Source organism: Haliotis rubra, unplaced genomic scaffold (genome assembly GCF_003918875.1).
Source record: "Haliotis rubra isolate DU_JTF1 unplaced genomic scaffold, ASM391887v1 Scf78, whole genome shotgun sequence".
Lineage (NCBI taxonomy): Eukaryota > Metazoa > Mollusca > Gastropoda > Lepetellida > Haliotidae > Haliotis > Haliotis rubra.
In genome coordinates this window covers 1,091,066-1,235,244 of record NW_025767501.1, presented here as the reverse complement: position 1 = coordinate 1,235,244, position 144,179 = coordinate 1,091,066, and the positions used below count along the sequence as shown (strand labels likewise).

Here is a 144,179-nt window from a genome sequence, read left to right as displayed (position 1 = left end):
CCTTGACACAAGCTAAGTGACATGTGATCATGTGACAACACTCTCACAAAAATGGAATGGCCACTAGTCACACATTTGTGACTTTATTGATCTCTAGAGAAAATCGTGCCTCCTTCATCTGTCTTCAATTTCCTGCTACAAAGTCTGTCTCAGGTATCAAAACCATTACAAACAATTGAGAATATGATATACATTCTGCAGGGATGCAATTTTCTGATCATCTGTTCCAGTTCCAACAGCATTATGTCCTTAATATGGCATATACTTGCCACCAGAATAGGAAGGAAACTGGAAGTGACACCAACATGGTTGCTGAAACTCAATTGGTCATAATCTCATCAACCATCAACAGTTTTAGATCCTACTCGTAGTGACCAGTCTGTATCATATATCAGTTGTGACATGTGAATCTCTTGAATTCAAACGAGTTTACAACTATACTATTCCCACACAGTAAAGAAGCAGGTGGAAGTTATTTTGCTGGAATGAGGAGTTGAGTTTAGACCTGCAAACACAGTATTGTGATGATGTCATATTAAGCAAACAACACTTTGTATTTGTAAAGTATTCGTAGGTAAAGGCATTGTAGTCAAAACTGAAAACATTATTTACAAATTACAACCATCCTGACCTTGACTCATATGTTGGTCACTCACAGCCTCTTCTGAATGCTACAACCCGTGAAGGTCCGGGTTAAAATGAACCTTCAGTAACCCATGCTTGTCGTAAGAGGCGACTAACAGGATCGGGTGGTCAGGCTCGCTGACTTGGTCATCGGTTCCCAATTGAGCAGGTGAATTTCTCATGATGTTGATCACTGGATTATTTACAGACCTCCGCCATATAGCTGGAATATTGCTGAGTGCGGCATGAAACGAAACTCACTCACTTACTCACTCTCCTGAATGCTACCCTCCATTCTGTCCAGAGTTACATGTATATCTTTTTCTGGCTATTCGACTTGAGGTTGGTTTGGTTTGTTGTTTAATGCCACACTCGGCAATATTCCAGCTATATGGTGGCGGTCTGTAAATAATCGAGTCTGGACCAGACAATCCAGTGACCAACAGCATGAGCATCGATCGATACGATGTCATGTGTCAAGCAAGTCAGCAAGCCTGACAACCCAATCCCCTTAGTCGCCTCTAACCACAAGTATGGGTTGCTGAAAACCAATTCCAAACTGGATCTTCACGGGTATTGACTTGAGGATGACCTTAACCTTGACATGGCTGATGAATGTTTTAAAAGATTAAAGGTGTTATAAGGGATCTATGTACTTGATATGATGTCCAAATGAAGTCAGACTTGAAAAACAATGCCAGTATATTCAGATAAAACCAAAAAGCGCCCCCATTATGTCAACCCATTTTGTAATAATAGATGAAATTCAAAAATCCTATGCATTTTGAGTCCATTGTAAGAAGCTAACTATATCATAAGCATGATTTTATGAATCACTATCACACAGAGTGGATACCTGACATTTGTGAAAAGATGAGCTTGTCATTCCCTACAGGTGACACCTGTCAACACATACAAACGTGACTGAACTGTTCACCTGAAAAATACATGGGAACATATGTATCCATTTAAAAATGGGTATTTGCATCAGTCATCACTTTCATCACTGATGTGTGAAATTTGGAAATGTCATCCACATATATCCACCATAAAACCTTTCCATGTCTTTAATATAGCCCTGAATGCTGAAACACTGATCAAACAATTATTTTGGAAGAAGCTTTCTAATCTTCATAGCAAGACCATGCTTGATTGTGCCTCCAATGTTGTGAAAGGTGGACACCAAAGGCAATAGCTGCTGGAATATTCCTCAATGTAATGGCTACAGGAAAGTCATCCCTCTTTGAGAGGGAAATGAAACATACTAGACACAACTCAGTGGTAAAGTACCCAAGAAAGTGACAAATTTGCCATACTGTGGTATAATTATGTGTTGATATTTCAATGCCTGTATATTGGTTTCTCAAGACTAGGGTGTCACATGCAAGTTTTGTGACTTAATTGACCTGTCTGCTATTTACTTCCCATTTAGCCACTGTTGAAAACATCTTTCGAGAGAGTGCCGAATGGTCATCTTGAAAACCCAGATGTAATACTGGACAAAACCAATGAGTGGCATGGCATTGGACAAAATCAATGATTGATATGACGAGGACAAATCAATTAGTGATATGATCAAGGACTAAACCAATGACTGATATGACAGAGGACGAAACCTATGAATGGTATAACAAAGGACAAAACCAGTGTGTGATATGACAGAGGACAAAACCAGTGTGTAATACGACTGAGGACAAAACCAGTGTGTGATATGAAAGAGAACAAAACCAGTGTGTAATATGACAAAGGACAAAACCAGTGTGTAATACAACTGAGAACAAAACCAGTGTGTGATATGACAGAGGACAAAACCAGTGTGTGATACGACAGAGGACAAAACCAGTGCATGATATGACAGAGGACAAAACCAATGCATGATACGACTGAGGACAAAACCAGTGTGTGATATAACAGAGGACAAAACCAGTGTGTGATATGACAGAGGACAAAACCAATGCATGATACGACTGAGGACAAAACCAGTGTGTGATATGAAAGAGGACAAAACCAATGTGTGATATGACTGAGGACAAAACCAGTGTGTGATACAACTGAGGACAAAACCAGTGTGTGATATAACAGAGGACAAAACCACTGTGTGATATAACAGAGGACAAAACCAGTGTGTGATATGACAGAGGACAAAACCAATGCATGATACGACTGAGGACAAAACCAGTGTGTGATATGACAGAGGACAAAACCAGTGTGTGATATGACAGAGGACAAAACCAGTGTGTGATATGACTGAGGACAAAACCAGTGTGTGATATGACAGAGGATAAAACCAATGCATGATACGACTGAGGACAAAACCAGTGTGTGATATGACAGAGGACAAAACCAGTGTGTGATATGACAAAGGACAAAACCAGTGTATGATATGACTGAGGACAAAATCAGTGTGTGATATGACAGAGGACAAAACCAATGCATGATACGACTGACGACAAAACCAGTGTGTGATATGACAGAGAATAAAACCATTCAGTGGCATAACAGAGGACAAAATCAGTGCATGATATGCCAGAGGACAAAACCATTCAGAGGCATGACAAAAATCATTGAGTGAATGGAAATATCAGCAATTAGAAACATTTGCAAAATTAAGTCAAAAGAAGAAACACTTAGAGTGAAATATAATTTATTTCATTATTTAAAAACTGTTTCAAACTAAAAAGTTGCTCATTGGGAGATCAGCTGTCTAGACACGAGTGTTAATGTGTCATGATGGTCAGTGGATGAACAATGGAGTAAAACCACATTTTCTCACAAAAGTCAAATGTCAAGAAATGATTCACATTTGTGAAGAGCATGGGTAGTGATCAAGTTTAGAGTGTACAAAACCATCAGGAAGAACCATGTCTTAATATGGTGTTTGCTGACATTGTCATGGAGATTCTGCAATGTCTGTAGATAGGCATTAAATGCCAGTAAGTACCAAGATATTCTAGAGAACAATCTACGGTGGTGTTATTGCAAGACATTTCTCAAATCAAGGGTATTTATTTCAAGATGAGAATGCCCCAGTGCATTGTGAGCAGGACGTCAATGAATAAAATGAAAATAATGAAGACAGACATATTACCTAGCCAGCACAGTCTCCTGATGCTAATGTCACTAAAAGTGTTGAGTAGGGGAAGGCCCTGGGATCATTGTTAAATTGACAGTTGCTTCCTCAAAACATACAATTATTTTCTAAGAAATTAGAAGCTCAACCCTTAAATGTTTTGTTTCTGGAACATTTCTTTTTTTCACCCTCCTAACCTTTCCCCTCTTGAATATATAATTTCTAATGTCAAAGTAAAATCACTTGCTGGCCTCACCACATTGTTTTACATTGACAAACTGTAGTAAAATATTTTCAAATCAGATAACCACATCTGAAGACCCATGAACTGGGGCCAGTTAATATTTTCCTGAACTAAACTTTGTTTTCATCTAGTCTCTGAAGAACATCTAAAACATTGTGCCTAAAAATGTCATGTCATTGAAAAGTGTTTTCTAAAAAACACAGATATTGCATCATTTCGTGCATAAGTACAATCTAACAAACACAAAGTACAATCAAACTAACACAAAGGTCTATAGATGTTCACTCACAAATTATAATGTTATCAAAAGACTGACTGAGTTTGGTTTTACGCCGCTTTTAGCAATATTCCAGCAACATTACGGCGGGGGACACCAGAAATGGGCTTCACACATTGTACCCATGTGGGGATTCGAACCCGGGCCTTCGCTTTAACCATTAGGCTACCCCACCGCCCCGTTATCAAAAGAAAAAACACATGCAGAAATTAAGCCTGCTCAGTCTGACAGTTTCAGAGGAAAATGTTTGCTGTGCAAGAAAAGATATTTTTAGATGTCAACAGCATGGTCAAAACTTTAATCATATTGAAAATTAAAATAGACAGCTAGCACCAATTCCGGTAACAAACACCCAGTAACCTTTACAATAGCCTGCAAACACCTCTTATAAAGTTTAATGCCTTTAGATTGGTTAGAAATATGTTTTACCAAAACCTTTCATGTCAACTTGACCTTAATGTGAGCAAATCAAATCCCAGTTTGGGAGTAATACGAGCATCAAAATCACACACACCTGAACCAAAGAGATATTTGTTGACATATGCTCCTCTTATCATCATTCACTTTTGCGTACTCAAGATGTAAAGGATACATTCTGCCACTGAGCGTTTGTTGAAAGTTTAAACACAAGGAAGAGGAAATAGCCTGTGGGCCAAAGCTGGATAAATTCAGTAATGTTTCAGCTTCATCTGCCTTGTACTTTCAGAGATGTCAAAGAGAGAGTGAAATGAAAAGGACATGAAAAAGGTATTTTTGCAACACTGTTCTGACAGCAAGATGCTATCATGGCATCCATGTCAGTTTGTGACTGCTGGAATCTGGTGGGTGGTGGAGTCTAACATCATATTCAAACTACTTGCTTTTTTATTGCTTTTGATATAATGTCACTTTTGTAACACCTGCCATTATGCTTGACGGATAACTGGATAGATAGACAGATGGACAGACAGACAGACAGGCAACTCAGTCAAGTGAGCTGATATGTAAAAAGTTCAAAAGACAGACAGATGAACAGATGTATGAGTGAGCAAGTGTGTGAGCCAGTGATACTTGGGTGAGTGAGTGAGTGAGTGAGCGAGTGAGTGAGAGTGAGTGAGGTTTTAAAGACTTTGCAGCTATGTGAATGCATGTCAACTGTACGTGTAAGAAATGTGAGAAAGATTGTACAAGTGGAAAATGTGAGGGGTGAATGTGTGTATGAAAGAATGAGAAAAGAGAGAGTTTGAGTGTAAACGAGTGCAACAGGCATAAAAGTTCCAAGTCCCATGCTGGAATTGGAACCACTGAAGTTCTGATCAGAAGTCAGATGCCTTGTCCACATGACCAAAGAGGTTAACACTGTCAACAAGCTGACATGGTAAGGATGTCATCTGTAGGATGACTCCACGCCCAACTACATGAGCAAGATGTGAGTGTGTTTAGTTTTATGCCGCACTCACCAATATTCCAGCTAACGGTATATGGCAGAGGTCTGCAAATAATCAAGTCTGGACCAGACAATCTAGTGATCAACAGCATGAGCATCAATCTAGGCAACTGAGATACGATGACATGTGTCAACCAAGTCAGTGAGCCTGACCACCCAATCCCATTAGTCGCCCCTTACGACAAGAATCATACTGAACAGTCATGAGCAAGAACGGAAGCAAATGTAAACATCCAAGTACATTGGTGAGAAAGTGTATTAGACAGTGTGAGAATGAGAGTAACCAAGAGAAAGTGTGAGAGTATGAGTCAAAAAAAGACTGTGAGGAAGTAATGAACAAAGAATACACTTCCTAACACCCATCTCACAAACATTCAAGTGAATGATGTATTTCGGGGCTGCTAGTCTTACATCAATGACCTTGACCCCTAAACTGTAAAGCAATTGTCAAGATATGAAGGAACAGGATTATCACTAAGGAGTAAGGCCATAATTGTTTCCATTTTCAAATGGACAGAGTGAAATTGTGTCCTAAATAGAAGAGCAACTTGGGAGCCTCACTAGGTGTGAACTCGTCAATGATGATTACCATGCTGCTGCTACAATGGAAATGTGTCCTCTCTGTGTCGTTGGCCAATATATCTGGGGAAATTTGAAAATTTTCAGTCTAGACTATGCATTTGTACTTAAGAGAATAGGAACTGGCCCTTGTGATCAATACCCTCAAACATGGATTTCACGATCCCCTGGGAATAAAAAAAGTTACGTTAATTCTCGCTGTGCGGTGTCGACATGCAGAGCTTTTCACTATCAGTTAGACAACTGCTGTGTTGGAATGAGTTTCAGTTAGGGAACTTCCAACATCAATCTGGCCATCAACTAGATATATGTTAAAGGTGAAATGTTGCTAGTTTGTTACCAAAATAGCCCATTTGGTGATGTTCTTATGTACTGTTTGGGACCAGGAGGCTTTAGTATAAATCATAAACTGTGATGCATCTGTGCACTTGAAATAATGGGGTCCTGGTATTGGTCTGTAGGGAAATAGTAAATTGGGTCATAAATAGAGTGCTGCGTTCTCTGAAGATGTGGACAGACACAAAGTCAGATGACATATTTCACCAGCTGGTCAGTTGTCAGCCATGTTGATAAGATTTCAGATTCTGAGCAATACCCGAGAAGATGCAGGTTTGAATTGTCTTCTGTGACCCATGCTTGTTGTAAGAATGACAAATATATTCCCGTGGTCAGCTTCTCTAATGTGGTCATCATTACCCATAATGCCTTGACTGATGCTCATGATATCAGCCACTAGGCTATTTACAGACCATCGAAGTATGTTGCTGCTTGTAGCATTGCTCAACAAACAAACCATTATCCCAGCTTTAAACAGCAGTTCAGTTATATGAATCTCAGCATCCTGCTGGTGGAGTTAAAGGCCAAAACATTATGGTTCATAATCAGGGCAAACCCATGAACATCTGCCCAGGCCTGGCAGAAGCTCCTTACAGTGATAAAACCTCCACAATGTGTGAGGAGCCCAGAAACCATGCACTGAACAGAACTCGCAACTGACTGTTACAATCATTTGTTGACTGTTGTCATGATGCCAAATACACATCCCACAAATTATTTTGTTTGTTCATTTCAACCAATATGTAATAAGTTTAGTGATAATGCATGGCTGCCTTTCGGTTAGTCTTCAATGTCAAAGCACAAGATCGACATCAGTTGTCCCAATTTGCCATTATGACATTGTGCAGGCATACACAAGTAAAGACATATCACTACATTTAGAGTTATAGAAAAATATATAATAACTACTTGGACCTTGTCCGGCTAGGAGGAACAGTATTTTACAGTATTTCAAATGTATCACAGTATGTTGTCTGGCAACTGGAGGGAAGAGCCAAACGTGGTCTCAGATGTTAACCATGTTGGTAAAACCCACAAGAAGGTATCGTGTTGACAAACTTAGAAACAAACCTGGAGCAAACTGAGATCTAAACCCATAAACATAGGTTTCCAGCATGCTCCTGGAAAGCACAATGAATAGAAACATTCAAGATGACTGGTTGATCTGTGCCTTGGTCCCAAAAACAGCTGGGGAGACACCTGTATCAGTGTTTGGTGTTAAGTGTTTAGTTCACTCAATGATTTGTTCATGTTTCCCCCTTTTTTTACAATCCTGAATTTGCCTCAAGCTGGTGTTTGTTATCTATATAGCCATCCTGGTTTTATACAGACCATATCTGCCTTACTCATGTCAAGCCTGCTTTCTAACTGCTATCAACACACTTGATGCAAGTTTCCATCATGTTATTAATACTTTAAAAGCTTTGTTACTTTCTATTGTAACAGATTCTATTCTTGATGATGGTATCAGTGAAGGTGATTAAAATCAGTGTTCCAACGGTTTTTACTGTCCATCAAGATACAGCATTCTTCATTGTGAGGTAACTAACCTGCTCATTGCAGGTATCACTCATCACAACATAATCATGCCTGTCTCTGGGTACAAAGGACACCTGTCTCTTAACATCAGTACATCAGTGCCTGATTTCAAAGAAACATATGTCTCTGGGTACAAATTCCTTGTTTCTGGGCTTGGATTCACCAGGTTTCCAATGTACATATTCAAACAAGTATCTGGTGCAAATTCATATTGGTCTATGCAAGACAAATTGATCTATATCAGTAGAATAATTAGTCCCTGTATACAAAAACATGGTCTCTGTATTCTACTACTCGACCGTTGTCACAATTGACTAGCATTGCTGTACAGTCTTTACATACCTATATAGACACATATGTGTGTATTTGTGAATGTAAAGTTACACATGTGAATTTACAAATGTAATTTTATACAGGCACCTATAGAGGCACATATGTGTGTATTTGCCAACGTAAATTTACACATGTGAATTTACAAATGTAATTTTATACAGGCATGTGTATTTGCACATGTGCACACATTTCCTCAATGTTAACAGATGTGAATGGGGCTTTATAAGGGTACAAACTCAACACAGTAATTGAGTTCAAAGTTGTCAGAACCCTTGTGATTCTGGATACTAAAATATAAAAAAACACACCCATCTTCCTGTTTCCCCTTATTGATTGGAAATGCTAAGTGGAAACAAAGCAAAGATACTGATCTTATCAATTGCATTCAAAAACATTCAGGTGCATTGATCAGCCTTCAAACAAATGAAATTCTAATATTTGGAAAAGGCTGTGCCCTTCACTTGTTCTCTTGGAATCAAATTCAAAGGACCTTGACACAAGCATGTTTGTCCATGACTGAAGAGTGTCAATGTATTAAAACATTGCAAGTATTTGGCATGGACCAGTGTCCAAGCAATTGTCCTTGTAAACGTCCTTGTATAGAAATGATACAGAACAATACAAAAAGAAAAGATACATACATGAAACACAATCATAAACATAAGTGTGTAAAACTGTTGTTGTAATATTCATCAAATGATTGGTCAACATCAGTAGCAAGGCCATGCCAATTATTTTCGTGATGTACGGATGAACATACTGAAACTTTTGACAACATCAAGTTTGTTTTATTTGTCTCACACCATATTATGACTAATATTCACAAGAGGGGACAGATAAAGCTGAAGTGTGTTTTAATTTTTATCTTCTTTTCAAGATTTTGTCGTGGTACATTAACCTAAACACACACATGCAAGGACAATATGTTATGGTGATATTTCCCTTTGACTCAATTTTTGGTCCAGCCAATTGGATCAATAGTTTTGTAAAACATTAAACATAATTGGAATGGCCTATGTAGACAAAAGACTTATCAAATCTCAAGATGTTAATGAAAAACAGTTTCCAGTAGTTTTCAATGGCAATGTTATACATACCACAGAGTGACCAGTAAGTCAGGAGATAAAGACAGGTAACTAGTCACCTACCTGAAATATATAACAGAAAAATCATACAATGAAATCAGTGAAGCTATTGTTATCTGCATGTTTCAAGGGATGAACAATAACAGGAACAATTGTGTTTAGTCTGAGGTCAGCTTGAAGGTTTACCCTTGAAATAAAACAATAGCTTCATCCTAACAAGATGCTCACAATGGATATGGTTGAAAAACAAGCATAGTTATCCAGTGGGTGAGTTGTAGGTCTGATGGTGAGTGAGTGGTGAGTCTGTGGGTGAGTGAATGAGTGAGATGTGGGTCTATGGGTGAGTGCGTGGTTGGTCTGTGTGTGAGTGAGTGAGTGAGTGAGTGAGTGAGTGGTGGGTCTGTGTGTGAGTGAGTTGTAGGTCTGTTCAGCTCAGAGTCAGTAAAGGTGCCTGTAAAGAAACGATACGGAACAATACAAAAAGAAAAGATACATATATGAAACACAACCATAAATATAAGTAGGTGAAACTATTGTTATATCCATCAAATGACAGGGCAATATCAGTAGCAAGTGAGTGAGTGAGTGGTGGGTCTATATGGGTGAGTGAGATGTCGGTCTTTGATGCTGGCACTGACCAAGGACTGTTGGTCTCCCAATCAGTACAGAGCATTTGTGTGAGGTATCCAAATTAAATTGTACAAAATATCTCTAGCACTATGAAATAGGCAGTTGTGTGGGACTAATACAGGCACCCACACACAGCTTGAATGCAGAGCTAAACCCAATTTCACCTCGTACCATGGGGTTAATGACAGTATCATTGACCTTGATCATGGCGTAAATACCAGACAGGGCATAATGTTCATCATTCTGTACAAAACAAACCTGTTGCCACTGATCTTTATAATGATTTGTGAGTTTGAGTTTGTTTTATTTCTTGCTTTCATTTAATTGGACTTGTCTTCTTGTGACCAAGATATCGTTTTATCACCTTGCTGTGATGTTTATAGATTCAGGATTTCTTCTCTAAAACAGCTGAAGAAACAGCTAAACATCAAGTGCAATCAGTATCAACAGTATGGTTTTTAAATATCCAGAAAAATATGGCTTCACAAAGGAGTGGGTGTTCACACAAAGAGTGTGAAACATTATTGGCACTGTATAGCACTATAGCATCTCCCACCAGGGAGCAGTAAGGATGGACTTGGTGAATCAGTCCCTTGTGAAGAATTAAACCTGGGTCTTATGTTTAGAGCAAAGGTCAAGAGTGTTGTCGTTCTGGAATAGTTGCACAGAGACTGTCATGTTCTGACTCATAAACGGCATTGTTAATCTGTGGAAACTATGACAGATGAAGTACACTTGCACAGTTACTGATTCACAGCTATTCAAATACATAAAAACATTTGTTAGATTACCCTTTGGCCATAGCCATCAAGTAGGTTCTCATAGGAGGAAAATAGGCCACAACTAACAATTAGTTCTTAGAATGTTTTCCAAAGACTAACAAATGCCAAGTGAATGACCAACTTAATTACTTCGGTAAAATGAAGGTCAGTGTTATATGTTATGAGTGAGTGTATGACATGTTATACCACTGCTGGAAACAAGGTGTAGGCAAGGTACACAAAGAAGGGCTCCACACATTTGATCAGTGAGGGGAATCAAACACAGGTCTCCTTACCCACAAGGTTACTGAATGATAGCTTATCTGTCAAGAGATTTGAATACCATGAACAGATGTGAATACTGACTTGTTTGCTTCAACACCACTTCCACAGAGCTTAACTATTTCTTGTGCAATGTCTATGAAAGTAGTTTCATTTCACAGACTCTTAGCAGAGCTTAACTATTTCTTGTGCAATGTCCATGAAAGTAGTTTAATTTAATTTCACAGACTCTCAGCAGAGCTTAGCTATTTGTTGTGCAATGTCTATGATAGTAGTTTCATTTCACAGACTCTCAGCAGAGCTTAAAGGCACAATGCCACACCACATTTTGCTAAAAATACATAATGCATTTCCCTCGACAATACTAACTATCAGCCCTCAGGGAAGCTACCATAGAATTTATTCAAAAAGAAGTTATGTATTTAGATTACAATATTAAATTAAAACACTTGAATGAATTAATGCAACGTTGCAATAATTCGACTGTAGCTCCCTCTACCGGCGGAACATGATTTCAAGCAAATCCCAAAGAGTGATGTCCCTTAGAGCACTCTTTACGAATATCCTATAACGCAACTTATGATTGAGACCAGTTCAGCAAACACCCACAACACCGCGTTCGACAGTTTTGGATGTATGGAGCAAGTGCCCTCTGTTTGGAAGCTGTTCGCCTCGAAGTCTCAAATATCAATTTCAGGCAAGTCATAAGGGGTAATAAGTGTTTTATTGCATCAATAGGAAGTTAAAGTGAGTGCATATGCCCACAATATATAAAATATAGGCCAAAATATTGTCGAAAATGTGTGACAATGTGCCTTTAACTCTTTAACTGTTTGGTATATTTTCATTCGTTGTTGCTTCACAGTCACGTTTGGACCATTAATAGACATTTATACAAATATCAAAGCTTCAGTGAAGCCCATGTATTGAGAATGTTCTGCAGAGAGGAATTTAATGGTGACATATGATTCTACTAGAAGTTCCTGACGCAAAGGATTTTACAACAGTATGTATTTCTGTGGGGTATCAATTCCTGATGGTGTTAATTCTATTTTAGAAAATGTCACGACATTATGTAGGTTTGATTTCGTAATCATGTTGAGTATTGATATAGGTTTACTGTTCAACACTCATGCAGTTTATGACATCACCTATATTTAAGTAAGATTGGTTCCCACTATGAAAGAAAATGGAGAATTGATCTATTATTAACCTCGCAGCAGTTAATTGCCAATTACATTGAAAGTGTCAAAGATGAAATAATGGAAGTGTTACAGTGTTTAAATATTTGATACTTATCTCATTACTGAAAAGCTTATGAGATTGTGTCAGTTCTGTTGGAATCTGTCAATCTTCCACTGGGTGTGTTGAAAGATGTATCGTCAGATTATTAAATGAAAATAATGGATTATCAATAAGTGTTGGATACCTTGTTTCTGTCTAGCTGCTGTCTTCACTTCTGTCGGAAACAGAAAATTGGAAAATATAATTTTTCCTCGAGTTTAAGCAAAAAAAAATATGCTTGTTTGCTGGACATGCTGGTTGCCTTGAACAATATGTTGGGGAAACATAATACTGAGTTGTCAGAAACAAATTACAAGATTTAGAGCAGTGATCAAAGAAATATCTCTAACAAAATCCCAAATCTATTAAAATGTGAGTCCCCAGCAGGTTAAATGGCTAGGAAAAAGTGCCTTGAATAAACAATTCCTAACTAAATCTTCCAGATTAAAAAACCTTCCTGATCAGTGAATGTGTGTGAAAAATTTCTTGATTATTGGAGAGTGTGTGTGAACAAATTCTTGATTATTGGAGAGTGTGTGTGAACAAATTTTTCATTATTGGTGAGTGAGTGTGAACAAATTCTTGATTATTGGAGAGTGTGTGTGAACAAATTCTTGATTATTGGAGAGTGTGTGTGAACAAATTCTTGATTATTGGAGAGTGTGTGTGAACAAATTCTTGATTATTGGAGAGTGTGTGTGAACAAATTCTTGATTATTGGAGAGTGTGTGTGAACAAATTCTTGATTATTGGAGAGTGTGTGTGAACAAATTCTTGATTAGTGTGTGTGAACAAATTCTTGATTATTGGAGAGTGTGTGTGAACAAATTCTTCATTATTGGTGAGTGTGTGTGAACAAATTCTTGATTATTGGAGTGTGTGTGTGAACAAATTCTTGATTATTGGAGAGAGTGTGTGAACAAATTCTTGATTATTGGAGAGTGTGTGTGAACAAATTCTTGATTATTGGAGAGTGTGTGTGAACAAATTCTTGATTATTGGTGAGTGAGTGTGAACAAATTCTTGATTATTGGAGAGTGTGTGTGAACAAATTCTTTATTATTGGAGAGTGTGTGTGAACAAATTCTTGATTATTGGTGAGTGAGTGTGAACAAATGTCCTGAGTATTGGAGAGTGAATGTGAACAAATTCTTTATTATTGGAGAGTGTGTGTGAACAAATTCTTGATTATTGGTGAGTGAGTGTGAACAAATTCTTGATTATTGGAGAGTGTGTGTGAACAAATTCTTGATTATTTGAGAGTGTGTGTGAACAAATTCTTGATTATTGGTGAGTGTGTGTGAAGAATTTATTGATTATTGGTGAGTGAGTGTGAACAAATGTCCTGAGTATTGGTGAGTGAGTGTGAACAAATGTCCTGAGTATTGGAGAGTGAGTGTGAACAAATGTCCTGAGTATTGGAGAGTGAGTGTGAACAAATGTCCTGAGTATTGGAGAGTGAGTGTGAACAAATGTCCTGAGTTTTGGTGAGTGAGTGTGAACAAATGTCCTGAGTTTTGGTGAGTGAGTGTGAACAAATGTCCTGAGTTTTGGAGAGTGAGTGTGAACAAATGTCCTGAGTATTGGAGAGTGAGTGTGAACAAATGTCCTGAGTATTGGAGAGTGAGTGTGAACAAATGTCCTGAGTGTTGGTGAGTGAGTGTGAACAAATGTCCTGAGTATTGGTGAGTGAGTGTGAACAAATGTCCTGAGTGTTGGAGAGTGAGTGTGAACAAATGTCCTGAGTAATGGAGAGTGAGTGTGAACAAATGTCCTGAGTGTTGTAGAGTGAGTGTGAACAAATGTCCTGAGTGTTGGTGAGTGAGTGTGAACGAATGTCCTGAGTGTTGGAGAGTGAGTGTGAACGAATGCCCTGAGTGTTGGAGAGTGAGTGTGAACAAATGTCCTGAGTGTTGGAGAGTGTGTGTGAACAAATTAATTATTGGAATGTGAGTGAGTGAGTGTGAACAAATGTCCTGAGTTTGGAGAGTGAGTGTGAACAAATTAATTATTGGAATGTGAGTGACTGAGTGTGAACAAATGTCCAGATTACTGGTGGGTCAGTCAGTCAGTATGAACCAATTTCACAATAACACATATCCTGGTGAGTGAGTGAGTGAGTGTGAACAAATTTCCAAATTACCGGTGAGTGAGTGAGAGGGAACAATTGTCTCGATAACACATTTCCTGATTATTGGTGAGTAAGTGAGTGAACATATTACACCTCTACTATAGGATGTATCCTGGAAGAGCATTTCTGTCAACTTCAAAATCACAGCTGGTACACATTGCTGAGTGTGGTATTAAACTAAATTCACTCACTCACTCACTCAAAATCACCCAAGATATCTATGAATTCACAGGGCTATTGAACACCTCTTTGTACCAGCCTATCTATAACTCTAATTGAACTCTCTGTTCGATCTCCAGACTCATGCAAAATCACCTTTGAGTACATCCAATTCATTGTAGTCAATGTTTGTCAGGGAATAAACCCAGGATTAGACAACCTAAGACAATCTTTTATGCTGTTAGTAATTCTTGGCATAAGTTGTGGAAACAGATATCAGCAAACAGAAAAGCCCTGTAACAAGATTACAAAAACTCAGAAATCAGAAGCGGACAGGCTGGGCATGGTCTCAATCATCTAAATTGCCCAACACAACAGCTACCGGAAAATGTTTTATGCCAGTGGTGTATTTGTTCATTTTGGTGACAATTTAGCCGATCATTTTTTATCCTCTGATTTATTGTTTTTCAAATCTGATTTGGATCAAGCATTTCTGATTAAGTATGTCTCTAAGTGTATAAACCTGCACGGCTACTTTGTTCACAAGACTTGACCAGTGATGGTTGGATACAGAATGAACATCATATTTCATTTGCTTAGTGATGCATGTTTTTACATGTTGATTCCCAAGTTGCAGCTGTAAGTAATTCAGAAATCAGTTGTCAAAAGAAACAACAAACATAATGTGTGACATAATTAACACATAATCTAAAATTACAAGTTTACAAATCAGTACAAAGGAATTAAAATGGCAAGAATGGCAACAGTATATATCAAAGCAGTGATTATAGCAATAGAGACGGTGAAGGTAATATTCACCTTGCTGCAACAATGATCAAGCTTACAGGTGATGTGATGTGGTGTGGTGTGGTGTGGTGTGGTGTGGTGTGGTGTGGTGTGGTGTGGTGTGGTGTGGTGTGGTGTGGTGTGGTGTGGTGTGGTGTGGTGTGGTGTGGTGTGGTGTGGTGTGGTGTGGTGTGGTGTGGTGTGGTGAGGTGAGGTGAGGTGAGGTGAGGTGAAATGGGGTTTAACGGCGCACTTAAGAATGTTTCTCTCATATGAGGACATGTATGCGTGTGTATGTGTATGTGCGGCTGCTTGTACTAGCCCAGACTGAAGCTGGTTTTATAGTGCTAGCCCACTGAGATACCAAGCTGCAGTGAAGCATGAATACCCCACTCAGACACATTATACTGACTCCGAGCCGACCAGTCCTTGTTGTACCCATTAATGCCGAGTGCCAGGCAAAGACCAACAAATACCATATTTTAACACCTTTTGGTATGACATGGCCGGGGATCGAACCTGCGACCTTCCACTCTCTGGGCAGACACTCTAACCCCGACACCACGGAGGTGGTATCAAGCTTACAGAACAGGCCAAGGCTGAGTATCCAAGGTGAACAGTGATCTTCACACAACTGCATTTTTTCTTGTAATACGAGGCATAATGTGAGATATATAGATCAAAAGTTCCCAAACTTTCGGCAACTCTCTGTTTCAGATTACACTGGAGTGAGTGAGTTTAGTTTTACGTCCGCACTCTCAGCAATATTCTAGCTATATGGTGGTGGTCTGTAAATAATTGAGTCTGGACCAGACAATCCAGGGATCAACAGCATGAACATCGATCTACATAATTGGGATACGATGACATGTGTCAACTCAGTCAGCGAGCCTGACCACCCGATCCCGTTAGTCGCCTCTTACATGGGTTACTGAAGATCAATTCTAACCCGGATCTTCACGGGTCGATTACAATGGAATATTCCAGGAAAGGCTTAGAAATTTCCACACAAGTCTTGTCTCCTAGTCCATATATAGTAACCAGGGCCCTTATTCTCGAAACGTTCGTAGCCCTAAGAATTCTTAACTTTGATCGTAGCCAATGTCTTAAGAAAGGGCTTAAGAAGTTCGCAGGGCTATGAACGTTTTGAGAATAGCTAGCCAGCACCCCACTGCCCTCTACTGAATCTTAATAGAAACAATGTACTACAACTACCACATAGTTCTAATGTGCCAACAGACATAACAATACACGGATCTATGGAAATAACATATGTCGCCATATTACCAAAATAGACTATGTCATTAGAAATGAGGTTAGTGAACAACTTTTGTCATATACATCACCATCCCCATCTTCAAGTAGCAAATTTCAGAAGTTTGTTTCCTGAATTTTCTTGGTCAACATGCGGGAGCAGGGTGTGGAGTTTGTTGAAGGGGTTAACCTCTTTTAGATTTTATGGCCACTACAAACACTCAAAATAAAAGTTCAAGGTTGTTTTGATAATTATGATTTATTTTGTTTAAATAACCATACAGTCACATCCTCACATTACTGATTTGGTTCTAACTTCTGAATCTCACAATTTTACACGAGAATATTAAAAAAAAATGAGTAAGCTTTCAGTCCCTAAAAACATTTCAGATTATATTTGCAAGACTTTTAATTAAAAGTCTAAATCAAAGGTGTTATTGTATTTAAATGGCTATAGTGATATTTTGTAAGGACAAGTTACAAGAAGTTGTGTTTCAGCGACAGCTGCCCCTATCACTCACATCACTACCTGGCTGCCCTTCACTTAACCTCATATACAAATGAACTATCTAATTTCCATCTGAATCTTGCATGAACAAACAAAACAAACTGACACATCCTTGTCAAGTTATGGGAAAATTTAAGAATGGTTTGACAAACAGATCAAAGCAATTGAGTTCATTTCTACATTTAACTCACATCAAATTTGAAGTCAAGGATGTAAAAACCTGAAGTTACACGCTTTAATTGAAAATTTTTTTTACGATTTTCAATTTCCTGAACAAAGTAAGCAAAAAAGTGAAATTTGTTAATTAACATTTTGAAGAAATAGCAGTCCTGTCAATCTCCCAGGAATTACAAAAATGTTGATAAAAAATGTTGTGTTTTTTTCCCACCACCTTAAACCAAAGATAGTATAAAAGATACGAATATACATGGAACTGCAAAGTTTCATTTCATACATTTAAAGGAGGTGGAGTAATTCTTTGTTCGTAAAATAAGTTACATAAACATTTGTACCTGACACAGGTAATAATGATAACATTCATGAGGTTTAAGCAGAAAGAGGGGTTTGCCAAATGATGCCTAAAGATCCTGATCATCCTTCAGAAACCAGAAAACCCACTGAATTATACAACAGTAGTTTCAGGAGATTGGGAGGTTGTTTTCAAATGAGTGAGTGAGTGAGTGAGTGAGTGAAAGTGTAATTTTACACCGCACTCAGCAATATTCCAGCTATATGATGACGGTCTGTAAATAATCTAGTCTGGACCAGACAATCCAGTGATCAACAACATGAGCATCTGGGATATGATGACATGTGTCAACCAAGACAGCGAGCATGACCACTTGATCCTGTTAGTCGCCTCTTACAACAAGCATGAGTTACTGAAGATCAATTCTAACCTGGATCTTCATGGGTTTCTCTTTCACAAGATCAAGTTCAAGTTTTGATTTTAATCTATATAAAACCCAAAACAATAATTTTCACACCAGTATGGGGCAAGACATCTATCCTCTGTAAGTGAGTGAGTGGGGGAGTATGGCTTTATGCCGCTTTTAGCAATATTCCAGCAATATCACAGCAGGGGACACCCTCTGTAAGTGTTAACTCAATGGGCACTGAAAAGTCTTATTCATTTCTTTATATTTTGAATATCTAACCACCATTATATTGAGTCTTGGTGACCTCTAAACACTCCAGAGACCTTATGTAACTGTAAGAAATGGAATCAATCAACATAAATCAAATCAAATTCCGTATCACTGGCCAATTCTTGCACAACTACACCAACCCATCATCCCTTATCGAACTAAAATATCACATTTTTCACGTCACAAGATGAGAGATATATCATATTTCACTAGACACATGAAATATCTAAAATGTCTCCATGGGATTTTTACTTGTACCTATTACTCACAAGTAAATATGTATCTATGTATGCATCCTTTTATTTCCGCCACTCTGTGACACAACTGTACTTCAGATAAAACACCTGGTGTCAGGTTGATATTAGCATATTATTCATATAAGGGAGGAGAGACATAAGTATAGGTCTCAAATGATTTAAACTCTGCTGTGAATGCAATAGCATGGGTATGGTGGTGCAAACCGAGAAACAAAACCTAGGATTCAAACTCGAGAAAAATGGAGGCTACTCTGAATAGAAACTTTGGCATATAAGACGAATGAGCCACATACCATCCAGCAAAACATTGACAAATATAATGATGAAATCTGTTAACAGATCCACAGAGAAGCCCCCAGTAGAAGACCACTTTACACACAGGCTGAGACATCTGTGTACACTGGACCCTATGTACAGACACTGTACTACAAGGACATTTACCCATGTTGCCACCCCTGACTGGCACAGTGCCACAGTGGACTTAAACCAATCATTACCCAGTATTCCAGTATCATAAGCTGACTTAAATGGAAGGAGATCTGACGGATATTTAGGAGATAAACCTACTGTGTGGGAAAATCAGAGGTATATAACGAAATTATAATAGCTCTAAATTTCATTTAAAACCGAACGCGTAGCGTGAGGTTTTAAATGAACTATTAGAGCTATTATAATTTCGTTATATACCTCTGATTTTCCAACACAGTAGGTTTATCTCCATTCTACCATGACAATTTTATGAACAATTTCAGGTGGAGCTCTTTCTTTGGTTCTGAGTCAATACATTGAAGGCGGCCTCGCATTCCAATCTCAAGTGGTATCGCCGAAACGGGTGTTTGGTGGCAAACCGTCAATGACTAACAAACTCCAGATTCAGTAATAACAAATCCGCTTTTGTTTTTTCAATGCATCAATCACCAATCATTAACTGATAAGTTGGAAAACATATATCAAATAAGTTTCAAAAGCTTGGTTCACATTTGAAAATTCCACCGTAGACCCTTTCCCCACCAGAATAGTGGCAGCAACCTCTGGCCTTGACCTTTTCTCGAAGTCATTGTTTACATTTGGAAAGATGCGACAGGAGAGCCACTGACAGTTTGCGCAAGGTTAACCTGATTGTATGACTGAGATAGTCTTTGATATCTAATTACTGGTACTGGTACAAAATTTAAGAGTAGAGGGCTTTTGCTGTAACGTAGAAGTCGGTGTTGTACCGATTTAGATACTGTTGAATTTTAAGCCCTGTCAACTTGACGATTTCACGCACCTCGTCTGCGCATGCGACAGCTGTGGTGACTCTTACACACTCATGTGTGTACTTTGTGCTCAAATTCGATTCTCACGGATATTATTTTCTACATTTTGGAAAGTGTTTTGTGACCTAGTGGCTTCAAAGTGTAGTGAATTCAAATTGAATCGGATTGGCTGGCATGTTCAAGCGAGTCTGTTGACAAAGAGCCAGATTTGTGGTGATATTTCGAAAGGATGGATCAGGACACGAGGGTGTACCTCTGGCATAAACACGGTAAGGTAATTAATTATACTTTAATAGACTACTTTAGATCAAGCAATGTAATGGATAAGAGGGATCATGACTAAGCTAAATAACTTTTTAACGATATTATACATTTAGAAAAAAATATGTTGGGCTAAACAGAGCGGTTTGCAGATTCTGTAGATCTAATTGTGTTTTACTACCGCTAAATTTGAAACAGTACAAATTTCAAAATATCATTTTGTTTGAATTGATAAACCAACTGTTTATTTATGTGGACGGAAGGCATTAGAATCTAAAATTTCTTCGGATTCGATGTTAATGCATCCTCCGTTACGGATCAAGATCAGTGGCGATATCGCTGACGAAAAGCTGATAATAAATTTAACACGGAAATTTTGTAGCAGTCTATTGCTGGATCTATTCTGACATAACATAGAATCAACGTAAACATATTTGTTTTGCTGAATTTTTATTGGAGGAAAGCAGACGATGTTTTGATCTTGTTCGACTGAATATTTGTTTCCATGCTTTCGAAGTACTTTTGTATGTATAAACACCTATTGCTGTGATTTACGCAAGTAGTGAGTCGTGCCCGTCATCGCTAAATCCATCTTTAAAGACATATGTGTAATTTCCGACAGTAAAATCGCCGTAATTTATCGATGCATCGGTAGGTTGTTCGGTGTCCGCCATGTTAGTGGGCAGACAAAAATAGTGCATTACCGTAAACCATGTATGATTGCGCACGGAAAACAGAGACCTGTATAACGTGATTATATACCTCTGAATGACTTTAATTAACCAATCACAATCCAGTGTTTACTGAAGTCATGGTAGAATTTCTTATATACCTTTCCTGACACAAACCACGTTTTCAATAGAGTCAATAAAAACATTTCGAACTTCAGACTGCCAAATCACTGGCCCATTTGAACAGGCTAATACCCAACAAACAAACAAACATCTGCCATTGTACCTAAACACTGTTTTATGAAATCTTTAATCATTTCCATCTCAGTATCCAAACAAACCAGCAAACTGCCACCTTGAGATAAATATGCTTTAAATAATATTTTCTAAATCTATTTGCTAGAAAGTCTGAGGCAGACAAATTTTGTACAAATGGCTATTTTGAGATCACTTCAGACCAATCTCTCAGTCCACTGGTCTTGGTGGTCCATTTGAAAGCAGAGATCTGCCGTGATACAGTGGTAATGACTATCACATAACACTAGGGGAACAATTTCAGAAGAAAAGGCTTGCTAAAAGGTTTAAAGGAACAGGAATGATTGCTTTTTTATCCGAAGATGGTGCGTTGTAGATGCTTAATGCTATATACCCTGAGGGAACGGCAAGAATTGTTCGCTGTAGTCTGCAATGTGGTCATATAAGACACCAAGACCTACCTTCCTGAATATAAAGCTCTTCGGAAATTGAGAAAATTACCCAGATTATTTTTTGTATGGCTATAATGAAACAAATTTCTCTAGAGACTCTATGAAGGGAAGATGATAAAACATGGCCGACTAGTGGAATGAACTGAGGAACAAACATCAGTGCTTACATTGTATTTGATTCAAAACACCATGCTGCTGTTTCCATCTGTCAAATGTAATGTTGCAAAACAAACACCATTCCATAGGCCAAACAAACTGTATTTTATGGAAAAAAGGGTTCTCAAAGGTAACAATAGTTATTTTCAGATTTTTTATAACATGTTATCTTAAAGGTCTTTAATAAATATTATATCAAATGAGCACATCTAGGATCATTAATCTAATGTTCATTCAAAGTCCCAAAGGTACAAATCTGTCCTCAAAGTTTACAGTACATGTAATATAACTATTACATGTGTTGCTTGCAAATATATTAATTTTAACTCTTACATGATTTAATTAGAAAATGAAAAAAGTGTGGTATGTAGTGATCATGTCTTTGAGTTACTGTCAGGGGATCTATTAGAATTGTTATCATGAGGATATCAGGGTTTAAATATGATATTTCAGTTGATTATTAGTTGATATATGCAGACCAGATTAATGGTAGACAAGGAAAGCCACAATCCATTTGTGATAGGCACCCCTTAATGTGTTGTGAATCATGAATAACAGACCATTCACATTCCACAAGTCCTTCTAAAAGACCTTAGGTCTTACAACCTTTTAGAATGGTTGACTGTCTCTTTCAACAACTAACAAAAGTGCACCTATAAAGTATTAATTGTCAAGCTGGTATAGAGTTATGCTTGATGCAGGTCATTAGAATAGCCTGTCTTTACTGTAACATAACAAGCAGCAGAAGTCACCTGCTAATTACATAAGGTCACTGTAACACAAAGACTTTGATTGATCAAGAGATTTCGTATTGTGATTTCCCCCAGAACAGACTGTAGAGCTGTATCCCACAAAGTTCACAGACACTAACATAAAAACTGACCACCGTACTGGCCCCTGGGATGACAATCTGATCCTAATGGCCACCAGTCTTGCCTTACTGTTGATCATGTTCTGGACAATGAATCAGCACATCAACACCATGTAGATGTACTTGTGTTACTACCATTCACATATGTAAATGTATACAGCATGTAAAGACGTAAATGTCAGCGTGATGAAGATATGTAAATGTATACATAACACAGATATTTTAATGTCAGCTTGTATTGAAGATCTGACTGCACTACATCTCGGTGTTAGGAAACAAAGAGGGAATATAATGAAACAGAGTTGATGCACTATTATTATACGGAACAGTTTATTTCAAGAAAGACTGAAGCATTTCAGTACTACTGGTGTTCATGTTTGTACTGGCACACAGAATAATGGGTTTTCCTTCAGAGATGTGAAGAGGATTTAGGATATCAAGAAGAAATATATTCTAGTTTTAACAGCCTATACAAAACCAAATACTCTCAGTACTAATACATGAAGGATGATGTGAGTCACTGTTATTTATAATTCCAGGCAGAGTGAGTGGTTATAGTTTTACACTGCTTCTAGCAATCTTTCAGCAAAATCATTGGGTGAGTGTGAGTGTGTTTTGGGTTCACCAGAAATGGGCTTTCCACATTGTAGCCATGTTGGGTATCTGGCCCCAATTTCTTGAAACAAACTTAAGTTTTTATTCAAATTTCAAACTGAGTTTGACAATTTGAAACAGCTGAATTTTTAACTCAGCTGCATCTTTAAACTTAAGTAATCTATCCATCAATGTCGATGTCAGTTCATTCTGGGAAGCGCGTTTTCTCTAATTTGAGTAAAAACTCTAACTTAAGTCTATTTCGAGAAATCGGGTCCAGGTCTTTGTTGTGTTGAGCAAAAGCTTTAACCACTTGGCTAACCCACTACCCCTCCTGTAGATAGAAATATTCAAGGTAAATCAAGGCAGTCTGCAAATATTCAAGCCAGACAATCCAGTGGCTGATAGAACTAGTAATGCTAACACAGTCAAACGACACGATCAGCCATGTGACACAAACATCCAATCATAATACATAATGAAGTCTATCTTACCAGATACCATGGGTGATATCTGTTCACAGGGAGTAAGACTGACTGAGTTTGGTTTTACGCCGCTTTTAGCAATATTCCAGCAATATCACGGCAGGGGACACCAGAAATGGGCTTCACTCATTGTACCCATGTGGGGATTCGAACCCGGGTCTTCGGCGTGATGAGCCAATGCTTTAACCACTAGGCTACCCCACCGCCCCCACAGGGAGTAAGAACAAGATTTGGAAATGGAATCTTTAAGAAATTATTTAGTTAGGATAATGACTGACAACTGCTGTGATAAAAACAGTGCTATGGCTTTGCTTTGTCCACCGTTGCCAGTGATCAAACAAAAGGGACAATGACTGTCATAATTGTTTCTTTGTAATTCCAGAAAGCCAAACAGGATGCTTGTCATTTTGAATCAAATTCTTTGAGTAGTCTTCAAGACTAAAAGTTCCCTCAAATACATTCATGGTTTATCCTACAAGCTTGTCTCAGATTCCACGAATACATTCTTAAATGTTCTGACAGTTCATGACACCATGAATGGCCAAATGATTGACACTAATATGTGACTCAAAGGCTCCTAAAACACCTCCCATCACCTACAGGTAGTCAGCTTAGACAGGAGAAAGTTGTGTTGAGTCTGTCTGTGTATATATATATGTCTGGACAGCGATTATGTAACTGTCATAAGGCTCAGCATCCGAATCACTATGATACAGAATGGATATGCTTATCCTTTCAAACAGGCAGCAAATCCTTCAACTGTCCACTGACTGAGAAATAAGCTGCTCAAATCCAGCCAACGGAAATTATGCTTCCCTAAGTTCGGTTTGAATCCTTAGCAATTAAGACATAGATGGATTTCATTTGTCTCCTGTGCACAACACTGTAACGTCCATGGTATTGATGTATTTTGACAGTATTAACGATGTAATCCTCTCCCATTTCCCAAACATGCTGTGGCTTGGCTGTAATTGGCTAGGTGACAATATGGGGATATGTTTCTAAGAAATCAAAGACAGATTGACCTCATCAACTCCTATTTCATTTCACAATTTCCAGCCATTCTGTCTGTTGTTGAGGAAACAGATAGTATTAGGACTGAACCATCTTATTAATATACGCCATATTGACACTGATGTATTCAATTAAAAAAAACACACCTTGCTTTTAATGCCATGGTGTTTCTTTGGAAGCTTTACTTTAATGTTTCAGTTAGATCATGTTCACAACCAGCCACTGTATCCAAGAAACAGCACTGTCTGAAGCAGCAGAATGGTTTTCAATCACAACATGGCAGGTCTTTGAGGAGTTCTTTTAACACAAGAAGACAGATCCTTTTTGAAGTTATATGTTCCATCCTACGTTCACTCAAGAATGAGAAAATGATGAAGAACATTAAACGAGGTTTCCAGGGATGCAAGTAAGAGTTTGTATCAAGTTGAGAGTGCAAGCGTCCTTAACATTGATACTAGTTAATTGGTGTTTGTCATGAAATGAACTCTCTAACATAAAGGATATATAATCACTATCATACAACTGGGTTGTCATCACAAAGTTTCAATCAGTCTTGTTCTTTTCTTGTGCTGATTTGAAATAACACTTGTTTCGTAATGTCATTGAGTTTACAGCTCTTTTTATTTGCTTAAGAATGTAAATAAAGGGAAGCATCCATTCGTCATGAGGGTTTGCCAGAAATTTGAGGGAGATGGGGAGGTTTGAGACAAACCCATGGGCAGAGGAAGAGTGAATGAGGAGGCGTGGTGATGAAACTGGCAGTTATTTTCTGGTCAGAATACTAAAGAGAGATTATCATGATAAGAAACAATTTTGGAGGCCCTGTTTCCTCAGAAAGTACTGTGACACTAATGTACAATCTCCAGAAGGGTCACAAAAACAACAGCATTACTTTCAGGAACAATCATCTGTGTTTTGTACATATGTGGATCAGAATTCTCCGGTCTGTATATGGCTATTCTAGTGTGTAAGTCAGGTTTTACACCACTTTTAGCAATATTCCAGCAATATCACAGTAAAGACACCAGAAATGAGCTTCACATATTCCACCCATGTGAGGAATTGAACGTGAAACCAACAGAATATAGACATTTTCTGTTGCTTCACAAAACTTTGTCAATGATGACTTACTACATTGTAAAAATGTAGGCAAATATTCATTGGGGATTATAAACATATGTTGCTATTCATATAACAACTGCTTATAAACATATATAGAATGTTTTCCTGAACTTCACACTGCTTCCAGATATGTTCTGTTCATTTTAGTGGATCACACACAGCCAAACTCCTTGGAAATAACACTGCTGCTTATACCAGGAAAACAGAAAATATCACTGAAAGGGAGCTTTCCTTTGTAAAGGGATTTGGTCATGTTCCTCTAAAACAGGGCTTGGTCACTTTCCTTTGTAAATGGTCACTTTCCTTTGTAAAGGGATTTGGTCATGTTTCTCTAAAACAGGGCTTGGTCACTTTCCATTGTAAATGGTCACTTTCCTTTGTAAAGGGATTTGGTCATGTTCCTCTAAAACAGGGCTTGGTCACTTTCCTTTGTAAATGGTCACTTTCCTTTGTAAAGGGATTTGGTCATGTTCCTCTAAAACAGGGCTTGGTCACTTTCCTTTGTAAATGGTCACTTTCCTTTGTAAAGGGATTTGGTCATGTTTCTCTAAAACAGGGCTTGGTCACTTTCCTTTGTAAATGGTCACTTTCCTTTGTAAACGGATTTGGTCATGTTCCTCTAAAACAGGGTTTGGTCACTTTCCTTTGTAAATGGTCACTTTCCTTTGTAAAGGGGTTTGATCATGTTCCTCAGTAAGAGGGTTCGGTCACTTTCCTCAAGATCGATTACAGGGCCCCAGTGACTTTTCGTTGTAAAACGGTGTGGCCATGTTCTTCTGTAACAGGGTTTGGTCATGTTCTTCTGTAACAATGTTTGGTCACTTTCCTATGTAACACTGAAACACGGTATTCTGGATTCATGTTATAAAACTGTTGCATAACTCTGTAAAGTAGAACTAGTGGCTCTGAAACATGCCATTAAAACAACATTTCATTGCTTTAAACTACTGTTACTTTGTTCTTGAAACAAAGCTCTTTGGCATTGTAGCACTGCTCTTTATAAATCTTGAACAATGGCTCTAAAACCCTGAATATCTTAAACTTTAATGCCAACAAAATGGCTACCATTTTTTCATAACCAATGACTATTTGAGTAATGCAGGCTGACCTCTGAGAGTGATGGAATATCGTGTTGTGATCTCCTGCCACACTTTCTACATTTTGACAGGATGATATTTGAAACAGCATTTTATTTTTCTTTGGATTACCAAGTGTATTTATTTTATGACACATATATGAGACATACATTCCAATACATTTATAACCTGACACTTGAATTAAAGTATGAAGACAGTGTCTACTGCAAGCTTTAAGTATAAGCTTGATGCACTTGTGGCAATGACATCCATGTTTAATCTGTTCACCAGTTTCTTCACATGACACAGGTCCAGACAAGCTCTTGACATATGCAAGCCATGCATCTCTATGGTCGTGACATTTAAATACTTGCTTATCTTAAATCGACCAATTTTAATGCATATCGAAGACATTTGCTTCTATTTCCTGCACTGTGTAGGCAATTTGGTGAGTAGGCAGTTTGACAAGAATTATCAAGCTTAACTGGAATATGAATTAATAGTGACACTGGAGCTCACCTTTCATGAAAGATTGTATTACCAAGGTTTGAGATTGATGTAGTAGTGTAACCTACTGTCACCCAATGAGTGAGTTGAGTTTAACACCGCTTTGAGCGGTTTCACATATATATTGCAGCATGATAACTTAATGTGGAAGAAATTCCAAGTGTTGATGTTTTGTTGATCCCCAGGGCATAGTTACTCTCAAGAGTGAATTGTAGTATGTTGGACCACAGATGTGGGATACTACTGCATGGTCCATGGTAGTTTACAAACAGCTAAATATCTGCTACATAAATAGTACAAGAAGTGGTTGCTTTGCACCCAGGGTGTCACAACTTGATATGTAGCTTTGTATCAACATTAGGAAACCTGACATTCTAATCCAAACTTTGTCAAGTTTTGCGGGTATCATCAATACAGTTTAAAGTTAGATGAGGTGGTTGGAGTGAGTGAGTGAAGTTTTACTCTGCTTTTAGCAATATTCCAGCAATATCACGGCAGGGGACTGTGGTTGGACCAATAAACTGCTATCTTGTATGAAAATCTTGAGGAATGAATACCTATTGAGACCTGGGATCCCATGGGGCTGAGATATTTAGTCAGTCATTTCTGAAAGACAAACAATACTTTTCCAAGGAAGGAAGAGCTAATCATATTTCTCTGTACCGCCAAAACATGTTATTGCAACATCCAACACAATTAATGTTTGTGCAAAAACTGCCAGGCAAAATATTTCTGATTAATTATCATTTCCAATATTATACAAGCAACATGACCTTGCTCACCTTTTCATCTAACATGGAAGTATTTGTCCATTTTCCACTGTAATATATGTCTAACTGATGTGTTAGTTTGGCACAACCGTTTGTGAAGGGCTGACAAGCTATTTGCAACTAAACCATTTCCTAAACTGAAAATCTCTGTTAATGCAATATATTCCAGCCTATTCCTGATACAATAAGTGACCAGTGACAATAAGCCTCTAATGACACAGCAGTCTCACGCCAGAGGACACTGTGATCTTTACTCCCACCAAGGTCTTCATGGAAGCATATGTAAGAATATAATCATTACCTCTCCCAAAACACCCCCTACATCTACCCACCCCCACATCTACCCACCATCACCAACCATTTTCAACTTCACTAGAACCAAAGTTCATTGCACTGATTCTGACATTAATGCCCATTCTGATATTGACTGAGGTGATTGCTCGGGCATCTTGGTCTTAGCTTCTGGACATCTGATACCGATAATTCTTCACAAGGAATCATGTAATATTAGTCAGCTCATACATGTATGTCATTGCTTTTGTTCCAGAAGAAAGAAAGCGGGTTCAGATTACCACAAGGAGAAACAAGATACATACTGTTCAAAGTCTTCGTTTACAGCTATGCCCTTTCTACTGTTCCATGAAGAGTTAATCTCTAAATATAGTCCATCTTGCAACATGAGTCTAATTGCTTGATATACGACAAGTGTTTTGAAATACTTTCATCAGATGCTGTGGTGGCCATTTACATATGTTAAGGGCATATGGTACCATATTAAACACAATAAACACACAGCAGGTAAATGAATTTTGGCAGATGCTTATCTTAAACAAATCAACTTTTCCTTTGATAGAATTTATGAAAATGACAAAAAAATGAATGTCAGGAATGTTTTTCCAATTTATTGTTTTAAAGATGGGCTGGACATGACATCTTCATGTACAAGCACAATACAGGCAGCACAGTAGCAGTGTTTCTGGGTTTCACCCAAGTGGTAAAGGTCTCACATCACTTCAGACTTTCCTACCACATAAGACTGGCAAGTCCTGATGTAACTACAATACTGATCAAACTTTTATTCAACCCAGCTCACTGTAAAGATCACTTCAGGTTTTCTGTCCACATAAACTGGCAAGTCTTGATGTAACTAGAACACTGATCAAACTTTTATTCAACCCAACTCAGTGTAAAGTACTGATCATATCATGTCCAGCTTCTTCTCTATGTCTTCAAATTCAATACCTTCTGCGATGGCCTTTGAAGAAACGATATGGAATTCCATAATTTATGAACATTTGAAATTTGAATCTGTAGAAAGTTCATTCGTGGGAAGGTAGGTACCATTACATCTCTCGTATGTTAGATCTCATGTTTCCATAGAAACACAGTAATATTACTGAGGTATCATATTATTAACTGGCCTTATTTCAAATGATGTTTGTGGAAAGAGGTTTATCCTGGATGTGGAACTTGTGTTGTATGTATTGGTTTGTTGTTTTGATTCCATAGAAACTGGAATAATTTCAGTGGGCAGAAGGCTAGATGAAATGATAGGTAGATGGAAAAAGTAAGAAGATGCATGAAGATTTTGAAAGTTGCAAAGAAATTCTGAAAATTGCAAGAAGATTCTGAAAGATGAATTCAATGAATGTTTGTTTTTAAGTATCTACTATTAACATAATTGAATAGATTGTGTATCTATACATCATTTAAATGTTTCAATCAATAGAAAACTGTAGTTTCTCAAGTCATGAAATATGTTTTTACTTTTGAAAATGTACTTAATTTCTGTAAATATATCTGGAACCTAAAGTGATGTGAATTTCAAGGCTATTCCCCTTTGACGGAAAGCTAAACTGACGTACTTTACTTTACAGTGAGTTGGGTCGAAAGCTAAACTGACAGAGTTGACCTGGTGAGCTAAACTCCCATAACCAATGCAGTGTCTGATATCAAAACTGTAAGGGAAGAAAAAAAGAACCTAGCACTAGGAATGAACACAGGTTTATTAGGTCAAACAGTAATTTTCTTTGGTATCAAAACATTCTTTATAACCCTGAAGGCTTATCTGTTTTAAACATTTTCTCTAAAACAAATTAGCAGGTATAAGTCAATCTGCCCAAAGTTCTACCCATCAGATGACCTTAGGTCTATTTTGATTTCCAGGTTGACATGTATTTGCCAGCTATCTGGGTAAAGTTAATACACTTTTTTGATGACGTATTTTCCAATTGTCTGTTCAAGCCATTTTTGAAGGCTGTGATCAAATACTGCCAATGGTCACAGAATCTGTCAAGGTTGCAAGTAGGGGATGAATTCAATTAGATGGCATGGGAATCATGCCTCGTGTTGGAACAACCCAGTTTGCTTATAGTAACAAGGAAAACCTTTCCTGGCAATACGCCTTGGGGAGATGGTGGTAACAGAATCACTCCCTCTGTTGTGCTTCCTTTTTTTTAAAAAGTATATATTGCATTCAAAGAAATTCTAGATTTCAATTGGGTCTTGGAAACACAAGATATTACGAAGAACAAACTTTAATAGCATGAAATTGCCAGCCTTAAATGTCTGTTTGTCTGGGATTACTTCTTGCACAGTGCTTGGATAAACTGATAATTCTTCATGCCAGAAAGGAAACTCAATACCTCACCTAGCATGGGAATCAAATGTCTAACCTAGCATGGGAATCTAGTATTTCAACTAACAAGCTAAACCGGTTGCAAGGGCTTGATAAGCTGCCATGGTGCCCTTTTCAAGGAATGTCGGTACTGAAGCTCACCTTGAAAAAATATGTCGTTCATTCATGTAGATTGATTCTGGATTATAAGGCTGCTTATGAAGAGAGCAAAAATGCAAACATGACATTTTTCATAAACTCCTGGGTTTCACCAAAGAGGTAAATATCATAAACCTGCATAGCATCAAAGCTTTCCTCATCAAGCTCACATGCTGTGATGTAATTGAAATACCATTGAAATCAGTATAAAACATAACTCGATCACAACTCAATATGCACAACCAAAGCTGTCAACACCAAAGTTTGCATGGAGTGAAACATTAATTAGACAGTAACATATGTTATACTTGGGATTACACTTTCTTAGTAAAGTACAGATTCTAGTACTTTTGTTGGGTTAAGTCCCACTAGAAGACACAGTATCTGAGTGGGTTAGGTATCTGACTTTGTGTGCTGGCGATTAGGTGCCTGATTCTGAGGGTGTGGGTTTGATTCTCCGGATGGGACTCAACCCAAAAAATGTTACTAGAATCTGTACTTTACTGAGAAAGTATAATCCCCAATATAACATGTTACATTTGACCACTTTCTAAATGGCATTGTGTATTCACGAATTAGTGTTCATAAGACGTAAACTGGGATACAGACAAGGACACAGGGTTTGAAATAACCACTAGCCCGGTAGCCCGATGCTAGGTAAAACTTCCCCGGGCTAGTAAAAATAGAATGACGGTAGCAGCGGTTTGCTAGTGTAAATTTTCAGTCTGTGAAAAATTCTCTTCATGTCCTTTTTTCATGAAACATTTCCTAATTCTTTTAGTATTTTTTGGTTTTGTTTTCAAGCCGACAATTCTGAGCTTAGTGAAACTACACACGAAGCTGAAATCCTAACCCGTTTCTAAGATGCGTCGTGATTGGTCAGTGTTAAGAAATAAACACCAATCAAAATAGCCGACTCATCCTTCATCATTTGCAAATGGCACCATGTAAACAAACATGCCGAAACGGCAGGTATATATTAAGGCCTTGTTTCAAGGCAAAGTTCCCGTTATTGCTAAACAAAGACGCTCAGTTGAAGAAAAAAGAAAATCTGATAGAGAATCTGAAAAATCGAAGCGTGAAAGAAATTTTATGTCGAAATGGTCTGCCGAGTTCAATTGGCAGATTTCAGACAAATCAAAGATGTTCTGTAATGTGATGATGATCTCATTAACCTTGGTCAGTCAGACCTTGAGTCTGATTGACTGACAGAGTGCTTGACTGGACTGTCACTGTTTGAATAGTTATAAACCTGAAACTTGTGCTGAATCATCTGGTCCTGACAATTTGTAAATTTGAAAGAACTTTATGAAAGAAATAATAAATAACTACTTTTGAGAGTTTTGTATCTTTATTTAGTTTGGCTAGTAAATTTTCATTTGGGCTAGTAACTTTTAAAACTTCCTAGCCCGCTTTGCTAGTAATCCTGAAAAATTATTTCATACACTGAAAGCAAAGTAATGTTTTGGTATTTAAAAGTCACACCTCTTGAAAGAAAGGATGGACAACAGTTGGGTGGAAAAAATAGATAGTTCTAGTTATCTCCTGATATAATGAGTGATCATAACATGAATCAGTGATTAACACATATGGAAGTAGTTCCCTGAAACCTTGTTCATGTAAACCAAAGTGAGAAGAACCAGATTTTAGAAGAAAATAATTATTTGAATTTTGTTACTGAAACAAAAATGACTGGACTAAGATGTGGTCAGTAAACAAAACCAATGGAATCCAGTTACCTTGAATGTCTCAGTAGTCCAATCCTTGATAGTCTACAGAGACCCATACGTTATTTATCCACGGCTGCATCTTGTTCAGTTGAACTACATTATCTCAAAATATATATTTAAAGATTAAATTATTGTCTAGTTCTAAATCTCAGAAAGGTCTAATAGTCTAATATGGGTACTTTGCTTCTCATATATTTAGAGAAAAATCAGAAGCTGTTTTCAGAAACATGCTAACACAATTACTGCAAAACTGGATGTCTGACACAACAACAAAGATAAAAGCTGATATAATGAACCTATCAAACATGTAAGAAGAGGTTATGACAGACATGGTGACTTGTTTTTGTTTATAGATGGCATATCTTCAACACTGAAATCACAATCTTGTGTGTTTTTTCTTGCAAACTAAGATGATCAGACTAATATGGCCAGATCCTGCACCAAAACTGTCCCCAATCTTCACAGAAAGTTACATGACCTCTTTTGAACGGCAAGCACTCACCACCTAACCCATCAATCCTATATCTGCTCATACTGGAAAGTCAATGTCACCTTCTTCCTACAACAAGACCTAGACCCAGCAATCCTCCTGCAATACCTCAACCAACAGCACCCCACCTCCAGTTTAACATAGAAACAGAGATGAACAGCCCAAACCCCTTGGTTAATGTCTTCGTAACCAGAATCCCACCCCAAAAGAACCAAACCAGTGTCTACAGAAAGCCAACCCACTCCGACCAATGCATACACGTTGATTCCAACCACCCTTGGAGAAACTAGCATGATCTCCAACCTCACCAGACAAGCATCAATCTCTGCTCTACTACCCTTACTGCAGAAATCCAATACCTCCGCCATGCTTTTATCCAGTTGAACTACTACCCACCCAAGCTAGTCGACAAAATTGTCAGCATCACCCTTCACGCAGCATGTGTTTTCTGCATTTAGTTCTATGCCACTTTTAGCAATATTCCAGCAATATCATGGCAAGGGACATAAGAAATGGGCTTCACACATTGTACCCATGTGGGGAACCGAGCCCAGGTCTTTGGCATGACGAGTGAACACTTTATCCACTACACTACCCCACCCTTCACCCACCAAGTAAACCCAAACAACAAACCCGAAACCTTGCATTTGTATCTCTTTCCCCTTCATAGGAAAGACCTCCGACCAAATCAGCCATTTCCTGAAGTGACAAGATGGCATCAAACCTACATCACCAGCTCTACCCAACTGAAAACCCTACTGAAAGCCAATGGCAGGAACACCTCTAAACAACAAACACCCAAACTTCCTGTCCTATAAACATCATAATAAAAAAAAACTTAACAGCCATCTCAGACCACATCGTCAACTGTCCCACAACGCCATCAAGTGGGACAATGTAGAAATATTATTTTCTCCAGGATTTAACAAAGAAAACTGGCAGAAGCTGTCCAAATCTGCCGACAAAAGCCCTCAATCAAAAGAGAAAAGGATATCTTATCCCACCTGCCTACAATGAACTGATAAAAACAACAGGGCAGAACACTACAGCCATCACTGCTAACTAATCCTATCAGCTATGTATATTTTGTTTGGCGTCATGAATAGTTGGCTTACTTCCATTGTTACTGCATTATTATCAATATCCATTGCTGTTGTTTTGTTGAAGTTAATCCCTTTGATACATGCCTTCATGTTATCTTACTTAATCAATGTTAGATGTATATAAGTCTATACTGTGCTGTAGTACTTCACTCTTGCTTGGACCGCCTCCGTGATGTAGTGGTTAGAGCGTCCGCCCATAGAGCGGAAGGTCGCGGATTCGATCCCCGACCGCGTCATACCAAAAAGACGTTAAACTTTGGTACTTGGTCCCTGCCTGGCGCTCGACATTAATGGGTACAACAAGGACTGGTCGGCATGCACGTCGTCATATGAGCAATATATTCTCAAGCATGACGTTCAACCCAATTTCACCTGATCTCACCTCACTCTTGCTTGAGAATCTATATGGAAAAGTCATAATATAACAAAGTTAGCATCCATTAAGTATCACACCTTTCTTCAGATGCAAGAACTGTTTTTCTAAATACACCATCTGGCTGACAGTGTGGGCTTTTCAAATGCAAGTGATTCACTTTAAGAAACAACAAATCTGAAAGATCTGTTTCCCTGTGTGAGTGGGCATCTCATTGTGAACTACTAGAGAGAAACTGACCTGTATTATAAATTGTAACTATGTAATGTGGATGACAAATTTCTTGTTTTCAAATTTGGTGCTATGGCTTATTGTGTTTGTAAAAAAAATAATATAATGCATTTTAAGATACTCATTTAAACTTTGTACTTAAAATGTGTATGAGCGTAGACTTGGTCTCGTCGCTATATGGCTGAAATAATGCTGATGCGGCAAATTTTTTAACTCATTAACTTAATCACTAACTCCAAAATCATGCGAGACCTTCTGTTGTACTCTTCTCGTATTATGTTGTTCTCTTCTACATACTCTTCACTTAAAACGTATTATGTTGTGTGTATCTCTTCCTCTACATACTCTTCACTTAAAAGCGTATTATGTTGTATCTCTTCCTCTCTTCCTTAAAAATGTATTCTACATATCTCTCTTCTTCACTTTAAAAAATGTATTCTGTTGTATGTTGTATCTCTCTTCCTCTACATACTCTTCACTTAAAAACGTATTATGTTGTATCTCTCTTACTCTTCACTTCGTATTCTGTTAATCTTCTTCCTCTACATACTCTTCACTTAAAATGTATTCTGTTGTCTCTTCCTCTACATAATCTTCACTTAAAAATGTATTCTGTTGTGTATCTCTCTTCCTCTACATACTCTTCACTTAAAAACGTATTATGTTGTATCTCTCTTCCTCTACATAATCTTCACTTAAAAATGTATTCTGTTGTATCTCTCTTCTTCTATATCCTCTTCACTTAAAAATGTATTATGTTGTATCTCTCTTCCTCTACATACTCTTCACTTAAAAATGTATTATGTTGTATCTCTCTTCCTCTACATACTCTTCACTTAAAAACATATTCTGTTGTATCTCTCTTCTTCTACATCCTCTTCACTTCAAAATGAATTCTGTTGTTTTAAGTCAATCAAAATATATTACATTCAGAACAAACATATTTTGTCCCATCTTGTTATTCTCTTTTCTTCTTTTACATCAGTTATGAAACAGATAAATACATGCTCAGAGTTGCAATTTGGTACGTGATCAGTTTGTTGTATGCATGGAACAATTTCAAAAGTCAGCGGTTGATATCGACAAATCAGCGGCATCATGATTGTGAAGTTACAATGATTCGTGACTTGGTTTCTATAAATGTGTCATTGTAATATTGCATGGAATCTTTGCATGCAATAGAGATTCAAGTATGAAGAGCCCTAAGGCATTCATGTTTTAAATTACTATGTGTTGCTTTGAAAGGAAACTCCCTCTCGCCGTGAATAGCGGTCTGCCATGCTTAAACTGAGTCAAACACAGAGGCTGTCAAATTGAACTGACGATGCAAATCGATCCTCTGTTCCATTGACGTAGTCTGCAGAATGAAGATGACAATTTTATAATAATAAGGACAGCACCACCTAAAAACAGAATTAAGTTACCTCACTAAGAACTTCTGAAAATACCCTGTCTGTTCATGATGGCTGACAAGGATGTCAACTCAAGAAGGTTAGCCAGGAAGTATAAATATCCTTCAAAGTCTTGCCATACATATTGGCTATGTCTTGAGAAGAATGAGGGAAACCTTTTTTGTCACTTTACTGGTAAAATCAGACCTGTGTTAGGTTGAATTCCCTTATGGCTGCATCGGACCATCATGCAACATCCAGTGCATACCGAAGCACTTGGGTTTGAATCACTTTACATCGTTTCATTGACAAAAATACATTCCATCCTTATTCAATCTTCATATATAAAGATGCTGTTTGTAATTCAAATCATGCGACACTCTCTAGGTTATGGAAATATATTTGAAGAGTTGTGTTAAATGCCTCATATTCCTAAGCAGTTGTGTTGTTTGTGATGTCATCAACAAACACAACCAAACCTACCAAACACAATGTTTAGGGACATCTAAAAAATAATCAGACAAGATTTTGTAAAACTATATAAGAAACATATGACATTGTATTTTTCAAACGATTGTCACACAGTCTGGGACCATATGGCATGACGGAACCAATCCAGTAACGCCCACCTCTTCATCAAGTCTCCAACAGTCTATAATCATTCACTAATTATAGTTCAGTACCTCTGCCTTGTGCTCATTTCCTCAAGATCCCCAACACACTGGAATTTCCCTCTAATTAGTAAGGACAATCCAATATCAACTGGAGGATTTAGGTGCTAACATCGTAAAACAAAATTCATTGTTCAAATGTGCCCTGTAATAAAAAATCAGTGAACCAGGTCTATTTGTGTTAAAATATTTACGAAGCTCATCATCTTAACTATGCAAATCTTTCAGAGCATTTTATTCCATGAACCTGGTGACAGTACACTGATTACAAGGATAATGATAATATGATGTCAAATTTGTTGAACAAATTCATGGAAAGTTGTTTTAGCGATTCCAACTGAGTGTTTTTAAAAATCATTATTTCCTACAAAAGCATAGATGATTTGAATTCCAATTCCAAACTACAACCAGTGAGAACATACATTCAACTTTTGAAAATTGAAACACTAAAACTACAAATATAATCTAATACATCTTTTAATCCCAACAAGTGACATTTCAAAACTTGCCACTACAGTTACTGTATCTCCCTTCACATGAACCATTTGTTCCCACGTTTTAACTTCAGGTGAACCTAACTGACCTGCCTTTGCATGTGTTTGTGATTGGTGCCTGTGTGGGACTGTGGGTATGTGGGAGTGATTAATAAACACATACTTTTGATAGTGTCAGAGTTGTTCAATGGACTTGCTTCTAGCAAAAATTCCTTATGCTTATGGAAAAGGTTTTGTCACTTATATGAACATCAGCAAACATGCCCTTGATGCTTTGAACATTGAGCATATGAATGTCAAAAATGTGATCAGCACAGCCAAGAGATGCAACTCTGCAAGTGTCTAACTGCATAAAAGGAATTACTCCAAACTGTTTCAAGGGACTCACCAGTAAGCAGACATGGGTTCAATTACTTTGAAATGTAATTAATTAAATTACAATTACTTTGATTTTCCTCAATTACAATTACAAATACAATTACACCTTAAATTAAAATGTAATTAATTAAATTACAATTACATTATCAATGTAATTAATTACATTACAAATTACTTTGTTAAAAAAACAAAAACAAAAACAAAACAAATATATTTCTGTATTCCTTTAATCAACAAGATATCGATGTTGGTAAACACTAAATCCAATTCATATTTTTGTCATCAAAAAGCGAAATGCAAAATTAGATTATATCTACAATGTACACTATTTGATCAAATTTGTATTTTGCATATTTCTTTGGGCTTATTATCAAATACACACCTCTATCATCTCTTGTTGCAAAAAACACTTTGTCCATCACTGTTACCTTAGGTGTACTGTATCATGACACCATTACAGGCCTACATTACAATATATAATCAGCTGTCATAATCCACATTAACATACTAAAGGATTTGTCAACTTGGATTTATGGCTTATTACCTTTCATGATTATAAAAATAGGACTACAGTTCAGTAAGATTTTGAATATCATATCCTATGAGAAATAAACAAAGAGGCCATTTTGATAGGAACTTGACTACCGGGTAATAGTACTGTTAATCCCCAATTTCCTCAAATACCAACCTACATTCAGTCATGCGTTACTGATTCCCTTTGTTTCACAAATGTGCAGATGGTGATAGTTACAAAGGCTTAGACATTCAAATCTCTTTCAAAACTTAACACCTGCTAGAGTATATACCGACAACAAGCATCTTATTGAAAAACACTGCTTTGTCCTCCTTATTGTACAGAATATAATTGCAAGGGTTGCCTGATGACCACCAAAATAAAAAAGTGAGATGTAATTTGATGTAATTGAAAAAGTAATTGAAAAATTCAATTACATTGAGATATTAATTAATTAAATTACAATTACAAATTACATTACATTCAATTACAAATTACATTTTAAACATTCAATTACAAATTACATGCAATTACATAGATTTTTTGTAATTAATTACATTCAATTACAATTACAAATTACAATTACCCCTAAATGTCTGGTGACTGACCACTAACTGTACCAAGGACCCACCATTAACTGTATCAAGTGGCTGACCACTAACTGTATTAAGGACTCACCATTAACTGTATCAAGTAACTGACCATTAACTGTACCAAGGACTCACCATTACGCCGCTTTTAGCAATATTCCAGCAACATAACGGCAGGGGACACCAGAAATGGGCTTCACACATTGTACCCATGTGGGGATTCGAACCCGGGTCTTCGACATGACGAGCCAACGCTTTAACCACTAGGCTACCACACGCCCCCCTAACCGCAAGAACAGTTTCAGGTATAAGGGAAAGTTAAGTTTCATCTGGGCTGGTAGGTGTTTCTCACTTTGCTGGCACAAGTGTGTGAGTGAGTGAGTGAAATTGGTTCAACACCACTTGAAACAGTACTTTAGTTACATCACAGAATGTCAAGCTTTATGAGCAAGGATACAGGTAGTGAACCATTTTCATCTCAGCATGGTGCTGACAAGAATTGAGAAACATACCCAGGGCTAATTTGGCATTCAAACTCTCTAGGTTTCATCTGTGAGATGCAAGACTGTCCAGGAAATGGTGGTGCCTTAGACATGTTGGCCACCTGACCCTAGTCTGGCATATGAACCTGCCATGTTAAATGTCAGCACTGGGCAGCGAGCTGATGGGGCCACTGTGGCCTGGAGCTCTTACTTCAGGTTGGAAGCACTAACTGATTAATTTGTTGGTTAAAATACACTACTCAATTTTTGCTAAGCACAACAACTTAGACTAACAATTTTAATTCTTGTCAAATGCTGAGCTGTATAAAATATTACCCATTAGGGCAGTGTGAATGTGTGTAATTTTCCAATATTTGGAATGAGTATTTCAGCAATTCTCAGTGCTAATTGGTCTGTTTTTATGACATCACAGTGGCTTCAGTGCAATATCTCCATAGTGTTGTCATTTGAAGTTTTCTTCACTTCCTTTCTTTAAATTGTCAAAAATTCACATACACAATAATCAACACAAAACTCAGAATTAAGAAGCAATGTATATATCGCTGAGTACAAACCCACCCCACATATTAGGTAACCCCCTTGTATAAACATTCATCAATGAAGCGATGCCTCAGAGCTTACACGGTCCCGAAATTTGTAACAAAAATGTGCATGTGTCCCAATAATTTGTATACGATAGTCAGCCACCCTGAACCTCCAGTACATGGCACAAGTTTGTGTGTTGACACAATGCAACACCAAATTAGCAACAGTAAAAGATTCAGACTTAAGTACGAGAAAGTCGGTCTTTTTCCTGTTATTTTATAGCTGAATACTGATTTTTCTATTTACTAGCTTTAATTTTTTCTAACTATGATTGTGTTTATTCAACAGTCTTCAATATACACCTTCTCCAGCACTTGCCAATAAATGAGTGAGTGAATGAGTATAGTTTTATGCCGCTTTTAGCAATATTCCAGCAATATCACGCCAGTGGACACAGGCAATGGGCCTTACATATTGTACCCATGTTTGGAATCGAACTCGGGTCTCCAGCGTGACAAGCGAACACTTTAACTTTTAGGCTATACCACCGCCCTGCTAATAAATATAAAAAACTGAAGGAACTGATTTAAGGTTCTACGCTCTAGATATCACGTGTAAGGTCACATGGGCAGTTGATTGGGATTGTCTTCAGTTATGAAAATGTAATTTCATTGTATACAGTATTTGCTACTTCACAGTTTATTTCAATACAACAATGTAAATAGATACATATTTATCAAAATGCAGTCATAATATAAATGAATTACAATTTTAAGATCAACTGTTACGACAAATCTGTCCTGAGTGAATGTATGCAGTAAGGTGAGGTCAGGTGAAATTGGGTTTAACATCATGCTTGAGAATATTTTGTTCATATGACGACGTGCATGCGTATGTATGTGTATGTGTAGCTGCTTATACTAGCCCAGACTGAAGCTGGTTTTTATAGTGCTAGCCCACTGAGATACCATGCCGCAGTGAAGCATGAATACCCCACTCAGACACAGTATACTGACTCCGAGCCGACCAGTCCTTGTTGTACCCATTAATGCCGAGCGCCAGACAGAGACCAACAAGTACCATATTTTAACGTCTTTTGGTATGATGCGGTCGGGGGTCGAACCCGCGACCTTCCGCTCTCCGGGTAGACGCTCTAACCACTACACCACGGAGGCGGTCGTATGCAGTAACAATACACTAGTTAATCACTAGGGACAGTTTGTTTCTTTGTAACTAGGGACAGATAATTAATTATTCTTTGATTGTTTTCTTTGTACTGCAGCTAAAAGCGACATTAAAGGGATTTAATCAATTGTGAATACAAGCCTACAAACCAATTAAGTAATAGCAGGATGAAAACAAGCAAGGTATGTACTTTGGCTTTGAAAAAACAAAATTATCTGTCTTGAAATTCAACCTACAGCATGTTTTTCTCAAAATGATCTATAATGTGTTGATTGAAAGGGCCAAAGGACAAAAGGGCCAAAATTGAAAAAGTCAAAGGGCCAAAGAACAGTCAAAAGGGCCAAGGGAAAGTCAAAAGGGCCAAAATTTTAGAAAATAGTAAGATTAGAAGAAATTCAGTACATGTTGCTGCAGTAGTTCTAATCCTAAACATCTCATAGTGTCTCAGTGTTGTTTAAAACATCTCACAGTGGTTAAGTGTATATTTTATGAGTATAATCAATCATACAACTGTTTATTTAATGATTACAAGAGGTATTAACAGAGTCGCTGGTGACAGTTACACTAGTCAGTAATCTAAACAAGATTAACGTTTTAATTAGTGTGATAAGAATCTCATGACTGCTATATAAGACAAACAGTTCAACCAACAATTCACATTGGTAACCATGCATGTAAAGTGTGTCGCTTGTGACAAGACAGTTAGGAAGAGCCAACATGCCCTTGAGTGTGACCGTTGTAAGAGATGGACCCATCGTGGCTGTGACACACATGACCAGAGAGTAATACCTCCATCTTTGCGAGAGCGGGGAGGAACTTCACTTTCTCTGCCATGTCTGCTTAGAGCTCGAGTCTCAGTCCAGTAATTTTACTTTCGAGACTTTACAGTTGAGTTCGAGCAACCTGCAGACATATGTCAGCCAATGTGACTCCGGTGTGGAGTGATGATGTCTGTATTGAACTTTAAAGATGTGTGAATTATGAACATTTGAACTACTTATGATATTTCTGTTATTACTACATATTGATACAAATATAATTAAACATATAAATATATATTAGTTTGTATGCTCTTATTTGAATTTGACCTATGGCCCCTTTGACTTAAATCTATGGCCCTTTTGACTTAAATCTATGGCCCTTTTGACTTTTTCAATTTTGGCCCTTTTGTCCTTTGGCCCTTTTTACTACAACCCTTGATCGATGCATGGAGTTTGATTACTAGCTGAATGCACATAACTAAAGAAAGAACAACAACACATGAAGTAAACACAGGCACTTTATTCTGTACTCCTGTATTCAACACATCAGGCAACAATATCGCAACACAGGAGAAACAACTTCCTTACGAGATAAGCTCACATAGATAACACGTATAGATCACTTACTGATCTAACATTAGCAGTATCTTAAAACCCATCTAGCCGCTCACTTTGATCTTCGAGATACTGACACTTATGCTGAAATGGACCACAGTACATGGATGAAACATACACCACTATCTACTTAGATCTACACTGTTTTATTTCTTTGATGACAGGCTGATGGTGAAACTGACATGTTGATGGCCGGGATGCTTTACCTAAGAGACTGGTATACTAAATGATTACCATTTAAAATGTTACTTTATTGCTAGGATACATTGACAAAGAAAAGTATGTGATTTATAATAGACACAGATTTATCTGATGAAGAGAGAAACTTTCTATTTGTCAGCACAGTGACACCAATTTGACTCTGCAGTCAGTTGGATAAAAGGCATATAACTGAAGAAAAATTGATATGTTTTTGAACTTTTTAAACACGTTTATTAAAACACGCCACAGGTTTGTCGTTGATATTACAGAGCTTGTATAACTTCAGGTGTAAATATCAATAGTGCTAAGTGATATCAACATTTTCCCTGAAACTCTTGAAAAGTTTCAATAACTCATCCAGTACATCCAGCATGTCACTTTAACATGGAAGGAAAGCCCAATGTGATGCAGGTTGGAAATACGTCTCAGCTGAAGGAAACCTATACAACCTGTTTGATGCAGCAGGGTCTTGCGGACCAACTTACTTTTCAAAAGAGTGTAAGATGTACACATGAAAGTTTCAGTAGTATTTGATAAAGATTTTAACTTTTAAAAGATTTTAAAAAATGACTAAATTGGACGTCAGATATGAAGATAAGTATTTAGCTATTTAATACAGAAGACACTATGATCAGACTTAATGCTATCAATTCAAACCAGGCCATTTACCCATACTCTACAATTTCATCTTTTTTTTTCATAAAAAGAACATAATTAGTGGCATACATATTATCCGATGTTGAAGAGTACTTTTAATTAGCAGTATCATAAAAATGCATTTGGTCAATGTGAATGGAGTCTTTCAAATGTATTTTCAGTCATAGTGATCAATATCACAAAACTACTGCAGTACCAAGTTTGGTAGTCATTCACAAACAGCAATGATAACAGATACTGACTACATGTGACATACTTCTAAATCTAACATCAGAAAACTTCACAAGGAGCATGTAGGTCATCTTTTTATTCTGAAGTTCATGCATTTACAGTTCTGGCAGATAATTGTACTTTTTTTGTAATTTCAACATACCAGCTAACAAGTACAGCTCTCAAGAGCATGTGGAACTATGAATGCAGGAAAAGGGGTCTCTTGATGGGAGAATAAAAAGATGAACTACGTCTCTCAAACCTGTGAAACTCGTCGTAACAGAAACATTGCTCAGATCACATGGTGCTCAAGTGTACACAGAAATGGCAACAATATCTTCTTTAACCATATGTACAAACAATATTCTTTCCATGCTATACATTACCAATATTTCTCATAAACAATATACAAAAATGGAAATTCATTCTTAGCTGATGAACATTTTGTGGAAAAACATAAAATTGGTGAAAGGAATTACAGGAAAAATATGCAATACAATTTCACATAACAAAAAGAAAAAGAAAATAATTGTTCAAGTCTGCTGTTATGTAATCATTAACACTTATTTAATGTTCAAAACAAATGATGTAACTCATTATTACTACAATATTTACTTGAAAGAATCACTGATGGTCTAATTTCTCTACGATTTCTTCACTCATGATTGAAATAATATTTTATACATTTTGCTTCACATAAAATTAAAGTATATAAATTAATTTCTTAGAGCAAACTCTAATATTACCATATATATTGTGACATTTACATGAAATGATATATACATAATCTTAAATATACAATTTTCACTACATACATATATATGTACATATGTTTGTTTTTTTACCAACTGGTGTTAAAAACATATATAGTTGTGCTTTTTTTCACAGCCTAAACAATTATACAAATCATACTTACAATTTCTGTTCTGAACATGTCATTCGCATTCTTGTGTTATGAACAAGATCTCAGCACATAAGCAGGCAAGAGCACTATGCAAAAAATAATTGTGTGAACAAAAATAACATGTCTTGTACATGGTTCCCGTGGCACCGAACTTTGAACAATATCCAGTGTTTTTGTACCAGTATATACAATATTTACATCATTTACCAACATATATATAGCCTAAAGTTCAGTAACTAAACCTTTCCATTTTTACAACTGTTCATAAAGTTCACTATTGTTCATACAGTTCAAAATTGTTGGAACAATGTTCACACTGTTCACTTCAGGGGAACTTGGGAGTTTAACGGAACAGCTTCAGTGTTCACATCGCTCACAGCGTTCGTTTCACCGTTGGACTTTATGGAAGCTTTTCGCAATTTCGATCGTTCTTCCGTCATACACCTCTCTTCCAAACCAAGGGCTCGGAAACAAGCCCTTCGGATTTTTCGGTCCATAACGCCATATATGATTGGGTTACAGGAATTGGCAACTGCGTACAGTACCGTAATCGCAACATAGAAGTCAGCACTAAATTTAAGTCCTTTATCAATGCTACGGACTATACCATAAGGCAAATAACCAATAATAATCAGAAGAAATACAAGCCCGAACATTTTGGTGATTTGTATCTCACGACGCAGCCATTCTCGTTTCCGACTTGCTCGGAATGCGCTTGACGACTGATGCACTTTGACAAATATGGCAATATAGCACACGATGAGAACAAGTGATGGCAACATCATTAAAACAACAGATACCAACATCGTATAGAGTCCAAAACCTTTTTTCACAATGCAGCGAAGAAGTTTCGGCTGATACTGAGACATGTAGCCAAGGTGTGGTTGGATGAGAAACAAAAGTGGGACTACTCTTGCAGCAACCAAGACGAATATTGTGTATGCCTTTTTGGAGATTTTCTTGTAGAAGGTGTTGAAAACGACGACGATGAGTCGGTGAATGGCTATGAGACCAGTGTGCCATAGTGATGAACCCATGAGGAGGACCGTGAAATGTGTCACCATTTCGCAAACAATGGACCCCGTCGCCCAGGTCATCATGAAGTAAGATACCAACACTAGCAGGTTATTGATGCCCAGGTTAAGTATATCGTTGATACAAAGGCTCACGATGAAAATGTTTGTGATGTTTTTCAGTTCCCGCTCAGTAAGAATCACAATCATCGTAAGAACGTTGGCAAAGACGCCCCACATCAGTGACATCAACATGACAATGGCACCGACCTGCAAGGCTGTAGCAGAGGGTCCAGCCAGACCGGAATCGTTAGTGTAATTGTGATGGAGGGACGAGTTCAGGGAAGAGTTTTCATAAAGAGCGAGAGACATGTTGAAATTGTTTATCACAACTTGCCAAAAGAACCAAATGATCAGCTTAAAGAAACTGATAACCAAACTTCAACAACTTGTATACGGCATCGTTTCTTTCTTCGATTCCACTGTGAAGCATTCCAAGCATGATAATCGCAACAAAAAGTACAAACAAGAAATAAAAAAAGGCTAAATTTCTCTGCTTGACAGAGTTCAAAATGCTTAAGTATCGAAAAAGTATGTTAATCAAGTCACGATTTCCCTTCTCCTACTTTTGAGGATCCACAGAAATGATTACATTGTATCCCAGCTGCAAGGAACGTCTCAACAAGGTGAAGCAGTTTACCACACACTCTGTCAATTAATTCTCAATATGGTGAAAGAAATTCTTTTGTTGCAGGTTGATCACATCCTCTTTGGCCACCACTGAATCACATATGGTCGAGCGTGCACGAAAGGCACTTTCCCAGCTCACACAGGTGTTGATAGCAAGGTAATTTCTGTACTGTGTATGAGCCTGACTTGCCAAGAGTGATTTCCTCGGCAGTTATTTCACGTTCATTACGCCTGCTGTCGATATCGCTTCGCAGCATACCTGTGAGAGAGGGCGGCTGTCATCGTTGAGTTGGTCGTTGTGATGCACACTCTGTGAACAGCAAGAGAAGAAGGTTATTGACTGTATAACCAATGATCACTCATCAATATACTTACGACATTAACCTGTCATTCAAAATCATGATATAAGCTATCCCGTCATTTTGGGGATGGTTGGATTTATAGGAAAATCAATTTAATGAGTGTATAATTCTTGTAAGATGATGAAGTCAAATAGTACTTTTAGGAACGTACATACTTGTATACTGAGCATCTGTGATGAAATCTGATGCAGTATCACAATTCAAGAGTACCATGATTCTTTGAATGTAACAATTGCTACTTAAACAGAATTTTGTCTAGTATGTCAGACATTATAAAAGGTAACTTTCTATGATCATTGCTAAAGGGGAAGGGTTTGGACTAGAATGTTAGGCAGAATAATCACTCAAACTTGAATATACATATTGTGTTAGAGTGACCTTTAAATTCATACTTTAACCAGTTTGGAAGGCCAAACTAATTTTTAAATCAATATATTGACAAAACAGGAAGATGATAACAGAAAAGCTATCAGGAATTAATCTCAACACCTCCACAGATACCTAACAAATGCTGATTTTTTCAACAAAAATTTCAAAGCCTCAGTGAATAAAATAAAGAATTATTGAACAGAAATCATATTCTTCCAAATCGTTCTGTTTCTAATCAGATCTAATCAATAAATAATATTCATAGCATTGTCAATAATTGATGTTGTATAGGTTGTCCTTGACAATTTCACCCACCATAGAACAAACACAACCACTGAGTTCCAATTAAACCATTGCGAGACAGTAGGATAGGTCTTGAAATCATATATACTGAAATATGTATGCAGTCAACTGTTGGTCACAGCTCCAAGTTCAAGGAAATTGATTACTTGAGTTGATGACATTTAACTGATCAATTAAAAGTAAAGTTACCAGTCATGTGAATAATTCTTGGTGCTATTTCAACACAAGTCAAAATGATTAAAGTCAGATATCTATGTTTTGTCTGATTCCACATTTGAAGAAAACAAAGAAATCTGGAAGCAGATGGTCGAAAATGAATGATAACTTATACTTCCTTTTCTTATAACCAACAAACAAAATCTATACCGAAATGCTTCTTGCATATACTATATTGGGTACACATTGATGTCTACTGCACTAAGAGTGAGTGAATATGTTTAAATCTCACAGTACGTTTGTTCCACATAGTGTGTGATATTTTTCATGGTGTAATTAATGCTTCTACTGTTTTTGGGAGCAAAAAATCTGCAACGCCTGGTAAGTTGCTTACAAAGTTCCCAATTAAGGCAAACTCAGGTATTCGAAACCAAGATCAACAGATCCCCACAAAACCAAGGGAAGTTATTCAGCACAACAAATTGTATCTGAGACCACAAGACATCTTTCCCCAGCTCATACTTATGATAAACGTAGGTTATTGGTACTCGAACCAAAAGAAGCACCAGCAAATGCTTTCTATGCACTCAAATATACTATTTCCAAGTGTAACAGAATATTGTCAAACCAGCAACTTCATCACAGTAGCCATGGGACATGTGCAGTCAGGTAAGTGAATACACAGTATGAAAGAAAACATATCAAAAAGTCTTATATATATTGCATTCAGCTTGTATGCATAGTGAGGAAGTGAATGAGTATGGTTTTACGCCAGTTTTAGCAATATCACTGAAGGGGACACCAGAAATGGGATTCACACATTGTACCCATGTAAGAGTCTTCGTCATCACGAGCAAGTGCTTTAACTACTAGGCTATCCCACCACCCCCATTGGTAGCATGGGGCTAACATCACTTTGACCAGTATTTCAGTTCATGATCTCATGGAGCGCCATCTTATTATACAAGGAAACATCGACGAGAGGAATAGAAACCTAAGCTGATCAAATCTTGTTTTTGTAGACATGTATTGAGTGTTTCATTCAGACAATCCATTCTTACATGGTATAGAAATATTGCAGATAGTCATACTTGTATTTGCCAGTGTTGCCATCTCATCAGAGAGTTGTACCAAACCATAACTTTGGCTTACAATTCAGGACTTCAATTTAAGTTTCTGTTGGCTGAATATGTTCTTTTAATGATATTGGAAATAGATTTTCAATGGCCAGACAATGGCAATTTATAAAGCTGATAAAAATCTCTTCCTTATTATCCTAAACCATACATTTAAATGTGAATCTGGCAAAAAAAAAAGATGAATATTTTATTTACACGCACACAGGAGGTAATCTGAGACATACAATCGTCATTGGTGAACAGATAATATAAATATTTTATAGGAATTTAATGTAATGCAATGATAGTTGAGGAAGTGTAATTCAAATTGTGTTTTATATATCGATTTCAGATTAACAAATATCAGAAAACACGCCCACACTTTCAACAGGTCCCTGTGACCATACATGCGAAGTACACAGAGCCAAGTTTTACCTGAATAACATTCTATAAAGGTTAAATGACTTCCGAGTTAACACTTTCAGTTCCCACCTTTACTGTCCTGTTATTGATTATTTGTGAAGAATAAGAATACTCACAATATTGAATTAATGTTTCAAAATATCATAAGTGTGTTTATAATAACTACAATCAGAACATTAATCATCATGCCATATCTTCAGTCTTCAACTGACAAATTGATCTTGGTTATTATATCTTCTTCACATATCAAACAAAAGAGCAACATTTTCTCTTTAAAATGAATACCCACATGATATATAACTACCTTTTAATATGAAATTATTTACAAATTAAATGTCATTCACAAATTAACACCTAGGGTTAATGGCTCAACTGATAATGAGATAGCACCGAGAGACATGTCAAGTTTACTGTCTCCCTTAAGTGACCCTACTTCTTCAAACTCTTGTGCCAGCAGACAAAATAAAGTACTTCATTGCCATGGAAACCACAACCCGACCATGACATTCTCAAATGCCAACTAGACAAAAAGTATGGGGTTCTTTATGAAAGAAGTGCTCGATTGCTTGTTTATTGCTATAATACAAAGCATACACATTAGGCCGGAGACCAGGCAAACACGTCACTGCTGTGTACTGTCATTAACCTTTCGAAAAGAATCGCCGAGGATTACGTCACAAACATAACACGTAAGTTTTAGAGGGACACACAATATGAAAGGACAGTTAAGCTTTATTTCAGCATGGGTCTATCTTCAGTACAAATGTGTCATAGGAAATGCAAAATGTCTCATCGTCATTTAAGAACTATACAATTAAACAGTGGAGTCTGTGCTGGAACTTATGTAAATGTATTTGGTTGTATATATATTCCACATAATCAAGCTGAGGTCTGCTCGCCCCAGACAGACTTAATATTGCTGACTGTGCGATAAACAACATTCATTCACTGAATTCGAGGAGTAACTGACTGCATTATCAATCTCTCTTCAACCCAAATCTGGGTGTATCAATGTACTACTGAGTGAGTGAATGAGTGTGTGAGTTTAATTTTATGCTGCCTTTAGCTATTGTCCAGCAATATCACAGCGGGGAACCCCAGAAATGGGCATCACACAAAGGGGGCGGTGGGGTAGCCTAGTGGTTAAAGCGTCCGGTCGTCACGCCGAAGACCCGGGTTTGATTCCCCACATGGGTACAATGTGTGAAGCCCGTTTCTGTGTCCCCCGCCGTGATATTGCTGGAATATTGCTAAAAGCGCTGTAAAAATAAACTCACTTCACACATTGTACTCATGTGGGCAATCAAACCCAGGTCTTCGTCATGTTGAACAAAAGCTTTAACCTCTAGGCTATCCCACCACCCTAACATACTACTACACTGCTGATTGGTGATAATCATGACATTTGAAAATACATCTGGCATTGTAAGAATCAGTTCTGGGTATAACAGAAGATTAAAGAAAATATCCTTCACAAAACTTGAGAAGGATATTATATAACTAGTGATATGCAGAAATAGCTGAAGATTGGAGAGCCAAAGTGAAAAAAGCCCAAATATCACCAACAATCACTTTATACTGAAGAAAACATAAGTTGACATTAGGCAATTTCAACACAGTTGACATGGTTTTGACAAATGTCCTCTCAATGCAATAATATTCTTATTGCTGAAGTAGCTATACGACATACTTGCTATGATCTGATGTTCAGAGAATTTTACTTCTATTGATTTACTTCCTATATAATCAAAATATGAATATTGGACTTACGATATTCCTACCTGAATACACTCAACAAAGGAATAATATTCCATTATAAGCCACCGGATCACATTCCAATTTCCGGATCATGCTCATTCTACATACACCAAACCCCATGATCATATTCCTCTTATCAAACATGTCTCAGTATATTTCTCCATGCAAGAGCTCGCACAATGATCAAACACTCTCACAGATGAAATCCAAATTGCTGTTAGCACCATTACTGTTATAATCTGATGGGTCTGCGTCTTTCACGGGCTAACAAGACACACAGGCGTCACATTTCAATATGTTTGTCGATAAATAAACCCCGTGACAAGGTCTATCTCAAATCTGATGTTATTGAATACAAGATGGGAGTCACAGGAAGTAAGCTTAATGGACCTTGCAGGAGACCCTCGATCAGCTTCATTCTCTTTGAAATGGACAACTGTCAGAGGCATGTTGATTCCTAAAACACATGGCAGCTATTGATTCAAAGTAAATGATTAGCGTTAATTTCCTGATTGACACTCTCTTTCATTCGGCTACCGTTAACAACCCACATTTCCTGAAAAGCGAGAACAGTTGGATGATATTTTCCAATATGAAATATGAATAAGACATGACACTATTTTTACTTTTGTCCATGCAAGTTTCATGGACGTATTTTTAAATCCATGCATAGCATCAAGGTGATGTATTTTCATTCTAAACAGATACCATATTACACACATGTAACTCCAAGGTTCATAAGATGTTATTGATGACTGCCTATATCTCTTTGTAATGACTGTGTAAAGGTTCTAAATTATTAATGTATTTTTGAATATTAAAAACTACAGATGGAAAGGATATCTAAATAAAAAAATATCTGAACGTTGTATTCAGTGTTGGGGTTATTGTAATGAAACTTTATGCATCAAAGAACGTGATATTTGAGCAAGTGTTGCTGGAAAAGTCAGGTGTTTAATGTCTTGTGTCTTGACATGGTCAGCTTTCAGAGTGCCAACCTATCTAATTAGGACATAAAGTTATTAAAAAATGAAACTTGTATATACATGAGTTTAGGCCATATGTTTTTGCTTATGATGAATATTGATAATGTTCATTTTAGGGTTCATGGGGAGTTCATGAGTTGGATGGTGAAAGAGTTCATGAGTGAGTGAATGTGTGTGAGCAACTGTTAATAGGTATTAACACCTTGATTGTTTGTGGCCAAACATAAAAATCTGTATGGCAGAAAAGAAAGCAAGTAATGCTGATTGGATTCTGACCAGTTCGATGAAAACATGGCAGATGGTGTTGGCCGATTGATCAGTCAACAGACAAGCTGTGAAACATTCCATGCACTGGAGTATTCAAGTTAAACTACACTACAAGCAATACAAGACAAATCTTATGGATAACAACTTCTTGATTTATTTTACACAACGTTTCTGGGCTAGTTCTTGCTCCTTCGTCAGGTGTGTATTGCTACACCAGCTTCTAAATGCCTTTGAAGAATTACACTACAAGCACCACTAAAGGGGACCACTATACTCAGAAGAACTAGCAACAGAACTAGTAACCTAACAGGGCAAGCCAGAAATGCAACTCTGTTGACACCTGGGAAACCTAGGCCCCCTCATTCCTCTGGGACAAGCATGACCCTAAGTTACATGGTATATCCTGAGGTATGTACTTTCAAAGCCTCATCCAACAACAGCACTCTTTGAATATTGATCTCCTAAACAAATGATGGTGACCACATGTGTATGGATAACCAATAAACACACCACATGTTCCACTAATCATAGGTTTGGTGTGTTCCAATGCAAGTTTTTCAATGACCACCATTCATGATCACAATCTCCAGGAAATGACAAACTGTTTTCCAATAGTGAGCAGATGTCACCCGTGTTTACACATCACTTCCAAACAAATTATCATAGGTAGTAATGAACATGTAAAAGTGTAGCTCCATACATCTCTTCATGCCTCTGTTGTGGTCAATGAGTTATACTGGTATTTCATTCACGGTGTAGTGGCAAAACTGACAATATGTTTAAGATCTTCCATTATATATGGCTTCAGAACACCACTGATGCTTTAATTGGAAACGTGGTTCGTCCTACAAATTATTGATGTTTTAATAACAGATATGGTACACTATAACCTGTTTTTAGGAAATCAATAGACTTTTTTATATTGGCATTGGTATGGAGAATGAGCTGAGGTTCTTTTTCCACCTGGGTTCAGACATTCAACTGAACCTTGAGAAGCCCTGCAGCAGACTCAAAGTACCCTCTCATCTTTATCTGTGTTGTTTCCCCAACTAGAATGTGGAACAAAAGGGCAGACTCAGCCTTCAAAACCCTATAAGCCAACAGAAAGCAATCTCTAACACAACATACTTTGTTTACTTCAGTTCCCAATTCAGACACTGCATAACTCCACAAAAAGTAATCACGAGAGCAAAAGAAACAGTGTAATCGCTATCCTCACAAACACCACACAAAACCTGAACAAAACTGTAGCATGTCCAGAACAAAATTTATGGAACTGATTTTCGAATGCAGTTTTCATAAGTATATCTAAGATAAGCTGGCAATGTTTCATTTGTTTAACTTCAGTAGTTTGAAAAAAACCTCTCCCCACTGTATGGAGTACCCATAAGTTAAAAAACATGGATCAAGGACAGTAACTCTGTAATAAAAATATTTTATGACACCAATTTCGTACTCAATTTAGACAATTATCTCTTAGAGACATTAATGTAACTTAAGAAGTGTCTTACAAAACCTGACACCAATTTGCACAAACTTGAAATAACACTGAGAAAGGACTAAAAAATTATTTTGGACAACAGTTTTCAAACTCACCTGACATTATGACAATAACATTGAAGTGTCAAATGTCCTTACCCTATTTCCTGCAGTATGCGATAGTTGAAAAGCATAGCGCAAAAACTAGTGACATCATTGAGTAAAATTTAATTTCACTCATTTGGTGAAAATTACTCCCCATTTTTGAGCAGACGGACAGAAAGTTGTATTGAAGGACAGTCAAACTCGGTTCCAATGTCCCTTACTCTACTTTGCAGTCTGAAATAGATTTTGAGTGAGTACCATTTTAGTTGCCAATATTGCGACAATGAGTCATGGCATGAGTGAGTTTTATGCCACATTTAGTAATACTCCTGCATTATCATAGCAGGGGACACACAATTGGCTTCACAAATTTATTCCCACTTAAGGAACTAAAATTGGGTGTTCTGCATTCAATATAGTATCACGCAATATATATACATGAGTGGAATCAATATCTTGACAACAGTCAGCTGAATATCCCGATAATGACTTCATTGTATTCTTTGTTCAGAATCCAGGAATAATAACATCTGAAATGACAGTGATATTTTTCCAAGCCTCAACGCCAGTATTTTATCTACAACTGCAGGTGTTACTCTGTTCTATCTTCATCACCCCAAGTGTGAACTGTTTATTAACTGTGGTATGCAATTATACATTAATAAAATGGACATGTGAAAATGAAAAAAAAGGTATAATAACAGCAATCCCAACACATACATGTAAGTGTGTATGGTTTTATGCCACTTTTACCAATATTCCAGTAATGTCATGGTGGGCGGACACCAGAAATGGGCTTCACACATTGTACCCGCACAGGGAATTGAACCTCAGGTTTTTCGGTGTGACGAACCATTGCTCTAGACATGAGGCTACCCCACTGCCCATTCAAAGTAAGAATTTTGATTAAATGTTGAGTATCATTCCACAGAACAGTGCCGGAAGTCTCATTACCTTCTTTGTTAAAAGAGCTCTAACATTCTTCTTCATGCTTGTATTATTCCCTGCTGAAAAATATCTTAGTATCTGAAGGTTAAAAGCACCATTCACAGGCAGAATTGATCATGATCAAACCAATTACAGAAGCCATAGATATATTCACTTGCTTCTCTCAAATGTCAAATTCCTTCAGGATTCATTAGTTGATATTTGCATAATTTGGGTGGGTGTGTTTATTTCATGGGCGACTGCAGAAGATTTGAAGTGCTAATCCTCTAGTTAAAGGATCAGTTGTAACCATGTTGATCACAGTCTCGACATACAAACATACAAATAACTGTCACCACAATCAGTTCTAATTTATAAAGAGAGGTTTCTAAACACCAAACGCAGATTTTAAACTATTGTGTTCTACTTGTTTCACTGTCCAGTGAGTGCATATCACACATCGCTTTCATCAACATCTGTAGTACCATCACAGTCTACGTGAAGAACAGACTTCATCAGACCCAGAATCAAACCTGGATATCCAGCTTTAACCACAAAGCTAATCCAGCAGCCTCGAATCTTGATAATAAAGAATTGATTGCATGTGTTTAAGTTCAAAATCACTCTGACAAATAGTAATCATAATAAACTATTTCAAAATCATCTGCAATTATTCATGCCTAATAATGATACATTTTTATATACATAAGGCTGGCATTTCATATCCAAGAGAGAAAATGGCAAACTTGTTTTTCTCAGAGTTTATTGATGACACAACGGTCATTATAACGATGACAGACGAATGACTGACATTAATTTCCTGGTGGACACATTAGTATAAAGCCTGCAGGAGAAGATGAAAGTGACAGGAACGTCACTGGACAAACACATTGAAAGATGGGCCATCTTCAAAGTAGAATTTCCTTAAAGACGGAGTGATGACACAAGCAAGTGACAGGTTGGAAGAGAACAAAATTGATTCCAGGCATGACCATCAAGGACATTGATGAAACTCCCAATTAGCATGGAACTGTCACCGTTTGTGTTTAATTAGTAGACCACAGTGCCATAAATCTTCAAATTAGAGCGAGTGTCAAAGATGTCATGGTCATGACAAACACGAATACCAATCAGTTAACTTGATAATTATGTGAGTGAGTGACAAGGGTTTAATGCTGCTGTAAATAGAATAACAGATACATCACAGAATGTCAGCTTTCATATGGATAGAAAGTTGAAAGTGATCCCCGCCATGGACCATTGCCACTTTATGGAGAAATGGTGCCAACAGAACAAGGATCATCACCATCAACAGCCTTGGATTCAAACCTTCGACTAGCACCTTTAACCACTGAACAACCATCATTACATCTCCAGACAACTGAATACATCCTCAGGTGGAAAATAATTATTTTGACATTTTCTTCCGAACAGGTAATTAAAGAAAAAACATTCCTGCTGATTTTGTCTTTCAGACTTCTGCAAATGAAACATTATTTTCCTCGCATGTAATAAGAAAAACATTTCTGTCGACTTGTATTTCACATTTCAAAAGAAAATATCAATTTTCATGTTATTGAATGTTTTATAAAAGATTTCAAAATCCAGTGCATTTTGAGTGACACATTGTGATATTGCTTTCACACTTATCAACACCTACTTAATTTCTATCAATCAATTTGGTTCCATGAAGGCGTGATCTAAACTCAATTTTCCAACTTGGAATTTGTTTGAAAAGTTGTAGAGATCTATAACTACAAAATACAATCACTCAAATACTAATACTCCATGACCTTTCTTCCAAGTCTAGTCTTCCAAGTCATCTTCCAAGTCTAGTACACCAGAAATGGGCTTCACACATTGTACCCAAATGGGGAATCAAACCGGGGCATTCGGTGTGACAAGCAAACTCTTAAACCACAAGGCCACTCCATTGCCCTGTATCATCTTAAAAGTTCATCTAAAAACAGTAAGGTGTAACTGATCATGAGGCAACCAGTTTCACATTCAGATCTCATTCGCTGCCTCTGTGAAAACTACTTGTTAGAAGTGACACACACGTGACAATATGGAATAAAGGTTTCTGCAGCATCCCATGGTAACTACATTATTGCTTGTATTACTTACAACAATTACTACAATTTAAGGGACAAAAACATAATTGCCTCAGGTTTTCATGTCCAATACTGCTGGGAATATTAAGCTAAATGTAAAGTTATAGCTCCAGGACACAAATTACAATGCCCTGAAAATTGATAAAATTAGCTAATTTTAAGATGAGTATAAATGACATTTTAAGAATATAAACCAATAAAAAATGCTTTCATACATTTGGAAAATTATCTGCAACAGGAAGCTAGCTTTTTTATTCATCTCCTCATTTTTAATGGGATTGGGTTTCCAGTAATAATACTATCATCTCTGTTTCAAAGTCTGCCAAAATAAATGTATCCATGTGCAATACACTATCTTCTTCAAGTCAATGATGATATTTTAACCTGTCTTGTATGAGTCATGCAATTACAACACCCAAATCAAAACGAACCTAAGAACTACTTTCATTCCGAGTAAAATGACCAAATTATAAAAACAAAAAACTATGCAACAGACTCGACTTCCTGGTGACTCAGTTTGACAGTTGTCTGGAAGACATGCTTGCTTTTCCTAATCGAGATAAAAAATACTGATTGGACAAAATAACTTTTGATACAAGGCAAACTGTGATTGTAATTGACCAGATCAAATTTAGTTTAGTAATTGTACTGGTATCCTTGACCTGATATACACAAGCCATTTCTCCTTCCTTCCTCTGAGGTGTATTCAGAACAATCAACTATTATAGTGCAAGGGGAGGGGTGAGGTAGCCCAGTGGTTAAAGCGCTCACCCGTCACGCCAAAAAGTATGGGTTCGATTCCCCACATGGGTACAATGAGTGAAACATTAAGTGCATTAATAATGTGCTTAACTCCATTCACTAGATGAATGCTCAAAGCGTGAGGTGAGACCACATGTGTCACATGTACTTGGTTGTGGGGCTGGACTAAATTAGTAGAAACTCTCAGGAGTCAGGCTGCCAAACACCCATCCAAGGACTCTCTGCTTAACTTCAACTGATTTGTGACCTGAGCTCTATGTACAGGCCACACCCCAGTACTGGATACTTGTCACAAACAAACCAGTTGTTTGACAATGTGATTACTAGTATTAATCGGTAGGCCACAATGACATACTTATCTCATCTACATTGTTGCCAGCCTTACTGAGCAAACTTTACCTTATCCTTACTTACACAAAGACAAAGTCACTTTTTGTACTATTTGACTGTTCCCTTATTTACAGGGGGATAGGATAATTTACAATGTATTCCTTTCTGAATTTGAGGCCTTATATATTAAGGCTTCATTTGATACATTTCCATTTACAATAAATGTACACAATTGCCTTAAATTGTTTGTAAAAGCAAACTTAAAATAAAAAGCTTCCTGACAAATATTTAGAATACTTGGCATTCAAATCTAATAATTATCAATGTAGGACAAGTATATGGTTAAAAAAGTGACAAGACTCTTGACGAAAGTCAGGTGAGCTAAAAGAAAAGGCTTGATACATGAGTTGAATGTATCACTCAGAGATGCATAAAGTGTTTTTCACACCGTGTTATACTTTAGGTTAGCTATGGGAAATTACCAAAACATGTTTCAGAATACCTTTTCACCAGCATTTCTCAAAGATATAAAAGAAGTATCAATATTTGTCTTAGTATGTACAAAAATATTTGAAGACTGGTAAATTAAATAAAAGGAAATTTTCATGAACAATATAATGTCTGATATTTCTTTTTTTTCTTTTCTTCCAGCCTGTCTGATAGCAAATATTGTTGATCAAACTATCAAAAGTCTCACAGTAACAGTTCATCAATTGTTTTATCATTCTGATAAAATATTTACTCCAACATTATTAACAAATAACATTTGGTCAAAAACATTGAACAAAGAGGTTTGTCTTGAAACAATATTGTTGTATGAATCCCTAATCATATCCAGTCATGACAAGGAATGGTTTATGAAAAGCTTTGTTCTTCTGAAGTCCTGCTAAGTGTACTTTTACCAAATATGGTCAATAAAGTCATGGACAATAAGTATTTCCATCAACACCAAAAACAAGAAATTCTCAAGCTTAGTTATAGTTGCTTGATGGACAAATGGACAGGCAGATGGATGGATAGATGAATGAATGGACATATGGATAGATAAGGAATGGATGTCAAGAAGGCTTGGCACTGAATATTGGACTGAAACAATTGCTGAATGTGGTCAGGGTGAATATTACAGTGTAACAAGAGGTCTACACTCACACATCAAGTTGTGAATCCCACTTCTGGTGTCCCCCGCCATGACATTGCTGGAATATTGCTAAAAGCAGCGTAAAACCATACTCACCCTCTCTCTCTCACACATCATGCCACAGCCAAACAAAGATACCCCACTCACAGTATCTATGGTAACCAATCCTTGTTCGATTCCCTTAATGCAAAGTGTCTGGCAGGGAATAAAGAAGAAGTATATTTTAACATGGTGTGACATGGCTGGGGATGGAACCACTGACCTTTGGGTAAAAGCTTTGTCATCACTATGGATGGATGAAGATGGGAAGTGACAGATGAAGGGAGGAAGATGGTGGAGATGCAGCTGTATAAGGAGAGATTCATAGGTGTAGATGAATGGATAGATGGATTATAAGAAGGATGGATGGGTAGAAGGACAGATGGATGGATGGATCAATGGATGGACCAATGAGGGATGACAAATGATGGATAATCAGAAAGTCCAAATCAAAAAGTCGAGAAAAAGAAGATTTAGTGATACACTGATTGCAATTTGGAGACCACTGGCAGATGGATAGACAGATGAATGGAGAGATAATTGAGTTAAACAATCATCTAACAGATGAACTTGATGATTGTTACAAAAATGTACTGACACTATTACATATGATTTGCATGTTTCAATTACTAATGTCATAACATCTGAACTAGCTGTATTAAACCTGACAAAGCCATGTCATTGACATTAATATGTTTCAACATTTCCCACAATAGTTAAAAATATTTTGACAGTGATTCCATAGTGTATGAATTATTCATAGAGTCTCTGCCTGACTACATCTTCCCAATGACAGCCCTGTCAGCCAGTTTAGACAAATCCTCCTATCAGATAGAATACCAATGAAGACAGTCCATCCCTTAATGTCTCTCAGTACCAGTTGTTAATCCTCTTCTGCTAAGAATAGAGCCACATTTTCTAGATATGATAAACTTGACGATTTAATCACGATACCCAGGAGTAATTTAGGCAATTCAATCAAATTGCAGATGCACCTGATTTTACTTTTACAAATCTGAAACTCAAATCCCAGAAGAGTTTTTCATAGTAAACTACCTCAATCAAGAAAAATACAAAATCTGACATGTTATCAAATTATGAGAAAACATTCAAGAAATACAGAGAATTTCAGTAGCAGCTACAGAAAGGCTTCATATTGCTGAGGGCGTGAATTCCTCGAAAAATCAATGACTGAGTGGGAAAATACAAATGATGACAAAGCTGTGAAGCCATCCAAAACTCTGTAGGGAAATAGCAGGAATAGTCTCATTGTAACTTACAGAATTAGTTTGGGAATTAGAAAATAGCAATAACATATTTATACAAAAGCAGAAAATGGCAAAATTGTATCCATTATTATTGAAGCAGATCTTGATGTTGAGCACATGAATAGCATACTGTTCATGTTGGTTTAAACAGGAGACAAGAGTACTGATCAGTTTGGTAGAAGTACCATTTGTTGACTCAGGTGAGTTGCATTGGGATTCAAGAACCACAATAGCAACATCTAGAACAAATTTTACACAACTATTATGAATGTTTGCATGAGCATGAAGCCTTGAATGACCACAGACTGCAGAGAATGAAGCCTTGAATGACCAGAGACTGCAGAGTATGAAGCCTTGAATGACCACAGACTGCAGAGAATGAAGTCTTGAATGACCACAGACTGCAGAGAATCAAGCCTTGAATGACCACAGACTTCAGAGTATGAAGTCTTGAATGACCACAGACTGCAGAGCATGAAGTCTTGAATGACCACAGACTGCAGAGCATGAAGTCTTGAATGACCACAGACTGCAGAGAATGAAGCCTTGAATGACCACAGACTGCAGAGCATGAAGTCTTGAATGACCACAGACTGCAGAGTATGAAGTCTTGAATGACCACAGACTGCAGAGCATGAAGTCTTGAATGACCACAGACTGCAGAGCATGAAGCCTTGAATGACCACAGACTGCAGAGAATGAAGTCTTGAATGACCACAGACTGCAGAGCATGAAGTCTTGAATGACCACAGACTGCAGAGACTGCAGCGTATGAAGTCTTGAATGACCACAGACTGCAGAGCATGAAGTCTTGAATGACCAGAGACTGCAGAGAATGAAGTCTTGAATGACCACAGACTGCAGAGAATGAAGCCTTGAATGACCACAGACTGCAGAGCATGAAGTCTTGAATGACCACAGACTGCAGAGAATGAAGCCTTGAATGACCACAGACTGCAGAGCATGAAGTCTTGAATGACCACAGACTGCAGAGTATGAAGTCTTGAATGACCAGAGACTGCAGAGCATGAAGTCTTGAATGACCACAGACTGCAGAGTATGAAGTCTTGAATGACCACAGACTGCAGAGTATGAAGTCTTGAATGTCCACAGACTGCAGAGAATGAAGCCTTGAATGACCACAGACTGCAGAGCATGAAGTCTTGAATGACCAGAGACTGCAGAGAATGAAGCCTTGAATGACCACAGACTGCAGAGTATGAAGTCTTGAATGACCACAGACTGCAGAGCATGAAGTCTTGAATGACCACAGACTGCAGAGAATGAAATCTTGAATGACCACAGACTGCAGAGAATGAAGCCTTGAATGACCACAGACTGCAGAGCATGAAGTCTTGAATGACCACAGACTGCAGAGAATGAAGCCTTGAATGACCACAGACTGCAGAGCATGAAGTCTTGAATGACCACAGACTGCAGAGTATGAAGTCTTGAATGACCACAGACTGCAGAGCATGAAGTCTTGAATGACCACAGACTGCAGAGTATGAAGTCTTGAATGACCACAGACTGCAGAGCATGAAGTCTTGAATGTCCACAGACTGCAGAGAATGAAGCCTTGAATGACCACAGACTGCAGAGTATGAAGTCTTGAATGACCAGAGACTGCAGAGAATGAAGCCTTGAATGACCACAGACTGCAGAGTATGAAGTCTTGAATGACCACAGACTGCAGAGTATGAAGTCTTGAATGACCACAGACTGCAGAGAATGAAGCCTTGAATGACCACAGACTGCAGAGAATGAAGTCTTGAATGACCACAGACTGCAGAGAGAATGAAGCCTTGAATGACCACAGACTGCAGAGCATGAAGTCTTTGAATGACCACAGACTGCAGAGACTGCAGATGAAGCCTTGAATGACCACAGACTGCAGAGCATGAAGTCTTGAATGACCACAGACTGCAGAGAAGTCTTGAATGACCACAGACTGCAGAGCATGAAGTCTTGAATGACCACAGACTGCAGAGCATGAAGTCTTGAATGACCACAGACTGCAGAGCATGAAGTCTTGAATGACCACAGACTGCAGAGCATGAAGTCTTGAATGACCACAGACTGCAGAGTGCATGAAGTCTTGAATGACCACAGACTGCAGAGAATGAAGCCTTGAATGACCACAGACTGCAGAGCATGAAGTCTTGAATGACCACAGACTGCAGAGCATGAAGTCTTGAATGACCACAGACTGCAGAGCATGAAGCCTTGAATGACCAGAGACTGCAGAGCATGAAGTCTTGAATGACCACAGACTGCAGAGTATGAAGTCTTGAATGACCAGAGACTGCAGAGTATGAAGTCTTGAATGACCAGAGACTGCAGAGCATGCAGATCATGAAGTCTTGAATGACCAGAGACTGCAGAACATGAAGCCATGGATAAAGACAATCAGGGATGCAAAAATGCTGCAATCAGCTGCTGATTTTCCCAATTTTGTCTGCATTTACACTTTCGAACATCAACATACTGTTTCTGAGCTCCTAACCGTTTCCTTTGAAAAACATAAAACTGATGGTTTCGAAGTGAAAAACTTTCCTTTTGGATTACATCATTTAACAAATTTATCTAAAAGAATAATCTTAACTCCCTCCTTTTCAGTTTTCCATAAAATGATAATTTGTATACTTTAACACTTTTGTCAAATGGTCATGATAGTGTAATGGCACCGACTGAAATTTATTATCTTTTACGCTTGTTTTTCTCTTGAAAATCAATTCCAATTCTGAAACTGACATTAATTTGGAATGAAACTGACACCTAAAAACATGTTCATTGCATGTCCATTTCTACATCCATTTAAAGTTTCAACAAAACTCTTCAATTAGACATGGGTGGTATTATCAAATGGATTTCAAATCTAAATGCTGAAATGTCCATGGTTTACGGTCTCCTATACCAGATGCAACCATTTTCACCATTGACAGATTCCAGCCTCTTTAAGGCAAGAAAGCTAAGATAAGGCCATTTCAATTTCATGTTCTTGTACCCATAACCAGCACAATTTGCAGCAGTAATCCCTAAATTTGGGCAAAGCAGTCAAGCAAGGACTGTAAAGAGGGACTTTTTTTCCCCAACAAGATGAGAATCCAGAACCAACCCGTGAAATGAATTTCATTGAATGCCCTTCGCATTCTTGTAACATGCTGGCTGAGGTGTTAAATGCATTTTACTTGTAAAAATATTTGCAGTCATGTTATGGTTAGAGAGAGTGTGATCAAAAGCCCCACCATCAAAAAACAAATCATGTTGACAGTGATTCCTTTCACTGCTACTTTTCTATTCTCTTTGCAAAAGGAGGCATGCATAAACTGCATGTGAGTAAGTGATGTGCTTTTGATGGTGCTTTGGAGGCATTTCTGTTTCCATTTATTGTGGGAATCAAATTCCGTTGTGATTGTTGTTGTAGATGATTACCAGCTGATGAAACAAGCACAGTGTTCCAAGCATCATATGCTGGCACTCACAACCACTGATAGGACTGTGTCTGAACTGACAAACTACTGATCCTGATAGGACTGTGTCTGAACTGACAAACTACTGATCCTGATAGGACTGTGTATCTGAACTGACAAACTACTGATCCTGATAGGACTGTGTCTGAACTCACAAACTACTGACTGATCCTGATAGGACTGTGTAGGACTGTGTCTGAACTCACAAACCACTGATCCTGATAGGACTGTGTCTGAACACACAAACTACTGATCCTGATAGGACTGTGTCTGAACTCACAAACTACTGATCCTGATAGGACTGTGTCTGAACTCACAAGCTACTAATCCTGAGAGGACTGTGTCTGAACTCACAAACTACTGATCCTGATAGGACTGTGTCTGAACTCACAAACCACTGATCCTGATAGGACTGTGTCTGAACTCACAAACTACTGATCCTGATAGGACTGTGTCTGAACTCACAAACCACTGATCCTGATAGGACTGTGTCTGAACTCACAAAAACTAGGACTGTGTCTGAACTCAAAACCACTGATCCTGATAGGACTGTGTCTGAACTCACAAACCACTGATCCTGATAGGACTGAGTCTGAACTGACAAACCACTGATCCTGATAGGACTGAGTAGGACTGAGTCTGAACTCACAAACCACTGATCCTGATGGGACTGAGTCTGGACTCACAAACCACTGATCCTGATAGGACTGTGGTGCCAAGGCTTTCAAGACCTGGGCCTAGATTTTCGAAGCTCTCTTAGAGCCAAGATAGTCATAAGTGCCATACATTAAAATGAACTTACGACTATCTTAGCTCTAAGAGAGCTTCGAAAATCTAGGCCCTGGGTGATATATAGAACTGAGTCTGAACTCACAAACCACTGATCCTGGCTTGGTTGAGTATGAACTTTTGACCAGTTGATGTCAACATGGCCAAAACTGAAGTCATGACCAGCTGACCTTGGCATGCCTGAACTCACAACCAGTTGATCCAGGCATGGCTTAGAACTCACAATCGATCATCATGCCAACGCCCTAGGTTCGATTCCCAACATGGGTAATATGTGTGAATCCCATTTCTGGTGTCCACTGCCGTGATATTACTGGAATATTGTTAAAAGTGCCGTAAAACTAAACTCACTCACACACTCACAACCAATTGATCCTGGCATACATGAGTCTGAACTCATGACCAGCTGATTCTGGGATGCTTGAATCTGAACTCATGACCAGCTGATTCTGGCATGCTTGACCACTTGATGAGATCCCTGCATGAACTATGGTGCCAAGGCTTTCAAAACCTGGGTAAGGCTTTAAAAAGTATCATGGTATACATGTGGGAAAGATTTCCAAATTTGATACATGCGTGACAAACAATGATGTTGATTGCAATTTCCTATTTCGACCTGTACCACATATTCCCATGTTTGTTCAGGTGAACAACTGATTTATTTCTGCAAGTGTTCATGACAGATGCCACTGGTGGGGCAGGATAAGATCTCCCTGTTGTTGCTATCACCACTGACTGATAGAGATTCATAAACACATCTGTTCCAAGCAGATTTCTAATAATTATCAAAATGCTTCTTTATTTAGACTGGGCTGCTGCATTGTAATAAATAAAGTCTTCAGATTAGTCGATGTTTAGCAACAAACATCAGGAGTTTTATGAAAGTAATTAGGTTTGTTCCACTTGAAAAGGCCTAAAATATTGATAAAATGTGCCTGCTGTTTAAACTGCTGTACTTCATTATCACAAACATGGGGGGTGGAGACATGTGCTGATGTTGCATGTTCAGACATGTGTTTCTTTTGTTAGTTCTTACTGTGAGGTTTGATGAAAAAACAGACACACAAAACCACAACTTGCCAACATTGAAGAATCATTCATAGCATTGTGAGTGCATCTCACAGAATCTTTGTAGCCCTTGTAATCTATGTAATTAACACTACTAATAATTGCACCTGCAGATGGTAATCTTCTCTTTCCTGAAACTGGTTCATTGCAGTTTCCTGTATTATATCCACAACAAGAAACAATTAAATAACAAGTTCATTCAATTCCTTGTGTCCCACCTTACTAACACAGTCCAGAACATGATAATTATATACAGGTATCAACAGCTCAGTGAAATAGTTCCAAAATATACGCCTCCATTAATGGATGAGAAAATCCTTTTATAATCAGACAGAACATTTTAAAATTGCTCCATCAATATTGGTAACATTTCCAGATGACTCAATTAGAACATCTACACTACTGGTTCAGCTTATTACAAATAGTTCAAATGAGATAAAATACTTTTTTATTTCTGTCAATTTTGCAAGTTTGATGACTCAACTCTCCCATCAGGTTTTTGAGTGTTTTTCACAGTCATGTTGTAAGACACCACCGAGAAAATGGCCTTTCCTTGACGCAAGAGATTACAGATTTATGCCCCGTCTCTGCAATAAAGGATGTATAATACGTGGAACCGGCTTCCAAACAGCCTGCAGCTACATTTCAATACCAGAACAGTTCCTTTAAATTTCAAAGAAAACGGTAATAAATTCATGCTGATTGGCATCAGATCATGCATTCACTATTTCTTGTTCCAAGTTCTTGTGAAGAATATCACCATTCAAGAATTCATCACCATTTCCCTGCCAACTGATTCCTCAAATACTGAAGAAATTAAACTAAATGTTCTGTGTCCAATTACAAAATCAATGCCCTGGACAAAATCTTATGCTTTCTCAGCAACATCACACAGTCACTCTCCTATGTCAAAGGATGAGGAATCAATTGACACCCCGATTCTTGATTCAGACAGTTTATTTTTATACACTTAAAAAAGATTCATTTGAGTCCAAACTTTCTTTGAAAGCGGAATTAAATGATTGATACTTGACATTCCAACATGACAATTTGCTGCATACATGCTTTCAATTCAAAGTGGACTAATTTTTCATTAATTTTTAATGATAACAGTTAATCAAATAAATGTGGTCTTGAAAAAACATGATTTCTTTATGACTGTACAATAAAAAGGAAACAAATGCATAAATGAACCAAAATTAAATCAAAACATGATTAAATGTCACAAATTTTCTTTCAATACTTGTTCCAGATTCTTCACAACAACCATCTTTGTCCATCAACCTGTCAGTGGATCATATTAATACCGAGAGGCAAGTGAGTTCAATCACCCTGCAGAAAATAAAGGAACCAGGAAGCTTAGGCAGCATATTCCTAAGGGAGTTGAAAATGCAAATGATCGTAAACTGGGTAAAATAAATTACATGCAATAAACGTCTGGAATATAAACTTTACAAACATATATATTATTGTGTCATCTTTTTCTTAATCTTCTTCTTAATGAATGAGCATATGTGTGATGATACAACTGTTAATTTGTTGCCTGATAAACGCATTCATAGGATAATTACTGTAATCTTCATTATACATCCAAGTTCCTGAAGCATATTCGTAGATCTGTATCATCATCACGTTCATTACAAATCCAAATGTCACTGATACATAATTATGTCAAACTGCTGTCCTTGTAACTGACAAATATTTGGCTAAATGACTATACAATACAATAAGCATCTTAATTGGAATGGTTCAGCTATGGAGGGCCATACTGAATGGAATCTGTCAGATTTTAAATCTGTGGATTTTCAGATATGTCATACCCCAATGACATAAAACAGACAAGAACTTTAGTGAGGTTAGTTTTATGCCGCACTCATAGACAAGAGGTAATGCATGATGTCACACTACCGTATGCATGTCTAACCATCTACAATGTGACCCCTATCCATTAGGTAACACCTCCCTTAAAAAAGCCCTCAAAATGAAGCAAATTTATCTGACCGGATGTTAAAGTGATATGGAATGAAGCATATGGCCAGCACATACAGAATATTTACATCTGCAATATAATCATGCTTGCCTTGTGTTTGCACTTCATCTTCTGAATTACTCCTGACACTATTTTGTGTTGACATGGCACGATACCAAACTGGTGTCAGTCTTACTAAGTTATCGGTCTACCAAATAGATGATGGTATATTGTATGATTGTTGTTCTTGTTCCCCCTTCCCCAAAAGTGTTCAGATAAGGGTGGCAAATCCACATGAAATCTGTTATGTTTGTGTGCATTATGTCAGTTAGTTGGTATCAAATATGCCACAAATCTAGGAAATGGCACTAAATTCGATGGGTCTAAGTTTACCAGACTACTGACAAAATAGGCAACTCACTAGACTAAATTACTGTGAATCAACATGATGATAAATGTCTGTAAATATAAATTCAGGCAAATAGATCAATATCTGGTGTCTCCATAGCAATACTTGCATGACATCTTCCTGACATACTGTTGATTACCTAGTGCATGCAGCTTCAAGAATTGTTGCAGTCACATATCTCTCACCACTACCAAATGTGTTCTGCCATCTATGAACTGAAGGCCAAATCTTTATTAGTCTGTAAACATGGTGTGATACCACTGGCACATACCCTGTCCCTGGGATCTACCTAGCCAACCCCACTGTTTTGCCACTTATGTTAAACTGTTGGGATCTACCTAGCCAACCCCACTGTTTTGCCACCTATGTTAAGCTGTTGGGATCTACCTAGCCAACCCCACTGTTTTGCCACTTATGTTAAACTGTTGGGATCTACCTAGCCAACCCCACTGTTTTGCCACTTATGTTAAACTGTTGGGATCTACCTAGCCAACCCCACTGTTTTGCCACCTATGTTAAACTGTTGGGATCTACCTAGCCAACCCCACTGTTTTGCCACCTATGTTAAACTGTTGGGATCTACCTAGCCAACCCTAACTGTTTGCCACTTATGTTAAACTGTTGGGATCTACCTAGCCAACCCCACTGTTTTGCCACCTATGTTAAACTGTTGGGATCTACCTAGCCAACCCCACTGTTTTGCCCTTTGCCACCTATGTTAAACTGTTGGGATGTTAAGCTGTTTGGGATCTACCTAGCCAACCCCACTGTTTTGCCACCTATGTTAAACTGTTGGGATCTACCTAGCCAACCCCACTGTTTTGCCACCTATGTTAAACTGTTGGGATCTACCTAGCCAACCCCCACTGCCTTTGCCACCTATGTTAAGCTGTTGGGATCTACCTAGCCAACCCCACTGTTTTGCCACTTATGTTAAACTGTTGGGATCTACCTAGCCAACCCCACTGTTTTGCCACTTATGTTAAACTGTTGGGATCTACCTAGCCAACCCCACTGTTTTTGCCACTGTTGGGATGTTAAAACTGTTGTTAGGATCTACCTAGCCAACCCCACTGTTTTGCCACTTATGTTAAACTGTTGGGATCTACCTAGCCAACCCCACTGTTTTGCCACCTTATGTTAAGCTGTTGGGATCTACCTAGCCAACCCCACTGTTTTGCCACTATGGTTATGTTAGCCAACTGTTGGGATCTACCTAGCCAACCCCACTGTTTTGCCACCTATGTTAAACTGTTGGGATCTACCTAGCCAACCCCACTGTTTTGCCACGTTATGTTAAACTGTTGGGATCTACCTAGCCAACCCCACTGTTTTGCCACCTATGTTAAACTGTTGGGATCTACCTAGCCAACCCCACTGTTTTGCCATCTATGTTAAGCTGTTGGGATCTACCTAGCCAACCCCACTGTTTTGCCACCTATGTTAAGCTGTTGGGATCTACCTAGCCAACCCCACTGTTTTGCCACCTATGTTAAGCTGTTGGGGTCACATGTTGTCAATGCATGATGTGAAATTTCACAGTGATTAGATATTGTCTGATCATATAGACATGAAAATATTGCGACAATTACAATTTGCTCACAGGAAGTATTTCTGATCCTATGATATTCGAGTTCAAATGTTTAGGCTAATTCACGCACACCTTTCCAATTTGGAGAACATCTATAAGCATTTAGTCATTGTAAATTCAGCCCATCAGACTGAACAGGCAAGGAAAATATAAAATATTTAACATCAGTGATATCCATCAAGTGTGTAGGGAGAAATCTATTTCAAATGGCAAGAACTGAAATTATTGATATTTCCATTTCAAGTTAAAAGATTCAAGTATATCTTTGAAACTAAAATACTTTGGAACTAAAATAACAATCTGCATAAAGATCAGGTTAACTATTCTTGACATTTGACAAAATGGAAATAGTGTTGAAATCCGTGTGACACATGGCTAACCAACTGGTGTCCAGGGCCTTATTCTCGAAACGTTCGTAGCCCTAAGAATTCTTAACTTTGATCGTAGCCAATGTGTCAAGAATGGGCTTAAGAGGTTCGTAGGGCTATGAATGTTTCAAGAATAGCCAGCCAGACGATATGCTTCAATATGTATTCTGCAAATAATTGGTAATGTATCATTAAAGATTGTATGAACACATTACACTGGAACCTTAAAACTCACAAATATTTTGTTCTTCTTGAATCATTAATCGAGATGTAACACATAAAATGAAACTCATTCAGCTTGTGATGCTTTGATGGAGTAATTACTGTATCCTATAAACAACTCCGTATTTTGTCTTCCCAATGAAAAGTAATCATTTCGAAAGGTCAATAGCCTTTCTTATAATGTAATCATATTTCAAAAGGTCAATAGCTTTTCTTATAATGTAATCATATTTCAATGGCCTCATGATATACTTGTTGCAATTCATTTCTCATCTTTCTGATGTAGCAGATCAAGTGGTTACAGCCAACTTGACACCATCCTCGCGCAGTGTATATCTTAGGGCAAAGGCCATTAAAACACTCAAGTCTCACTATCTAATCGGCCATAATCAATATTAAACAGCCTATATCTTATCCACTTTACTTTTGTATTGTCAAGTGTCTTGAACTTGTTTCATTGATATTAGAGTAACCATGAAGCTTCACCATGAAGCTCAACAATACTTCTGAAATGACAGAATACGTATCTTGAAAAGTTGACACAACATGCACTTGTATCCTTCATCTGCTGTTATTAACTTACATGTGTCAAGAAACAGTATAATAATGCTGCTTTTTATCATAACGTGACAAGGGGATTAAAACTGGATGTAATAATTGGTACCCAATCAAAGATGGGTCTTCATTTAGCATCCTGAACCTCTACCTCCCATTGAAAGGTAGCTACAGCTTCATCACCTCCAATCCTGGTGATGTGTCAATCAGAACGTATCAGTTAGGAAGGACATTGTGTCTTCTCAAGCAATAAATGTAACAAAACATTTGAGAGTTTCTGGGGCTTTTGTGCTGCCCACACTGAGGGGCAAGTGACTTCAATCACCCTGCAGCAAATATGGGAACGAGGAAGCTTATATGCTATACATTGGGTCTTACACGTCAATAAATGTGACAAAACCATTCCATAATCACAGGAAATCTTGCCTGGAGCCAGAGTCCATTGTTCGGGTCTCACTTTTTTGTAAGCATGACACTGTGTTTATGCTATCAAATAGTGATGGTAGCAGGTGTTCATGAGATGAGCATATCCTGCCCCCATCACAAACACATGCAAAGGCAGGTCAATTGTTTAATTGATAAAACACCAGAACACATGATGGAGCGATACAATGACTGGCACCAAACATGACTTGTCACTGATACATCAAATGTCTACTACATGGTCAAAGAACTGACTTTGTCTCTTATACCAGTATTTATAATACCATTTGGAAACTTTACTGCAGCCGTGACTGTTATAACCATGATCAAGCAGGGTTACAATATCATTGTGGCTTAACAAACTTGCTTCACAAATTCTACAATTGTAAAGAATCCAATCCTGTCTTCGTCTAATGCTTTAACTAGGAGGCTGCCACAGCCACTTGAATTATCATTTAAAGCAATAGATTGCAATTGGAGTGTTTTAGGAAAAAACTATATATGCCTTGATCCTTCTGCCAAGTCAATCCCCAAGACTGTACCTTAAGCCACCATTAAAGGCATGGATTACTTCTGTAGAGAAATTGTGACAACATCTTGCGTGGGTGATTATTACGTCAATATTTTCAATCTGGAAGCGATATGGCCGTACAAACATTCAGCCACATGCTTCACTAAGGTCAGAGCATGTCAAAGTATTACCGAGTAATCAGGCTCCTGTGATTCAGGGGAAGAGGTAGACTTTGTATGGCTTTATTACACTGTTTACTGTGGGAATGTTATGGTGTGCTACAAGCTAAGATGCTGCATGAAAATCAATAACTAATTTTGTGCCAAATTATATGACATATTTTGTGTACCAGTAAGATACAATTATTTGCATTTTCTGTATATTTTATGAGTAGAACTTCCTTTGTTTGTGTGCAATAAAGTCATGCTTAATATCACATAAAACTACTTTCAAATCTGAAAAAGAAGCAAGCTTGCTAATTCTAAAATTAGGCCATCTTGCCCTACCTCATCTCTGTAGACTATAGTTTTTCCTTACATAGGTGAAGGAATGCTTACATAAGTAAAAGAAACTTTAATCCTTTTAAAAAGTGGCTTAAGTTGTAGTAAATCAAATTAAATTTATTCCACTAATTTTTTTAAACACGTCTGTGTGTTGTTTGTCTGGAACTTGGAGCTGATATGGAAACTTTTGACTCAGAACCAAAAACAAACTTGATACAATGTAGCAGTTTACTGCATGAATTACTCAAAACTTTGGGAAAGAAAATCACATAACTCTTCTGTATTTTCACAGAAATTATAAAATTAATAAACCTGAATATATCTTTTGTATGGAGCATATCTTGCTGTATGTGGCATTTAATAATAATCTGAATAATAGTCTCTTAACAATAATAAGGGATCAGACAGGTGACACATTGTAACCACTTTATCATCATTCATCATCTCTAACAACAAATCTCAGCAAATCCTAGGGGATGAGTCTTAAAGAGTCAGGCAGGTGAATCTCAGCAAATCCTAGGGGATGAGTCTTAGAGAGTTCAGCAGGTGAATCTCAGCAAATCCTAGGGGATGAGTCTTAGAGAGTCCAGCAGGTGAATCTCAGCAAATCCTAGGGGATGAGTCTTAGAGAGTTCAGCAGGTGAATCTCAGCAAATCCTAGGGGATGAGTCTTAGAGAGTTCAGCAGGTGAATCTCAGCAAATCCTAGGGGATGAGTCTTAGAGAGTTCAGCAGGTGAATCTCAGCAAATCCTAGGGGATGAGTCTTAGAGAGTCCAGCAGGTGAATCTCAGCAAATCCTAGGGGATGAGTCTTAGAGAGTTCAGCAGGTGAATCTCAGCAAAGTCAGCAGGTGAATCATGACAAAATCCAGGTGATCAACCTTAGAGAGTCCAGTGGGTGAATTTCAGCAAAGCTCAGGGGATTAGTCTTGGAGAGTCCAGCGGGTAAATCATGGCAAAGTCCAGCAGGTGAATCATGGCAAAATCCAGCAGGTGAATCATGGCAAAGTCCAGGTGATCAACCTTAGAGAGGCCAGTGGGTGAATCATGGCAAAATCCAGCAGGTGAATCATGGCAAAGTCCAGGTGATCAACCTTAGAGAGGCCAGTGGGTGAATTTCAGCAAAGCCCAGGAGATGAATCTTAGAGAATCCAGCAGGTTAACACATTGACTGCCTACCATGAGTATACCTGTGTTATAAAATGTAACACAATTGGCTTCTACAAGTTATCTTGTAGCTCCATCAGAAGTATTTTAAAACAAATTTCAAATGTTGGTAAAATAGGCACAAGAAGCAATCGTCTCCTGGCAGTAGCAAAGAACCTTAGAGAGTCCAGCTGGTGAATCATTGCAGATAAAGTACAACAAATAAATCTTAGCAAAGTCCAGAAGATGAATCTTTGCACAGCTATGCAAATGAACCTCAGAAATGAGCATCTCACCAAACAAGCCAGGGGCTTGGGTATGATGCATGAAATCTTAACCCTAAATTCTACCCAACTAACATTCAATCAACCCTACTGCAGGTGCCCATAATTATATTCTAATTCAAATTTAATTGCTCATAGTAAAGACATCAAACATCCTTTCAGTTCTAACAACTATATGTGCTTTGTGACCCAGTAGTGGGGCAACATGTAATCAAACCTTGTCTTTGTTCAGGTAAACATATGTGCAATCATAAACTTTATCTGAGCTGACAACTGAATTATAAACACTTTTATGAGCTAATCAAACCAAACACTTCAAGGTCACCCAAACCATCCTCAATCAATAATACAAACAGTAAAGGTAAGCAACCTAACATTAACTGTAAACTGACTGAGGATTTAACACAACTTTGGAGAAACATCAAACCAAGACAGAATTAATCACAAGGTTCACTTGGAGTTTCACTTGGAGTATGAACTTCCCCGGTGTTTCCCCAGGAAGATGGAGGTAGTCTGTCAGTGTTTACATCATTCAAGAATACACACTCACTCATACACAGATTCATGGTCATGTGACCAGATTCTGATCTAATGGAAAGATCATATGCATGTGTTCAAGAAGCACTATTAAATGGTGATAAATGGTGTTTGCCAAAAGGTGGACTTGCCCCACCAGTGGTGTCCGCATAAATATTTTCATACTACTACTACTACTACTACTACTACTACTACTACTACATATAGCTGGAATATTGGTGAGCGTGGCATAAAACTAAACTCGCTCACTCTCACAGACTCACTCACTCACCCACCCACTCACTACTACTACTTGAATAGAAACTTGTAATGACATAAACTTTACCTGGTCCAGCATGCTCTCTTTCTAAAGAGCTTCCTAAGAGCTTCATATAATGCTACACAATTCAAGGACAAAGTAAAGCATTATACAATATGGAGGACATTTGACTAATTATATTATTTGGAAACAGTAATCCAATATTTGTTATTGTTGTTATTCATACCACAGTGTCTTAAGAACTATACCAGCCATACTGTTTTTAGTTAATCACAATAAAAATTGCTACAGAAATTCCACATGAATGAAGCAAACATTTCCTTAAAACTGGTTGTACTTGTCACTGTGTTTCCATAGCAATGCAGTATATATAGATTTAATTACTATTTTCTATATTGAGGTAACATTTAAAGCCCATTTGAACTGCAGCTACAGTGAGCCGAGCTACTCCAAATGCTGAAACAGTTACCATGACGATACCATAAATGGTGATGCTGTAAATGGCACTAAAAAGCAGCTCTGTTCTTACTCATGTGCTCAATCTGACAAATCTGAACAAATTCGAAAATTACACAATTGGCAGACATTGCTGCAGTATCCCGACAATATCAATGATAGATTTGTCGACAAGGAATCAGGTCATTGCCGTATGGGCGACTTTTAGGGCTCTGATTTAATAATAATGACATGTGGGGTCACTTCATTAATTCAAAGTATTATCGACAAACGAAAGTGGGCCAAGCATGCACATCCAATTCAGAGATCGAAGAACCTTGAATTACTCGCAGTCCGATCAGAACCTTGGTTGTGAGGCTAATATACTTGCCCGCCGTCAAGTATTGAAGATCTATCAGCTGTAAGGTAATCCCAAATGGTCAATTACACTGCAAGATGGCAAAATAGGGGTCACAGAATGAAATGGAATGGATTAATTTTGTATCTATTCGACACGAGATGAAATGTATCATGAATGACGACCAAACAACTCTTATACAGTGGTGTTGGGAATATTTTGTATTCTTTTCTCAATATACTCTTGAAATTGTAGAGAAATACAATACTTTGCCAGCCAGATGTTGATAATGCTGAGATACGTAGCTGTGATATTTGTATATTTTGTGATCTCTGAATATAAACCTGTGAATTTTCAAATTTGCTACACTAATAATCATACAAAAATTAATTTTGCTTCAATACTCCATCACACTTGACAAATGCTTACTCTACAGGAACATTTTGTTCATGTTTTCTTTAAGTAGAACCTTAGTTTTGGAGGAAACAGCGTATTATTTATAGACTGACTTGCAAACAGGGTGAACAAATTAATTATCATATTTATTAAGTAGAGAAATTGACAATGCAAGAGGCATATGTCTAACTCCTGTTATGAGTTTCAACCCCTTTACTATGAAATATCTGGCTCTTAGATTCAGACACTAACTGGTGTGTACTCAGTGGAAACAAAAAAGGCCAGTCAATCAGTTTCATCATATCTCCTCCCATCTAAATATGAGCAATTGGACCAATGATTCAGGTAATTAAAACAAGTTGGCCTAACCATTGATTTGGCACATTTTCAGGTCCAACACATCACGATCTATGGCGCCTGATATTTTAAAGAGAAAGTACTGTCTGTGAGACTGACAGGACAAGGCCAGCGGGAAAAGACTAAATCCATTTTCATGTCCGCACCTCCAAAATAGCCATTAAAGAATTCACACTAGTCCCATCATCCCGGCTGTTCTACAGCACGCAGAGAGATCCCCTCCAAGGTAACAGAGTCTCAGACCTTCAGACTGATTCTGGGAAACGTTCGTACTAACCATCCTTACCATTACGTTGTAAAAACATCACCACGTCTTGCAGTCCCTTGAGACATAAATCTAATAAAACTATATTGGATGTAATATTTATCAAAGGTCAGTGAAAAACCACCATACTGTTAGGATGCCAATTGTAAAGTCCACTACACACGGCATGACTTATAGGCAAATCATAGAATGTTACTATGTTCAAAACTATCATTTGCCTTGAAAGAACTCAATCTTCACTGCATCTGAATCTAAGTGTAAGGCTTGCTGTTTGAGGGATCAATATAAGAAATTCTGTCTTTCATCATAAACATGAGAAGAATCTCGATGTCAGCATTGTGAAATGAAGCAACAGGATTGCAATCCTTGTGCAATGAGAACTGATCCTTGTCGATATGTATAGATTGCAGCTTAAGCAGCTCAGATAGAAAGGGTAGCTTACAAAGTGATATGTAGTATTTCCATAATAAACACTTATTAAACTTCATGCAAGTTTAATTTGTGTAAGAGTTCGATTTTTGGGATTGATTTCTGTTTTCAGATTATTTTTCAGTTAACGCTTTAAAACAAAATCTGTTTTTAAAACGGAGGAGCCAAGTAGTTTTTGGAACCACAAAACATAATTTTTAGGAACATCAATCACTGCCATTGAACAATCATTTTGTGCATCACCTGACAACAATTTTCTTCTTCCTTTCTAGGCAACAAATGATGTTTTTAAAAAATAAATAAAATATATCCAAGGACATCACAAGTAAGAAGCGAGTGAACAGTGATGTATGTTACAGTGAACATTAATCCAACTACGTCTTGACGTCTTGACAGTGCCCACACACAGTCTGTCTCAGTAACATCAGAATCACAACCAGTCCCCACAAGTCCTAGCTTGTTAGTAGAGCTGCAACCATTCATCACAATCAGTACATCATAAATTTTCACAGTCAGAATGCAATACATTGATGACATGTCAAAATATTATGCTTTACCTCAGTCACTATCTGTACACTGTTATTATTCAAGATACAATAAGAATTAAATCATTAACTTGAAGAATCTTTGTAACTCAAATACATCCAGCATGACCAGACATGCATCAATTCAGAACACGTTCATACTGTTATATCAGACAATAATCAAATAAACAACGGTACCTCCCTGAATTTCTGAACAACAACATCTGAATAATGCCAATTACCATCCAAAACAGGCTTGGTTGGGATCAAGCCTTGGCATGGGAGCTCTTACCTACTCATGTCATCAAAAGACACAGGGGTGAGAGGCTGTATATCCGAAACAAATTCAGCAGAAGGAATTATTTTTTAAAATACGCAAACTCTGTATCAAATCTGTATAAACCTGTCAACTAAATCCCTGAAATCTGACTAAACTGTATGGAACCTGTGGGACTTTATGGGATTCTACTTCAGAAACCCTGATACAAATCCCCCTAGTTTCATTTCAGTTGTTCAATGAGACCCAATTTTCCCGACCATTAACCATGGACACAGAATCCTTGGATGTGACAAGAGGCTACTAACCAAAGACCCTTGAGACAATGTTGGCCTCTCCAAGTATATCAATCAGTAGAACCCAGTGTGGCACCAGCTCCTCACAGTAATCTTTCAAATAAGCATAAACATAGTCTCCCAGGCACACAACACACAAATTTTTTTCAGTTCTGTGAAATTTTCACTCCTAAATTGACTCCACTGTAATGACGTTTTCAACACATCTGTGAATAGGACTTGGACTCAAATAAAGAACTGCCGAAATACATCCATCATTGTCTTAAAAAATGGATATGTTAACTGAATTTGTACCAACAGTTTGGAAATGTCACCAACAGAATCTGTCAAAGGGAACAGTATTTATTCTATTTCAAGGAACAATTCTCACCTTTTCAGACTAATTTACTATACTGTACAATGAGAAATAGCTTATGTAGCCAGCATCTTTTAAATCTTTAAGTTACTGATAACCCTTATGTGAAACACCTGTTTGTGGGATTAATGCTTGAAAACATAATGAATAATAACTGGAAGACATATTACTGTAGATGGGTACATGGATGAAGAATTCTTCCCAGAGCAGAGATTATGTTGTTTTAAAATTGTTTAAAATTTCAAAATTTGATGCATCAGTGACCAGACTTAATAGAATTCCTTATTTTGAAATGTACCATTTGTTCCCAATGTATGTCAGGTGGACAATTCACTAACCTTTGCTTGTGACAGGTGCCGCGGGCAGGATATGCTTTCCTTTTTGCTATCACCTGGTTTCAGCACTATTTTGGCAATATGTTGCCTTTGTCAGCCAGTATCATCTGAGTAATACAATAATTCAAACAAAATCAAGAATTGGTCGGTTAAACCTGTGGTTGACAGTATGAGCAACAAGATTATGTTCGGATGTATTCACAATACAATCTGTTTGAAATTGCCAAGGATTTCCTTGAAGAACCTTCTCTGTTTAAATTTGTCCTGAACCATCTGATGTCTTACCATTAAAATGAGCGAGGAGGATGACGTTGAAGAAGTTTTGATCAGTATTTCATCTCTACCACGGATACCTGCTTGATATCCGAGGAAACCCAATGAGCATGATGCATGATGCTGAGAACCCAACAATCACGCTGAATGTTGGTTTCTGGCATGTCTGATGAACACTCTTCTTCACAGCAAGCGAAATGCTGAACCTAAGATGACCAGATGACATATGCCCTTCTTCCCTACTCCTTTCCAAACCGAAATTGGACAGACCATTGTGGATATACTTGTGAATAAATATTTCATTGCTTTTCTCGATATAACCAACATGCTACATTTCTGTATTTCATAATTCATAACAGTCGATATTTGAAAAACAAGCATAACAAGTTTGATGAATCCAGACGAAAGTGATGCCTGTTATGCCCTGTTCTCATCTTGCCACCGATTTCACAGCTGGAGCTGATTACTATCAAAGCTTATTGCAGCGCTGGAGAAATACTACCACATAATTGTGTGCCGGCTTTTTATGAAATATTCATATTTGTCTCGATGCAGTTTCAAAATCGCATAATTACTCTTCGGTTGGTAACACGAATGTGTTCTTTGAAAACACGGCTAAAGTACTGTCATGGAATTTGAGTTTGAATAAATCTGAGAGTAGTTTGATCTTGTTTTGTGATTTAACACAGCATGGCAGAGGAGATTACACCAGATTGACTGATCAAAACTGCGTGATAAATCTGGAACTAACTGATAAACTGGAAAATACCATGTTATTGTTTATGTCAGCAGAGAACAATACATAAACTACTATCTTTACTATGTCCATGTCTTGTGAGTCGCACTGGTTTAATGCAAAAGTCTTTTAGGCATAAGACATCCTTTCCCAGTATGGTTTAGCCTGTGAGAAAAGTTGGAGGTGAATCTTCAAAGCAGTTTGTGCAGTTAGCAAATTGGATTGACAATGCTTTATGCTGTCATATTTACCAAGTGAAAGTTTGACTACCAAGTCACAATCACATGAAGCAGGACATAGTCAAATATACCTAGCTGCAATCAGGTAACCTGGGTCCGTTTCCTCAAATGTCTGTTACTGCCACAACTATTGTACAAAGGTTACAGTATGGAAGTTACAGTCATCTCAGTGGTCTGATTACAGGAATGGAAAAGAGTTAGTCTTATCTACCTGGTCACTCATATATCATATTTAGCTATAGTAATATCTACCCAGTTAAATCATATCTCATACATTCGTCCAGTCTTATCTACCTGGTCACTCATATCTCATACATTCCTCCAGTCTTATCTACCTGGTCACTCATATATCATACTTGGCTATAGTAATATCTACCCAGTTAAATCATATCTCATACATTCCTCCAGTCTTATCTACCTGGTCACTCATATCTCATACATTACTCCAGTCTTATCTACCATGTTACAGTAATATCTACCTAGTTACAGTCATATCTGACCCGTGAAGGTCCAGGTTAGAATGAACCTTCAGTAACACATGCTTGTTGTAAGAGGCGACTAGCGGGATCGGGTGGTCAGGCTCGCTGACTTGGTTGACACATGCTCATGCTGTTGATCACTGGGTTGTCTGGTCCAGACTTGATTATTTATAGACCGCCGCCATATAACTGGAATATTGCTGAGTGCGGCGTCAAACTAAACTCACTCACTCACTCACAGTCATATCTGCAAAATGCACATACTAATAACAGTTACATATGACTAAAACTGGGTAGATATTTCCGTAGAAAGTATGCATGTATGTTTTATGCTGGACATGTCTTCATTACTCTGAGATCCACATGAGATCAACTGGCATCAGTGCAAGCTGCAGGAGGACACAGACACCAACCATGCATCCAGTTAGCGCCATCGAGGGAGCGATTTACCAAGTACTTGTGACATCACTAGGCAGTTATTCCAGTGAGTACTTGGTGACCTCAGATCATCCTATCCCATAATTAATCATCAGTCCCTAAGTCAACTATCTGGAATATGGTTATTACTTAAGGTATAGAGACCAATCCAACTACCGATGCCATGGAACTGAATGGCCCAGTGGAAATATATCGATCACACCTTGCAATACACATACAGTTGACATTCACACAGTGCCAAGTTATAGCTTTGATGTCTTTTATGGTTGCAATAAAATGAAAAATATGACAAATAATCAGAGAATTACTGACAACATACAATGAATTACAGATTATCCCAAGTGAATGAGTGGGGTACGCTCAGAGATTCTGGGGCTCTGAACATTCATTCAGTGGGAAAAGATAATCCATAATCTGAGTTCAAGTTGGATATTCTGTGAATCACTCATTGTCATTTTACACTAAGTCCATGTACCCGTGAAGGTCCAGGTTAGAATATTGATCTTCAGTAACCCATGCTTGTCGTAAGAGGCAACTAACAGGATCGGGTGGTCAGGCTTGCTGAATTTGTTGATACATGTCATCGGTTCCCAATTGCTCAGATGGATGCTCATGCTGTTGATCACTGGATTGTTTGGTCCAGATTATTTGCAGACCGCTGCCATATAGCTGGAATATTGCTGAGTGCGGCATAAAACTAAACTCACTCACTCACTCAATTCCATGTAGCAGCCCAGTAAGTAGAAGGCTGGTGGTTCAATCCCCTTCCTGCCGTATACCCAAAAATGTTAAAAGATGGCACTTATTGTTACCCTGCCTGATATTGTTCTTAAGAGGATAAAACCAGGTCTGGCCAGTAGACACACATAAGGTGACGATGGAGACCTGAATGAACTGGAATGACTGGTCCCAGTCAGGGGTCAAAGGTATGCTGTGGTTGGTTGGTTTGGTTGGTTTGTTGGTTGGTTAATGCTGCACTCAGCAATATTCCAACTATATGGCAGCATATTTACAGTAGATAATCCAGTCTGGACAAGACAAGCCCGTGATCAACAGCATGAGCATCATTCTTTGCAACTGGGATACGATGACATGTATCAACCAAGTCAGCGAGCCTGACCACCTGATCCCGTTAGTTGCCTCGTATGACATGCATGGGTTACTGAAGACCAATTCTAACCCGGATCTTCATGGACGTATGCTGTGGCATCAGGTATTGAATGGCTCACAGGGTTTTACATGCAGATATATAGATGACCCTGTAGATATTTGTGAACTGGCTGTATCAACAGGCCCAGTAGTCTCGGCAGCAGTGTGAAAATGGCAGTAGGGCAGGATTAGTATACCAAGACCTGCATCGACGGGCATCTGTAAAACTACTGAGATCATCCCAGATATGTCTGATACATACTTTTCACAACTACCAGTACATCCCCGCACTACAGCAACTACCTTTCTTCATCAATCCAGTGTTGCCTTTCCTTCATTTACAATGTGCTGACTCTTCATTTATTCATTCATTAATACTCAAATATTGACTATAGATCTGGCTCATTAAGATTTCCCCAATGATTAGACAGATGAAAGTATTTGGAAATTGTTGATAAACACATAAACTTGATTGATGTTATTTATCCTTGAACAAAACAGCTGTTTCCACATTCTGTTTCATGCTTCCATGAGCATTTTCCGTTAATGGATTTTACACAAACATTAACATGAAGTTTTCTGCAAAATCCTGAAACCAAGTGTCCAACACTGGATGCATTTTGGTAAAGATATAATTCTCCGCTCTAGATCTCCATGTGGGTTGTGGTTATGTGGGACAGTGAGTGGGTAATATCACAGCCTGTCGGTGATCAAGTCACAGGGCACCTCATCCCATCTTACAAGCGAACTGAACTGGTGGACTATTGGAACCCAGAAAATCCATACATCCAATGGGTGGATATCATTTTGCATTCACTATTTGTGTGATATTGACTTTATTCAAGTATGTCACAGTATTTATAAACGAATAATAACTGAAGCAAATGTAACTTTAAAAAGTGGACATTTTCTCCGGTATCTCTCTCTCTTAAAGTCAATGGTTGAAATATATGTTTCATGTTTTATTATGCTTTCACCTTTACAGGTTCACGATCATATCTATAAAGAAACTAATTTTAAACAAATAGGTGCAATTGCTTATCTGTGGGCTCAACAGTTGTCTAGGGATTTAATTATGACAATAATAATACTATTTTGAAAATATTATTCTGAAAAGGAATTTGTTATAGATTTAATGAAGAGTAACATAAAAAAATGTACTTTATTATTAGTTTATAATAATGTTTTCATTTGTTTCTAAGCATTAGCCTCTGTGTGGGGTGGTGCGGTACCCTTATGGTTAAAGTGTCCGCTTGTCACGCTGAAGACACGAGTTTGATTCCCAACATGGGTGCAATGTGTGAAGCCAAATTTGGGTGTCCCTGCTGTGACATTGCTGCAATATATCTAAAGGCGGGATAAAACCATACTCACTTACTATCCTATGTGTATCAACAATGATGACCATCAAAAGGACCTCTAAATGTCTTCATGGTCATCTGCCATTAATACTTATCAAGGACCATGTGGGGCTTCTGGGGAGAATAGGTCCTCGTATTTGTTCCAAACAGTGAGTGAGTGTGTTTAGTTTTACGCCGCACTCAGCAATATTCCAGCTATACGGCGGCGGTCTGTAAATAATCGAGTCTGGACCAGACAATCCAGTGATCAACAGCATAAGCATCGATCTGCGCAATTGGGAACCGATGACGTGTCAACCAAGTCAGCGAGCCTGACCACCCAATCCCGTGAGTCGCCTCTTACGAGAAGCATAGTCGCCTTTTGCAGCAAGCATGGGTTGCTGAAGACCTATTCTACCCCGGATCTTCACGGGTCTGTTCCAAACAGAAGTCCTCAACATCCAATGTTTGAAGCTGATCAAAATGGGGATTGAGTGGTTAATATGGCCAAGACACAATCATCTACTTTCTATCTTTGCCTGCTGCAGCGTAAAACATTTACTCAGAGGTGACCTGTGTGAAATAATGGTCAAATATTGAAATCTCGGTAATATGACATCATTTGTCCTGAAATATCAAAGTATTTTAGGAACAACGTACCAAGGACTGCGTCCATTAAAATAGATGCTCGTACAACAACGCTTAATGTGTTGATTAAGTAGTATCATATTTGTTAGAGATTATGGAGATATTTCCAGAGGGCTTGTAACCAAAATAACTGGCATCAACCGATCAATAAGACCTCTTAGCTACCATGTATCAAGTGTCCTCAAAATATCGCTGTTTTATTTATGTCATAGAATATTCACAGCCGTATGATACTGGCATCAATGACGCAGAGTTACATGTGCATTAGCCAGTGGGAACTTGATCATACGAGCTGAATGGTATCTCCCCCTTCCCTCTAGGTCAAGGGGAACACGTGATCAAACGTTCAGCTTGTGAAATCCTTTATCAGTATGTGTAATAAAATCTAGCAATCAAAAAAAACATGCAAATGGGATGATTGGCTATGAATGTAAAGATATGACGTCACTTCTTTGCCACACACACTTGACCCTGTTAACATTTTGAGTTACCAGATCAAAAGCCTGACAGAAAGTACAAAACAGATGTGACACAATCATACACCAAATCATTCATACACCATTACTTGTGTTGATAAATTCATTATAGGAGATGTCTGGGTCTCATGGTGTATAACTCCATTCTGCTTGAGTGAGTGAGTGAATTCAGTTTTACGCCACACTCAGCAATATTCCAGCTATATGGTGGCAGCCTGTAAATAATCAAGTCTGGACCAGACAATCCAGTGATCAACTGCATGAGCATCGTTCTACACAATTGGGATACGATGACATGTGTCAACCAAGTCAGCAAGCCTGACCACATGATCCCATTAGTTGCCTCTTAAGACAAGCATGGGTTAATGTAGACCAATTCTAACCCATATCTTCACGGGTCATTCTGCTTAAAAAATCATGTACATTCCATTAGTGACACATCTAACCCAAAGCACACCTGCTGTGGATGAATATTCAATACATTTATAATGACAATCCTGCTACAAGCTTCATGTATCTGAAAGCCAATGAGTTGAGGAGGTAGTCAACTGTGGTCGGTGATTGCACCTGGAAACATAATGACGTGGAAATGGGAGACCAGTTGACTTGTATGGGTAATTAAAATATGGTTGCCTACCAATAAGGTTAGAAAATCTAATGATTTGAGATGATAATGCAATTTACAGAAATGAAATGAGTGATACTAATACAACATAGCAGCATTATCTAACGTAATAAATCAGGGTAGCAAGCTGAGGTGTAACCACAGTAGATGTGGCGTCATATATGACCCTTACCAATAAGGATCAGGTTTAAGGTGTTGATGGCTACCAGGTGAAGAACAAGCCCTAGGTGTGGTTAACATGATAAGAACCTGGCCCCGTTTCACAAAGCTCTCGTAAGACTATGATCTCATAACGTTTCTCGTAGCATTCGTACATCCTATACTGTAACATTGACTTACGATAGTCGTAGAGCTAGGAGGGCTTTGTTAAATGGGGCCCAGGTCCTTGATGTTAGGACATAAAGGATGGTTACCAGATGAGGATCAGGTCCTAGGTGTTAGGACATAAATCATGGTTACCAGATGAGGACCAGGTCCAAGGTGTGGTGTTATAAATGGCCATTACTTGACAAGGTTCCAGGTGAACTGAATCATTCAGCAACATGAGATCTGAACCAGACCAAACTGTGGAGATCTGAACCAGACCAAACTGTGGTTATAGGGAAACACAATGAAGCAAGGCCATCGACACATGGCACGGAATGAACCTGGTGTAAGAAGGAAAATAACTATCATCTTCAACTACATCAAACTTTCTGAATGGGAACATGTTTGTATTTCCCTACAGCATATGAGGACCCTGAAGTAGTACAAGCAGAAGCCCAAAAGACATTTAAAAATGTTTCAGATTACCAGTAGCTATAAATATTTAACTAATAACACAGCAGCATAAATGTCAGTGTTCTGCTCACATTATTCAAACTGTGACAGTTGTAAGTGGAACACTTTGATACTGATGTACACAGGTGAAGGTACAGTATACCTCATGATGGGGATAATCACATCTCATCCATGCCTGGTCACAGGGGACAGTGCTAACTCCTGTACAGTCAGCTGTCCATGAAGCATTCCAGTTCTTCATCACTGACCAAGTGATTAATATGCATGTGGATCAGTTTAATATTGATAAAGCCCAAGTCAGACATTGGTGCAAATAGTTGACACCATTGATTATGTACAGGGAAAATCTGGGATTGAAATTAACAGATTCTGACCAAGCTACGGGATACAATTCAGCATAGTACATCACAGCAACTTAGACCACAGGACCACTGTTACTGCAACCAAAGCGCTGTAATTCAATCAGCAGAGCCCCCTGGAAATCCAAAGTAACATAATGTCCACCTCGATGTCTCCTGATGACAAGGGGCGGTGGGGTAGCCTAATGGTTAAAGCGTTGGCTCTTCGCTGGAATATTGATAAAAGCAGCGTAAAACCAAACTCAGTCAGTCAGTCAGTCCTGATGACAATGGTGGATTTCCCAGCACTATATACCAGGTTCATGGGTTCCACTAAACAGGTAAACATCTGCAGTGTGTGTTGCTTCAGATTTTTCTACCTGATATGAATCAAACAATATGCTAAAAAAGGGAAAAATCACAAGTTAGAGATAGTGTTTTACTTTCAGTGTTCGTAACAAAGCATGAACAAAGTCAGAGAATGAGAAGACTCTACTATTCTTCAAACCAAATTCCACTGGGTGCAAAAGGCTCACTGTTGGTGAAAAGGTTCATGCCAGAAGCACCCACCACGCAAACAGTTTGCATGTTTGTTTCCTGCTTCCACACTGCAGTACTGCTTTGAAGAGCCTTGTCTTTACCCTTATGTCAGAAGACTTAAATGGTCCATAGACTGAAATACCATAGGGGCAGACATCAAGGACCGAAGCACCCCACTTGACTCTTCTGTTGAGTAAGAGCAATAAGATCACACCTCACAACTGACAAAAAGTTACTGAATGCACATCACTCAATCCAGTGAAGACAGCGATGTACTCGAGACAGTGACTCATGTAACTCTAATACTGCTTCATGGTGAAGCCAGGCAGTCCACACATAAGTCACGCTATCAGCTTGTTCCATATGACATAACACTCGGACCCCGTGCCACCCAGCCGAATCAGGAGTGTATTGACCTCGTGTCAGAAATACCAACAGCCAGCAAACACTGACCAAATGATAATCAATACATTAAACAATACATAACTTGATCAGCAAATGCCAACATGTTACGCAAACATTCATTCTAATATTGATGACAGAACTGGATAATTGATATGGCCGTAGGCTGTTCATCTGGTTCTTGGAAAGATTTGGTAACCTTTGAATGCATGTTCGGTACCAGGATGCGTGTTGCTCTAAATATGTTACCTCATATCAGGAATAAATGAGAGAGTGTGTGAGTGAGTGAGTGAGTGAGTGAATGAGTGAATTAAATGCTATTCTTTACACATTCAGAGAACATCTAAGTAATAAATCCATGAAGCTGTAAAACCTGACAAACTTTCATAAAAATGTAACACTGTTTACACCATACAAATTGTACAGTTCCATTCAAAGAGAGACAATTTTATTGCCAAACCATACCATAAAACACAAAATCTACCTTGAGACACAACAGGAGAAGCACATCAATTTTCCTTAAGTATCCTTGGTGTGACAATTTAGACAACATTTTCAGATCATAAAAATGTGCCATTACCCTTCTCCATATAGCTGTCTGAGCTCTAAAATAAAAGGGACAGGTGCATTTAGTGGTGTATGTGCTTAAGAGCTGACTGATCATAGTACCCTCCCATTTACGTTAACGCGACTCCAGTTTAATCTCAGGAAAGAGCAGCTGTACCAAGATCCATCTGATTTCACTTTATTGACTCTTACTCATCCTCTTACAACCTGTGCTAACAAACAGCAAAGGTTAATTTCAAAGGCCATTTCGGTGTCCCCATTGTGGACGTATTGTTCACAAGATCAATGGCCAACTGAAGACTTTATAGCGCTGTCCATGCTGTCCAAAACATCCACACAATCTTAGGAGGAGGAGTCAGTCCAAATTCGTTCTCATGCAAGATAAATTTCAATCGTGGACCACATTTGAAGGTCATTTATAGTCTATTTCAATTTGCCAGAACAACCAGTCAAGAAAGACAAGGAAGCCAATAAAGAGGAAAAAAGACATGCAGTCGTAAATTTCAATCATTGTAAATGACACAAGACAGGAAATGGTGGTCAATCTGGACCTTAGCACAGCAGACATATCCGGGCTGACCATCATGACATGAGATTGGTGTGACTGTTAATGTCAATTGTTCACTGGACAAACACATCAGGTCTAAAACCTTCTAGTCCCAGATGTTAATGCTGATCAGCTACCTTTTAGGAGTACATTCATTTATGTAATGAAATAGTCAAAGATTCAAAGGATCAAAATATAAATTTGACATATATTTGGTTTTGATTGACAAACATTAGGTACAAATGAAACCATGGAAACTGATTCCTGGAAACAATTAAGACTACTTTTAGATATGGCTTGAAAGCATGGACAATAGAAACAGTTTAAAATGTCTGCAACCAATCACTTGAAATATTTATATAAGAGCCTGGTCAATTACAACAGTCTCAGCTGAACAAGAGTCATCAGGAGGTGACATGTCCTCCTTGGTTACATCTAACTCAGGTTAAATATTATCCATCAGTTCTGAAATTTGTGGCTGAAACACTCAACAGTGAGTTGCTTTTAAGTCCCACTTGTTTCCATGAAAATGGCACCTCCACAAAGGTTGATATGTGTGCAGAGTTTCACAATGTAAAAGCAAATGGCTTTTAGTTGGACTTCAGAATTGAACTTCACCAGCAGCTGACACTAAATTGAATTGATTCAGAAACGTTTGAAAAATACATGTAAAATATTCTGTAATGGCAAGAAAGCCAAAATAACCCTTTATGTTTAGACTGATACATCCACACAGATAATTGAAAATATATTCAGATTTCAGCTTTCATTCAAGTACTCTTTCATCTCATGATTCTGAAAATGATTAGTTGATAGATTCCAACACAGACAGACATTTACATCACTTTAACCCAATTTTATATGCCAAGAAAAAAAGAGAGCAGCATTTTTCTGACACAACTTTCACCCATGTAAATATAGATATGGTCATCATACATGAAAGTATGAAACATGAAAATGAATATAAAGTGTGACATTTGCTTTATCTCATTGGGAAAAGGGTATGGAGACTGTCAAATGCATCTTCCATTTAACCCAACCGGGCCAACATGGAGTACATTTACATGTCGGGGGAATAAAAGCCATAGTGCCTTGGTTCGATTTTCTTTCAAACAATGTTGCGTCAAATATGGGTCTTCTGCTCACAAGGGCCATTGAGATGTCTCAAGATGCCCTCTGGCAGGACAATAATCTACATGGATAATTCAAGACAAGTCTTCTTATTTACTCTGCTTTCCACGCAGTATTTAGGACTGTATTTAGATTTGCAGGCCTTGGGCAGTTCTAGGTTTAACAGAGTGAGTGAGTGAGTTGGGTTTCACCAAACCTTCAACAGTATTCCAGTTACATCCCAGTATGTCAGCTTAAAGTGGGAAGAAAGCCTGAAGCGTTGTAGGTCTGAGATGTCTAATACTTTGATAAAATCCATGGACTCGGGTATGGTGCGGAGAAACCTAGAAACACAATCGGGGAGGAGAAGCAGAATTTGGAAGGATGACCTGTGCAGTTCAAATTGTGCCTTCATAGAGTAATACACACACGCACACTTGCACACACACTCACATTAGGCATAAAATACAGAATTTTATTGAATGCATTATTTCACAAGTTCTACACTTCTTAAAGTTCTTAGATAATGTCAAAAGCATAAAAGTATATAATCCAGATCACAATCTATTGAACATAGTTCAGAACAAGGGTTTAAACTTTCCAGATAACATTAATAAACCTGACAATGTCCAAAGTAATCAGTGTCAAAATGCCTTACTCTCCTCTTAACTAAATTACCAAATGAACTAATCTGAAAAGAGAATAAGTAATCACAGCCAGAGGTTCAAGAAGGGCACTTCAAGATGGTTGCCATGACTGCCATATTGAAATTAGGATCAAGATTGCCTGGTCAAATATTTTGGTGAGATTATACAGTGTAAGCAGCATTGATTATATAAGATGGTAATGATAAGATTGCTCCAAGTTTAAGGATGATATTCTGATTATGCAGGTGATTGGTCTACAGTCGTCCACCCTCAGTCCATACACCCACTATAGACACCTGGGATAGAAAGCTGTGGTAGAAGGCTGACAGAAAATTATCCTTCCCTGATGACATTGGAGGATGTTCATTCTTTCACTCACTGGTTTGTGGTGATACGGCTCGAATACTACAAACTGCAGAGTAAAATACAACCAAAAGAAATACACTCAATATTATCACTTCAACCATGCATTGTTGTTGAAGTCTATATCAAAGAAAGGACTGAACCATACAGGCCATATTGGCATCACAAACCAAGCCAAAGTGATTTTATACAAGAGTTGTGCTGTGTGGCAATATATACTGTAAGCTGTTGGCCGCACCATTGTAACATGTCTTGTAGAGAAATTACAGTTACCTCCCTAGCTACCTTCATGAAAAATTTTCATCATTTGAGCAATTATTCTTGAAGGGAACAGTTTCAAGAAGAATAAATCAAAGCCTTGTACAAAATAACAGCTACCCTAGTGCAGACAGAACAACTTTTCTGCCAGCTTCAAATACTGTTTCCTAGACCACTCCCTCAAGACACTCCCTTGTGACAAATACTGTTTCCTAGACCACTCTCAAGACACTCCACTGTGACAAATACTGTTTCCTAGACCACTCTCTCAAGACACTCCACTGTGACAAATACTGTTTCCTAGACCACTCTCTCAAGACACTCCACTGTGACAAATACTGTTTCCTAGACCACTCTCTCAAGACACTCCCTTGTGACAAATACTGTTTCCTAGACCACTCTCTCAAGACGCTCCACTGTGACAAATACTGTTTCCTAGACCACTCTCTCAAGACACTCCACTGTGACAAATACTGTTTCCTAGAGCACTCTCTCAAGACACTCCACTGTGACAAATACTGTTTCCTAGACCACTCTCTCAAGACACTCCCTTGTGACAAATACTGTTTCCTAGACCACTCTCTCAAGACACTCCCTTGTGACAAATACTGTTTCCTAGACCACTCTCTCAAGACGCTCCACTGTGACAAATACTGTTTCCTAGAGCACTCTCTCAAGACGCTCCACTGTGACAAATACTGTTTCCTAGACCACTCTCTCAAGACACTCCACTGTGACAAATACTGTTTCCTAGACCACTCTCTCAAGACCTCCACTGTGACAAATACTGTTTCCTAGACCACTCTCTCAAGACACTCCACTGTGACAAATACTGTTTCCTAGACCACTCTCTCAAGACGCTCCACTGTGACAAATACTGTTTCCTAGACCACTCTCTCAAGCGGCTCCACTGTGACAAACACTGTTTCCTAGACCACTCTCTCAAGACGCTCCACTGTGACAAATACTGTTTCCTAGACCACTCTCTCAAGACACTCAACTGTGACAAATAGTTTCCTAGACCACTCTCTCAAGACATTCCACTGAGAGAAATACTGGACATTCATGTGTTCATTCATTTATGTAATAGGGCATATTAAATATTACAAACCTAATCCTGTGTTTCAATATAATATTTTTGTTCATTCATTGACCTTTTGTGCATATTTACTGACACATGAGAAGATCCGGGGTAGAATTGGGTCTTCAGCAACTTGTTGTAAGAGGTGACTAATGGGATCAGGTGGTCAGACTCGCTGACTTGGTTGACACGTCATCAAAACCCAATTGCAAAGATTGATGTTCATGCTGTTGATCACTGGATTATCATGTCCAGACTGGATTATTTACAGACAGCTGCCATATGGCTGAAATATTGCTGAGTGTGGCATTAAACAACTAACAGGCAAATTTATTTACCGACCTCACACTTAGTTCTGTACATATTGATGTCTAGGTTAACCTTTGCTTTTAACTTTGGAATCCACAAGACCTGTGAAGGAGGAAAGTGGAACACCTTGAGTATTGCTGGAAGAACTACACATACAATTATTACATGCCAAACAATATCCGACAACACAATGACCAGTCTAGTGTGGTACCTCCCCCGAGATCAAGACGAGCTTATACTCACACAATTCTGTCTTCTTGAGAAGACACAAAAGAAATTCTGACAATCTTGTGGTAATCATCTTTGTGATGCAGATTTGCATGATGAACAGAGTGGAACTTATTATTCAGAAACTATTAGATGATATTCTTTCATTTTGAAATTATTCAAATGCATGAAGGAATAATGTTTGTTGCCAAATGTCTGCCTTGATAGTACAATGTATGGTGGCCTTTAAATAATCAAATATACATCATTCAGGTGAGTTGACACATGACCAGTGTCAGAAGCTAATTCTTAGTAAATACCCTTTCAACAAGCAGCGGATACTAGAGATGTATCCTGTGCTATATTCTGTATTCTCCATATGACAATAATGTCTGTACTTTCAGTTATCATAATGTACAAATCTGTTCTCAGTACAACCTCTCTTCATTACAGTTTCATGAAGAACTGACCATGTAATATCTGGTCATACCTTCTATACATTCACAAAGTCCATCCCATAAGATGGAAATACATTAAACTGGTCCAATCGGGACAGTCAAAAAAGCCATTCTCCTCCATACAACCCTCCAGCTGTTGTCACTCCATGCAATTAGAAATGATCTCTCCCAGTTTGTTTGGACAATTATCATTCTGCATCCATTAACACCCTGTGGTAATCTGTGTTTAAACAAGTCCCTACCAACCATAGCCTTGCTCCAAGGCTGTACCAAATGCTAAGCCCATGGATTTAAAGAGGCAAGTTTAGATAAGCGGACAGTACAACCACCCCAGTCTGTTATTATTTTTTTTAGAAATTATCATTTAAACTATTAATTTTGAGCTTAGAGACTTGTGCAAGTCTACAGCAGCCTGTGCTGATCATAAAGGGTGACAAAATGGATCAAATGTTCCAGTTATATTTGGTAAATATTATGTCACAGAAATCTGATGGTTTAGGTCTTTGATCATAGTATCAGTCACTGCATAGTCTGACCATTATTTACAGGCCATGTTATATAGCTGCAACACTGCTGAAAGTTGTGTAAACCAAGAAACAAACAAAGCACCCATTAACACTGGTTTGGCCCGAAAGTCTCACACCAGCAGATATTCAGGAAGCGTTTCCATGCATCTCCATGTCACCCTGTCAATATCTCATAAAAATGTCAAATGTACAGGAAATCAAACCAAATGCAGATGAACCTCGTCACATGTCATCAGTGACATTTCATGTATGAAGAAATCAAAGCTCTTTTATTCCCCATTTGTCCTCATTTGGATTCATTGTTGGAACACTGACTGCAATAAAATGTTGTTTTCACAAGTCATCGGAGGTTATTCAAACCTTGTGTTGCCGATCCAGCGAGTCCTCCCACCATGCATTCAATTGTTCACATGATGTTAATCACGACAATTCCGATTCCATTGATTAGCATATTGATCTTTTCTGACCTTTGACCTATTGATTGGACAAGCATTTCATGTAACGGGACAAATACATTTTCAATACATGACTACAAACAATACAGGACAATTATAACTGTTCACAACTGTGTTTTCTTGGTGGGTTGTCACACAATCAAGAACTAAATATTCCAAAGATTCATGCTGCACAGATTCAATTGATCTCTGCTGAATCCAGAAGCTTGATAGTCTTTTGTCTACTACCTGGGAACAAATATATCTGTGTCGCAGCAGGAAGGGTCTTCTATAAACATTTACCACATTTCATTCTAATTTCACTAATTGTGATGAATAACACCAGTTAAATATTGATGAACATAACAAAAAACTGAAAGACAGCTGGATATATCTGTCCAGAACGGCTGACCGACATAATCATGTTAGTGGGTGAATGTATTTTCTTCACTGCTTTCTGCAGTATTCCAGTGTTACAACTGGGGCAATCTAGGAAAGGCTTCACACATGTTGAAAATGAACTCTCATCTTTGCTGTGGTAAGCATACACTTGATTCAGTGGGCCTCCAAGCCTAACATGAAGAAACACAAGTCCACCATTCAGTTGTCAGGCTCTGTCAGTATAAGGAGTCTTAGAGTCCAAATATTAAAGAATATTTCAGCCTTATTCAAGGCTGATCACAATTTTATACAGCATGAATGTCAAGCACAAAGTGGGGTGGTAGGGTAGCCTAGTGGTTAAAGCATTCGCTCATCACAGCGAAGACCCAGGTTCCATTCCCCACATGGGCACAATGTGTGAAGCCCATTTGTGGTGTCCCCTGCCACGATATTGCGTCATGAAAACGGCATAAAACTGAACTCACTCAAACATAAGGCAGAAGGGACCTATTCTGAACCCAAATCCACACACTGCTAAAAATTGTATCCCATCCTTATATTTTATCATAAAATACATATTCCAGGTGTACTCTTAAAGTAGAATTAACAAGCTATGTATGTAATGTTTCACACCTGTCTATAACCCATTCTCCCTTTGTGACTACACAGAATATACAAAATGTCCATGTCTGGAGAACAAATGGTGAAAATCGAAAGGCAATGGAATGATGTCATTAAAGACAAGATATCCAATGATTTATAACAGCGCATTACACAGCGTGTTACCCATCTAAAATGATCCAGAAACTTTTATTTCCGTATTTTTATTCACAGGCCAGTGATGTAGCTCAGTGTCTGTGTGACTAGGCTCCATGTGTGTTGACAAAGCTATTAAGTTTGGTCTTATTCATTTCAGCAGTGAGTGCTTGTCAACATACTCAATGTAATGTTTCATGTCACAGAGATAAAATGAATAGCTAGATAACTATCAGATATTCATTATCTGGTTTACATAGCATCAAACTCTCGGAGCAAATTAACAACCTTGCAGTAATGTGTGCAGGTGAGAGTTAAGTCTGACATATGCCTATCAGTAGCAGATGGAACAATGTTTAGAAGAGAAATACTATATTCACAAGATAATGTATCATCCAGGCCTTATATTTTTACTGAGAAAATAATTATCTCACACAGAGCATCCTCAGGAACATTTTTCAACAGAAATATTTGACCCAAATCCATCCCTTTCGCTAAATTCTGCATCTGCGTCACTACACAGTGTGAAAAGACGATTTTCAATTGAAAATGAAGAAAGGCTGACGTTGGCCGTCTTTTTAGAAACACATAAGACATCAACACCTCTTCAAATACCTTCCATCCACAAGTGCAAGATAATTAACACTGGAAAAGAAATCCAATTAGTTTGGGTCTATTGGTCTAGACTGCTACATTGCCCATAACCTACAACGTGTCATTTCCAGGCAGAAAAACATACAAAAATATGTTGGAATTACTCATAGCGATGATGTTTACATGTGTGTTTATGACACACAGTATAGTCCGGGAAGTCTACAGATACCTCAGTCTTGCCACAACCTGCACCAGGATAAAACCAAGGATGGAAGGTTATTGGTAGCTTATGTACAGAAGTGTAATAGGCTGGGTGCTTTTTATGAAGATCACACAGCCTTACCAGAGATGAGTCCAGTGGAATGACTTGCAGATCTACTTTGAAAAAAAGGGCCAGCCATGGTTAATTGGAATGGAATATTTCTTGCTATTATGTATTCAGGATGTATTTCCATAACATTTTGCCTACGACTTACATTTTACTCCAAAATAAGGCAGTGGTGCCAAAGTGGTCTGGGGAGTAGCAATTAATTATGTAGAGTTATGTCCCTTAGCAGTAACTGGATAATCTAATCATGGATTCAAATATGCCAGCAGTGTAACTTGCCTATAAAAACAGCCTATTATTGATAGCACTAGTGAAACTGGTGTAGATCCGGTCCATAACACCGCCATACCTTAAATTCAACAAAATGATCAGAAACAGCTCTACCAAAAACATTTAAATTTAAACTTTTCTAATTAATTTTCATTGTTTCTAGTTCTCAAACAACAAATATAATTCTGAGAATTCTCTAAACGTTTTCCAGAAATATTCAATCTGATTAATATTCCAAGTTTCATTTTCAGCAACACCATTATTTGTAACATAAACCTGTTAAATCTTCTAAGTCTCCTCTTTCCAAAGCAATTACACTGCCATCAATATGTTTTTAGTAATATTTTGCTTCTCTTCATGCAAGAGCTTACAAACAACCCTCATGAGAGAAATCTTACCTGATTGATAAAACAACAGTTTGTTACTGTCAGCCAAATAAGGATTTATATTTACCGTTCTTTGCTAGTCCATCAATGCAAATGCAGTGAAGCCAATCTCATCATCGAATGGGTAAGAGTTGTGAATCTAAAAATGAACTGACTGAGTCTACAAGAATGGAGAAACAGAGGCATCCAGCTTCTGTTGATAGATGAGACAACACTGATAAAAAACTCCACCAGTGCAATTTCACCAAAATGGACCCTTCTGCTGAACATAATAGATCATTTTAAGATAACATTACATTTCACTCAGATATTGCCCTGATAACCAATGAAAATGTATGTAGTTGAAATAGAAAGTGTCAATTATCAGCTTCATAATGACAATTTTCCATAATCAATGATATCATACCATATTTTGAAGAAAACAATTCACATGCACAAATTCGATCTGAAGGCAATGCTCCAGAAAAAAACTCTCTTGCCATTGGGAATTCACTCCCTCGTTTTCAATCTAATTGGATATTTTACATTTTTCATTGAGTAACCCTGGTTTTCACTCTCTTAAATTTGATCAATTTGGCATTTTTGAATTGACCCTTTGATTGGAAGCTAAAAATTCAAGAAGTACATGTGTAGTATTTTGTAAAATGCATCACATATCAACATTAAATAGTAAGTTATGCATGGGATTGTTAATCTAATGGGGCTCAGTAAATTAACATATGTTTAGGTATGCATTCAAATAAAAATTAACTGCAACATCGTTTTAAGTTTGTGCATATTTTACACAGATACACAGCTTGTCTGATGATGGCTGAAGAGTTGGCATCAGCCTTTAACACAACTGATTACAACACCACTGAGATATTCATTCAGGAATGTCAGTCATATGCTAAATATATCAAACTAAGAAGTCTAAAGAAAGTATTCCCATTATGATATCTGCCCACCTCTGCAAATACCAGTACTTCACATAAATACTGAGCTGGTCATCAGAGTGTCACTTTTTGATTTTTCAGTTTACAGAATAGACCACAGCAAGTACAAAAAGACCCAATATAAATGTTTTATTATTTTTTATCTGACTGATTCACCATTGATAAATTCGAAATATGAAAAGATACAGTTTCACAATTCAAACAGAAATTGTTTGTTCACTCTTTGAATGATAGGAAGTGATATAGGTTCCAAACAATCTGTGGCCATGACAAACACCTCATGGGAACAAAGATTCCTGGGATAGTAAATCCAGGCACTAGTTACTGTAAACACATTAAACAACCAGCACTTGAAACAGAAGAAGCATTTACATTTTAACAATAACATGTCCAGCCAAGATAAAAGGAAAATGAAACTTTGATTACACAACAGCTTTGTTTAACCTAACCCAGACTTGATAAGCAAAATGTTTGAAACCCCTAACAAGTAAACTATAGCCAAAGATGAGACCCGGTCATAAAGCTCACTCACAAAACTGATTAACAAGAACCTTTACCTATATTGGCTGACCTTGTTCCAGATCTGTAGACTAAACAAGATCATGCTGCACGAGATTTACTTGTCATACCTCTAACCTAAGCCTGACTGACCAAGGCTTTCTAGACTAAACAACGTCTGGGGTCGTCTAGACAATGGTCTTAGCATCAATCAAGTACTAAGTCAGATGGGAAACACCGTTACATGGATGCAAAAGGCCAAATATGACAACAGCACATGCATCAGTGATTGTTTAAGTGGGAACAAGAGCTGTCAGACCATGAAAATGATGTAGAACCAAGTCTTGATTTGGTGGGTATAGCCTATCTCAGATCAGTGGATTTCATGTTTATTTAAGACTTTACTTACACTATAGTCTGGACTGTTATCTCAATTGGCTGGGTTTACTGTTCTCTTTGATATTTATCACATTATTAACTGCAGTCAATGAGCTGCTTATCAGACGTTTTGTAATTCAAGGGGTGGGGGAAGGAGATTATAGCTTCACTTTCGGGCAGTCCTGTCTCTGAAATTAGGTTGGAATGGATCATACGTCTCTGAGAATCATACAGCAGCATTGGGCAAATAAAATGCCCGCAGTTATAGGGTATTGAGCTCTGCATGTTCATTTTGGCCAGGCAGATTACTTAAAGGGCAACCGTCCTTTTGGCCAAGTCTTCCTTTGATTGAGTATTAAAGGTAGCCTCCCACAAGAAGCCTGATGACCCTTGGTCTCAATTTGACCAGACAGTCTACTTACTGATAACTGCAATTAAGACTGAAAGATTCACTTCTCACATGTCCAGGAAGTGTGTGAGTTGGAGTTATGACTACTTTGATCAGAGTCACAGTTTTATCTGGAAATGTCAGTTTAATGAGGGAAGAAAGTCCTTCATGGTGTTTACCAATGTACCCATGGGAACGGCCTTGACCAGACAAGAGGTCTTTTCAACATCTATGATTCAACCCTCCACTCCCAGCAAATATCAAAGTGCCTTAGATCATTAGTCCTGAGAAAAATATATTGTAGCAGCATGCTAGCTGAAGGAACATTTTCAGCATAATTCATAGTATTGATAATGTTCATACAGATGAATGTATATTTTATCTTTGGATCATGGATATGGTCTCTAACACATTGGGTTTTTAGATTAGAAAAGTAACGATTATAAGTCACAGCAATTTTTTCACTAATTCCATCACTTAAATACACTACTCAAAAATGATAAGTGGTCTGTACTTTTATAAAAGTAGTATTCATATAAATTTGTTTACCTACTGCCAGACTATGAGAGCATTGGGTAATATGTAACAGAATATTTGGCCATTTTCTCTGAAAGGATGAAATTTGTTTGGCTGTTTTTATCAGGTCATCCAGCATGTCCATTGAACAATTACACTGAATGTTAAAAACGGAGGCAGAATCATTTTGCTCCAGTTTGATAGAATGTCAATTCCTTAAAAACATGATCTTTTTTTCTCTGAAAGGAGGCACTAACATGTTTTTCAACTCCTCCATTTCATTTTCAAGGACATATATCATTTCCAGAGAGTGGTTTATTCATTTGGGTAAAACCTGAGGACAATATATCTTCTTCACCAAAAAACAGGCCAAAGTGCTCACATCTGCATCACTTGTATGTCACAGTATTCACTGGGATATCAGTGAGGCTATAAGGAATGCTTAAATCAATGTACTGCATGTATGCTCCACAACAAAATCACCATAAATACTGCTATAAAGTATTTATACAAAGTAGGAAAAAGCCACATGTTAAGTCTAGATTGTTGATAAACCTTTTTCTACTGTATGAGAACCTTTAAGACCACAGAGCATCCGGCAACATCTGCAAGGTTCTCAATACAAATATAATCACATTTGAAAAACATCTATCTACCTTGTTCCGAACACAAGGAAAAATATTCAGCAGTAAAGAGTTTCTTTGCCACACAACGATTTTCAACGATAACGATTTTTCTCTTCCTGCTGGCTACCATAAGTGTTTGGTAACCAATTTAAGCCTTTACTCAATTGATTAACTTCATATTTGACAGACTGATAGACTCATTCAATGTTTCAAGCTGTGAAACTATAGGTGCTTTGTTCACAGTTGAAGCCATTTTTGCTCGATGGAACCAGTGTGAGCATATTAGCTCACTGTTTTAAAGCCCATTAATCCTGCAACAACTCACACAGGAACACTGAAGCTACACTTTTATCACACATTGAACACAAAACACGGTTTAGATTTTAAGACCGATGAAGACAAATTTAGATCAACTGTGAATAATTCTGTTTGTAACTTGACTATAGCTTTACTCCAGTCATCACTACATTAACTCCACAGAAATATTTTAATGAAAAAGTTCAATGAGAAAAGTTTTCAAATTTGAACCATGCCACTCTAACATGAAAACAGCATGAGAATAATGACATGTGGGAATTATCGAAAATCCCCCTTAAAATCATGTACTGAATTGTTTATGGTAAAGGGTGATCAGCGTATGCATGCGTGTGTGCATGTGCGAGTGCATGCGTGTGTGCATGTGCAAGTGCATGCGAGAGCATCTAAAGTTGTTACAGTGCTATAGAATTTGAGATATCGTAGTTTAGCATGTGTACCCGCCCAGACACTGTATACTGATTCCATGCAATGAACATTATGAAGTAATGAGTGAGTGAGTTTAGTTTTACGCCACACTCAGCAATATTCCAGCTATATGGCGGTGGTCTGTATATAATGTAGTCTGGGCCAGACAATCCAGTGGTCAACAGCATGAGCACTGATCTACGCACTTGGGATACGATGACATGTGTCAACCAAGACTACCATATCGGTGACCACCCGATCCCGTTAGTCGCCTCTTATGACACAGTGTTGTGTTGAAGCAATGTGTTATTAGATCTTTAATTTTGTTATTTTACATATTTGTATACACTTAAAGTTGTAATAAGTGTATTAAGTTTTTACTGTGATGTACAGAATATAATAAATTTGTGCAGCTCATTCACTAAGCTCCTGGTTGAGTTGTTTTTAATTCAACTTTGGTTTTATTTAACTGCCTTTTGGTAGCTGTTGGTTGGATTGATAGCTTGAGTCACACCTTTGTTTAAGACAGTTTATGCCTGATTAGCCTTTTGTAAAATAACAACTCTCGGCACTTCACCAGCACAGCACAGCACACAAGCCACAATAGATTAACGGCTGGTTTAATCAGAGTTCCTTACAGGCTAGTTATGTATTTTGTATGTTTTTGTTATTATGTGCTTTATACTAATCTGTTATAGTGCTATCATGTTTCAATATTATCTAAATAATCAACACAGTTATAACCAACATGTGATTTAATTAGAACAGTAAGTCTATAGAGCATTTAATTAGAACAGTAAGTCTATAGATCATTTAAGTCACATAAACAGGATCCTACTTCCAACCTTCTGCTGTCCCAGCAGCTTCATCATGGAGGCAGTGCATTAGTTGTGTCTGGATGTGTACATCATGTTTAATCATACATTTACAATACAGGTTACATTACATACATTTAAACATTTAAACCTGCACATTTGCAACATGGACAACCATTTTGTAACACACTGGTTAATTTTTATTCCTGTTTGGAAGATGCTGACATAGGCATATTAACGGCTGGAATGTAACCACACCTCTCTCTATACATATAACATGTGTCATACCAATATTTCAAACTTCAGTGTTGAAATCCACGATCAATCAAATATTTTCAACAGAACATCTCACAAACCAAAGATGATTCTTAACTGGACAAAACTTTATCTGGTTTCGACAAGCCAGATAATCGATCAAAAACAACACCTGCAAAGCAGCATCAGTCATTCAAGACTTTAGTGTAAAAATATGTTTTGCCAGATCAATGGACAAACACTCTTTAGGATCTTATAGATTTGAAATGAGCAAAAAGTCAATGCTTCTAATTTGAATGTATCATCAAGATGTCTCTGTACATCAAAGCAGAAAACTGATGCTAGTAAATGACACAGCAACAAAACTGTATTTCCTTTCAGACCAGAAAGCTATAAACACGGTTGCACTGAACCAAAAGACCGTTACTGACTTCATGTCTCTGTGAGACGGAAATGTCACTCTGTGACGAGAGCTTCAAGTCATCATGTGTCCCTAGGCAATCAGTGCACTTGCAGGTGATTCTTTGATGGGATAGTAACAGGGATTCTTATAGATTCATTAAAAGTGACAGTTGGAGCCAAAATTTAATAAGTTCTTGAAACAAAGACGTGGTATTTCTTTGAACTTTGTATATCTGTGATAATGCTTGCTACCACTTTAAAAGATGAGTGAAAACCAACTTATCCGCATTTGATCAAATTTGAAACAATGGTTTCTCAACAACAGTCATTTGTAACTAACAATGCAATGGTTTTTAAGTCTCTACTGTCATATTTAGTGGCCCAAAGTTTAAGTATGATTTACAGTTATTCCTTTGTGTGGTTGAATTTGTTGGTGAGATGATGAGTTGATAGATGAGGGATTTGTGAGAGGGCAGGACAGTGGGTGAGTGAGTGGGTGAGGTGATGGTGAGTAGATGGATGAGGTTGCGGTGAGATTGGATGAATGAGGTATTGGTGAGATGGCATGACAGTGGGTGAGTTGATGGTGAGTGGATGAATGTGGGATTGGTGACTCACTGAGTGAGTGAGTGAGTATGGTTTAACGCCGCTTTTAGCAATATTCCAGCAATATCACGGCGGGGGACACCAGAAATGGGCTTCACACATTGTACCCATGTGGGGAATCAAACCCGGATCTTCGGCGTGACGAGCGAATGCTTTAACCACTTGGCTACCCACCGCCCCAAGGGATTGGTGAGATGAGTGAGATGAGTGAGATGAGTGAGTGGGTGAGAGAATGGTTGAGTAGATCATTGCAGTTGGTGAGTTATTGAGGCCTCATGATACGTCATGCAATATTCAGGCCCTATTTGGCCACGTGTCATGTTGGTAATGAAAAAAACCCTAAGATATATCACTTTTCTGGTATCAGATTAGAATATTTTCCTTTCACCAGTTCCTGTGAGACAAATGTATTTCATGGAAAGAAAACAACAACCTACATTTAAAAAACATCCCATCACCAGCATGGTGAAAAATCTATTTGATTTTTCACATTTAACCAACAGTGAGATAGACAAGCAGGCAGTCACTATTATTTGTAATACAGAAATATCTGAAAATGACCCTCAGTAAATTTATTCATCACCCCAAATACATATATAAATCCTTGTCAAATTGATTGCCCTGTAAAAACTGTGTTTCAAATAATCAATACATCAATTAGAAGGAATCAAAAATAGCACAAGAGAAAAAGCAATTTGTCCAAAAAAATTGTTAATTTTGCTTCCTTTAGCAATGAACAAATCGTTAAAGGCATGCTTGATGGACATGTGTGCAATCAAGCATACTCAATACATTTCGACGGAACTTGGAAATATGAATCTCATTGGTTTTGATGGCTTTACAGAGTAATAAGCATCTACTGGGGAGCAACACGGAAATATCTATGGTGCTTACGTTAAGCCATTATTTCACCAACGTCAAAGCACTATGCACAACTAATACCTTTGAAAGGGAATTTCGCGAGTTCCTCTTGGCGATAGCAAGAGGTCACCGGTGTTTAATCGCCCACACTAATGGGAGGAAAATGACAAACAGAGTGAGAACTATGGGTAAATAGGTCAGGAGGATAGCAGGCCCACAATGCACCAGGAAGACACTCCACGATCACTCAAACTATGACATCCACATTTGGGCACCGACTTCCTTATTGTCAAACACTGAGGCAGGGAAACTAAAGACCATCTACAACATGGATGTTTATTCAGAATCTAGTGCTGATTAATGCTGTCCTGTGCTTTTCTAGATATGTCCCAACACTTCATTATCTTTACTTCAGCAGCAACTGTTGAGTAACTGGTGGTAACTGGACACAATGCAATTTCCATTCTGTTTAATGGGTAGTTATCTGCAGATTATGTGACATTCATGATGGCAATGACCGAAAAGAAAACCTCAAGAGACATAAATACGTATGACTATCTGACCATTGTGGAACAATTCTTGGGCCCAATATGACTCAGTTCCTAACATGGCCTTTGACAATACATTGGCATCAACATACACTCTCTGTTGTGAGTCTTGGTTCATGAAACACTGTGGATTTTTTCAGATACTGATACTACTGAGTCACAAGAAATACTCCTTAAGTCATAAGAGAACCTAAAATGAGTGAATGGAGGAGAAAGAAGTAAAGATCATATAAAGTGAGTGAGTTTAGTTTTACACAGACCTCAGCAATATTCCAGCTATATGACGGCAGTCTGTAAATAATCGAGTCTGGACCAGACAATCCAGTGATCAACAGCATGATCATCGATCTGCGCAATTGGGAACTGATGACATGTGTCAACCAAGTCAGCGAGCCTGACCACCCGATCCCGTTAGTCGCCTCTTATGACAAGCATGGGTTACTGAAGATCAATATTCTAAACCGGACTTTCACGGGTCAGATCATATCAAGGATCAGGGTGATAAGTGATAATATACATTGTAAGGATTACGGATCAGGTGGTTGATAGCACTCAGGATTATATTCTGTTACAGGTCTGCCTCACACTGAAACATGTCTTAAAACATGGGGTGACATCTTAGTCTTAGACTTTGAATGAAATAGGGATCTTTTCATGCAGCAAGTGGGTACCCAATAGCATGAAAGGGCTACGTAAATGCAAACAGGCTCTTGGACAGTACACTCCCTAGGGAGCTGAGAAGGTATTTTGTGTGCAAACTGGACCAGTGAGCAGGTAGGAATTTGTGCATTACATCCATGTAAGCCAAGGATATGATATTAAATATAGCACTTGTTATCATTTATTCATCTCAGCACTTTAAGATTCAACATCTAAAACCCTTCTCCATCAGTGTGGACCATACTTATTACATTAAATTCTTACCTCCCAAAACATAAACAGCAGTCTGCAATGGCACATAGTCACTGACATGAGTACTGGCCAAGTTACATCAGAAAGTTACTTTATGAAATCAGAACCAGCCAAAATATACATTCCTGCCCAGACCAGACATCTGGAATGTAGTACCTAATAGAAGTTACACAACCCTAGCCCCCCAAGCATAACCCAATGGCTTAAGAATAGTTCATTACACTGTATTCAACAAAGTTTATTATTAATATTCTTGTCATATAAGTAGTATACAATTCTCTGTGAATTGAACATATTCTCCCTCCCATACAGACAGCTGTCTGTGGCCTCAAGGATAATTCCATTATCTCTATTTATGCTGTTCCAAGATTTTGACAACCCATGTTAAAACTTGTTGAAAACATACCTTGGGCAAGAAACTTTCCAAACTACACAAAACACATTTTTGCCAGATAAATAAGGTTGTTTTGTTTTTGTTTTGTCAGATACATTCATTTTGATACCCAGGTTTACCTAAAACATTAACTCCAGCTCAAGGTGAAATGGCATTATCAGATTTATTTCCTAAATATCTCTTTGCTTGTTTCAATCTTACCCACATTCTGAATACAAGTGTCTGTATTGGTGTGAAGCAACCCCAAACATTGAACAAGAATATAAGATAATGGTGACATAAAAATGACAATCATTTCAGCAATCATTTAAGAATATTTTTTTCAGATATTTCAGATATTGCCGTAAACTATGTCAATAATGTACAGGGCTCCAGATAATTTTTCAACATTAGGAATACCTACTCCTTATTTTTTATATAGAAATACTGGAAAAACTTAAGAGTACATTTAGAGTACTGAATGGAATTTAATGGAGTATCAGTAATCTTGTGTTTCATTTCATAAACGAGCATAAGCAGTTCAGTTGAACAATAAAACAAACCTTTTTCAGATAAATACGTCTGTAAATGATTCTAAGACCATAAACCATTGCTGTGGTGTGTATCTGCTACGTTTTCTAAATTATTTCCACCATATCAGGCTTATTTTTTATCCGTACATACGCCGATACGGCCCTTATCTGGAGCCCTGATGGTCATACTCATAACAAACACACAGGTTCTTTGTTTGCTGGCCACTTGTTGCATAGTTTAGCTAAAATGCATTTAACAAACTACGGTTTAAGAAACTACAAATAGTGGTCTCTTTGAGTTCATTATAACTATTGTTTACTGTATTGGTAACAATTATTTGGTAAACTTGCAATCCCTAGATTTTGTTTGACATCTGTGATGGTCATTTTAACTACACAAAACCACCTAGAGAAATAATCTCTCTTGGTCCTGTGTTAAGAAGACAGAACTTCTTTGAAAAGTCCAAATATCAGAACTGGCAACATCTGACAGAACAGCACCGCTGTCTTGAGACCAACTTGGCGTCAATGGTATTAATCTATTTACTACTTTGGCCATTTAGCAAGTCTGAAGATGTGAGTCCGTCTCAAAAGGAAACTGAAGCAGTTATTTGCAACCAAATATCTACAAAAATACCAGTAAATCAAACTATTGTGTGAGCTTACATTCAAAAAAAAATAGCCAATTTTCCCTCATTAAGGAAATTTTGATGGAACAATATCAATAATTACAAATCGTTAGTTGAGATTATTCTAAAAATACTGTATCCAAGTCACGTAAATTACTTTAAAGGCAGAAACTGACAGAAATGCAATCACAGCAAAATATTCCACTTCATGGTAAATAACTTACAAGTCCATGCCAGCATCTTTGTCATGTACTTAGTAACAGAACTATTTTTGAGAGGATCAGGCTGTATTGTCTATGGAATATGAAAAATAATCTCATTAGGACCCACAGATCTAACACGGCAAACAAATCAGCACAATTCTCTTTGCAAATATGACAATCCTTTCTCCAGATCACTTCATCACATGGTGTTGGAAGCACTGTTGGCACCAGTTCCTATTCCTAATGATGACGATGTTAACAATAGCAGTAAGGGAGACAACCCACTACCTACATCCAATCTAATCAGGGTCTGTGATGCTGACAAGTGATTGAGGGTTCCTGACCTAGTGTCAGTACATTCTCAAACAAATCTACTATTCGTTTTCATAAGATCCTTACACCATGGTGGAAATACCATGGCCCATCCTGACATTTGCAAGGGTCAATGATAAGCTTTTCCCAAGATAGGGAATTATTAGTGGGTTTCCACTGATTTCAGGAACATTTAGAGAGACCAACATGTTGATATTTGGCAGGGTTTTATATGTAACACATAGATACAGAAAAAGCATATGTTATATTTGGGATTACAGTTTCTCAGTTATGTTACACTAAACCACTTTCTAAAAGGCATTGTGCATTCGCTATTAAAGATGTTCTACTGACAAAAGTGAAACCATTACTACACAATACTGGCTCAAATAATCTCTTCTTTAAACATAAATTTGTCAAACACGAGATATGTCTTCTGGACAAATCAGTAATACTTCTTTTAATCTTGAAGCTAATTCAATAAAATGTAAAAATTATCTGTTGATTTCCTGAAGACCCTGATCAACAAATATTATCCAAGATAATGCACAAACCCAATGACATACAACATGAATGACGTTCCAATCAATTGGATTAAAATAATTTCAAAATCAATCTCATCCTGGTTTATTTGCAGAACACCAAGAAATAAAGGGAAAACCGCCCACATGACAATACCTTCAGAAGTACGCAGACTGTCTTTAGGTCTCTCTGTTGGTACTTGGAAAATCTCTTAATCAAAGGCTAAGTCAATATCTTACGATGGAAGCATTGGCAACTTACCATTTCTTGTACGAGCACTGATGCTATCATTGTTTGCATTTGCACTGGTGTCAGACACTGTCATTGGAAAAACAAAAGAGGAAAGTATATGTAAAATTCTATTGTATTTCAACCTGACATCAGATTCATCAATAAGTAAAGACTGAGAAAAATCTATACAGAAGTGTTAACAACTCACAGACTGAACCCAAAAATATGAGTGGGTGTGAATTGAATTTTACTGAATATCTGTTGAGTTTATCATTTTAAACCATCTCAAAAACAGCTTGAAATGCCACCAAAGAAAACATATATATTTAAAAAAATAGTTAATGTTATAAAATTGTGAAACAATTTGATAAGACAGACATTGCACTGATATGGTGTAAGATAATTTCTACACTGTGCAACAGTACAATAAAAACATGTACATTTACCAAAATTGGCACCAACGGACAATACATGAACTCATTATTTTAACTTGACATGAAAATATCTAAAAATATTCTGACTGACATAAATGTCTCACGCTGTTCCCAGCAGAATGTCAATGGTCAGTGCCGTCAATGTCCTTACGTCTTCGGACACCTGAGCAATGTCCTGCATTAGTGACAGCCAACTTAACATGACCCACATGGCTCTGAATCCTGCTTGATTCAAATCAACATGACCACACTTAGTTTCACTAGCTTCAGGCAAGGGGCTTAACAGGGTTGTCCAACATTGGTTGGGACTTACTTTGCAGTACAACTCAAACACACGCTATTCACGTTACTGCCATCAATCTATACTCTTTATTCATTTTCAGCCAGCTTGAAATAACTTTCGCTCAAAACTCATTGTGAATCAAGTGACTCCAGACCACATCCCTTCATTGACCATGTACTGACCATGTGAAATGACCTCTCTAAGTCTGTCTGGGCAAGCTCAAGTGGTAGAGCTCTCAAAATAACCAAGGACTCCACCTAAGTGTTTAAACGAGAGACTGCTTTTAATCAAAATAATCTCTTTCATTATCTATTTGTCTGTGTGTTTAACAGCAAACAGACAAGGCTTTCATCATGATCTGTAACTCAGAGTCTTGTGAGCCGATAAGTACACCCTGAATACCATAAGCTACATTGCATGGACAAAGCTACGGAGAGGCAGAATAATACTTTGACACTGTGGAACTGGACGTACACAAATATGTTTTATAAGACAACCAAAGACAGAGTAACTTGCTAACCAGTCACATAGATTAATGCATTCAATGGATCTCGTTAAACTGCTTATACAAGTATGTTGACTTGTGTTGGATGAAAGCCAATACTAATGTAGATTCCAGACATTTACTACTTCTACTGGTCATGGAACCAACACACCAAGGATCATAATCAGAGAGAAAACAGGATTTGAACCCAAGGCTATTGAATCATGGCAGATGATGTAATTCCACCAAGATTTGAGTGAGTGAATTTGGTTTTACGTAGCTTTTAGCAATATTCCAGCAATATCACTTTGGGGAACACCAGAAATGGGCTTCACACACTGTGCCCAGGTGGGGATTCGAACCCGGGTCTTCGGCGTGACGAGCCAACGCTTTAACCATTAGGCTACCCCACCGCCCTCAGCAAGACGAGCAGATGCTTTAACCATTAGGCTACCCAATCACCCCTACACATTTTTGTAGCACGTAGACCACAAGCTGGCCATGGGTTCAAATCCCAGGTTTGTCCTGGTTACCATTGATCCTTGAACTGTCGGTGCCATGGGTTACCAAACTGAATATAAATCTGATAAATATCCTTGACCAACTTTTCCTCTTCCATCAAGCTGATATGCAATGCAAGAACTGAAATACTGCTCACAGCTGCATCAAATAGACCCAGTAGAAAATGAGACAACTGAATACAAATGACCTGTAGTTACCACCCCCTCATTAAGCCATTCTTGTTCTGTGGCATTATCTAGTGCTTTGTTAAGAGAAGGAATTCATTTTCACCTAATATTGCCACTAAAGTACTATCATTTCACAAAACTCCCTCTTGGACTGGAAATAGTTTGAGACTCTCCACTTTAGAATAGACAGCGAGTCCGGGTCAAGACCAGAGCTCCATTGTGCTCTGTCTCTCTATGGACCTATCAATGGCTAACCTCCTTTTCAAAGTCCTTACACTTTCAGCTGAACACTCCTTGGTGACAAACTTTTTCCAAATTGGCCATAAAGTAATTGCTAAAATGACAAGGTTTTTAGCCTGGAATTTGAACAATATAGGGTAAAAAATGTTACATAGACAAGTATTCACTGTTAAGTCTAAGTAAGCGACATTGGAGTCAACTGAAGCTACTGTCTGACCTCCATTTTCATTCTGTGGACTGAACTGTGACAGTGACTGATTACCCTGTAAGTTAACTAAACAGCTTGCTGAAAAATTGAGCCAACTTCAATTGGTGGCCATCTTTGTGGTATGAACTTCCCAACCTTGCCATGAAGTCTGACTTTTACATGTTGGAATCATTAAAGAGATTTCAGTCTTTGATTGATAAATGTGGTAACTAAAGCCAAACTTTGATCACTTTTGCTTAGCTCACTTCTAAAGCCCAGAAATGTCCACTACCTTTTTCCACAAATAATCCACAGTTTTTGCCTGCGATAATATCTGTCCTTCGTGTAAGTCCTCCGACACAAACACAGTATTTCTTACTTGTTTCACCTTTTTGTGTGATACAAATACACTTCAGTCAAAAAATATCACCTTCTTCAATTTCTGTGACATCAAAACTTGATTCCATGAAAGTTTCATTCAATTTCAGATATTCTTTGATCCTGGAAACAGTATAGAGAGACACTGTTACCCATTGTAATTTGATGCCGTCTGCTTCAAAGTTTTTAGTCACCATTGAAATATTTGGAAGGAAGGCTACACTCCAAAACTTCTAGACAGTGAACTCCCACTTTTACAAACAAAAGTTCAACCTTTTGTACCTAGCTGACAATAACTTTTCTCGTTTGTAAACAATGACCCTTGTTGACCTGAGAGACTGGCTGTTGCCCTGCTGCCCTTTGACGCACTATTGCTGAAGGTCTGTGCCCGTCTGGTTTGGTTGGAGGACCTCGTGAGCTCTTCATTCTCCTGGTACTTGAAATTGTCATCTGCTGATGTTACGTAATTACCCTAAGTCTCCTCCAATCTCACAGGAAGCCATAGTCAGTTACCAAGTTGGTGTTGAATGATAAAAAAAAAATCCTTCATAATTACTCAGGAAGGATTTCAGGTAACTAATGGAGAAATAAACTAGAAATTAATTACTTCCTTGGGTGAAGTCTCAAGGGTTTTTACTTCAAGATTTTCAAACTATTTTTGTAATTTTTTTCAGGTGAATCAATGAAAAGTAAAAAGTACTTGATTTTATTAGAAAGTTCTTGCTGTCACACACTGAAAAAACAAACAAAAGTAGCACGGATTTTTCAGCAAAAAAAACCCCCTACACCATTTGGTGCATCTCAGTTTATCTTCTTTCAAATTCTCATTATCATTTGTTGCAGTGAAATTAGTTAAGTTTTAATTGGACATCTAGCACCACTTGAACAAGCAGATTAGGGGATGCTTGGGGTGTTGTTCATCAGCTCTCATTTAGTAAAGCTACATCAACAGAAAGTTTCTTGTTAACACCTCAAGTTTTTTTCAAAATCCATTTTAATTATAACCATGATCATCAATTAAATTAGTAGACTGAAGGACCTGGCATTTGAACCAGTTAGAATGTCAGTCATGTCCTGATCTCTCTAATCCAACAGTACCCAGACTCAAAGACTGTCAAAATCTTAATCAGAAGAATTCTCATTCACAATTGTATTTTAGCCCTCAATGAACCAAAATGTACCAAGGCGGGGCCACTTTCAGCATTACTTGGGCCTGGTAATCACATGGCAGTTTAACACACCAAGTTGGATGTACTTCACTAAGAAGTAAACATGTGCTATATGGTGCTCAAGACATACCCACTTAGGGCTGGTCTGTCACCAACACATTATCCCTTCCTTGCTAAATGACACAAATTCCTCCAAAGCACCCCAGACCCTATTGTGGAATAAATGTCGCAACTGTGTTGGAGTCCATCGGACGACACTAAATAGTCTAGCTGATCTCTTGTGGATCCGTTAAGCTCTCTGGAGTATAAATAAGAGAATGTTATACGGAAAATGTCATATGTGCCTTCAGTATTATCATAAGAACTTTCAACTTGTTTTCTCTATGCATATTTGTTCTATTGATTATTTCATATTTTGTGTACTTTAATGAGACCCATAACCACTGAGGCATAATCAGGTAGGATTTAGGTGATGACATGGAAAAATATATTTACACACTGCATCAGGTGATATAGGAGATTGGGTTGAGTGATGCAAAACAGGTGAAACTGGATTTCCATGGAGATAGAAACATGCTGGCTTTAGCAAGCAGGTTTGACTGTTATCACAATCCATCATGATTATTTTTTATAACAGACTTTAAGTTGGTACACTATTTTGGTACACTATTCCTTGGGCTATATTAAACTAGGGTACGTCTGTTGCAATAAACCTGTGCATAGTCGACTAAATATTTATGCACATCCAAATTGAAGATTTAATTCCAAAACACATTTTTTTGCTTTGCAGATGTGCTTGTTATTTGATTTAAAATGAAATTATTTTCTTTTGACAGTCAGTTAAACATGATAAATGCTATAATGATTCCATCACAAGCATGCAGCTCCTGAGTCTTAATATCAACTTTCAGAGATTAACAGACCATGAGTTAACAAGCGTGTGAAATAACGGAAATAACTGCAATTTTTGAAGATTTGCTCTAAATTACAAGAATGTTATAAAAATGATGATAGCTTGGCCTAGTACATTCAGTATTTTCTCTTGAATTCTTGATTAAAATCTGTGCTAGAAAGGACATGTAAATAACATGTGAAATCATCCAGTTGCTTTGAAATTACACATCCCAAAGAAGTCAACCTTCCAAATATGTGGTGCAAATGAAAACAAATCTCAAGTAATATTTGCTTGTTTCATAGTTGGGACATAATAAAAGATAATTGACTAAATACATAAACTCTACATGCCCATTACATCAGAACAAATGAAGAGTATCAAACAGGGAATTATAAATCTGTTTCTTGCTAGGAAGCAGCCCATTTGTTTTTGAACATGCAGGGATGTTGCAGTAACAAGCCTTATTGAATAACTGTGCAGCAATTGGGCGAAGGGTATGATCAGATGAAAAAAACAACCATGTCGTTTATTGGAAATGATATTAACAACTCGCCTTCAGACTTTATGTCTTTGGTTGAAATCCCTGCTGAATCTCGTAGAGGCCCTGCTAAACTTGGCGTTTAAACCTCCAAATTGGCATGAAAGCCATCTTCTACTGGTCACCAGTCTTGGATGAAACACAACACAGAATTTCATTGCGGGTCTATACCATCGATAAGTCATGATATATCTTTCTTCCTTACCATTATCGCTTTCTGAAAAGCATTTAAGCCATTTGTAATTGATTGGAGATTTCTAATGGCCTTCAGTGGATCCACAAGGATTACCCACTGACTTTGAAATGTATTCATTGTGCCTGAAAGACCATCTGAGCATGTGTCCCTTCCCAGACAGATTTTCCTGCCCTCTTGAAATGGAAACATTAATTTAACATTAACAAACCACTAATGGTGAGGAGGCCACAACTAGTATTCATATGATGGCAAAAATAGACACATGCTACTTTCTTCAACATAAGCTTTCAAAGAGAGGTTTCAGGAAACGTTAAACGCTGCACACTCATTCGTTTTCTTTATGATTATTTTCTTACCACAGCACCTTCAAGCTCATCATTTTACTTTCAGTCTTCTTGTTTCAAACTAAGGAAAAACTGAGATGGTTGTAAAGTACAAGTAAAAAGAGATGTGTCTGCAAGTTTCAAACAAGATGGCTTTAAATCTAGATTTTGATTTCCATTACTTTTGATAAAAACTGAATCAAACATGCTCCAAGTTGGCTACACACCAACAGGGCCAGAAGAAGTGAACCCTGTTTCATCTAAAGGGCACACAATATCATTCTCAAACCCAAAATCTCATTCAACATGTGACATTAATGGAAACATAACTGAAGACAAGTATTCTCAGTGACATTGCAAAACAACAAAACTTGGTTTGGGGACAGGAATATCTGATATTCTGAAGATGAACAGATTCGGAACAACTTGAAGACCATCTATTCATGCCTGACAATGCTGGCCGGAACATGCTTGACACCACCACCAGTTGACAAGGCATACATAGCATAACTGGTAATCATCTGTAACTGATATGTGCATGGCATTAACACCTCTACACACATACTGAAGTGGCTGTCCAACAATACAGTGTCTGGCAGACCCTCATTGACATATTTATAACCTTCATTACAATGTACAGGCTTTGGAAAGATGGACGTGTCGGAGACAAGAAGCCATGTTGGTCACAGGAAGTGCTGGAGATCAATGTCTGGTCATCGTTCAGCTGTCACTCAGAAGGGATTAGAACAATACTGGGATCAAATTGCATGTATAATGGACCAGTAAGCAGTGCTTATACTGCTGTAGCAATACTGCAGCAATATATCCCGAATTCAAGGCATGTCTTGGACTAAAAACCAGGATGGTCACAGGAAGTGTGTGGGATTGGTGTCTGGTCAAAGTTCTGACGAGATTGGAACAATATTGCAGTCAGATTGCATATATGATGAGTAAGTGACTTCAGTCTGATGCTTCAGTGGCAATATTTCCGCAGGTGGGGAACAATGAGGAGTGGGGGATCACAAAGGCCACTGAGAATGGTTACAACTTTGATGGGTGACAGAAGAATTCTTGACTGTTACCATGTGACTCTTTCACGGAAGGGGCGGTGGGGTAGCCTAGTGGTAAAAGTGTTTGCTCGTCATGCGAAGACACAGGTTTGATTTCCCACATGGGCACAATGTGTAAAGCCGATTTCTGGTGTCCCTGCCGTGATATTGCAGGAATATTGCTAAAAGTGGTATAAAACCCAACTCACTCACTATATTGAACAAATTGTGCAGTGAAACATCAACAGATAAATAATACACTTCTAAAGATATTAATTTGAATGAAAAGAGAAAATGTATTTTCACTCATATCAATCTACTTTGGTATTATTTAGCATAGATAGGTCGTAGAATGTTAGGGTCTCCTGATTAATAAACTGTGTCCCAATACAAAACATTCTGTATTCTATATGTCTATCTTCAAAGTCATACATATTTTCAGCTGGAATAGCTTTATAACACCAAAGAAATGCAAACACAGAGTAACAAAGCAGACCCAGTTCATGGCACACGAATTGTTTTCTCTGAAAGCTGGTACTTTCAAACGGCCCAAAAAATTCTTATGCATAGAATAGTGATCCCTGTTCTATCAGTGATTTATATGGAAAAGAGCAGTCTTTCATCTTGATTTGGTTAGCATCTCCTTGTTTGTCACATTTGCAGTGTAAAGTTCTTCAGTCCTGGTAAATGAAAGACAATGCCTTGATACTCTGTAAGTAGGCCTATGCAGTTGATGATGCAGTACTTCATCCTTTCCTCATCATGGCAGTCACCCCAGCAGCATTGGGAATCTAATGTGATCATTATTGTCAAAGCAAAAAAGGCAATATTTATCATATCAAGCTACAAAATGACCATCCTTGGGGGATAACTTACAATTTCCCAGCCATGGTTCTAAAGAGTGAAAAGGCACTAAACCTTTGTTGCCAAGTGGAATGCCAAATCCTCAGTGCTTACTACTTCAGTGAAACCTATGAGTCAGTATCAGGTGCTGACAGACCAATGAGCATAATCAGGGTGAATTTTAACAGGTGATCAGAGTATCCTTGCACAAGTAAGGGACACAACCATGTATATTGAATTGTTTCATTTCAGACCAGTGGAAAATCTGTGCACTTAAACATCTAAGAGAGGAATATATGAGGTGAAGTGAGTGAATATGTTTTTTATGTCACTTTTGCAATATTCCATCGTAGTGGACTCCAGAAATGGTCATCACACTGTACTCATGTCTAAAACTGATTCCAGGTCTTCTGTATCAGGGCTGAATATAGATTGCATCAGAAAAATTCAGGACAGAACAAGTCTATAAAGTAACTCACTCTCACAATATAAAAGAAACAAATTCAAGTGCAGTTATCATGGTTACAGGTGTATCCTTTGTTATTTGATCACAGTTACATCAGCAATGCAATCAGGTTTGATCTCTTGAAATATTAGCATTAATGTTACCTTAAAAGTGCATGAAGTATCAATTGATGGTAATTTTGAAAATAAATCTGTCAAATAACGTGTCACTTTCACTGACAATGGCATCTTAAAGTCTGTAAAATGACAGTAATATGACTTTTGTATTGTAAAATGTATTGGAAATGTTATAAACAGCTTCATTTCACTCACTTTATCTCATTGTGTAGGAGGATGAATGGTCAATCTACACAGCATATCAAACACCTGCCACCGACTCAGTGCCCAATAAAGTATTTTTCTAATATTTCTATCAAAGATAAACATTCTAATATTTCAAAAGAAATTACTATGATTTTTTTTCCATTTCAATGTTTCCTTGTAAAGATAACAGAATTATGTCTGTGTTTCTTTGTCCATTAATCAAGTTTGGAGACAATAAATCAATCATCTGTTCTTTCAGAATTACTGTAATCTTTTCCCTTTATCATTGTCTGTTTGTTTTGCAACATTGTATATGGTTGTGATTTTCAGATATGTTGCCCCCCCAAAATAAATGGTATCAAATTGAGAAGGATAGGTGAAACAATCAAGCTGAAATCAATGCTACCCATCCACTGATACAAGACATAAATAAGAGAAAATAGCAATATATCATTCTGTCAACAAAATATTGTGCTGTGAATAAGCAGTGAAAGGCCAACGACTTGGATTCTACTCAGTACTTTTTACACCAGAGACTTTCCTGCACTGGGAACCAGTAGTCAGTCTCAGATTAATCTGTTTCATGGGCGTGTAACATGCATCATGGAGGCGAAGTCAACATGTGTTTGAGGACTTTGGACAAATATGTGGTGAAGACACCCTCTTCCGGCCACACTATGGACACCTGTCTGTAGCTCCTTGTCTGAAACCACAGTCATTGACTAGCCTCCATTAGTTCTTGGCATTCACTCAAATCGGTTTCATCACTTGAAACTGACCACAACACATGGAGCTTGTGGGCAGTGACCAAGTGGTCATCTTTGCGTCTCAAAATAGCTATGGCTTCCCATCTGCCCGCTACCATTTGTGAGTAGGCGTTTTATTTGAAAATAATATTGTCACATGAGGGCTTGCAAGCGGGGACAGTTGTGGACATATATCACTTGTTGAAACCTGGGATACAAATCTGGGATCAAACCAATCATAAAGGATAATGCTCAAGTAACACTCATCACCTACAAGATCCCCGTGATAAATTTCAATAAATATAAAACATCAGCGCCTGAGAACAACCAGTCTTGATAATCCACTAAATCAGATTCCACTGGGAGTAAAGAGTGGCCAACATGTATCCCCTTTCATAACCATTAGACATATCTGCTAGAAGCAGAGTCATTCAGACATCTGTGACTACATCAAGGCCATTCACAAAGATGGGACTAAATCAACAAGGAAGGAACATTGTCAGCCAATGTTGAGGAACAAGATATTCCTGGGCACAGACAATGCAGATCAGTGTGCACTGTAAACTGAATGATATAACAATGTGTTAGGTTTAGATTTATGGTAAACTCTTTTGTCAAAATATATATCCCTTAAAATCATTAAATATCACGCAATGCATTTTCATAGTCAAAAAACAAATCATAAAACTGAATCACTTATGTAGATCATCAGCACTATGCAATAGAAACTGATATATGGGTAAAATATGCACTATTCTATGAGTGTTACAAAAAAAATGAATATTTATATATATCTATATTGATGAGCTTGCGAAAATGTCGGGCAAAATCCTTCATGTCTTTTGAAAAAATGCACAATCAATGATTATTAACTGCTGTTGAGAGAGCTCTTCATATTTCTATACTTAAGAGACATATCTTCACAGCGAGCATGAGGGCTCTTACATTACTCGACAAAAAGCTTGTCAATGTTGATGCATGCCAATTTGTCATGAAAAATGCAAGTGCTGTCATGAATTAACGTGAGGGGAAAAGCTTTCTGATCGATAGCATCATTGGATATGAGTGTATGCTAGTATTATACCTCATTCTACAGTAGAAAACCTGGATTTCACTGGTGATGCTTGGAATACAGAAATATTCCCTGATGACAATGCTTTATTTTGCACTGATTTAAACCTTGCATGTTCGATATCAATGATTCATTACATTCCAATTTTATTTACACCTGCTACGCTTATAATGATGTCAATGTCAATGTTAATTTACAGAACATCAATCATTCTGTAAGATAACTAAGCATGACACACATAGGAACATCAGAAGGGCCATAGGTTCTGAAGCTCACCTTCTATAAATTATATTCATCTCAAAGGAGTATATCTGTTTTAGTGATGACCACAATTCCAATGATGATCATCCATGAATGTTGATTTGCCGTCTATAATCTAATCTTTTTTCTTCTTAAAAAACCTGAACAAAAGAGCTGTAGAAGAACTAGGAATTTGTGTCTTTAATTTCTCACTACTACAATAGGTTAATTGTTTAGGCTAAAAATGTTTTGTGGTGTTTTCATGTTCACAGAGAATTAAACAAGAAGCAAGGTTATATTTACACTGTAGAGTCAGAAATAATATCATGAAAATAATTAGCTATAAATATTTGAGAAGTCTGTGTCAAATTGAGAATCGTTGCAGAGTTACTTCTGGCAAATATACATGCCTATGTCTCCTCCAAACTGCAAAATTAAAGTTCATGTGTGAAAAAACTATCAAAGAGAATTTTGCAAAACAATCCATTTCTTACTTATGTTTTCAAGAGTATTTGGAAAATGCTGGATAAAAGCCGACAGTTTGAAACAGAAGGTATAGCCGAACAATACTAAGCAGTATTGCCCCTGGTCCACTCCTGTGTCCACTACCAAACATCACTGATAACGACAAACATCACATTATGCTCTTGCAAAAAAGAATTGCTTTTTCAGGTTACATGAATTTTGTTGTGTCATCTCAGAATTCCCCTTGAGGGGTGATAATGAAACCAAGATGATTTCATACAGAAGAATCATGAAGAGTCATAACAAAGCTGAAGCTACTCAAATTGATTATTGCATGTTCATTAAGAAGTATACATCAGAGCAATTAATTACCACAATTTATGATAAATCTCACACAAGACCCAATGAGATTTGACTTGGAAACCAGATCCATGTGACAAAATATAAAATTTCACTGCCAAATAAAAAGTGCCAGAACAGCAAAAGTGGGAAGAATTATTGGCACTTTAACCCTTGATGACTGACCTTGGGTCATTCCACAAACAAATTAGTCATCATATTCTGAAATGACAAAATGTCAAATACCCTCCCCTATAGGGAAATAGAGATAACACGGAAGGCTGTTATATATAGAATGGCGGATTCTGGCTTGGCAGAAATATGTTTGATTATCTAACTGAAAATTTTCTTAACTACTTTATTTAGCTCAAGCTTTATCAAGTGAGTTGAGATTTACCTTGACACACAATTGATACTTTGTAGTAGTTAATTTCCTATTGATTGTTTGGTCTATTACTAAAACAACTAGTTGTTCCTGTCAATCAATGGAAGGAAACTTATGTCCAATCATTTAATTGATACAGGATATTGTTACACACCCAAAGTGTCATTGTTCCTGTCCGGGATGTTCAATGATTCAATGACAAAAGGAATGATTCAGTCACAACCTGCATGCAGACAGGATATGAATACATTGACTGACATAAATATTGTGATCTTCAGTGTACATAAAAAATATCCTGCTTTAAGAGTTGATGATGGCACTTAGAGAGGCTTCCCAACACAAGTTGTGTCTGGGTTCAAAGAAGAGGGTTTTATCCCCAAGAATTATTTCAGGCTACTGCACCATGCAACTAATGGTTGATAGTTTGAGGGATGACACATCACCTGCAGGGTCACAGCTGAGGGTTGGTCTTCAGTGATGGACCATTGTTCTTCCAAGGATGCTCAACACTTGGCAGATATTTTGAACACAAAGGACATTTGATTGTGAGCCTTTTGTGGCCGACAGTAATTATCAAATTTGCGGAAATTGCTGAAACATTTAATTACCATCTTGTCATTAATGGGACTTGTATCCATCATGTCATTTTAGAAGTATAAAGCCAGAATGAACAAAAAGGCAGATGTGTTAAACATCAAACATAACCCGGAAACAATAGGTTAGACTAACACAAAGATTCTTCAATTTAACAGAAAGAAACTACAGAAATGGGTTTGAGTCGAATACTAATTCATGTCCAAATATCAGAATGATTCCTGAAAATATCTAAAACCAACATTTTAATATAATTTTAATAAAAGTCCAGCTATTCTTAAACATGGCAGAATTGCTAATTCATATGAAAACATGTGACTACTGTCATAAAGATTTCCAAAGGTTAATAAGAACATCCTTATCATACTGTGTGCTGTGTACAGATTTGGAGATTCAAGCCAGGAAATGATTTATTAAGATAAATGAACATACTAACCATTTGTATCCTTGATGATACATTGCTGAGTGAGTGAATTAGGTGCAACACACCTTTCAGCAGCCCAATGTAAGAAAAAAAACAACTTATGCATGGTGTAGACATTCTATCATTGCAAAACCCATGGCATTTGCCCCAACAGACCTAGATCATAAAAAGATGATTCTGATATTTGAAAACACAGTCAGTAGGTTCATTCACTGTAGACCACAGGGCCACCAATGTGCCCTGAACATGGACAGTTTAACTGATAGTTTGCTAATATTCTTCAACATGAGGGACAGACACATCCAATCATCAATATTCCATTTGAAAGGAGCAATATTCCAGCAGCTCCAGCCTTTGGGGTCCCAGTTTACAACTTTTGGGTACTATACAAGAAGCTCCTTCTTCGAAGGTTGCAATGAACACCATATGACTCAGCTTTTAAAACATTTTATGGTAGACATGAGGACTAAATTTAATGTATAAAAGACAAAAAATGAACATATGCAGTATGTTCACTTACTTTGAATGGGTTTGTGACAGGTGCCACTGGCAGGCAGGATACGCTCAATTTTTTTGTGAAGACCTCGTTGGATAGCAATTCATAAACACATAGTTTACTTAAGATTTTGTATGGTTAAAGTAAGGGTGGTGATGTTTTTATTTACCATGGCACTATACATGCAAAACTATTCATTGAGATATACCAGACAGTCTGTATGCAAATTGGGAGTAAAAACTCCCCAGGAATATTAACGTTTCAGAGAGGTTTGCAATACTGTCAGTAACACTAGAAAGTTGAAAATGTTTACAAAACATGCAGGTTACTTCCTGAAAGTAAATACTGCCACATGCATCTAACATTCTTCAGAGACTTTCAGGAATGATGGTTAATTCTTCAGAATACTAAAGAAACAAAGCCAGGTTTCAATTCTTCTTCGAAAATATTCTTGGCCTCTGAGTAAACAGCACCAATAAAGAGAACATATTTTTCAGCTCTTTTCCCAGTAACCATGGCAACTAACTGAAAGAATTCTTTAAGAACTCTCTAGGGCTAATAGAAATCATGGATTTACAAAACAAGCATTTGAAAAGAGCACACTCCATTGACAGACTGAAGAACAGTTTCAAGGTACTGAAGCTCACTTACCTCTTTACAACACTACTCAAAGCATGGATTGGTCACATTGAAATGATACTTCAATAAAACATCTCTTCATCAAATGATTAACCAATAGACAATGAACAAGTATCAATGTACCTATAAAAAGAGTGAATCGAGGTAAGCATAATGTATAACAGTTTTAGCAGTGTTTCATATTATAGATCGAAAATATAATTTCTTTCCTGATATAATCCAGTAACTCATTCTTATTAGCAGTGAGTGAGTATGGTGTTATGCCGCTTTTAGCAATATTCCAGCAGTATCAAAGCAGTGGACACCAGAAATGAGCTCCACACATTGTACCTATGTGGGGAATCAATCAGGGTCTTAGGTGTGATGAGAGAACCCATTAACCACTAGGCTACCCTACTGCCTCTCTTATGAGCATTCACCTCAAGTGCTCAGTTCCAATAAATAGTTCAGGCCTCCGTCCCAACGGTCATCTGTATCATTCCACAAGTGACTGTAGTTGGGGCCTTTTACTGAAAACAGTCTTCTACCTTGCCAAACATACCACCATCATTCACTGCTCAGTGAAATGGATTGTGGCCTTGATGCTCTATAACCCTCCCTTCAATACATTTGCCAGTAATTAACTAATGAACAAAATAAGATAAAGATCTGTGTTATTTCCATCCACATTTCTGTAGTCAATGGATCCAATAGTAACATATACTGAACAGAAATATATCCCAATTTAGTGATGGAAATACCTAAAAATATCTCCCAAACAAAAGGACCCAAATGTCAGTATGTGAAACCTTAGAGCATGCTTCATGATCTTGTGGGCTAGCTTTACTCTAATCCACCATCATTTACATAGACATTACTGCATATTTAGCCAGATCATATATAGTGAGGTTACCCATAGCAAGGCTAATGGTAGATCTGATGAACAGATTTTTCAGGAAAAACCTCACTGGGCATGACTGACTGAAACTGGGCACAACTCACTGGAACTGTACACAGAACCACATCAATATCACAGCCTTCAGCAACACAACACAAGACTCAGACAAAGGTCAACACAATAAAAAGCTGTGAAATATCAATTGTTTGGTTATGCTTCTCATGCAGATTCTGTTGTCTCTTTAGACACTCAATTATCAGATAGGCTATTTACTTAGAGGAAGAAAATCGCTCTGAAGATTACAAATTGTTGATAACTTTATAAAAAAAAGAACTCTGAAACTTGTGTGTGAATTCCACAAATATTCTCCCATAATCTGCTGGTTAAGTTACTGAATTTTCATGAACAAATTAGGTTCTTTTTGCATTACCCCCGGAGTATAATGGGTGTGTGTGGATCTAACTGCCATTATCAGTAATGCGGTACAAGCAGAATATAGTCATGGATATTGCAATAAAGGACAAACTGCCACCATAACACCCACCTCTTTACTTACATTACATATATTCTCACAGTACCACTCAGAAACTTAGGCAATCATTTTAATTGGTTCAGTTTATTGGGTTTCCTGAAACCCACAAGTAGAGGTCTGGTGCTGAGAAACCCTGAGTCATCAATTGGGTGACCTTGGAATGCAACCTCCAATCAGCAGATCCTGGCCTGGCCAAGGGAAGACACTGTACATTCATGTTCAGTATACATAGGGTGAGCTATGGCAAAGGTCTAACATATGAAACTGGCATTGCATGAAATAAGACATTAAGACAGATATTGGCCCCATGTAATGTTGTAGAAATGATATACAAGTCTCACAAGAGATAGTTACAGAGATATGAGATAGTCCTATGGTATGACATCTTTCAAAGATGCTGCATCTGCTTAATGAAAAATGAGATAATGCTTGAAAGTGAGATTAATAGTATTTGGCAGATTATTGCATTCATTCATCCCAGTCACCTTGTCCACACAATCTCCAATACCAACTGACTTGAAAATAATCCAGTTGTTTCGAAATGGAATCACTTTGCTTGAACCCTCTGGTCTGCAAAATGTTCAGCAGATAGTGAAAACAATTAGAACTGGTGAAAACCAGATAACTAAACAAAAAAACGTTGAGTCCAAAATCTACAAAAAAAAACTCTCTTTAGATTCTCAATCTTTCAAAGACACAAATCCTCACTGAAAGCCTCTTTCCTCAAACACGTACTGGCAATATATCAGGGCTAGTCATTTCACGCCTTCCAGTAAAAACTAACTGTGTATAATTACTAGGTTTACTTGGTACTTGATACGATCAGCTGTCTGCTTCAACTTAAACTGAAACTGATCAGCATTTTCTTCGAACTTTTTTCCCTCTAGAAACTGTGACATGGCACTTTCTATGCAGACATTGTTCTGAACAAGTACAAAAATGGATATCGATTCATTCATGCTCTTCTGAGTAGCACATATATTGTATTCATACATGCACAAAAACATACCCATTACATTTTGTCTAAAAATAGTCTCAGCTCAAACTGTTTAGGTATGTATATATTCTTTATTAAGACAAATTACACTCAAATACACAATCTGTTCTTTCTGAAACTTCATGTCAAATCACTGCTAACTGGAAGAACATTTTTCTTTGATAAATCTGAACTGAACAAAAATAGTTTATTAAATCTTAAAGATAAATATATAGGAACAGAACATTAAATCATGAGCAAAAAGCCATTTATGTAAATGCATGAGAATTAAAATACCCGCTATTTACAAACCACAAAAAGACATTGAGTGCCAATGGTAATGGAAAGGTTCCAGAGGGTTCCTTGAAGAACTATGTGTTTTAGCACTTGAGTATCATGTGGAGAGTCAAGATATGTATAACTGTAGTCAATATCGATATAGATCTCCAGCTGTGAGAAGGGACTGTAATGACCACTGAAATTTACAGGAAGGTATTTCAAGGAGAGGCACAGATTCTGTAGGACGATGGTGTTGGTAGCATCCTGCAATAGACATAATTAAGTATGCAGATCTAAGCCAGGCGATACTGATCACATTCTTGCAAAATTGACAAGCAATTTACATCCAATAATGCACTGCCATGTTTGGAAATATGAGAACTGCTATGACCTTGGGTTAGAAATGGTTTGGACAGAATACATTTAGCCGGGTGACTGGGTCAAATTTCAGCCACACTGGCATCTCCATGTAAATGAGGACAATTTGTAACAATAATATGAGAGTAAAAATAGTTGAGGAATTTCAGTTTCCAGGACATTTCCATAACCTCATGGTACATAAACACTTCTGGATGTCTTCCATTTATTTATCATCAGTTCCATCAAGAAGACTTGTGTTATAAGGTTACTGTATGCTAATGATGTTTTATATTTTGAATATTTCACAATAAGTCATTCATCATCATAAAATTTAAACTGTCATCTACTGTATCAGTAATTAAAATGCTACAAAAAAAAAAAAGATCAATTTCTTCTCCTGACTATAAAAACTGAATAAATGAATAAACATCTCAATGAGAGAATGAATGTTGCTGGATGAGTCAATCCATGACATCTTGTATCATTGATTCTGGGCCAGGCAATCTTGTGGTTGACAGCACATGCAAATTCAGTCTGGGCAACATGTTCAATATGTCACGTCACACACTGTTAGCATACTTGCTCATCTCCTAATTACCAGACAGTTGGGATGAGCAAGGATGCTGAACACCTATTCTGCCTCAAGCAAAGGTGCTGAACACCTATTCCACCTCAAGCAAGGAGTGAGTGAGTTTAGTTTTACGCCACTTTTACCAATGTTCCAGCAATATCACGGCGGGAGATACCAGAAATGGGCTTCACACATTGTACCCATGTGGGGAATCGAACCCTGGTGTTTGGGGAACAACCTTGAGCTCAAGCAAGATGTTGAACACCTATTCTACCTCGTGTAAATATGCTGAACACTGATTCTTCCGCAAGCAAGGATGATATTTTCACTGATCATAATATCTGCTCCAACACCAAGTCCTGTTGTTAACATAGTTAAAACCTCTCATTCCAACATCAGCTCATCTAAACTTGATTTGTCTGGTAATACTTACAACTGGTGACTTGTGCATGTCATCATCCAAGTATCAAACCATCTTGTAGGTTCCGATTTAACATTCCAGGGCGGCCTGACCAGTGTCCTTCAATCCCATTCATGCACCATTAATTTGGTTTCCCATGAACAAATATTGATCACAACCTGCTCCCACCCTGGTCGTGATTTATAACCTTATACCATATACAGAATATCCCCTCTCAGAGCAGACATAATGGCCATGCATGCTGCAGGCAAAATTCCCTGCCCATCATTACCCTAGAAAAACAAGCCATACTAGAAATCTGCCCTATCAAACTGTCCAAGTACATGAGGACTTAATTTTCAGTCTGAACACTATAGAGAAAATTGCACAAAGGTTTTCACAAAATATATAGTTCATGACAGGTTCTAAACAAGTCTGTTACTAACCGTAACGAACAGTTTCCGGCAGCCAATGAGAAGGCCTTTCATCCTTCATATTATAATCCTATTGTCATTCGGAAATAGAAAGTTGGTAGCTTGGGGCCAAATGCCCGTAATGTGTTCACTGGGATCTATATGGAAACCTCACTGAGCTAATTTGGTGGAAAAATTATATTTGTGCTCTCCCTGTCACCTTCCCAATAATAGGGTGAAATGTGCATGCCCACTTTTCATGAACTAGCTGCTTAATTTATTGGCTGGAACACACAGATTTAAAAACTTAAATTTTATATTGACCATTTCTTTTATTTACCAATGCTTTCCAAATGGGCATTCAGTTTTATTCCAATCAGAAAAAAAAAAGATATTAAATTTCTGAACTTTGAAAGGGGTTTGACGAAATCACCTCAGTGTGACTCACTGACTTACAGATGACGAACAGATAAAGCGTGAGTTATCCTTTACTCTGCTTTATTGAATTTTTAAAGGGGTCAATGCATGTAATTTTAGTGTATTAATGATGTAGAGAAAGATGAACCAGGTAGGGGAAACCAGAGATCATTATCAAAACCATGTCAGTAGTGTTGAAACATAACCTGACACATAATCTACCTTAACACAGGAACAGACACATCACCTGCAATGACACATAAGCAAACACATCACCTCCAAGGACACATAAGCTGATGCATTACCTGCCATGACACAGGAACATACACATCACCTGCCATGACACAGGAACAGACACATCACCTGCCATGACAAAGGAACAGACACATCACCTTCCATGACACAGGAACATACACATCACCTGCCATGACACAGGAACAGACACATCACCTTCCATGACAAAGTAACAGACACATCACCTGCCATGACACAGGAACAGACACATCATCTGCCATGACACAGGAAAAGACACATCACCTTCCATGACAAAGTAACAAACACATCACCTGCCATGACAAAGGAACAGACACATCACCTGCCATGACAAAGGAACAGACTCATCACCTGCCATGACACAGGAACAGACACATCACCTGCCATGACAAAGTAACAGACATCACCTGCCATGACAAAGGAACAGACACATCACCTGCCATGACAAAGGAACAGACACATCACCTGCCATGACAAAGTAACAGACACATCACCTGCCATGACAAAGGAACAGACATCACCTGCCATGACAAAGGAACAGACACATCACCTTCCATGACACAGGAAAAGACACATCACCTGCCATGACACAGGAAAAGACACATCACCTTCCATGACACATCACCTTCCATGACAAAGTAAGACACATCACCTGCCATGACAAAGGAACAGACACATCACCTGCCATGACACAGGAAAAGACACATCACCTTCCATGACACATCACCTTCCATGACACATCACCTTCCATAACACAGGAACAGACACATCACCTGCCATGACAAAGTAACAGACACATCACCTGCCATGACAAAGGAACAGACACATCACCTGCCATGACACAGGAACAGACACATCACCTGCCATGACAAAGTAACAGACACATCACCTGCCATGACAAAGTAACAGACACATCACCTGCCATGACACAGGAACAGACACATCACCTGCCATGACACAGGAACAGACACATCACCTGCCATGACAAAGGAACAGACACATCACCTGCCATGACACATCACCTGCCATGACACAGGAACAGACACATCACCTGCCATGACAAAGGAACAGACACATCACCTGCCATGACACAGGAACAGACACATCACCTGCCATGACACATCACCTGCCATGACACAGGAACATACACATCACCTGCCATGACAAAGGAACAGACACATCAACTCTCATGACAAAGGAACAGACACATCACCTGCCATGACAAAGGAACAGACACATCACCTGCCATGACAAAGGAATAGACACATCACCTGCCATGACACAGGAACAGACACATCACCTGCAATGACACAGGAACAGACACATCAACTCTCATGACAAAGGAACAGACACATCACCTGCCATGACAAAGGAACAGACATATCACCTGCCATGACACATCACCTGCCATGACACAGGAACAGACACATCACCTGCCATGACACAGGAAAAGACACATCACCTGCCATGACAAAGGAACAGACACATCACCTTCCATGACACAGGAACAGACACATCACCTTCCATGACACAGGAACAGACAAATCACCTTCTTTGATACAGGAACATACACATCACTTTCAATGACACAGGAACAGACACATCACCTCTCATGACAAAGAAACAGACACATCACCTGCCATGACACTTAAATGGACACATCTTATAGTGTTAACCAGTCTTCCTCGCAGAATATATGGCCATTCACACACAAATTCATCATCTATTATGCCATGCAGACTGTTTAAAGATGGAATATCTGTATCCCCAGTCTGGTATTTTTTATATTAAACTCCTGAAGAAAGAAGAACCCCAAAAGAAACCATTTCGACACATTTCCATTATAAAAAAAATAATTAAGAAGAATCACCAACCATTTATGATTCTGTAACAGCATGCTTTAGTAGTTGGTGGTGACCAAGGTCTTCAATTTCATCCTCTACAAATCACCCATGTAAAACAGAACAAAATTGTCAATCACTCTTCAAAGACTCTGTGATGACACTGAGGTTTTGATATCTAGCTTTGTCCATTTCAACACCTTCCCACTTGTGATCTGTCATGGGACATCGACACCATCAGGCTCATTCACTGCAAAAGTATTTGTGAAATATTCTCTTGGTGCTAAGGGTCACACATTTCACAACTCATACCAAATACTAAAGAAGGTTTTAAGATTTTAAGAAGTGACCCACTACATTTCTAGATCATCTGTCTAACCCAGCTGTCAAATGAAATCGACATCATTAGCCATGTTCATTGCAAGTGTTCTGGGGAATGAACAGGCATCTATTCATGCTAGAAGAAGGGCTTGATGAGGCTTATAATGAGGCATATTGATCCAGATAGATGACTAGTACCCATTTCAGACAAAGAACAAAACTATCCTTTACCATAATCATGGGATGCCAGCACTCTGACCAGGCTTTCATTGAAACAGACATGAGCAAATGTTTGCCATGGTAGAAATCTTTTTATATAACAGAAAGTCCTAGAGGTAAACTGGACTGAAATTTACTCTTCGTATAATGCTGTGATTTGTAACAATGACGTGACAGAGTTGTCTGGCCTAATTCCTTCACACAGTCATATATCAAATTAACCCCAGGATTAATCATAAAGATGTAAAGACATTTTCCCGAATGGGTGCAAAAGGCAGTTTTTTAACCTGTCATCAACTGTACCTATATATCAATTGCAAATATTAACAAGAGCTAAAAAAAATGTCATCCTTATTCAAAGCAGAATTCCACAATATGATCACAGTTTCAAAAATATCTGAAGAGTTTGCTCAAGAACATTATATTTTCTAAAAGGATTTTCAAAAAGATTTTCAAAAGGTTTCGAGAATATGACTGAATGTTTTTTGCAGTTCTTGATCCAATATTAAAATAAAGTCTAAATAGATTCTGTCTGAAATGCCTTTATCTCTGTCTCCTCAAGAATTTCATATTTTAAGACTACAGTCTCAAACAGTTCATTAAATCTACCATGCTGTGATTGTGTCCTTGTGCCAAATATGTTGGCTTGCTGGGGATTTACAGAATGTCATCCTGGCTAGGCAATTAAATCTAAAAATGCTGGCCTTCAGTACTTGAGCCTTCCTTCATTGATTACAAGATCCCAATTTCAACAGTAGCACGTACTATGTTGACTAGTTGTGCACATTACAAAATAGTTTTTTCCCCAATTCATAAAATGAACAGACGTGACTTCATCTCATTAATCAATTTCATATGCCACAACAATGAAAACCGTCTGTCAGATTAATTAGAAAATGTAAAATAAGTGTTTTCATTTGAATGTGCTTGAAGTCAATATACAGCAATGGAATATATATTAATACCTGGCCTGTGCTGATCACTCAAGTTAGGTTGTTTTACATATTGCACATAGACATATGCTCTTGTTTTCAAAAAGGCTAGTCGACAATATGTCTGAAAAAAATATCAGTTGAAAATCATTAAAATAATCTAAAGCAGCAGCAAACAATGTCAGAAAGTTTTCCTTACGCATCACATGGGCTGGACATTCTTCTTCTTCTTGCGAACACCTGGTGTCATCCGTGATGATCACAGAAATTGTCCAGTCAATTAATTTTCTGTTATTTTGCACTGTACAACAAATAAAATCTGTTTCTTAGAATGCCAAGACTAGATATTATTTTACACAAACATTCTTATATATTTCTACCAGTTTACCCATTGATCAGAGGCAAATAAATACAGAATCGCGACTGTATTGTCTAACCTGTGTTTCAGTGCCAGGAAGGACTGCAGTGCAAGAACTTATCTGGAGACAAGCTTGCTAAGTCATCCATCCACCTACTCTCTGCCACCAGCACTGGTCAACTACGTGAGTGTTGCTATACACAGGACTACCTGACAGCACAGTGAGATGATGTCACCCATCCACCTACTCTCTGCCACCAGCACTGGTCAACTACGTGAGTGTTGCTATACACAGGACTACCTGACAGCACAGTGAGATAATGTCACCCATCCACCTACTCTCTGCCACCAGCACTGGTCAACTACGTGAGTGTTGCTATACACAGGACTACCTGACAGCACAGTGAGATGATGTCACCCATCCACCTACTCTCTGCCACCAGCACTGGTCAACTACGTGAGTGTTGCTATACACAGGACTACCTGACAGCACAGTGAGATGATGTGACCCATCCACCTACTCTCTGCCACCAGCACTGGTCAACTACTTGAGTGTTGCTATACACAGGACTACCTGACAGCACAGTGAGATGATGTGACCCATCCACCTACTCTCTGCCACCAGCACTGGTCAACTACGTGAGTGTTGCTATACACAGGACTACCTGACAGCACAGTGAGATGATGTCCCCAATAAGTCAACTTATCAATAGTTTCAAGCTACACACAACACCAATATTACACCAAGGATTCTGCTGGACCATAAAAGAATAGTGTTTTACATAACACGTAATCGAAATGAAGTTCAAGTGAACAAGGTCTCATAATGAAAGAGGCAATGGGTGATTGTGGTTTAAGAATGACATTGTTATCAACCTTTCCGCTGAAACATTGTGGCTATTGAATGAGGAATGATGAACGTCACATGTAATGTTGATGTCATTTGTGACAAGACTTGAGTTAGTGCAGACGGATGAAATACCATAATATGGATAAAACAATGATGCAAATTCATGAACATTTATGTGAATTTCAGTTGCATGGCTGAAGACAATAATGAAAGTAAATATAATTTCATATAATGCCATTTGATATTTCCTCAATAATATAAACTTTCTGACAAGGTCCTCATCACAGAATTTTCTGTTAAATGTTACATTTCACTGGAAGCAACAAAACCCTTTGCTTAACCATAACAAATCTCTCTTTCATCACCATCACACAGAGGCCATGTGGTCATGTAAAGGTGAGTGTATCTTGCATAAACAGTGGTACACAAACACATGCAAAGGAAAGTCAACTGAAAGATCTTTACTGTTCTCTGTAATATTTGTTTGATGCATAGAACAAGAACAGTTGACTGAAACATTCAAGTTTCCCTGAGCCAACATATTGGACAGCAGGCTTATAGTTTAATTGACTTTTATTAGCCAACAGAGAAATGTTCATTTCCAGTTTGTTCATAGTTTAATCAGATGAAAGACACAACAGCAGTTCATTGTAGTTATGGCACCATTGGTGTCCCGTATACCGCACCACTATGTAATATAAAGGGTTTTCACAGGACAAGAAATTTTAATGCTCAGCACAAATAATGTGCCCAAAATTAAATGTGGTTTTGAACATCAGTCTTGCAAAAGCAGAAAAAATAATCCACATGAAGAATTCCAATGTGCAAATTACTTCTCAATGATTGGATGCTGCACAGTTAGTGGATTACTCGCTGAAACCAAAGGTGATTACAATAGGCAGGAATTAGGGATTCTTTTGGATTAAATTTGGATATTCAAATGTGAAATTAGCAGATCCTGGCATGACTTTGGGATATCACTGACAGTTGGACCCTGCACTACACACACTGACTTGAATACATGCAACAGACATAAAATATGCATTACCTCTTGCAATATGACTTCCAAATACTCTGAGAAATGTATAAATTTGAAATATGCATGGACTTAAAGATACATGGACTCTTTTATAAGAACTTCACAAGTATCTATTTCCTGAAGTGCATTAAAGTTTCAGGAACTTGAAATTCCATCAGTAATGTTACAGATGGATACAGAGGAACAGTGACAACCAATATGAAATAAAGAATGATGACCACCTACTCATGGCCTGGTTTTATCAACAGAATACATTTGTATGACATTAGCACTGGCCTGTGGAGATAAACACAGTCGATGTGTGCCATCTCAAAATATGTACATCATTAACATACAACCAATACTTCATCCATCTTGCCATTCAAATACAAGCGTGAAGTTACCACTACTTGCACTTTATGAATTCATGAACAGTATTTCATGAATACTTATATGCAATAATTAATTATTGAAAAAAGCAAGAATCACTTCCGGCTGTGCAGAAATATAGCATAGATTCTTATCCTGTCAACTGTATGGAGCAAGTGATAATAAAAAATGATGCCATTTATTGATTTCTTCTCTGTAGCTTAATGACATAGTATATTATGACATGTTTTCGTTTTTTTCACTTACAAATGACAAATACTTGCTTTTAACTTTTTTCTATGTTGTGTTTCTTGTTTATGTTAACAAAAACAGACATCTTGATAAAATTCATCAACTTACACTGCTCTTTAACAATTTGTGACCTAACTAAATTTTCATTTCTTCACCACGTTGATAACCAAATTATATGAACTAAGTCACAAATATAGTTCAACTTATTTTAAATCTGTTGATTAGCTATCATTATACAAATGACTGTTTGTAAAAAAACAAAAAAAATCCCACTTATCTGAGGCAAGGCATTTGGTTTTTTTTATCTCTTTTAGAGGCTTTGATGCCATATAGCCAATATAAGAAAACTATATGTTGGCAAAACACCTTAAAGAGGGCCTCACATGTTTGAACCCTTTTATTTTAAACTGATACTGTGAGAAAACTAGTTACAGTAAAGCTGTGAAGTCCCTGCAACCATCAAATGTTGACTGATGAGTTGGAGAAAAGCTGATACTCTACTTAAGAAATAGCGTCCGCCCGGAGAGTGGAAGGTCATGGGTTCAATCCCCCGACTGCGTCATACCAAAAGACGTTAAAATATGGTACTTGTTGGTCCCTGCCTGGCGCTCGGCATTAATGGGTACAACAAGGACTGGTCGGCTCGGAGTCAGTATACTGTGTCTGAGTGGGGTATTCATGCTTCACTGCGGCATGGTATCTCAGTGAGCTAGCACTAAAAATCCAGCTTAAGTCTGGGCTAGTACAAGCAGCCGCACATACACATACACACGCATGCACGTTGTCATATGAGCGAAATATTCTCAAGCACGACGTTAAACCCAATTTCACCTCACCTCACTTAAGAAATTAGTTCCCATTCTAAGATCAACAAGGGAATACTAAATTATGGTTTCTTGAGTTTTTTGTTTCACTTCACAGAACATTAGCATGATTATGGGCTGATTACTCAAAGTTATCTCAGCAAGTCCATTGATATACGACTGCCACAGGGCTGAGATCGCTTGGAGAAATGTTGCCTTGAACATCCAAATTGAAATCAAAAGTAGTGTGGATGATATACAAACATTTAGTTGCTGAAATACAGACATATTTAGACATATGTGAACTAAATAGAATCCAAATGGAACCTATAACAATTCTGAATTTCATGACTGAGCCAGTCTAACTTCCCAATAATTCTAGACTTCAGTTGGATTCCTTTTTAAAATATATTCGCTCTGGAGTGGGAGACTACCTGAATGACAGCAGGGTCTTCATACTACTTGACTTCAGCAACAGACAGAGGTATCAAGAATGGGCATAACATTATATACACTACCTACTTGAAGAGCCAAGTCTTGGTCCTTTCATAACAAACAAATGCTTGTTTGCGAAGTGTACCATCATTAACACCAGGAGTCATCACTATTTGACAGTGATCTATAAACAGCTGCTAATGATAAAGTCAGCATCATACAACTGACATCCACTTTAGCACAGATTTCTCATGATTAGGACATGGTTTTGTTGCTTTTCTACACAAGGCTACTAACTATTGAACCTAACAGAGAGACCCTGATTCTGTAAACATAAGCCTTATCATGACAACTGTACCGAATTCCACATCATGATTATTGACAACACAGTACCAGTTTGAGTGAGTGAGTATGGTTTTATGCCACTTTTAGTGATATATTCCAACAATATCATGGCGGGGAATATCAGAAATGGGCTTCACACATCGTGCCCATGTGGGGAATCGAACCCGGTTCAATGAAACTATATTGTCATGCCTGATGACAGCATTTCTTGGAAACATTATCCCATATTTCTACTCACCATATAACATTAAACAATCAAAGATTGTCCTATGTAGACTGGAGCCTTTGAGGTCAGCCATCAGAAGCAATACATATAAAAAGTTATATAAATTTAAGTTTTAGGTTTTCACTGTAATGGCTTCAGTATCTAAAAGTGCTGTCTTCCTCTGATGTTTTTTAGGAAAAGCCTTTTAACAGAAGATAAACTTTCCCAAAACATTTTTCAAAAAGTACAAGAATATTTGAAGGGATGCATCACAACCACAATCAAAAGAATGGCATAACCACTGACACATAATTTGAAACATAACTCCTGATCCTAATCTTGCACCTGATCCTAATTATCAAATATTCAACATAAACTAACCAGGCTTTAGTTTACTTTCTTTTCATCATATATGCACATAACTGCTTTCTAAAATGTTTTGGAATTTGTAATCAAAATATTCCAGAACACAAACAGAGTAAACACCTATGTTGAGATCTATGTAAAGCATACTTTCCAATATGGAAATCATACTATTCTTTATGTTCTTGCCTTCAAGTCAAAGATGAAGCACCAGAAGAATTTTCATTAAATTACAGCCCTGATGTTTAAATTTGAGAGAAAGCAGAATCATAAGCAGCAGAATATGATGAATTTGTTGTCACAATCTCCGACAGCTCCTACACACACCTGCCACAGTACAGGGAAAATGACTTTCAATGTCTTAATTTCAAAAACATATTTTCAGAAATGGATAAACAGATCACTAATCAGACATGGTACTTGTTCTTAGGAATAAGATATTTCTGGCTCAAAGTTTTAACAACATGAAAAGCTGTTTTAAATATTCCCTTACTGCAATTATTATATAATGATATATTGTATAACCATGTCTATATGAAATTTGTTTCCCATGCCCAACCTGATGATTAACCACATGAAACAATACCTGACATGCCAACAGAATACCTGCAAGCCACTGACATAACATCACTTATAAATTAATACAGCTGATATTGACAGCATGGATATTACACCCACAATGTTGTTAAATACAAAAGTATAATGATAAGAACATAATCCAACATACCTTTAAGGCTAAATACCATCAAGCAAGGAGACCTGACCAAGGCAAGCATGTGTGTGATACCAGCAATGCTAAATGAGTGGCGGTGTACATTGCACAGCGAAATAGACAAGCTCGCTATTGACGTCTCGGTTAACTCAAGCAGCCTCTACTCCACTGGAACCTTTAACTGTAACAGCTTGTGGCTACAGAAATCAAGAATTCTCCCCAAATGTTACTTCCATTCAAACTGTCAAATCATGATGATAACACATGGATGATTCCATGAATAGAATTTATACCACACTGTTTATGAAGTTAGAAGGGTTACTTTTACTCTTTACATATTTTTTTACCAATCACAAAAGCAGAAAGCATTGTCCTCTATCCTTGGCTGATATCAACATTTTTTTAAGGTTACATATATTCCTTCTTTACAACTAACACTTTTACAAAAAACAACATTCTCTCATGCAAGCAGTCTTAAAATAAAAAGAGACTTACATACATTTTTTAGAGATTATATTCTGCTCCTTCCAACTACACAAAATATCTTATTGATACTTTATATTAGTTGTGTATCATATTCTGAAGATAATTTGATACATTTTTCCAGATTGGCATTATTTTTTAAATAGAGCAACAAATATAACATTGAAAGCTATTGTTTTAATTTGTTGCAGAGATATTGGAAGCCAGATTACATTACCAGAAAATACCCATTTAACAGAAACCATTTCAGAAAATTGTTCTCATGAGTTAGCATGGCGGAGTGGAGGAGGTGCCCATGGTTGAGCCTCTTGTTGAAAACGGTGAAAAACAGGTATTTGACTTCACAAAAGATGAGTTTCAGAAGCTGGAGTGCATCATCGGTGACATCAATTGTTGCTGGCTGGTCTGGGAAACCCAAGGACATTTAATTCCATTATCTTAAGAGACACAAATAACCGGTCATACCATTAAGATAGGAAGCCTCCCTCTACAATCAGCATTTCTGCAAATTGAGAAGAGGGCTTGCATGAGGCGGTACAATCATGGAATGAACAGAGCCCTCCAATACAGTTAACTTGTTTTAACATGTGAGGGATGATGTAACACAAGTTGGGAGAGGTGCTTAACTCATTAACTCATTTATTTTTGTGAAACATTACACCTGGTGAATAAAATAGAGAAAAACCTGTACAGACTCTATCTCTCCCACACAATTTTGAGAAAAACTTGCACAAATGTCCTGTGTGAAAAACTATGTGCATATGGTTGTTCCAAATACTGTCATAGAGAGGCAAGCTTAGAACATGCCATTTGCATGTACAAGAAGACAAATGTGTGTCACACATAGAATTTTCTTCAACAAATGAAAACAGAGAACTGAAATTTTATGACTGAATTAGTGTTGAAACATTACCTTGAAAATAACAAAATGTATTACCTTCTGAAAGCATAGAATTTACATGTTACTACTGAAAGCAATTTCCTTATATACTACCATTTGGTTGACTAAAAGCAACAAAAATCTTTCTATAATCTGGAAAAATCTCTGCTAAGGATATGGTCAATGGTACGATTCTGCCTACATCATGAGCATGATTTTGGAATGGTTTTACATAAAGCAGGTACAATTCCTTCTGAACATGGTCATTATATTCTTCAGCCTAGTCTACACAGGCTGCATGGTGACTCTTAAACATCACTGAGTGGCTGTAAGCTAATGACAGGCATAATCAAAGATTTCCCCCAACAACACTTGCATGACATGCTGTCTGATGAAGGTCTCCGGTGGCCTACACTGGGAGACAGGATGGCTCACAAGCATAACACCAATTTCATTTCCCTTCTAACAGTTTCTGAAACACGGTTACATTGGGAAATCCAGGACAGTTTTTAGTTATTTTCTTTCCTACAGCTATGGAATTATCCAGTACAGAATGAAGTTACAGTCATGTCGGATGAAGTTACACTCACTGATTACCCTGGGTATGATAATCAAGTATTTTGTTTTGTTATCAACTTTTTCACAAAATCAGGTTTGAAGATATAGGTCTGAAAACAGCATAGTTACAGCATTCACACACCTTGGAAACTGCATGGAGCCAAGAGCAGGGAACACTTTGTGTGAGCATGGTTGTGTAGTAAGGTTTATGAAATCACGCTAGTTGAACTAGAGCAGTGATGGTTGATAAAAGATGCTGTCATCCTCAACAGTAAACTACTCAGGACCATTGTAATCAACCTTCATTCAACCCAACCCAATTTCAGTTCATGAGCAGCATGAGATAATTTGGATGAATTCAGCACTTGATGAGTGTGAAGTAAAATAGCTGAGAGAGGATTAGGGAATAAATATACTGCTGGAAGTGAAGACAGAGTATTCTGGCACAGCATGTGGGCAAATATGTGACATCAGAGGCTGATGCATGTTCGGAATCACATAACAATTGCATACAACCAACTCTCTTATTCAGTGCAAGAATTGATGCAGAAACATGCTATGATTTCTTACACAACTGAGATAATCTCATCACCTTGTTACCTCATGGTAGAAACTGTATGACACACTTGACTTCAATAATACAATGGTATTGAATAAAGGTCCAGCTGTTCATGCCAACAGAATATGAATCTTCTCCAGTTCATTTTGCTGCCAACATTTTTTACAGTATAGACATACATGAGCCACTATATGATCACACAGTGATAGGTTTGGCAGTGAGGGCTTACCTTCTATGGTGACACGAGGGCTGAGGTATATAGTACTAATCGTCTTGACAATAATATCCCTATTACAAGCTTCTCGACAGGGTTGTACACCAGTCACTGCTGTGTCCCTTCAGCCAGTACACTTGTCTAATCTCCTTCTACTCCACACACTGCATAAAGGCAGCTCATTTACAAATGGACAAATCACAAAAGCTTTGACCTCTGAGGGATTTGGGAACAACCATAGCTTAAATTCTTGTGTCGAGTCTGTATGGACACAGTATTCTGGACAAGAACTGACCAATGGAAATATCAAACATTGTTACCAATTAACAAATCTTTAAAGAATATGACATTTTTTATGAAGTTTGAAACAATGCCAGAATATATTTTTGGAAAATAAGTGGCAATTCTACATCCTTCTAACACTAACATGGCAAAGTGAAGTACTGAAATAAGATTCCCATGCATAGTAAGATATACTGGGTGTCCATGGTTTATGTGTTTTTAAATTATTTTTTTCTTTTGTGTATAAAAAGATAAGCTGATTTTTCCAGTGAATGTTTCAGTTACTGAGATAGTATGGTGATACTTTACGCAAACCACATAATTCATTCCACAACTTAATTTCACTAAAAATGTTATTTGATGCTCAGATCTTTAGCAGAAATTCCATGACTCACAGGTTCCTACAATGTTTAAACACTACACTGAATACTACTGGACTGACAACTCTCAAAACATGTCCCCCATTATGTTCAATTCCCAGACAATAATAAATGAACAGATTTAATCCTCACAATGCAATACATGACACAAAGTCAATCTGATCCCAAATTCTGAATCTCCAATACAGTGTCATGCATTCTGGCCAACAATCTGTTTCACCATCCTTAAAGTCACATACCATGATTTGCCTGCCCCAGTCTGCTAACTGATCCAACATCATAAAACATGCACGCTGTCTCTAAAGTCTCTAACATTATGATCTGTTATTCTTTAACTCTCTTACAATGACATGCATACCACGAAGTTGCAGACAATAGCATCCCTCATCCTTAAATTCCACGCAATGACAAGCACACTGAGAACATTTTGCTGAACTTTGAACAAGGCTATGCTGATTAAGCTTTCTCACACTGCTAGACAAGCTTTAACTTTAAGGTTTCTTCCCAAGCTATGGACATTGCTGGAGCTTCCTTTCAGCTCTCTGGACAAATCTTTGCAAGGACATATTTACACAAGAAAAAAGCCTAGGGCATCCTTACAATTGTTCAGACATGGAGCAGAATGCATGCTACTAATGAAGTCACATTCACGTTACATTCTGCCTGACAATTTCAAGTAGCCATGAACATGTTCCGATGTGTCAGAGTTCACTATGACACAGCTGACAGAGATGAGCTGCTGGATACTCTCACTGAGGTGAAGGTAGTGTGAACTGTTCACCACTAAAAGCTATATCAATCATGGGAATTCTTGTCAAAGCCACAACACCTTCACAGCATTTCAAAATGTCACCATCCAGTAATTGCATGTGACCAGGATGATTTCTTGCTCTGGACAAGTGCGAAGTTGAGAAAAGATTGAGACGCACACGAGTGTGTACAAATCTGACACACTTCAGAAGTACATTAGTGTTTCAGGCAATCACGATGAAGTGGTTAAGCTGTGAAATTATTTACCAAAAGTATTGATGTCAAACAACTAAGAAACACATTTACCAAAACTTGACCACATTTGAATTGGCAGAAAAACTCAGTAAATTGTTGGTTTGTCAATTGTGATTTAAAACCACAGCACCTTCTTAAACATCTGATATTTATCGACAAATGGCAGATACCATCATTCATTGATTGAACAAAACTTTACATGCTATTTCTATTAACATCTGATGATTTTATTGAAAGTACCTGCTACTACACTCCGTTATGGTTGATAATCACCATCAAAGACCACAAGTGAATGAAGTAACTTCAGTGAATACTGCTAACACTTTTTCAGCAGAGTGTTCTATATGAAACAAGGGGCATTAAGATGCCATAGCATATGTCAGTGCTTGGAAACTTTGGACATAATGAAAGTACATGTCTAGTTTTTCTGATTAATGCCATTCAGTAATCAGGAACACAGACAGGAGAAGCTTAGCAATGACAGAAACCTGAAGCCACCAGTGTACACAGCATATCCCTATGGCAGATAATCGGCTCTGGTCGGATCCAGCACGGATAGTTCTCTTATACTTCCAAGCAGGGTGACTCATCTATTCATAAATACTCATTTATTTACTCAAATTTTCTATTTCACTTTTAATAAATAGTACAGTAGGAGATAATTTCAGACTGACAAAAATAAGTTTTGTATGGACAGTACTTTTAATCTTCCATGTAACATTCATTACTGATGAGTATTTCAGATAAAATGAAACTGAATATCCTTACCAACATCCTCATTATGACATGATTTACATCCCAACAGCAACTGACTGCAGCGTCATTGCCAACACCATCTCCATCATGAACATCAGGGCAACACGACAAATCCATCATCACTACAATAGACTAACTGTGTTTCCTTAATTTCTATGCACTCATTCAATCTTAATCAACTCAATACACAGGACCTAAAAATATCCCATTTCATTAATGACATAATTTCTCTCCAAACCCAAACACCATGTATATCATACAATCCTTGTCTGTTAACTAATCCATTGCAAAACACGACAGAGCTTAAATCCTTCCCACTGAATTACGTTCCAAATGGGAACCATTGGCATTTAGAGAGAATTAAATATAGGCTTACCTGGAATTTTTCAAACTGTAGAGCTGAAAGGCAAGAGCACGTCCAGGCTCTGTAACGACGTATATGTGAGAGCTTGTTAGGTATATTAGCAGCCGTCCCATTAACACAAACCTATGCAATGTTTGTTTATAAATACCTCAGCTGACAAGGGAGGCGGATTGTCCAGAACTGTGAAGGTAGACACGATGCTTTCTGATCAATAATTGCTCACTGTCTCTCGACAACACTATTGTCAAAGTCTTGGCAATAATATCTTCCTGAAAATATGACTGTCACCAATTTGAGGCTTTTAGAAACTCAAAATTGACAAAAATGAAGTTTTTCCTCATTAAAGTGGTATTGTATGAAGGCTCAACTGTCAAAGGAAACTGACAGGAGTTTCAAAATCTTCGGAACTGAAGAGTTATTTGTCAACCACAAAGCATGATGGGATGACTTAAGCTCCTCACTGTATAAGATAGTCTTCAGATCTGCCAGAAAATAGCAGACAAACACTTCTCCATTTGTTCCAGTTGACAAATCTTTCCAATGTTGTCCCCTTGTAATGATGTCCACAAAAAAGCTACAAAGGCACAATTACCACAAACACATCTTCGACCTTTTCAACAGTCAAAATCAGACGACAATAGTACCTTTAGGATTTTTGTGAAAACTAAAAAAAGTTGAATGGAAAGTTTAAGTGAATGAATGTCTGACAATTCCAAAGGCACAAATTTCTCTAAGCGGTCTCCATTAACAAGTTTCTTCCAATAGCTGAGCCAGTTATAGCCTTGATCTTCTGTTGCACAGGTGTTTAAATTGTCCGTCTGCTCCTAAGGCAGATCTGCAGACAGGGGCTTCACACAGAGGGTATGTATAGCTTGACAAGGCTGGAATGATTGATATACATGGTTAGGGCCTAATGTCATTATCAGCATATCAGGAATAGGTATAGTCATCAGAATCAGGGCAGACAATATGGCCATGCTTATGACTGGTCAGCCAATGGCAACGCTGGTGACAGAAGTACACACTCACATGGCTGACGAAAACTTTGCCAATGGAAAAATTTGATTAGGGATTAGAGGGATCGGTCTTCTCGACAATGTTTGGAGTTCAGACCCTCACCCGATTGGTTAAAGTGCCTGTCCGGTATTATTAATCAATACCTCTTCAGTGGAGGGTTCCACAAGGGTTGTGAATCAATTAGTTGATAAAACACCAATCGTAATGCCTCATGTGTTTGATTGACAGCAAAAGGGGCAAAAACTAAACACGTACATTTCATACATGATACCAGCATTGTAACATGAGGTGAAATTGCAGATGTACATTGCTACAAGGCATTTGTGAGGCATGGACGATGAGCGCAATGATGGAACTGTTAAGATAGCCCAACAGGCCTGTAAGAGAAGAATCCAATTGCAAGTTTTACACTGTCATGGAATGCTGCTCAGCTGACAAGAGGAAGCTGGTATTGATTTAGATGTAAGGGGAATACACCACAATCTACATCCCATTTTACACGTCAATATCAATGCCTGCTGTCACTGTTTTTTTTCTCAGACAAGTCTCTTCTACTGACAAGTTGGGTTCAATATGGTTAAAAATCTATGACCGTTTTAATATTTTAAGTGGATCTTCAGATTCGTCTTCTGAATTACAAGCGCTGGGAAGAAAGTTTACAAGTATTTTGTCAAGGAGAAGATTTGCCATATTACTAAAAAAGATTAATATTGAACTGACCAATTATATAAGATTGTTTAGTCGAAGATAAGAAATTTGTGTCTATAAGAGAAATCAGTAAGTTTCGGGTACATTTTGAGAGAGCACAAGCACTTCAAATTTATTTTAACACATTAAACTTTTTTCAGAATCTATGTTTCATTATTTACAAAGAATACCACTTTCAGGGGCATATTATGAGTTCACATATTATGGTCACTTAATTTTTGCATGTTTCTGTCTTTTCTTGTCAGATATGTGACAAATGCTACTCATCCACCAAACTTTTTGGTTTAGTTTTGTTAAAGGTTACTCTTCCAGACATGTGGAATACTGCCTGATTCAATTTGATATCTTGCAGGAACTACTAATTCTGTTACACATGTGTTCCAATTTGCTAACTGATTTTTTCTCTCACAAAAACTTACAGCAGCTATGTTTAAATTTAATAATCGGGATTTTGAAAGTGTTGGAAATTAGCATGTCAATATAATTTGCATTTAACTTATGTTATTGTTTCAAATTTCAGTGAATAAATAAATTAATAACCAGGACCAATTCTTAGTATCAAACTGCCTCAAAGACCCAATAAATTCAAAACACCTTCCTAAACACTGCAACTATGTATTGATTTGTAATGTTCACACTACAGAAACAAAGCATAGTAGCTCACCTGGGTAAATATTTAACAAAAAAAAGAAATGCTGCAAACACATAATGCTTAGGTTTCTATTGCCTAAATGTTTGTTTAATTAGTTTATTTCAAGACTATAGTGACAAGAGTTAACCAATATAATGTAAAATATATATAAATAAGGAATTAATGTTGGTCACGTAAAATGAATGGAAATCCAGGAAATGTGTTTAAATTTACTTGCAAAAACAGAAGCTATCATTTCTAAAATGCACCAGAAATTCTGATATAATCAAGTATTCAGCATCTGATACAATCATCCGTTTGGAGAAATACAGAAACATCTGACTACTCCCATCATTTCTGGTTTGGGAAAAACATCCTAATGATGTACATATTTTGTATTTTGCTTGTATTTTACTTGTCATGTTGGAGTCAAAAACAACGCCCAGATTTCGTACATCATGCAAACAAGTACGGAATCTGGAAGTTGTTTTTGACTCCAACATGACAATGAAGAAACAAGTAGCAGCAGTTTGCAAAACAGGTCATTTCCATCTCCATCAGATTGGAAAACTCCACAGATACCTTTCTCAAGATTTAACTAAAATGCTAGCACAATCACTTATCATGTCAAGATTAGATTACTCTAATTCCCTGTTATATGGCATATCCTCAACACTCCTTCATAACCTTCAACTCTTCCAAAATACAGCTGCCAGAATCATTACCAGGACATCTAAGCACCTTCATATCTCTCCTGTTCTCAAACAACTCCATTGGCTACCAGTTTCCAGCAGAATCAAGTTCAACATCCTATTCCACACCTTCCAATGCCTCAAGACAGACTCTGCTCCTTCTTATCCTTGTTCAGCTTCACACACCAAGCCGCATACTGCGTTCCCAAGACAAGGACCTTCTCCAAAAGCCTCACTGTAAAACAGCAAAAGGCAAACGCAGCTTCAGATGCAGAATGCTCTTCCAGACAACATCAAGCTATCAGAAATGTCATCAACATTTCGGACAAACTTAAAACCCAACTTGCCTATGACTGTTAAACCTAGAGGCACTGTGTATATACTGTGTACATACTGTGAACATGTGAAAGCGCCAGTGAATAGTATACCTGGAACCTCTCAGCGCTATACAA

At 37.7% G+C, this 144,179-nt stretch overlaps 1 protein-coding gene across 4 annotated transcripts; it reads right to left on the bottom strand.

Moving 5' to 3' along the window:
• Positions 1–42,426: 42,426 nt before the first annotated feature.
• Positions 42,427–141,717, bottom strand: LOC124260865 (visual pigment-like receptor peropsin). 4 transcript variants are annotated; one of them, XM_046695186.1, is made up of 3 exons: positions 140,692–141,717; positions 107,232–107,288; positions 42,427–46,521 (listed from the first exon to the last, which is right to left on the bottom strand). In XM_046695186.1, exon 3 carries the CDS (start codon positions 45,891–45,893, stop codon positions 44,829–44,831), a length of 1,065 nt encoding a protein of 354 aa, XP_046551142.1. In that variant the 5' UTR covers positions 45,894–46,521; positions 107,232–107,288; positions 140,692–141,717; the 3' UTR covers positions 42,427–44,828. The 4 variants fall into 4 exon arrangements, with proteins under 4 accessions (XP_046551142.1, XP_046551143.1, XP_046551145.1 ...); XM_046695187.1 differs by lacking the exon at positions 140,692–141,717 and adding an exon at positions 135,214–135,290; XM_046695189.1 differs by lacking the exon at positions 107,232–107,288.
• Between the last annotated feature and the right edge of the window lie 2,462 nt (positions 141,718–144,179).

Coding starts and splice junctions, on each gene's coding strand:
- LOC124260865 (XM_046695186.1), bottom strand. CDS start 45,893: ATGTCTCTCGCTCTTTATGAAAACTCTTCCCTGAACTCGTCCCTCCAT.